The sequence below is a fragment of the Trichosurus vulpecula genome, chromosome 6, assembly GCF_011100635.1.
Source record: "Trichosurus vulpecula isolate mTriVul1 chromosome 6, mTriVul1.pri, whole genome shotgun sequence".
In the NCBI taxonomy this organism is placed as follows: Eukaryota; Metazoa; Chordata; class Mammalia; order Diprotodontia; family Phalangeridae; genus Trichosurus; species Trichosurus vulpecula.
Window position 1 is genome coordinate 155,443,856 of NC_050578.1, and position 144,179 is coordinate 155,588,034.

At 40.1% G+C, this 144,179-nt stretch overlaps 1 protein-coding gene across 2 annotated transcripts; it reads left to right on the forward strand.

Annotated features, from left to right (window-relative positions):
* The first annotated feature begins 65,102 nt into the window (after positions 1-65,102).
* Positions 65,103-116,206, forward strand: KDR (kinase insert domain receptor). Of its 2 annotated transcripts, none has more exons than XM_036763695.1 (30): positions 65,103-65,586; positions 69,609-69,702; positions 71,368-71,564; positions 75,198-75,325; positions 75,606-75,774; positions 76,193-76,332; positions 77,222-77,384; positions 77,869-77,983; positions 78,087-78,250; positions 80,520-80,676; positions 81,632-81,755; positions 82,730-82,838; positions 83,621-83,962; positions 86,297-86,443; positions 86,719-86,850; positions 90,522-90,628; positions 91,077-91,212; positions 92,668-92,772; positions 92,989-93,102; positions 94,684-94,772; positions 95,422-95,578; positions 99,142-99,239; positions 102,751-102,873; positions 102,983-103,094; positions 103,964-104,063; positions 104,614-104,719; positions 107,219-107,370; positions 111,788-111,884; positions 112,698-112,783; positions 114,515-116,206. In XM_036763695.1, the coding sequence occupies exons 1-30, from the start codon at positions 65,523-65,525 to the stop codon at positions 114,729-114,731; spliced, it is 4,044 nt and encodes a 1,347-aa protein (XP_036619590.1). In that variant the 5' UTR covers positions 65,103-65,522; the 3' UTR covers positions 114,732-116,206. The 2 variants fall into 2 exon arrangements, with proteins under 2 accessions (XP_036619590.1, XP_036619591.1); XM_036763696.1 differs by having other exon boundaries at positions 65,158-65,586; positions 75,609-75,774; positions 114,515-116,195.
* Positions 116,207-144,179: the final 27,973 nt, after the last annotated feature.

Here is a 144,179-nt window from a genome sequence, read left to right on the forward strand (position 1 = left end):
AGCCTAATTCCTTTCAAATAGCCCCACATTGTCTTCCTTTGCTCTTATCTACTTCCTGTACTGCTATAACTTTCAACTGTTGCAATGATACAGCTGAGGAGCCGGTCAACAAAATACTCCCAAACCTCCTTTTTTTTTTTCCTTTTACCCTCTCTTGCACTTTTATTTTTGAAGCAAAGAGTTTTTATAAGTTTGATAACAGAACTAAAGATAAAAACAGCATTCTGACGTGATTAACAATCGGCCTAGTCTACATGGAATGTTGTAATGTGGCAACTTCCTCTCACTCACCTTACTATTGTTCAGAGCTCTGGGGCTGACGTGTCTTCCTTCAGCTCAGTAAGTGTGATTTCTGCATATGACCGATTTAAGTTAGTCAAACTTTTTTAGAACACGGGTTATATTCTGCCTTATTTGCTAACTACTAGTTTGGGGATCAGGCTGATTTGAATTCACTCAGTTGTTCTGTCAGGATAAGTTTAGCCCCAAGTAAAGAAAAAATTGAAATAGTTTCATAGATTTTGAACTGGAAGGAACCTTAAGAAGTCAGCAAGTCCAGATCTCAGATCATCAAGTCCCCTTACTTTGCAGGTATGATACTAAGGCCTAGAGAGATTAAGCAATTTACCCAGAATCTAACACCTACCAAGTGACAGCAGCTAGGTGGTAAAGTAGACAGAGCACTGGGCCTAGAGTCAGGCCGACCTGAATTTAAAATCAGCCGCAGACACTTAATAGTTGTGTGACCCTGAACAAGTCACTCAACCCTATTTGCCTCAGTTTCCTCATCTGTAAAATGAGCTGGAGAAGGAAATGGCAAACCACTCCAGTATCTCAGCCAAGAAAACCTCAAAAAGGGTCACGAAGAGTTGGACACAACCGAAATGACTAAACAATGACAAAATTATATCACATTACCTCAGATTTCTTTGGCTACAGGTTTTCCATTACCTATCCTGCTGGACACATAGTAGCTGCTCCCTCCATGCTCATTGTTATAAAATTCCTAGACTTCCTTCACAGCCCAGCTCAAGTGCTGTTTCCGACATGAGACCTTTCCTGATCCTCCCAGTTGTCAAGGGCCCTCCCTTTCTGACATCCTTCCCCTTCCCCCCCACCCCCATATTACTTTGTATTTACTTTTACATATTTTAATTTTCACTTAATGTACACACGATCTTTCCTCTCCTCCAATGGAATGCAGTCGCGGGGCAGGGACTGATTTAATGTTCGTCTCTGTATCCCTGGGGGCACAGTGCCTGCCAGGTCTATGGTATACCCCTGATAAATACTTGAACAGATGAATTGTCCTCAGCCGGCAGGTTGCTGTCTCCGGATGTTTAAGCCTCACCTGGTAGATCTCCCTCTGTGTGGCCACTGACCCACCTCTGCTCCTTTATCCCTTTGTCCATCTTCCCTGCCTCTCCCAAGTTTAACAGGGTCACCCGAGGAAGGGGAAAGCAGCTGGCCATATTTCCTCTCTTGGTCTTGATTGTCAAGGAATTGAAAAAGTGACTCTTCTCCAACAAAATAAAAAGATTCTGGCTTTACTTAAGATCATAGGACCACAGATCAAGATCTGGAAGAGACTTTAGAGGGAATGTAGTTTAAACTACTAACTTTTTATTGTTGTTTGTTAGTCATTTTTTCAATTGTGTCCAACTCTCCATAACCCCATTTTGGGGTTTCTTGGCAAAGATACTGGAGTGGCTTGCCATTTCCTTCTTCAGCTCATTTTACAGATGGGGAAACTGAGACAGGGTTAAGTGACTTGCCCAGGGTCACACAGTTAATGAGTGTCTGAGGCCTCATGAAGATGATTCTTCCTGATTCTAGCCTGGTGCTCTATCCTCTGTGCCACTGAGCTGCCCCCAAACAACCATTTTACAGATGAGGAAACTGAGGCCACATAGATACTTCCCCTCAGGTCTTCTGACTCTAAAACTAGAAATTACAAGCTATTAAAGTGTAATTTCACTTAGGTTGGATTTCGTATGTGCACTTCTCATTCTTGGTTATTGAAATAACTCCAGTCATCTTGTTACCTTTTGCCATCCTGACATGGAAGTCATCGTGAAGGGGAAATTGCTTGTCCTTAGAATAACTAACAGGCACCCAAGGGATCTTGAAACACATTTTACCAAATCGAACACAAAGACAAAGTCTAAACATAGACTTCTCCGTATCCGAGCTCTTCCTGTGAAAACTTTAAAAAAAAGCCACTTTAAAATTGTTACCGCTTCCATTGTTTATTCACAGTCATAGTTGGGATCAGCTTGAAGGAGCTGCCAGACATCTGACGTTCAAGCACTGGGGTGAGGGGAAGCCAAAGGGAGTGGGAAGATCCTGAATTTAATGGACACTCTCAATTATAACAAAATATTACACACGTATGTATATACACACTATTATGGAGGGAGAGAGGGAGAGACAGAGAGACAGAGAGACAGAGAGACACACAGAGAGAGACAGAGAGAGACAGAGAGTCAGAGAGACAGAGACAGAGACTGAGTTTGGATGGTTGATCTCCCTGAAAGTGATCTCTATTGCAATTCATGGGATTGAGGACATGCATAAACACATACAGAATTAAGAATGAACATATCTGTGCACATTCTATGGCTCTAAGCCCTGCTTTTTCAATTACTGATCGCGATGACCCTTCCTAGAGAAGTCTTGAATCTCAACTAGATATTTCTGAAATCTGAACCAGCAGAATGTCCTTTCCCAGCTGTGTTCCTTTAAAAGTCACTAGGTCTAAAAACTGGGGTTGTGCCCCATTCAGAACTTTGCAGCCTGTTTAGTTATTTTCCTTAGTAAGCCTTTTTCCCTAAAAGATTTCTAAAAATATTGTCTAGTGACACTGAACATGCATTCAACAGCCAAATAGATGGAAAGTTACAATCTTATCTGAAACATCTTGGCCGGGGAAAAGTTTCCCGAGAGGGATGGAGGAAGCTTGCTTATGTCCCATTAGCCTACCTGACATTTAATCTTTAGAGCCACCTAGTGGCCAGTCTTTCAGGATAGTCTCTGGACTAAGCCAGTTTCATCCGATGGATGACCACCAACCAAATAGGCTAGCCTATTTTCTGCAAATGATTGCTGTCAAAAATGCATGATAGTTTTGGTAGTAACCTTATTAGTAGTTTTATAAGACTCCTTTAGCTGCCTAAGTTGGGGGTGGGGAGGGGAGGTAGGGAGCTAGCTCTTCCATTATTTATTGCTTTGGTGTTGATATGAAGTGATATCCCTCACGAGGATGCTCTCTTTACCAGTGAAACCCATCTATGACTTCTCATTTCTAGGTTCTTCTCGTCCATGTCTTCCGTGATGGATTCTTTGGCTATGACCACTTTTTGCCACTACAAGCAAAAAAAGAAATGCAACCAAAGCTCTGTGATGGGCGAAATAGCTTCTTTTGTCCAACAGCTGTAGTTTTACTATAAGAATGATAAGAGAGAACCACAAGAGAGAAAGAGCAAGGTCCTGGCATTGCTTGAATTGTAGAACCATAGATGCAGAAAAAAGTGAAGTGAAGAGAAGCAGGAGGAGGGAGTGGAAAGATCCTAAATTTGAGGGACACCATTGCACATATGATAAATTACCATATAGTGGGGAAAGTGCTGGGCTTGGAATCAGAGGAGATCTAGGTTTGGAGCTGAGCTTGAATATTTACTGGTGCTGGGAATCACTGGCACTCTCCTGTGATTCCTGATACTGAGAAAACTGAGATTGGTGGATCTTTTGAGCTTTGGAGTTATAATATGGTAAAGATTGGGGAAATCATTGTATTAACTAATTTGTCAAAGTCTGAGTACAAAATATGGAGGTAATCAGCATATGATAATATTAAGGGACCGTTTCCAAAAGACAAGTGGTCCGAGAATAGATAGAGCTTTAATTATTTATTTTTAACATTTATTTTTTAAATTTTGAGTTCTAAATTCTCTCCTTCCCTCCCACACCTCCCCTAGCCATGGAGAAAACAAGTAATATGCTATCAATTATACATGTGATGTCATGCAAAACATATTTCCATATTAGCTATGTTACCAAAAAAATAATAATGAAGAGCAAAAAACTTAAGAAAGTGAAGAAGTATGCTTCAGTCTGTACTCAGAGTTTATCACTTCTCTCTCTGGGGGTGGATAGCATTTTTCATTATGTTGTTATTATTTAATTGTCTCGGTTGTGTCTGACTCTTCATGACCCCCTTTGGGGTTTTCTTGGCAGAGATACTGGAGAGGTTTGTCATTTCCTTCTCCAGGCCATTTTACAGATGAGGAAACTGAGGCAAACAGGGTTAAGTGAATTGCCCAGGGTCACACAGCTAGTATCTGAGGCTGGATTTGAACTCAGGTCTTCTTGACTCCAGGCCCAATGTTTCATCCACTGGGCCAAGAACTGTCTTGGATCATCATATTGATGTACAATTTTCAAGAGAAGAAAATAAATTATTAATAACAACTTGTAAAAATGTTTTAAAATCATTCCTAATCAAAGAAATGCAAATGAGACCTCCTCTGAGCTAGGTACCTCACACTCACACGTAAGTAAATGTGGGAAAAGTCACTGTTAGGCGGTGGTGCAGGAATACAGATATGATCATTCACTGCTGGTAAAACTGTGAATTGATTCAACCACTTCGGAAAACAATTTTGAGTTATCTAAATCCTTCCTACACTACCTAGAGATGACACTACTTGAAATATATCTTAAGGAGGTTGTTGATGTTAAAAAAGACTCACATCATATACATACATACATATGTACATACATACATATGTACACACATACATACATACCTCCCTGTTCCTGACAGCATTATTTGTGATAAGAAAAAAGATAAAAAACGTGCCAGACAGTTGGAGAATAACTGAATAAATTATCATATATGAAAGTAAGGAAATATGGTTGCATAACAACAAATGAAGAATATGAAGCAGTCCGAGAAAAATAGGAAGAATTATATGAAGGGATCCATAGTGAAGAAAGCATAGGCAATCGAACAATATTTTCAACAACTGCTTGTTGACCGAAGTCAACTCGAAGAGTCTAAGAAACTGATCAATTATAATCATAAATGTTAGTGCCACGCTGTCAGAGTTAAAGCATATAATCCTCTTTTTTTGTTGACAGCGGATAAACTTTTTTTCAGGACATGTGCTTTGTAAGGAGGGGCGGGGCATTGTTTGGGTATATGTAAGGAAGTATAACTTGTGTCAAAACAAAATATATCAATATATGTTTTTTAAAGAACCAGTTAAAGGATCACCACCTCGGGGAAACCTGGCTCCAATTACTCTAGGTCAGGGCTGTCCAACCTTATATTTTTATTGAAACAGCAGAAAATATATTTTGATTTGCCATTTTAGTGAGAGCTCTGTGTAGCTCTGCTTCATTTACTAAAGCATTTATGTAAATTTCTATGCTTTGCAGCCCCATTTAATCTGTTCCACCTCTGAATCCCTGTATTATTCTTTTGACACTGAATCTACTCTCTCTTTTAGTGTCTATATCCTCTCTCCCCAAGGTTAGAACCTCTTGTCCCCAGTGTCTGGCACGGTATCTTATACCATTATTGAACTCAATCAATAAATGTTTGTTGCTGCTAATGCAGTTTAAGTGAGACTTCTCTTGCATACAACATATGTGTTTATTTCATTGTGTTAATACATTTTGTAATGGAGAAGCGGCTGTAATATATTGGAAAGAGACTGCATTTAGCAACAGAAGTCCTGGGTTCAATCTCATTTCTGATGCTTGTGACCTTGGGCATGTCACAACCTCTTTGTGCCTCAAGCAACTCTCTAAGACTAATTTACTATATAGGTGGGCTGTGATCTGGCTTAATGTATGAACTCCTCACCAAGGAAATCAAATCAGAGATTTTTTAAAAAAAAATTATGATCTCCTTCAAGCTTGAATCTAGAATAATTATCTTCCTTTTACTCAAATATGATGTTTCTCTATCTGTGATTGTCATCTATCTTAAATGTGGGAAGAAAAGGGTACCAGATCTGTTTTAACCTGCTTCTATGGCTGCTAGCAGAGGGTTAATCACAAATAGGTGCCTCCTAGCCTTTTTTGGATCTTAGTAAAATTCAGTGGATTCTTCTTCTCCCCCAGGGTTCTTCTCCTTATAGGCCCTGCATTTCCTGCATCTGTAGTATTTTCAGGTTTCAGGAATACCAAAAGCCCTCATTAGCACTACTTGGCAGCAAATTTCATAAAGTAGTTTCCTTTCCCTCAGGGCCCTGTTGTGTAGACCCCAAAGAACAATTATAAATTGAACTTCATAATTACTAACGTTACTGTTGGCCAGGGTCAAGGTCTTTTCATAGATTCCATTGTTGGGTTACTCTGCAAAATAGATTTCTGTAGATGTGCTGCTGAAGGAGACAGAACTGAATCCTTCCAGAAAACTTCAAAATCTTATTCAGTTACTTGCTAGTTAAATATATATATATATATATATGACATACACATATATGATATACATACATACATATATACAATATATATATAATTAAATAGTTGAATATATATGCATGAGTATATGCATACATATATATCCAGTAAGGAGTTGAATATATGTATATATACACACACATATATAGATACATATATATGTACATATAAATAAGATACATGCACATATATTTGGTTTTTGTATGTTTGAATTTTCAAAAATGTAATATATTTCAGCTAACCCAATTAGATTATTATGTTCTAATCTTCATTTAAAAATTATTATGTTTTCTTAGAAGTCTAAACAAATAATTTCTCTTTCAAAATTCATTTTCCTCTTTCTTTCTTTCTCTTTCTTTCTTTCTTTCTTCCTTCCTTTCTTTCTTTCTGCAAATCAGGAAAGAAACACCTACAGGATTAGAATAAAAATATTCAGTTAGTGATTCTACAATGTTAATATTGGGTTGAATTTTCCATTTAAACACTGAGATTCCCCTTTGTCCCTGTGCCCTACACTAACTAGTGTTTCATCCCTCCATTTTCCAGGACATATATTTTACTTCCTATTGTTCAGATTCTGTGCTTCATGTAAACTCTGGTAAGGCCTGGAAGTCTTAAAAGACTGTCCTTGAATCTCTTTTTCCCTTTAATGTTTCTGTTTCTCCTGATGGCTTGCACAGGAAGTTTTAGACTAATCAGACTGTAAAACTCTGACCCAGAGGAGCTGGCAATTTCAGCCACAGACTCAAACAGATAAAGGGAGGCTATTCAGTAGTCAGAAAGATAAGCAAATGAGTGTGAGGCCTCATTTTAAAAGTCGTTTTGAGACTTAAAAAACAACCACTTTTGTTTCCATAAACAGGGTGAAGTGTCACCGGGAGAGTGGAAAACTCTCAGTGAAGACCTGTAATTAGAAAATTTCCACACTGAGAACAAAAACAGTGACTTTGGGCCACTTCCTGACCCCACTCATCCATAGATCAGAAGGCTAAGTTTAACTTCTCATGGAGGGAGTGTAGGTGACATAGATAACAAAACACCCAGGAAATGAAATAGGAGCCAGCTCTGTGTTTTCTCTAGCTTTCTTCTAACAGGGGTTCTCCCTCATATTCAAGGTATACTCCCCTATGGTTTCCACCATTCTTAAGGCATTGTAAACTGGCATAGCAATTTTCCACAAATTCTATTGGATTTTGTACACACACACACACACACATACACATACACACACACACATATATATACACATATATATACACACACATACACATATGTATATATAGTCTATGTTTTATATATATTATATAGACTATATGTATATGTATAGTCTGTTGTACTTTTAAAAGAGCTCAATAAATACATGTGTGTATATATATATATATATATATATATATATATATATTTAGTGAATTAATAATAAAGTTTTCCTGTGAGCATCTTAAGGTATTGTAAGATCACTAAATAAAATCTCTAGTTTTTCTTTGAGGGAGACAATTTCAGTGCATGGAGGTCACAGAATATTGTTATAGGTTCTAGAGCTGGAAGCGACAGATGAGCAAATTGAAGTTCAGAGAGGTTGTGACTTTCCCAAAGTCATATAGGTAGTTAGTGTTAGAGGTAGGCTTTGAACCCAGATCATCTTTGGTTTAAAAAAATTATTTCTGAACATCAGTACCCATGTAGTGAATGGGTCATTGGTACATGGTATGTTCTATCTCTCAGCTGGTGAGAAGCAAGGTTTGGAAATGCAAATATAAGCAAGAAGAAAGATAATTCCTGTCTTTAAGGAGTTTACATTCTAAGATAACACAGAAAAAGGGAGTTGGATCACCAGAGAGTGGGAAAAGGGAGTTGAAAGCCCTTTTGAGAGAGGGGCTGGTGGGAGAAGATTCGCAGGAGGAGGTCAAGGTGGAGAAATGGAGCAGAGCTGAGAGAGGGGTGAGCATGGCTGGCTTGGGCATTTCCTTAAATGGAGGCTCTGGGGAGAAACTTAGCCAGAGACAGGGCATCTCACAGGGCGAGAAGCCTGCTAGGTGGAGGTGGAGAAGTCCTCAGAGTCAGCAGCAGAGAAAGGGAGAAAATCCTAAGGATTGTCTCCTTCCTGCCTTTGCCCAATGCCAAATGCTGATAGAAAGCGGGGTTCGTGTGCTCAACATTGATCCTTTTACAAAATAGTACTCCATTGCTGACTTAATGTGAAGATGAGAAGGGTGAATTCACAATCTTCAGAATATAAATAGCTGTTAATGCTCTCCTGCCACCTGGTTACTTTGTACTCACACTGTGTGTATTTTGTATTTATTTATCTTTTCAATTAATTCAATAATACATTTTCAAATAAAATGTAAGCCCCCTGGAGGCAAGAACTACCCAGTTTTTATTTTTGTGTCCTCAACACTTAACACCATGCCTTATACATAGTAGGGGTTTGTTGAGTTGAATTATAATTTTATCTAGTCCAAACCCCTCAATTTTATAGAGAAGGAATCTGAAACACAAAGAAAGTGGTTTCCGAAAGAGTGTCTAATCACATACTGATATTATCATGTTTTCACTCATATTTTCATTCATTCTTACATATATTGAGGCAGCTGGTGACACAGTGAATAGAGTGCCGGACCTGAGAAGATCTGGGTTCAAAGCCGGCCTCAGACATTTATTAGATACATGACCCTGAGCAAATCACTTAATCTCTGCCTCGGTTTCTTTAACTCATTTTACAACTAAGGATACTTTGTAAGAAGGTCCAAAAATTGAATCTAAGGCTGAAGGTTGCTTTCTTTTCTCATTCTAAATTCTGCTACATAGTAAAAGAGTGTGATTCCAGTACATTGTAAAGTTTTCAAACTGATTTAAAAAGAAAACCCATACTACATTTGAAAGAACAATTTCAGTGTAGTTCCATGTCAGAAGAGAAGGTGCAGGGAGACCATGACTGCAAAGGCACTGCCAGTGATCTGAAAGTCTTTGAGATCTCTCTTTGGGCAGTGCCTTCAGGGCCATTTTTTTTTTTTTTACCAAAACCATCTTGCTCAATGAAATTATGAACCTTGCTTAGGAGACTTTAACCTTAGTAACTTTGAATTATTTCCACAGATCAAAGCTATTCTGTGAGGATGAAGTCTTATCACCACTGAGGAGGTTCAAAAGACCCAAGTTTCAGGGGCAGTACAGTGGTGTAGAACTGACCTTGGGCTGGAAGGCTGGAAGTTCTAGATTTGGCTCTGCCATTGACTCACCTTCTTGGGCAAGTCGAGTTCAGGTTCCTGGGCCTCAGTTTTTCCCATTACAAAATGAGGAAATTGGACTGGACCATCTCTATGGTTCTTTTACAGAGCTTAAAGTTTAACATTTCTATAATTCTATGATTCTAAGTTCTGAAGGTTGTACACAGGGCTCTAACCCTAAGTAGCCATGTAATCAAGGGTCAAGTATGAAGGGAAGGCAAGGGGAGAAACATCATCTATCTATCTGTCTGTCTGTCTCTCTGTCTGTCTGTCTGTCTGTCTGTTTATCTATCTAGTGCCTGCTATGTGCCAGGCATTGTGCTAAGTGCTTTACAAATATTGTCTTATTTGATCCTCCCCAAAATTTCTCAGATATGTTCAGATCACTGTCAGTGTCTTTGGAATAATGGTATCCCTGTACCTTCTCTTCTGACATGGGACTACACTGAGATTGTTGTTTCAGATGCAGTATGGGTTTTTTTTTAAATCAGTTTGAATACTTTATAGTGTGCTGAAGTCACACTATTTTACTATGTTTAGGACAAGGAAAGAAAGCAGCCTTCTGTCTTAGACTCAGTAACTGGACCTCCTTACAAAGTATCTTTAGCTAAACGGAGTCCTAGAACATAGATGGAGAATTACAATGAGAAGGGAAAAATTCTGGAACTTGAGCTAGAAGATGCGGATTTGAGTCTTGGCTCTGGTATTTACTAGCTATGACCACATGATAACTCTTAAGGCTTCAGTTTCTCAATCTTTAAGATAAGGGAATTGGATTCATTGTCTCTGATATCCTTGTTGTTGAGTCATTTTTCAGTCTTGTCCAACTCTTTGTGACCCCGTTTGGGGTTTTCTTAGCAAAGGTACTTTAGTGGTTTGTCATTTCCTTCTCTAGCTCATTTTACAGATGAGGAAACTGAGCCAAACAGGGTGAAGTTTTTTGCCCAGGGTCACATAGCTAATGAATGTCTGAGGTCAGATCTGGACTGAGGAAGAGGAGTCTTCCTGACTCCAGTCCTGGCACTTTATCCACCGTACCACCTAGCTATTTTCTAGCAATGACATTTTGTGATTCTGTGTGATCTGGGCTGTCAGAATCTTTTCCTTCCTTCAAGATGTTGAGTCCTCCATGAAGCCTTCTTTGATTGCATTAGACATGTGATCCCTTCCTCCTTTAATTTCTCATATTTTAAATTTAGAGATGGGGGGGGGTACCTAGGATCGTAGAACTAGAGCTGGGAGAGACTTCAGAGGGCATCTAATACAGAACCCTCACTTTATAGAGGAAGTGCAGGCATCCTGAAGGAGAGACATGAGGCAGCAAGTCCAACTGCTGACACTTTTTCTCAGATTTCAGCTAGACATTTTCAGATCCTGAATCCTAAGAGCTCTGGAAATAGTCACCAGCCCTCCTTCCAGCCTGGCTCCCATAGTCGTCACTGAGGGGAGTAATCCCTGCAAAGATGAGCTCCACCTTCCCCACTGCAATTACCAGCAGCCACTGACCAACTGCCAATGATGGGCAGACAGGTAAGCTCTAGACCCTAAGTTATGGCCATTCCCTCTGCCCTGGCCAGCCACTATCACAAGTTTTGCTTTCAGCCCAGGCCCTGTGGCCATCATCCTGGGAAGAAGCCCTTGTAGAGGTTCCCCTTGACAGCTGCTTCTGCAGGGGCTGAAACCCCTGCATCCTCAGCAACCAGAGCTACCCAAGACCCCTGCCTCAAATAGAGTTCCTAACACCAAAGTCTTTGCCACTGTCAGATTGTCTGAATTCAGAAACTGATAGGATTTTATCAGCGGAAATAACATTTTAAAAATGCATTACCATCTGTTTCGGTATTGTACCCTAAGGACCATCGGAATTGTCCATCTGCCTGGTAGGTGAAACCTCCTGTAATTGTTATCTCCCCCATTATAGGCTGAATCTCTGGACAGCAGGGATTACCTTGGATTTCCATGTGTATCCTTACTAAGTAAGTAATAGTCAGCATGTAATAAGAGCTTTTTCATTCATTCATTGGGAAACCCAGATCTAGAAAGGTTAGGTGACTTATCTAAGGTCATGTGGGTAGTCAGTGACAGAGTCAGAATTTGAATGCAAGTCCTTGGACCCCAGAGCCAGCATTCCTTGGGCTGTTCTACACCACTTCCGATGCACCCTCGAGGGAAAAGGGAGCAGTATCTGATTTCATTGTGGCCCCAGCATACTGTGCGTGTTGCTCGATCAATGTTTTGTTGAATTAGGGAAATCCATTATCAGTCAGCATCAGGTTTACTGGCATGGCATAACAACCAACGAAAAACATTGATAGATGGCCTGTTTGGACCGAGAAGACGGCTAGGGGAGAGGGGAACGGACACCTTGTTGGTGTTTTGATATCCTCTCACCCCCGAAGAGTAACAGCATGATTTCTGACCTCTCTCTCCATGCTGTTTCCTGCTCAAGCCCTGCCTGGGGGCTCCCTCAGAACTTCCAAAGCAGCCTCTTGTGGCTCACTAGGAAGCTCCCGGGGCAGGGAGGGGAAAAGATGGAGCAGAGCCCTCTTCCCCCATAGCTGACCTCTGATGCTACTCGATCTTGTCATCCCACTGTAGAGATTCAGGTGCTTAGAACGCTTCCCGGTGGAGGGGCCACAAGGCTGGTTTCTGTTTATGCAAAGTCGGCCTGGGCTTCAGAGCTACACATCTCTCCTCACCTGCCCTTCCTGCCTCATTCTTCCTGTCCCTGTCTTCCTGTGGCTCTGCCATTTACTGATCTGCTTCCTATCACAGCTGGCTTCTCTAAGGCAGAGCAAGGGAGGATTATTTCAGAAGAGTCCTTCCAGGTGGGCTCATTTAGAGAACTATGAAACTCCATTTTACAAATTTCACAGTCAAGGAGTAATTCCTGGGCTTTCTCAAGCCCTCTAGAGAGTCTCTCCAGGCAATATCGTTTTCATAGGTTTATCCCTCTCCGCTCCCACCCCCAGGCATACCCTTGAGAGTAAGGAATCTGCAGCTGAGAAGATGGGGACTTGATCATTAATCAAAACCATTATGTGCTGGAGTGTGTAACTTAAAAAACAACGCAAAATTATAAGAATCTAGGAAGATTAAACCATAAAGATGTGTTTGTTATATTTCTGAATGGACAGCTTAATATCTTGTTTTAAGCCATTTTGACGGGAAAGAGCCAGTTGATAGAGCATTCTAGCAGAAAGACTGGTATTGGACTTAGAGGACCTGTGTTTGAATAATCAAATTATTCCTGATGTAACCTTGGACAGGGAGCAGCTAGGTGGTGCTGTGGCTAGATTCATCTTCCCGAGTTCAAATTTGGCTTCAGACACCTATCAGCTGTGTGACCCTGGGCAAGTCATTTAACCCTGTTTACCTCAGTTTCCTCATTTATAAAATGAGCTGGAAAGGAAATGGAAAACTACTCCAGTATCTTTGCCAAGAAAATTCCAAATGGGGTCACGAAGAGTCAGATGTGACTGAACAACAATACAAATAACCTTGGACAAATTACTGAATGGCCTGGGGCCTCAGTTTGCTCATCTATAAAATGTAGGGCCAGATGATCCTTCGGATGACTTCTGGCTCTAGCTCTATGACCCCATCACTCATCCTCTTCTCAGAGCACACTATTTCCCTGGCAACTTGTTCTTCGCGGTTGACTTACCTACCGGGAAGAGTTTCCACTCTTTCTTGAGACTGTCAGCCCCACCCTTCCTTCTCTCTTGGTAACTCTTTCTCCATCTCCTGGTTTCTGGTGTTTTCACTGGCCATCCCACATACCTAGAATGCTCTTCCTCCGCATTTCCATCTCCAGCTTCCGTCAAGGTCTAGCTAAAACTCCCCCTCCTGCAAGAATGCCTTTCCTACTCCCCCTTAATGTTAGGTTCTTCCCTCTGTAAATGATCCCTAGCTTCTCCTGTGTGTAGCTTCTCTCTCTATGATTGTTTACCTGTTGTCTCTCCCGTTAATTTGGGGGGCTCCTTTTGAGCAGGCCTATCTTTTGCTTTTCATTGTATTCCTAGCACTTAGAACAGTGCCTAGTGTACATAGTAGGTGCTTAAGAAATACTTTTTTACTGACTAACTTCATGTGCCTCCATAAGAAACACACACATATGCCTGCCATGCAGGGAACCAACCATATCTCTATTTGAATACATCCATGTGTTAATTTAATACTACAAACATTTATTAAACACCTACTGTGCCAGACACTGTGCTAGTCACCAAACATGCAAAGACAAAAATGAAACAGTTCCTCTAAGTAAGGAAAAACATATTCCCTTGAAATCTCTGTAAGGTCTCTACAAGACACCAAATATAAATAAAAATATGACTGAAAACATGATAATATTGGGATGTGATCACACACACTCTTAGGAATTACAGTTTCACAAACAAAAATCTATAATGTTTAAGGCAGTTAGATGGCAAAGTAGACAGAGCACTAGATCTGGAGTCCGGAAGACCTCAGTTCAAATCTAGCCTCAGACACTAGTCGAAGGCATGATAATATTGGAATACAACCACGCATACTCTGAGGAACCGTAACTTCACAAACAACAAAATCTATAACCTTTATGGCAGCTAACTTAAAGGCTAATTGCAACTTCCCTCAGTTTCCTAATCTGTTAAATGGAATAATGTTAGTATCTCCCAGGGTTGTCGTGAGAATCAAATATGATAATCTATGTAAGGAGCTTTGCAACTTTAAAGCCATATATAAATGCTAGCTATAAATATTATGATTACCTTTAAGCATACTATGGGTGGGAGGCCAACAATAGCTTGTTCAGAAGTTCAAAAGTCAAACCAATCAATTATAACACGGTTAATAGCCTAATCCTGGGATACAGCACAGCCAAGCGCACTTTTAGAATGGTCTTTATTCCATCCTTTGTTAAAAAAAATGAAGGAAGTAGATGATGAGGAAATGCAGAAACAAAAGCCTTTTCCTGGAAGAGTACCTCTGAAGCGATGACTAACACCCTCGGCCTGAGTGCATGGAGTTGGCAGAGACAGATGGTGCTCATCTGTGAGACAGAGGAGTGACCATGAGTGAACTCTATGAGAAATGAGGAAAGACAGTCTAATTACAGACACGTCATCACTGCCAGCTTTGTACTTGACGTTTTCTGTGGTCAGGACAGCAACTCTTGACAGCTCGCCCTCCGATGCGATCCGGTTAGAGCGAAATGTAAATGAGGGGCTGTTCTTTTGGACCTGGGGACCATCGACGTTCTCAGAGTCAAAAATCAGCGCGTGCCATGGAGGATTTAGCGTTTCCTTATTCTCGGGCAGGAGTAATGCCGAGATACTGCCTTACACTTGCTTGTGTTAATGGAGAGTTCCTGCAGGTTCTCAGATGCAGAGGTGGCCCTGGTGTGGTGGATGCATCATGAGGCTTCCTCACAGACTCTCCTGTGTCATGTTAGAGAAGTCACCTGGCCTCTCTGAAACGGAGTTTCCTCATCTGTAAAATGGGGGTTCTACTCACCTAGCTAGGTGGCTCAAGGGATAGAGTGCTGGGCCTGGAGTCAGGAACACCTGAGCTTAAATCCAATCTCAGACACATACCAGCTATGTTACCCTGGGCAAGTCACTTAACTTCTGGCTTCCTCAGTTTCCTCAACAGCAAAATGGGGATGATGAATAGCACTTAACCTCCCAGAGTTGTTGTGAGGATCAAATATAAACCCTAAAGCACTATTTAAATGTTAGTTATTATTATTACTATTACTAATAGTAATAATAATACAAGATCAGATCAATGAGTGACCTCTAAACTTCCAACCTGGGCAAAATGGGAGACCTGCCCTTTAAAAAATGGGCAGGGTCTCAATATGAAGTTGTTGTTCATCCTTCGTTTTGGAAGAGGGTCATTGACATCATGGGTGATGACTTGCAAAGTTCTGCCACTGAACTTTGATGACTCCATATGAATCTAATTATACTAATAGCCCCTCATCATTGAGGGGGTACATGATGATAAAACTACTATGAATTCAATAACAATTAAAAAAAAGATTTTTGCTTTATGCATGAGAATAGTACCTGCATATATCTGGAAAATGATATCTACACCCGTGAGACATTTATTTAGGCTACATACAGAAGGTGAGTCTATGTGTGACCTATTATCCTGGGTCATTCTGCATATTATGCTAGAACCAAAGGAAGGTCAAACAGATGTGTTTGATGTGCGTATAGATTCCTAGACTTAGAAGAACTCTATGGTTCCCGGAGGTCCAGGGCCCCCACGAGGGGAAAGAAAAGCATTGAAAGAATCTGCGTTATAGGACAGAACTCAATTAAGGTGAATAGATGGAAATGATGTGAAAACTGATGAATCATGTAATCAGAGAATCAAGTAGTATTGATTTTCTCTGGGTCACACATCACATTCTCTTCTTGGACTTCTGTTTCTTCCTCATTCTAGACAATTTTTAAAGAGAGTAAGCGGTAGTAAAGCAAGTGAAGCAGATGCCAATCTGCATGGGTAGAGGGAACTTCCTCACCTGAATTTCCTAGTGCCAATAAAATCACACATCTGGATACCAACACCTTAGCGATCTATTAGAAATAACAGGTGCTTAATAAATGCTTGTTGAAATAATATACACATGCTGTTTGTGAGGCACTGTACTGGGAGAGATACAAAGATAATTGGGCCATGGGTCATGGGGGTGGTTACAGTGAAAAACATAACTGGATCATTTGTAAATTTTTATTTTGTGTTGGAACAATTGTAACAGTTGCTGTCTACTACCCCCACCCTCAATGAATTGAGGATGTTGGATTAAATGAAGTTTCCTTCCATTTCCATTTGGAGGCATGATACAAGAATCATGGAAACTAAGAGCTGAGGGAGACCTCAAAAGTTGCCTGGTCCAATCTGTATCTGAATAAGAATCACCTTTATTCTCCTTTAAGCTCCTGATTGCAGACCTCCAGTGATGGGGAGCTCACTGCCTATAAAAGCATCCTATTCCAACATTTTTTCTAGCTCTGTGAGAAAGTTTACAGAGAACACTGAAAAGCTGTTCCATTTAACTATTCTTGGCTCCTTTTAACTTGAAACAAATCAGGGGGAAATTATTCTTGAAGTCAGTACTATTGTCCCCATTTTACAGATAAGAAAACTATGGACTGAGAATGTTATGTAACTTATGCAAAATTAGTAGTAAAAGAGATGGAATTCAAAGACACATTCCATAGCCTAATTATGAAATTTAATGAAAATATTTGATGTATCTGCACAAAATAATAGTCTAATGTTAATAATAATGGCCAACATTTATATAACACTAAAAATTTGCAAAGTGCAATTATCTTATATTACCACATTATAATATTATATTATGTCATTACATTATTATTTAATAATATTATTATATATTATATTAATATATTATAACATTATCTTATTTTTTTCCTTATAACAACCTTGGGAGTTGGATACTATTATTATCCCTATTTTTACAGATGAGGAAACTGAGGCAGGTGACTTGCACAGACAGTTAGTAAGTGTCTGAGGCAGAATTTGAACTCAGGTCTTCCTGACTCTAGATACAGCCTTTTATCCCTTGCACCAATTAGATGTCTATATGTTACAAAGGTCACTAAAAAATATGAGGTTTTGCTAAGACTCACAGTAACTATGTGAATACAATTATCAAACACTCTTCATACACAAAAAGGGCAAATATAATTGGAGAAATATTAATTGCTTGTGGGTAGGCCAAACCAGCATTTAAAAATGACAATACTACCTAAACTAATTTACTTATTCAGTGCCATATCAATCAAGCTACCAAAAATTACTTTATGGAGCTAAAAAAATAGGACAATTCATCTGAAGAAACAAAAATATCAAAGAAATTAATGAAAAAAAATGTGAAGAAAGTGCTTCTAGCAGTACCAGATCTCAAACTGTATTATGAAGTGGCAATCAGAATAATTTAGTACTGGGTAAGAAATAGATCAATGAAATAGATTAGGTACATAATATACAGAATCAAAGTAATGCAGCAACCTAATGTTTGATAAATCTAAAGATCTAAGCTAGTGGGGCAAGAACTCACTATTTGACAAAAACTGCTGGGAAAACTGGAAAGCAGTTTGGTAGAAATTAGGCATAGACCAGCATCTCATACCATATACCAAGATAAGTTCAAAATGGGTACCTGGTTTAGACATAATGAATGATATCCTAAGCAAATCAGGGGAGAATGGAAGAAATGACTTCTCAGATCTATGGATAGGGGAAGAATTCATGACCAAACAAGACATAGAGAGTTCACAGGAGATAAATGGATAATTATGATTACATAAAAATTTAAAAATTATGCAAAAACAAAACCAATTCAGCCAAAGTTAGAAGAAAAGCAGGAAATGGGGGGATTTACAGCAAATTTTTCTGATAAATATGTAGGGAATTAAGCCAAATTTATAAAAAAAAATAAGAGCCATTCCTCAATTGATAAATAATCAAAGGATATGAACAGGTTCTTTTCACAGGAAGAAATCAAAGTTATCAATAATCATGTGGAAAATATTCTAAATCACTAATAGTAAGAGAAATGCAAATTAAAACAACTCTGAGGTACCATCTCACACCTATCAGATTAGCTCACATGACAGAAAAGGAAAATGACAAATGCTGGAGGGAATGTGGGAAAACTGGGACACTAATACACTGTTGGTAGAGTGGTAAAGTAGTCTAAGCATTCTGGAGAACATTTTGGAACTATGCCTAAAAGGCTATAAAACTATGCATACCTTTTGATGTCAGCAATACTGCCAGTACATTTATACCCCCAAGTGGATCAAATAAAAAGGAAAAAGACCTATATGTGCAAAAATATTTATAGCATCTCTTTTTTTGGTGGAAAAGTATGGAAACTGAGGAGATACCCATCAATTAGGGAATGTCTGAACAAGTTATGGTATGTGGATATGATGGAATACTATTACGCTGGAAGAAATGATGGAGATAGTTTCAGAAAAACCTGGGAAGTCTTATATGAGCTTATGCTATGTGAAGTGAACAGAACCAGGAGAACAATGTACATAATAACAGTAATATTGTAAAGATAATCAACTGTGAAAGGCTCAGTAACTCTGATCAACAATGATCCACCACAATTTCAAAGGACCTATGATGAAAAATGTTATCCATCCCCATTTAGAAAACGGATGGATTCAGACTGTAGACCGAAGCACAATTTCCCCTTTATTTTTCTTGCTTTTCTCCTCCAAAACATGGCTAACGCAGAAATGTTTTGTATGACTTCATATGTATAATAGGTATCGTGTTTCTTGCCTTCTCAGTGGGTGGAGGATGGAATGGAGGGAGCGAGAGAATTTGGAACTGAAAATGAAAATAAAAAACAATAAAAATATGAAGTTTAAAGTAATCAGATTGACCCTGTCACACATACCAATCCCATTACTTTAGAATACATATGACTCTAGTATATATGTTATTAGCAGAAGGGAATTTTAAAATGATATATTGCTATATATATGATGGCAAGCCTTTTAGAATTATATTTTATTTTTTCAATGAGCAAAAATCAATTTTCTCTTCTTCCTACCTCCTCAGTTGAAACAAAAAACAAAGCCATCATATTGAATATGCATAGTGAAAACAAATTCCTGCATTAGCTAAGTCCAACAAATATGTCTTATCCTCTACTCTGAGTCCATTACCTCTCTTTGAAGAGGTGGGTAGCTGGTTTCATCATCAGTCTTTTGGAATCATGGTTGGTCACTGTATTCATCAAGGTTCATAAGTCTCTCAAAGTTGTTTTTTCTTACAGTGTTTTTCTTATTGTTTAAATTGTTCTTGTATTCATTTTACTCTGCTTCAGTTCATACGTACCTTCCCAACTTTCACTAAAACTATATTATGGGGTCATAGATTTAGAGCTTGAATGAACTTTAGAAACCATTGAGTTCAACCCCTTTTGACATTCAGCTCTGAGTTGCTGAAAGCCAGGATCGCGCAGCCTTGGAGTCACAGAGATTTTGGATGACCTTCCCAGGATCATAGATTTTGTATGATTTTTGAGAAGAGAAATTCCTGGGGGGGAAATGTTGGTAGGCTTCAAGGATAGCTTATCTTATCTTGTGATTCCAGTGTCTGAAGAAGAAACTTTTGCCCAAGTTTTGGAGAAGTCAGGAAGGCAACAGCAATACATAAGCAAATGAGTATGAACTGGAAGGTGAAAGAAGTAAAGACAAGTGTGAGGCCATAGTGGACTAGGGCTGAGATCTTGCTGAATAGCAGTTGGTTTTTAAGACAGTCAAAAGATTTCTAGTAAGAAGCTCCTTTATTTCCCCTGTTTATTTGTGACTGTGTATTATTTGAATATGTTAATAAATTACTTGGCCATCAGTATTTTTGTCTACATCTATAATTTGGGGTTTGAGATTGAGAGAGGGAAAACTAGCCCACGGAAGGAGAGAATCCATTGAGATTACTTTGGAGGGGGACTGAGCCAATGAAAAACATTAGAATGGTTGTTTATATGTTAATAATACTGTTCCAGACACCAAGGTGGATTGACTTCCCTGACACTACAATGCCCTGACGCTTTATCTCTGATTCTTTTTCGCTGCTTCCTTCCTTGGATCCTCTTCTGCTCTTTTTAAAAAAATCCTCCTAAAATCTACTATTTCCTATGATTCTGTCCTCAGTCCTTTTTTTTCTTTTGTTTCTCTTGTCATCTCACCCAGCAGTAACGAGGGAGGGGAGAGAGGGAGGTGAGAGAGAGAAGGAGAGAGAGAGAGAGAGAGGTTTAATTTTGGTAGTCAGAGAGAATACCCCAGAGCATACCCACTAGACTGCTTTTGAACCTTGAGAGATGAAGAATTAATAAGGTGATAAGCCAGTAGCACTGAATGGAGTTGGTAGGTTATTGTAGTTGTCCCTGAGGGCACCTGAGATACTGTGAGAAACGTGGTTTTGGCGATCACTGAACTTCCTAGGCAGGGCCAAAGTCCTGAAGAAGAACCCTGTGATAATCCCTAGGGAAGGCTGTACAGACCACAGGACTCCCAGAGGAAGACCAAGTGGTAGCCATCCCTTAATCTGTGGGGATCACAGGGCCTCCTAGGGGTCAGACCCTAAGGAAGACCCAAGTGATGGCCCCTTAGGATGGCAGTAAGATCACAAGGCTCCCAAGACAGGGCCGGAAGTCCCCATGTGATGTCCCCTTAAGAAGGCCGTGCAGACCACAGGGTTCCCCAAGGGAATCCAGAGTTGTAGCCCTCTTAACACCGCAGTGGGGATCACAGGACACCCAAAGACAAGATCCAGGAATAAGCCTGGCGAGCTTCCGCTGCCTGTTGCTTCCCTTCACTTGACCTTAGGAAAACCCATGTGATTTGCCCACTCACACCCAAAGAACTCAGGACCAGAGTGGGCAGAGGAAGGCATTTTATTACACTCCCTGGGAGAGCGGGTGTAGTGCTCGCGGGAACACTCACACCGATACAGCTGCAGGAGCAGGGGCAACCATTCCCTCCACTCCTGCTAGAGTCATGGTTAGTTTACAGTCTTTGTTTTTTACATAGTTTTCCTAGGTTATATAGTTTATATAAATAGGATAATAAGGATACAGAAGCAAAAGTGAAGTTAATTAGATTTTCCTTGTCTTAGTTTAGGATTAAACTATATTCTTTTACTTCCCCTACTTTCCCTTTTTAACATATGCAAATTATGCAAATCAGTAGGCCTGGATTCTTGACCAAGACCAGACCCTAGATAAGCTTGAACAGGTTCAAGTGGGTTTGGCCTCTCTAATTCCCCAGACTGCCTTCTCAAAAAGTATGCACATGCGTACAAGCCTCTGACCTCTCACCTGACCGAACTTGAGGCCTGGTCTCTGCTAAAGCTGGGGTGGGGGAGGGCAGGGAAGCACACCTTATAGTTCTGTGGAAACAAAACTCCTCCTCCCATTTCTTACAATACCTTTCATCACATAACCACCATCCATGAGATGTTACATACAGATGAGAAAACTAAGGCTCGTATAGGTTAAGTGCTTTATTCAGGATCACATAAATAATAAGTAGAAGACCTAGGGGTTTATATATAGTTTCTCTGACTAAAAATGTCACTATACAATCCTCTGTGCCTACTGTTATTACAGAAAAACTCTTCACTAAAGGAAGTTGGCAATACAATATTGAAACTCAGTAAAAAGTTCTTGACTGGAGATACAGATTTTAGAAATCATCTGCATTGAGATCATGTTTGAAGTCAGGCACTGAATGAGATTGCCAAGAGAAAATAAAGAGAAAAGAGGACTCCAGATAGAATCATAGGAAACTTTTATATTTAGGAGGTAGGAAGAAGAGGATCTAGGGAAGGAAGCAAAGAAAAAGAAGTCAGAGATAAAGGAGAGCCACGGCATTGTAATCTCATGGAAATCAACCCATCCTAGTCTCCAGAGCTGTATTATTACCATATAAGCATCCAGCCTATGCCACTTGATCATGTTTATTTATGAGCTCTCTATAATTTTCCTGTTTTCAAACCCCAACCATTTACCCCTGACCTTCCCAGACTACTTGTGTACTTTTTGGATACCCTCCATTACACACTGGACACATATTCTACCATCCATGAAGCATCTTCGGAAATGTATTTTCATATAGGAACATTCTTTGAGGGTCTTGATGGGCAGGATTACATTTCAGTAATTATGAACACTTAATGGTGACTATAAATAGATATATACCAGGAAAGGACTAGATGGTTGAAGTTTTTTTGAGAGCTAGACCAAGAAAGAAAGACTCAAGGGTTTAACACCCATGAGTGAATACAGTATAAGTAGCTAAAGATACTGAAAACTGATTACAGACATGTGCAAAAGGAAAAAAAAAAATTGAGTGTCGTGAGAAGGTTGGAAAGATGGTTGTGGGTCTGGACTAGCTGGACTAGCTTTGGCCAGGCTCTGGGGCAGTTAAAAATCTACTGAAAAGGTTTTTTGGTCTTGTTGACTTGATTGTGCTCAATACTTGAAGTCTGCCAAAGAGACTTTTGCCAAGGGAATGATGCATTTCCCTCTGGTTCATTGTGTCTGGGTTGATCGGAATTGGTCAACAGACTTTTAATCTGACTAACAGGGTTTGGCTCACAGCTCCATCTAAGCATATTAGGAACAGGGCGTAAGGCAAATAAGTTGGCATTTTTAAAATATATTATTTATTTATTTTTAACATTCATTTAAAATTTTTTTGAGTTTGAATTTATATCCTTTCCAACCCTCCCCTACCATTGAGAAAGCAAGAATTGTGATATCAATTATTCATGTGAAATCATGCAAAATGTATTTCCACATTAGCTATGTTGCACAAAAAGCAAGAAGAAATAGAGAAAGTGAAAAGATTATGCTTCAATCTGCTTTCAGACTCCATTAGTTCTTTCTCTGGAAATAGATAGCACTTTTCATTATAAATCTTTCAGAATTGTCCTGGATCATCATATTGATCAGAATAGCTTAATCATTCAAACATATGTCAAAAAAAGAAGAAAGGAAAGAAAAGTATATAAGCAGTTCTATTGATCTTACTTACATACAATATTCTCCTGGTTCTGCTCAATTCAATTTGTATCAGTTCATATAAGTCTTCCTGGGGTTTTTCCGAAAGCATCCTAATCATCATTTTCTTATAGCAGAACAGCATTCTATTACAATCGTATACTGAATCTTGTTCAGTCATTCCTCAACTGACAGATATCCCCTCAAATTCTAGTTCTTGGCCAACACAAAAGGAATTGCTATAAATATTTTTGTTCACATGAGTGCCCTTTCTTTTTCTTTGATCTCTTTGGGATATAAACCTGATAGTGGTATTAGTGCATAGTTTCAAAATGTCCTCCAGAATGGTTGGATTAGTTCACAACTCCACTAGCAATGCATTTGTGTCCCAATTTTTCCACATCCACTCCTCTAACATTTGTCATTTTCCTTTTCTATTATATTAGCCAATCTTATAGGTGTGAGGTAATAACCTCAGAGCTATTTTAATTTATATTTCTCTAATAAATAGTGATTTAGAGCATTTTTTCATATGACTATAGATAGCTTTGATTTCTTCATCTGAAAAATGCCTGTTCATATCCTTTGAAAACCATTTATCAATTGGGAAATGACTCATATTCTTATAAATTTGACTTAGTTGAGGTCTTTGTTGGAGAAACTTGCTGTAAAAATTTCCCCCAGTTTTCTGCTTTCTTTCTAATCTTGGCTACCTTGGTTTTGTTTGTGCAAAACCTTTTTAATTTAATGTAATCAACATTATTTGTTTTTCATTATTTGATCTTCTCTGTGTCCTGTTTGGCCATAAATCCTTCCTTTATCCATAGATCTGACTGGTAAAATTTTCCATGCCACCCTAATTTGCTTATGATATCATTCTTTATGTCTAAAGCATGTACCCATTTTGACTTTTTTTTTTTTGGCATACAACGTGAAATGTTTGTCCATATCTAGTTTCTGCCAAACTGCTTTCCAGTTTTCACAGCAATTTTTGTCAAATGGTGAATTCTTCTCCCCAAAGCCTGGATCTTTGTGTTCATCAAACACTAGATTACTGTGGTTACTTAATAATGTGTATTGTGTACCTAATCTATTCCATTGATCCACCATTATATTAAATATTTAAGAAGTCAGGATTGATGCTTGTTAGCAGTCTTCATATGAATTAGTTTGGGAAGGATCTATTCACAGTCTCCCCATTTTCCTGTTATCATGAATCATTGAGTTAATTCTTTCAATGATGAAGGAGTTCAGAGTTGATGTCTTATGCTTTTTGGCTACTAAAATCCTATTGAGAGATGGCATAATGGCTGCATGTGCAACACCAGTTTGGAAATCTCCTGGAAACAATTGGTCTCATGATACATCTGCTGCTCTTATCTGTTTCAGAGATCTTATGACAAGAGGAATTCCTGCTTTCTTTGGTCAGATCTGGACTAGCCCTGGAAATCCAGGAATGAGTAAAAACAGAGATCAATTGGGGGAGGGGAGTAACCAAACCTCTGAAAATAAAAATCCTTAAATTAAGAATGCCCCGCCTTTAGGGATTAGACATTTATCAGTTCAAAATTTCACAGCTGCAGGGAATGAAATGATGGGGTGGAAATACTCAGGGTGGTTTTTTTTGTGGCATTGGATATGGAAAATGTTTTAATGATAAGGGCTATTTCCCTGTTGGCCAGTCTCCAAAATGTGTCAGACTGAGACATAAAATTACACTCATTCTTGTTCCCAAAATGTGTTTCTGACATTCAGATTTTATTCTTGGACTCAGTCTTCAGACAGCTCACAAACAAAGAAAAATCACTGTCACTGTTTACTTTGTGTGCTCATTTATGTTCCCACTCTCCCATTACTAGGCAGCCCTCAGTGAAAATTGGAGGGGAAGGTGAGGGCAGGAAAAGTATGTAGAAAAGCTCTTCTTGCCTCCATTGAACTTTCTTCTGTCCTTCCCCCACTCTGACTTTCCTGCTCTTTTCTTTTCCTTTGGTTTCTACTTTATGAGTGGGACCTACTGAAGATGGAATATAAATTTGTTACCCACTATACTTGTATTATAGTTATATGTCTATCACCCTGGTGGAGTGGAAGCTCCCTGATGGCAGGGATTGCATATCATTCTTTTTTGTGCCCCTTCTAATGCTTAGTCCAGTGCTCAATAAATATTTGATGACTACTGAACACTTAAGGAAATGGTAATGTTGTGCCTTTAAATGACAAATGTAGATACCCCCAGGGTGAGGATTCAGTTACAAATGTCTGACACAGCAGCTTGGAGGTATCATTTTCTTTTGAGATCAATCAATCAATTAAGCGATCAGCAAGCATTTATTAGGTAATTACCATGTTCCTGGAATGTGTATGCTAGGCACTAGGGATACAAAAAAAAGGGGTGGGGGTGGCTGGAAAAGAAAAGAGTCTCTAATCTCAAGGAGCTCAGAATTCTTTCTGGGGAAGAAACATGTACAAACATTCACACACACACACACACACACACACACACACACACACAGACACATGCACACAAAACAAAACCACGTACTCATTTGGCATAGTGTTACCAGAAACTGTGTCTTTATGCATTCTAACATAGAATCATAAAATATATTATCACAATGGTTTGGCTCAAAACCCTAAGAGTTTTGAAACTGATATTCCCTCTTTTAGACCACCCAGTATTTTTATGTAGAAAACCACCCTTCATAGGCTAATCATTGTTTTTAGACCTTTTCCAGGTTGTTGTTGTCCGAGAGACACACAGCACTGACATAACAGCCCTATTCATGCTGGATTGGAAAAGGATTAAATATATTTTAGTGCATTGTGTAATAAAAAAAATGAAGAGCAAAAGGTTTTTGTCGATGTTGTTATTGTTTTTTGTGGTTTGGTGGTTTTTTTAACTTCTCTTAAAGTAATGGGCTAAGAGTTAATGACTCAGATATATGTAATTTGAGGAAAGTGCTATAAATTTAGCTCAAATAGGATTTCTTTACATTGACTCTCAGAGCAGCCGGAACAAACATTTTACCTGGACAAAGTAGGGAAAAAATAACTGTTATTATAAGTATAATTTTTTAAAATAGAGTTTAAATTGCTTTAGAAAAAGATCAAAAGACTGATGTTAAATGAAGTGAGCAGAACCAGGAGAACATTGTGCGCAGCGACAGCAACATTGTGTGATCGTCAACTTTGATTGACTTAGCTCTTCTCAGCAATACAATGATCCACAGCAGTTCCAAAAGGTCCATGATGGAGAATGCTATCCGCATCACAGAAAACAAATATGGAATCTGAATGCCATTTGAAGCATAATATTTTAATTTTTTTGGTTTTTTGTGGGTTTTCCCTTTCATTCTGTTTCTTCTTTCACAACATGACTAATGCAGAAATATGTTTTACATGATTATCAGATTGCTTGCCATCTTGGGGAAGGGGGAGGGGAGGGAAGGAGGGAGAAAAACTTGGAACTCAAAATCTTATAAAAAATGAATGTTGAAAACTATCTTTATATGTAATTGGAAAAAAAATACTGTTCTCAAAAAAAAAAAGAAAAATACATTTGAAATTGAACTATATTCATTTATTGAGGACCTTCTACACTCTGTTGTGTGCTGACAAAAGATAAAAAAAGCTAACCAAAATAACATAATTTAAGGGAATATTACTACTAACACATTATATATGGGTAGTTTATATATATATACATACATACATATATACACAAGTATATATGTTCACATTGAAACTATTTTTAAAATGTTTTATTGATGCTTTTTTAGCTTCCTAGTCTCCGTCTCCTTCCTTTGGCTTCCTTCAAGTCTCAACTAAAATCCCCCCTTCTGCAGGAAGCTTTTCTTAATCCCCCTCATTTTTTGTTCCTTCCTTCTCATATCTCCAATGACTCTCCATGTAGCTTGTTCACACGTGATAGTTTGCATAGTCTTCCTCATTAGATTGTGAGCTCCTTGAGGGCGGGGACTCTTTTTGCCTTTCTTTGTATCCCCAGTGCTGAGTATAGAAGAGCAAAAGGTTGCTGTCTTTGTTGTTACTGCTATTTTGTGATTTGGTGGGTTTTTTTAACTTCTCTTAAAGTAAATGGGCCAAGAGTTAATGACTCAGATCTATATAACCCTAAATGCTCACTCTTGATAGTAGATGCTTAAAAAATGCCTTTTGACTTCAATCATTTTAACCCATTCTCCTTCCTGCCTCCAACCTCTGGAGCCTCCTTTTTGACAAGGAAAAGCAATTAAACAAAAAACATCTGAAACCGTGATTGACTATGACAATATTTACTATTATTATTGTTATTGTCGTCGTTATTATAATATTCTGTTCTACTAGTCCTATTCCTCTGGAACATTCTTTGATTTTTTAATTACTCAGGGTTTGCTTTCTTTTAGTGATGTTTTCATTTCTATTGTAGTCATGGTTTACAGTGTTCTCTTGGTTCTGTTTATTTCACCAGAGGGCATAAAAATCTTCCTCATATTCATCATTTCTTACTATGCTGTGATATTTAATTAATGTCAAAATAAATTCTGACAGAAAAAAAAACCATGCAAAACTTGATGTCAACGTCAGTGGATTTTGACTTAGAAGAATTTTCATCCATCCATCCGTCTACCTACCAATATAATAGACAATTGAAATTATGTCCACTCAAAAGTGGAAAATTCCATAATGTTTACATAATTTGGTGAAGTATCCTGTATTGGAAAAAAGCTCCATGTTGTAATCAAAATTATAATCAGAATATTTAGACTTTAACCCAAGCTCTGCCACTGCTTTGGGTAAACTCCTTCACTTGGTCGAGGATCAGTTTTCTCATCTATAAGGTGAGTCTGTTGGCCTAGAATACCGCATGCTTCAGGGCGAGGAGCTTCTGCTATTTTCTAACTCCGTGATCGCGGACAACTCACTTTCACTCTCTGGGTCTCACTTTTCTCGTCTGTAAAATAAGGGAATTGGACTAAGTGTTCTTTGAGAGCCTTTCTATTTGTAAATATATGATGTCTAAGCTCCTTTCCACCTGTACATTCTATGAATCAATGCAGATCTTTTTTTCCCAGGTTGGTTTTGGGCTCTAGTATTCAAACCATTGTCTCTGCTGTTCACTTCTATGTAGCCTGTCACCCATCGCCAGGCTATCATCTTTCATTTCCAATCAGGGGAAACTACAGTTGCGAAATGAAAAGCATCATTCCCTCAACACAATTCATGCACACTTAGAATAGTAATTAAAAAAATACAACAACTAACCCTAAGCGACAATTGGACAGAAGGGGCTGAGAGCTCAAGCATAGCCTGCTTCCTAATTGAAGTCAAGATCAATGTACAAGAAAAATGTCACAGAGCAGCTGCTTCTTGGGACTGTGGGATATTTAAATCCCTATCATTCAGGAGAGACACTGATTTTGGTGAAGATAATTTAAAAACCTTGAGCAAAATTAAATACTAAAAGTGAAAACAATGTAGGAGAGAAAAATCCACCTGAGCATAACTATCATAGAATCTAGGCTTGGGAAGGGCTAGGAATTGCTCAAAGCTGCATTTAATGTACCTGGGCCACAAGAGCAATTTAGAGAATTAAATGAGCGAGAACAAATGTCTGAAGTTAGAACCTACCATGTCGATGGAAGTGTACAAACACAATTCCCCTGAAATGAATTTCAAGGGACTGATTCTAACCTGTACTTGCAGTTAGGAACACACGACTGAAGACCCAATTGTATACCGTCTAATGTTACTCTCCCTTTATTTTATGTGTGTTAATCTCATTCTTCTTTCTGTCTTCAAATAGATGGTGAACTCCCTGTAGGTGGGGACCTAAAAAATATAGACTTTTCAAACATCAGGTCAGACAACCCTAGATCATCCAACCCCCTCATTTTACAAATGAGAAAACTCAGATGTGGAGATATTAAATGATTTGCCCCAGGATACATAGCTAAGCAATGGCATTCTGGGAAAAGAACTCAGGCCTCTGAATCATGGTTCAATTCTCTTTCTACCGGGACAAATTATGTCTTGTATTTCTCTTCCTCCTCAAATAATCTAGCATGCCAAGACCTGTTTGCTTGTTGTTTCCCATCCTGCCCTCCCTCCCAAATGTAAGCTCTTTAAGGGTGGGAGTTGTCTTCTTCTTCACTCTCCTTTCCTCCTTCCCTTCCTTCCTTCCTTTCTTCCTCCTGCACTCCTTCCTTCCTTTTTTCTTCCCCTCCCTCCTTCAATTCCTTCCTCTCTCTCTTCCTTTCTTCCCTCCTTCCATTCTTTCCTTCCTCCCTCCTTCCTTTCTTCCTTTCCCTCCTTCCTTCCTCCTGCCCTCCTTCCTTCCTTTTTTCTTCCCCTCCCTCCTTCAATTCCTTCCTCTCTCTCTTCCTTCCTTCTTTCCCTCCTTTCATTTCTTCCTCCCTCCCTCCCTCCCTCCTTTCTTTCTTTCCCTCCTTTCCTCCCCAGTCTTATCTGAACTTCTTATTTGAAAAATGTGGAAACTGAGATCTTTAGGTGGCTTGCCCAAGGTTTCACAATAGCATTATAGCCAAGACTAAAACCCCAATCTGACTCCTATTCCTGACTTCTGGTACAGGCATATGGTAAGGATGCTAACTTTAAAATATTGGCCCCTAATTTCAATCCACTTACAGACTAGCCCCATTGGGTGGATGCTTCTTTCATCATGGATCATTGTGGATCAAAGTATTAAGGCAAAGGTTTTTCCTGTATCCTTCACTTACTTTTCTTGTTCTTTCCTTGTCTCCATAAAACTTATCTTGGAAACAAGGCTCTATTTTCCAATCACAGTAAGGTGTGTTTAATGGGATCTGCAATAGGATTGTGTTGATAGTGCAATCACATGGAGGTAGAATTGGGACTCACTGCTTTCTCTCACAGGAACTAACTTAATCAAGGACTATGGAAGTTGGTTACAGTCAGATCACTTTCTCAATATAACCTTTCTCTTTTTTTACATAGTCTTTATCTTCATTTATAAGGTCTCCATTTTCCCCTCCTTCTTCCTCTCTCATTTTCTCTTCCCCTCTTGGTCATCTTTACTTAAATGAGTACTTCATTCTGAGGAAATCCCTTCAGATTTCAGGGGAAAGAGATCAGAAGAAAATAAAAAAGCAAGCTGTGGAGATAACCCTGGGGGATTTAGGACCCCTTTGTTATAACAATCCTTTTATGTGTGAAATATTTATTGGGCCCCTTCCTAGTCCCTATTTGAAGGTAAATCCCAATGGGTGCCCCACAAGCCTCTCAGAAGGACAGAAGAGGGAATGTTTACAGTTTAGATGGTGCTTGATCTCAGAATGACAGGAAATGATTTAGCAAAGCTCAGATAAACCATTTTATCATAGAAAGCATATGTGCCAAACCCAATTTAAAATAAACACATCAGAGTCCTTTAAATGCCTTTGGCACCAAAGACTCCACCATGTCGTCTCCAGAGGGTAGAATGCTGAGGTGGGGGTTGGGGAGAAGTTACTTAGAAGAACATTTCTACAGCTTGGGACTGAATTAACCTGAGACTACATGCTGCCAATAAGTGATGGAAAGTCTTTGCAGATTTTTTCAGGGTTCTTTTTTGGGGGCCAACTCCTAGATTTTCCTATCAACAGAGAAGAGGGAGGGGTTCAAGAATATAACTATTCCCCAACAAATCTCTCCTACCGTTTGTACACTAGCACTAATCCCCGCATTACCGACAGATCTTATCCTAATAGGAAAGGAGGGGTGAGAGGGCTGAGGCAGGCAAGGATGAAGGCTCCAATCACCCTTTTGCCTGGCCCTAGCACCCTCCTTATGATGGTACAGTTAGTTCTTATGTGTCCATTCTTTCTGCCAGTATCCATACACCTGGACTATGGTAATATCCTCCTAATTAGCGTGCTCGTCTCCATTCCCTCCTCATTCACATCCATTCTACACAATACCACCAGAGTTATCTTCCTAAACCATAACTTATCAAAGGATCTTAGATTTAGAACTTAGAGGTCATTGAGTCCAATCTCTTCATTTAACAGATGAAGAAACTGGTGCTAAAAAAAAAAGCTAAATGACTTTTTAATGATACCAAGAGTTTGTTTACCTAAGTAGAAAATGGCAGAGTCAGGAGTCTTACTTCAAAGCCAGTGTTCATGCTGGCTCCTAAAATTTTAATCAATATGACATTTAAAAACTAGAAGTATCCAATAAAAGTAATACTCCAAATATGACATAGTAGAAAGAATATATCAGTAAAAAGGTCAGTTCTGTGTCTCCAATCTAATTTCACCCAATTCTATTCTGTTCTGTCCCCATGGTGAACCAATTGATTTCATGTCCCCAAATACCATATTGTTTGCCTATTTGGGTTTTGTTCCTTTGTCTTCATGCATATGGGGAAGGGAGCAATGGAGGAGTGAAGAGCTCAAGACTAACATTTCCTATTGGTAAGAGGAAAAGTACAATCATTTATAACCCACAACTATAATCAGTGAAGCTCCTGTTAATCTGTAGGGGCAAAAGTTTATGACTAATTGCCTCCACCATTAAGGGCTGTCAGAGGGAACATGGGAGTGTTAGGTATACATATACTTATTTCCTACTTGTTGATGTGACCTGCCCTTTGTTCTTTTCTGTCCCAGATGTGAAATGGGGGCTTTTGATGCCGGTACAGATTACCTGAAGCCAATGACCAAGTATACCAAGCAAAATTCATGAAATGTAATCTGTATGTGAGAATGTCTAAGTAAATGGTGAAAGAATTAAATTGTTGGATGGAAAGTTTGGGCCTTTTTTGTATGAAGTAAAGAATCACCTGTATTTTAAATCCAAAATTAGAAGAAAAGGTTGATGATTGGAGACAGGTCTACTTTTTTTTAACCAATAAATAGGATGAGCTGGAAAACAATTTGGAATTATGCAAAGGAAGTAACTAAAATGGCCACTCCCTTTGACCCTGAGATCCCACTGCTAAGCACATAGCTCATAGAGGTCAATGACAAAAAAAAAAAGAAAAGAAAAATGGGGGAAAGCCCTATATACCCTCTAATATTTATCACAGAACTTGTAGTAGCAAAGAATTGGAAACAAAGAAGAAGTCTACTAATTGGGGTATTTTTCATGTCTCTTCCTATCTCAATAGTGGCTCCACATTACTGAAGGCAGAAAGTTTGAATTCTTTGTTCTGGCAAATGTCACTTCACCCATGAAGCACCCTGCGATGTTTGCTGAAATAACATCAAATAAAATAATATTCATAAAGCACCTAGCACAATTCTTGGTTCGATATTAGGAGCTTAGTAAATGCTTATTTCGTTCTGCTTCCCCTGCTTCCTTATCGATCATATCCCTTCACTGAATTCCTATAACAAGAACTATATTTATGCTATACATATGGTACTGATTCTATGCTGTCTTAAGTCAGCTAGGTAACACCATGGATATGGTACTGGGCCTGGAGTCAGGGAGATCTGAGTTCAGAATCAGCCTCACCTCACAGGATTGTTGTAGGGAACAAATTAGATAATATTTGTAAATTGCCTGGCACATAGTAGGCTCTATTTAAATACTAGCTATTCCTATTGTTGTTATTAGTATAATACATCCGCTGTGTTTCAGAGCGGACAGGATGCTTTATATGTATTGTCTCACTTCATTTCTACTCCAGCCTTGTCAGGCAGATGAATGCCAAGAGGCTGAGCTCCTTAATGACAAGAGTTGTTTTGTTCTTTGTATCCCTAGTACCTAGTCCAGTGAATCAATGTTTATTGATTGACTGAGCTGATTATTTTTTTTTATTTACAGAGGAAGAAACTGAGGCAAGGAGCAATTTTTCTGACTTGCCCAAGTTCATACACCTAAAAAGTAGCAGCTAAGATTTAAAATCAGATCTTCTCTTTTTTAAATTTATTTTTTATTTTTAATTTATAACACTCAGTTCCACAAGTTTTTGAGTTCCAAATTTTCTTTCCCTCCCTCTCCTCCTCCCTCCCCCCACCAAGATGGCATGTAATCTGGTATAAGCTCTACATATACCTTCACATTAAACTATTTTCACAATAGTCCAGTTGTAAAGAAGAATTATAACCAATGGAATGGACCATGAGAAAGGAGAAATGAAACCAAAAAGAAAAAAAAGAAAAAAAGAGCAAATAGTTTGCTTCAATCTGCATTCAGACTCCATAATTCTCTCTCTGGATACGGATAGCTTTTTCCATCATGAGGCTCTTGGAGCTGTCTTAGATTCTCGCATTGCTGAGAAGAGCCAAGTCTATCAAAGTTAGTCATCACGGATACTGTGTGTCTGTAATTGTGTACAATGTTCTCCTGGTTCTGCTCCCCTCACTCAGCATCAGATCATATATGTCTTTCCAGGTTATAATGAAGTCTGTCTGCTCCTCATTTCTTATAGCACAATAGTATTCCATTACATTCATATGCCACAACTTGTTTAGCCATTCCCCAATTGACAGGCATCCCTTTGATTTCCAATTCTTTGCCCCCACAAAAAGACATGCTATAAATATTTTTGTACATAGGGGTTCTTTTTCTACTTGTATGATCTCTTTGGGAAACAGCCCTAGAAGTGGTATTGCTGGGTCGAAGGGTATGCACATTTTTATAGCCCTTTAGGAATACTTCAAAATTGCTCTCCAGAATAGTTGGATCAGTTCACAACTCTACCAACAATGCAATAGTGTTCTAATTTTCCCACATCTTCTCTAGCATTTCTAATTTTCCTGTTTTGTAATGTTAGCCAATCTGACAGGTGAGATGTGGTATGTAGGAGTTGTTTTGATTTGCATTTCTCTAAACAATAGTGATTTAGAGCATTTTTTCATATGACTAAAGATGTCTTTAATTTCTTCCTCTGAATACTGCCTGTTCATATCCTTTGACCATTTATCTTTTGGGGAATAACTTGTATTCCTATAGATTTAACTCAGTTCCCTGTATATTTTAGAGATGAGGCCTTTATCAGAGACACTGGTTGTAAAAATTCTTTCCCAAATTGGTTTTGTTTGTACAAAGATTTTTTCATGTTAACATAATCAAAATTATTCATTTTGCATTTCCTGATGCTCTCAACCTTGTTTGGTCATACATTCTTCCCTTCTCCATAAATCTCTGGTAAACTATTCCTTGCTCTCCCAAATTGCTTATAGTATCAGCCTTTATATCTAAATCATGAACCCATTTTGACTTTATTTTGGTATACGGTGTAAGATATTGGTCTATGCCCAGTTTCTGCCATACTATTTTCCAGTTTTCCCAGAAGTTTTTGTGAAATAGTGAGTTTTTATCCCAGAAGCTGGAGTCTTTGGGTTTATCAGACAGTAGATTATTATAGTAATTGACTACTGTGTCTTGCGTACCTAACCTATTCCACTGATCCACCACTCTATTTCTTAGCCGGTATCAAGTAGTTTTGATGACTGCTGCTTTATAATACAGTTTAATATCTGGTGGCTAGGCTACCTTCCCTAGCATTTTTTTTCTTAATTCCCCTGATATTCTGGATGCTTTTTCTTCCAGATGAATTTTGTTATTATTTTATCTAGCTCTATAAAATAATTTTGGTAGTTTGATTGGTATGGCCCTAAATAAGTGAACTAATTTAGGTAAAATTGTCATTTTTATTGTATTAACTTGGCCTAACAACAAGCAACTGATATTTTCCCATTTATTTAGATATGACTTTATTTGTGTGAAAAATGTTTTATAATTATGTTCATATAGTTCCTAGGTTTGTCTTGGCAGGTAGACTCCCAAATATTTTATAATGTCTACAGTAACTTTAAATGGAATTTGTCTTTGTATCTCTTGCTGTTGGGCTTTGTTGGTAATATGTAGGAATGCTGAGGATTTATGTGGGTTTATTTTATATCCTGCAGCTTTGCTAAAGTTATTTATTATTTCAAGTAGTTTTTTACTTGATTCTCTAGGATTCTCTAAGTAAATCATCATATCATCTTCAAAGAGTGACAAGTTTCTTCTTTGCCTATTCTAATTCCTTCAATTTCTTTTTTCTTCTCTTATTGCTAAAGCTAACATTTCTAGTACCAAATTGAATAATAGGGGTGATAATGGACATACTTGTTTCACCCCTGATCTTATTGGAAATGTATCCAGCTTATCCCCATTACATATAATGCTACTTATCATTTTAAGGAAGACTCCATTTATTCCTATGCTCTCTAGTGTAAAACCAGACCTTTTTGACAGCAGATCCATTGATTTTTAGAGTATGTGCTCCTTGGGAACAAAGATTGTCTTGATTTTTCTATTTCTATTCATGGGAATCTAGTCCTGCTTTTTGCCTCTGATCAGGATGTTACTTGTAGCATCCCAGAAATACAGGTTTTAAATGCTCATTCACAGGCACAAACCACTTTCACCCCATGCTCCTTCATTTGGCCAATTATGATGTTCATTTCTTGAACTTCCATAGTCCTTTGTCCTCATCTACTTCCTCTGTTTTCTCTTCCTTGTTCCCATAGGTCTAGAGGGACTGTTTGTTGATAATCTACTACTCACTTTGTTGATCTCCTTGTTGAGAATTTACTGTTCACATATCACAATGAATAAATTGTCATTATTTTGTCCATGGTACCCAACTCTTGACATTCACAAATTAATTCCATTTTTATATTATCTTTGATTCAATAAACTAAATTTGAGCTTAAAATGTATTAGATAGAATGGATTTGAGAACACCAAAGTTCAGGAGAAAAGCTAAGATTGAGGGTAGTAGATATGTCAGTGGACTGTAGGAGCTGAGAGCAAGAGATGTGTAGAAGTAGACAAAGGAAAAGAGAAAATAAAAACAATTCTGAAATACATCCTCCTTCTCCCCCAGCCCTAATATTCAAATGAGTAAATAGTTCTCCAGTGGTGTGATTATATTCTATATAGAAACTAGTCTGAATCTCTTCTGGGAAATAAATCACTGCTATGCATACATACACACATATATTTGTTTGTTTGTTTAGCATTGTTCATATTGGTCCTTGAGGTGGTGATGCAAAAACACCATAAAGGATTGAATGTTGACATTTACAAAGCAACTTCACTGATTCACAAAATAAAATGAGAAATTGAATGTCTAAGGCATCTTGGAACCCTGTTTGGGAGATGGAGTGGTATAGTAAGAACAGGCTGAAAATTTTTCTTTTCAGGGAGTAGGGTTGGAAAACTGGTCAAGATGATAGGAAGTTGCTGGGAAGATAATGTGATGGTGATAGGGGCATCTTTGGCTTGGTTTATAAACAATGTGGTGAAATCAGCTGGAGACAAGCCACAGCTGAAGAAAAGACTTGTTTCACTATGAATTAAAAATCCTGGTGTGCCCCAGGATCTGGCAAGCAGCAAGACCAAGGCCCTCCAATGGGAGATTGGTATTTTCACCATCCATTCCTTTCCAGAGAATGAGGATTAGCCCAGAATATAAGCTCAACAAGGAAGGATGTAAAGATAAAAGCTTAAAGAATCAGTTTACTCTGAGATACACCCCATGTATTGTGAATACGAATCAAACACAGAGCTTGTTCATTATCTGCTAGAATTATATTACAGGAAAGGCTATATGTTACATATTTTTTCCGTGAGCTAGGATTTTTTTTTCCTTTTGGCTGAACTTGTGATTTTGTCAGAGCAGGAAACTGATTGTGGGGAGTTTCCTCTGTCAATACAAATCAGCACCTTCTCTGCATTTAAGAGTCTTAGAGAGTTGCCTGGGGACCCTGAGAGGGTCAGTGAGTTGCCTAGGATACCAGGGCCAGTGTGTGTCAGAGATGGAACTTGAGCTAGGTCTTCTTCACTTCAAGGCTGTCTACATGTTACCACACTGCTTCTGAGCTATTATAAGACCCAAGAAAAAATGTCAGTATTCTGGTGAGGATGTGTGCATTCATGGAATACTTTGTTGTTGTTCAGTCATGTCCAACTCTTCATGACCCCATTTGGGATTTTCTTGGCAAAGATACTGGAATGGTTTGCCATTTCCTTCACCAGTTCATTTTACAGATGAGGAAACTGAGGCAAACTGGGTTAAGTGATTTTCCCAGCTAGTGTCTAAGACTGGATTTGAACTCAAGTCTTCCCAACTTCAGGCCAGGCACTCTGTCCACTGTGCCAGCTAGCTGCCTACAGTCTCTCAAAAATTAAAGTTGAGGAGCATCCACAGAACAATGGAGAGTGGGCATAGTGGGTGTATTTGGTCTGGAAGATTTTATAAACAATGCAGGAGAGGCAGTGTAAAGTATACCATTAAAGAAATGAATGACTGAAAAAGAAGATGGACCATTCCCATTGTGATGAGAACAGCCCAAGTGCTCCACTGGTACCGTTGTGATGTCGAGGAAACTTGAAGACCCTCACAGCTGGTTAGGTGGACCATTTGAGGTGAATTTATGGAAGGACACAAAGTATTTGAATGCAGAATATTTCTCACACGTATGTACTATTCATTTTCAAATGTTCAAGATATGTAGATATGAGAGATGTACACTATTAGCAGGATTATTCACAATGATGAGAGAATAATAGCACACATTTGTATCATGCTTTAAGGTCTACAAAGCACTTTAGGTGCATCATTTCCATGGATCTTCCCTGTGATGGCCTTCTGGATTAGGTGTTATTATTATCGTTCCCATTTCATTTGCGAAGTTGAGTGGCTTGCCCACAATCACATAGCTATCTGAAGCAAGACTAGAACTCAGATCTTCCTGACTGCAAGCCCAGCACTCTACCTACTATACTACACTACCTTTCTAGGTCCATTGGAGAATTGTAGTATGGCAGAGGTAGAATCGATAGGTTTCCTATTGATAGAACACAGGAGATGAAGAGGAGAAAAGAGTCAAAGTTAACACAGGTTATGAATATGCATGAATGGGAGGATAGTAGGCTATTAATGGAAACAAGAAAGTCAGAAGAAGGAATATATTTTGGAGAAAACAGAAGAGTTTTAGATTGAATCAAGCCACTTGACTTCCCTGGGCCTAAGTTTTCTCATCTGTAAGATGGTGGGAATGGACAACAAGATATATAAAGTCCTTTTCGGGTCTAAGATAATCTGACTCCAATTCTCTTCTGCTTTGTTGCTTCAGAGGGAAGAACTAGGGGAGAAGATCCAAAGAGGGAGATTTCAACCAGTGCAGGAAACATCTTTCTAAACAGTAGTGGAATGTAGTCTTAACAAAATGCTGATGTCTCCATTCCTGGCCATCTCCCTGGATGTCTAGGTAGGATATTATATGGAAAGGATTCCTGAAGTAGAAAGGATATTGGACTAGATGACCTCTAAAATCCATTACAATTCTTAGACCCTATGATTGCATAAATATTTGGACCAGATGAACCATTTGTTTGGATCCATATAACTTTTCTTAAGTTTTCTGCCTTCTCTGGCATATAAAGGGTTATTTGGTGATTTTTTTCTCCCTCTGTACTAGCCATACCTCTCTGTCCCATTTCTGGAAACTACTGACCCCATGAATATAGTTCTATCTGATCATTGTATTTTGAACTGGAAAGGAGTTTTAAAATCATATATTCCAATCCCCTTATTTTAAGATGAGATAACTGTGACCCAAAGAAATTCAGGGACTTGTCTATATAGAACAGGTGGTTCATGGCAGAGCTGGGCTTTGAACCCAGGTTTTCTGACCCCCAATCCAGTGCTTTTCCCACTAGCCCAGCTTATTCATAAGATCCTAGGTTCTAGACCAGAAAGGGACCTTAGAGTCCATCTGAACCCAACCAAACACAGGAGGACACTGAAGCCTGGAACAGCAGGTAGGTAACTTGACTGAGGTCATATAGCTCACAAGTGATGGAACTGCCATTTAAACTCAGGCTCTTTGATTCCAGAACCAATGCCCTTTCTGCCACATTGTACTCTCTCTCTTCATGGCCTTTTTGTAGCTATGTTTAAGTTAGGCAGTTAGTTGTGTGTTATATTTTTTTTTCTCAGCAGATCAAAAATTTCCACTCCTGGTAAACAATACAAATGACACAACTTTTCACAATGGACAAACTGTCAAGCAAGTCACATGCCCATGGTATGGATACCACAGGCCTACTGATGTATAGTAATGGTGATAAAGGATCCTGGCCATAAGGAGAGGCAGGATGTCATTATGTGAATTAAGCTGATGCACAGGTGACTGCCCTCTCATCAGGAAAAAAAAGTCAAGGGTCAGGAAACATGTGGGCTCTGTGGAGGACAGAGAAAGTGGTGAACGAAGAGCACGCTTCCTGATTTTTCATGTAGCCAAGAGGAAGGGTAAGGGCGAAACCAACTGACTTTCCCCTCATTTGTGCATCAGCAGCAAGTGGTAACCTCCTGCCCCTTATCTCTGGGTCCTGAACACAAAGATCATGTGGTCATCCGGCTGGGCTGGAGTGGCTTCAAACTGTGATAAGTGAAAAGAAATTTAATTTTCCAGGCTGGAGCCTCCTACTCTTACTCATTCATTCTTGATAGCCAGTGAATATCACATCAACGCACATTCCCATCTGACAGTGGGTAACATGGGACATGTTGGCATAGCACATGCTTTAATATTTAGGACTCTTCTGCTCTGCAAAAAATAAAAATGGAAAATGGCACCAAAACAAAATATTCTTGTAAGTTTTATCTGAGTAAAAGAATTTTCTTTTTGTTTTAAAATTTTGTTCAAATTTGATTGATGTTTAGTTTTTACATCTCCTTCATTTCCAAATATATTTCTGTCTCTCTTCCCCAGTAGACAACATATTTTTTTGTAGAGAATAAAAAAGAAAAGAGAAAATATATATGTAATATATATATAATATTCAAATATATATATATGAAATAGGAAAAAACCTTCATCAAAAGAGACCAGCACATCAACTGAGTATTCCAGTATGCACAACATTGCTCACTTACAGACCTCTAACTCTGCAAAGAAGAGAGGTAGGTGCATTTTCTTAACTCTTCTAGAAGTTATTGTATTTACATACCATACTGTTCTGTTTTGCTTTTGTTCTTTCCATTTATATTGTTTTAGTCATTGTGCATATTGCTTACTTCACTTTGCATCAATTTCTATAGGTCTTTTTCACAATTCTCTGTATTCATCATGTCATCATTACTGACAGTATGATAATATTAATTTCATTTATGTATCATCATTTGTCTACCTATTCCCCTGTCAGTGGGCATCTACTTTGCTTCCTCTTCTTTTGTTACCACAAAAAATACTCCCGTAAATATTTTGGTGAATAGTGGATCTTTTTATCCTTAACTTCCTTGAGATGAACATGATCACTAGCGGCATATCAGGGTCAAATAATATGGACATTTTTAATCACTTTCTTAGCATAATTCCAAATTATGGAAAAGATTATTTTCAAAGGATGTTATAACCAGTTGGTTGGTTGCTGTCCTTTGTTCTCAAAGAGGACCAAAATGACATCACTATGCTTAGAGTTAAGTTTCAGTGTGCCCAGCTACGGCTGATCAGACCAATACAAGCTTGGAATGTTCTACCACAGGTCAGGCACAAATAGTCCATTTGAACATTTGGGGTGGATTCTCTAAGTTTGCACATCCTGAGCTTCTCTTGAGCTATTTCATTTCTGCTTTGCTCATAAAGCAAATCACCTTCTCTGATGTGGGCACACCATGCTGAGCGGTCCTGTGCCAGTGTCTCCCATGACATAATATCAATTCCAAAGTTCTTAAGTGAGACCTTGAGAGTGTCCTTGTATCTCTTCTTCTGACCATCATGTGACTGCTTGTCCTGTGTGAGTTCTCCATAAAATAATCTTTTTGGCAAGCATACATTTTCATTCAAACAACGTGGCCAGCCCATTGGAGTTGTGCTCTCTGAACCAGTACCCTAATGGTACAACCAGCATGTTGTTTTCATTCCCCAGGCTTTGGTGTCCAGTTTATGCATTATTTGGAGCTTTGTTCTTCCTCATTCTACCTTGCAATTCCTGCCTTTATTTCAGAGCAAGAGCAGAGGAAATGAGGCACAAAATCATTCAACTTTGCTATTTGCTTATTGCTTTGGTAACGGGTTTGGTGAAACAGGTTGGAGTTACAGGGTAAGATGAGGTCCATATCATCTATAGCTACCTCTGTATCTAGATATATACACATATGTATCTACATATCTATATATAGCTACCTAGCTATATCCAGATGTAGCTATATATATAACTACATGTATCTATAGATATAGATTGGGACAGGTAGGTGCTACAGGGGATACAGCACTGGGCCTGGAGTCAGGATGATCTGAGTTCAAATCTGGCCCCAGACACTTATTAGTCTTACTAGCTGTGTGATTCTGGGCAAGTCATTTAACCCTATCTACCAAAAAATAATATACTTCAGGTTCTTTGGAAATTCAAAGCATTGTAGCAATATTAGCTAACACAGTTTAGAAGGAATAGATCAGGGGTTCATAGAATTGGGTGGCACAGTGGATAAAGTGCTGACTTTGGTGCTAAGAGACTAATCCAGATTTGGGTTTGAGCCATAGTTCAGACCCTGGATTGCTGGATGACCCTGGGCAAACGACTGACCTTCTCTGAGCCTCAGTTTTCCTATCTGTAAAATGAGGCGGCTAAGACTCAGTGACCTGTAAAGTTCCTTCTAGTTCTAAATCTCTTATCCTGTGATCTAAGAGATCATTGAGTCCAACCTCCTCATTTTAGAAATGGGGAAACCGAGGCACAAAAAGGTTAAGTAATGGTCCAAGGTCACAAAGACACATTGCGGAGCACAGAATGGAACTCAGTTCTCTTCCTGACTGCTTTTTCCATTGTACCATACTGTTTGTCTCTTTCCTCGCACAAGAAAGCAGATTATTTGTTTTGCCTTTCAAGGCCAGTTTCAAAACCTGCCTCTTCCATGAAGCCTTCCCTGCTCATGCTAGCTCTTACTCCCACTTCTGAACTTCCACAGCTTTTGCTTTTGTATCAAGCATTCCCCTCAGCACCTATGGCATGGTAGCAGATGTTTCCACAGTGCTACTCTAAGATCTGAAAAGCAATGATTATATGTGTTTGTAACAGGGGTTTGTTTTGTTTTGTTTTCTCAGTGGAGGTGGGAGGGAAAGAAGGTGGGTCTTCATTTGTTTTTAAGATTTAAAAAAGCAATTTCTTTACAACAATCCCGTGAGGTAGGTGATGTAGGGGTTCATCTCTCCATTTTACAGATGAAGAAACTGAGTTTCTGAGAAGTGGTGATTTGTCCGATGACATGCCAGGAAAGAAGAATATCTCCTCTGAGGATGCCTGAAGTCCTTCACTACCTACTCCTTTTTTGTTGTTTGTTTTTGGTTTTGTTTTCGTTTTGTTTTGTTTTGCAATCATGTTTTGATTCCAAGTATTTCTGCACCAAAGCATGACTTTCAGTCAAATGCTGGCCTTGAACTCCTGTTTTGCTTCCTCCCACTGTTCAGGTGGTTATGGTTGGCACAATGCTATAACAGATGTTGCAGAGGACAAGGTGGCAGGGCATTCTATTGCCCCAAGTCTGGGAAGAGGAAAGAATTCATGCAGAATAGATGCCACCTACGGGAGGATACAGGATGCCAAATGAAACCAGTTAGAATCTGATTAGAATCGAAAGTACAGCCGTGTGTGTGTGTGTGTGTGTGTGTGTGTGTGTGTGTGTGTGTATACACGCATGTACGCACACGCATATGTGTGCCCAGGGCATGCTTTGTTCTAGTCAAGCATATTGACCTGTTCAAGATTCCTTTGAATATCTGAAAGGACAATAGTTGCTCTGTTTAAAAAGTAAAAAAAAAAAAATGTCAAAATGAGGTTTAGCAGTGATGGACAAATAGAGGAAAAAAACCCTTGTTAAGCTTAATATGGATCATTTGCATTTTATCCATCATTTTCTTAAGTCTGAACAACCAACAAAATGATAACTCACGGTTTGATTTATAGAATTTACCAGTTTCTGAGGTGTAAATATTCACACTGAAACCTTAAACAATTGGCTTTCCAAGCTAGAAGCCGGTGCAAACTGGGTCTAGCACACCTTTAACTACAAGTCACAGAACCCTGAATGCGCAAATTCAGCCTACCAGTCATGATAGTGCCAACAGCCTATACTCACTGCTGATTCTCAGAGCCTGGCCTGACCTCTGTCCTAATTTGTTGACTTGTTAAGGTTTCTGGTACTAAAAGTAAAGAATAGACTCACTCTTCAATCTCGGGACTTGAAAAGAGATAGAAAAGATAGATGTGTAGATAGATAGATAGACAGACAGACAGACAGAGGGACAGACAGACAGACATAAATAATAATAACAACAACAACAATAATAATAGCTAACGTTTAAAGAGAGCTTACTATGTGCCAGATACTGTATTAAGTGCTTGGCACATATCATCTCATTTGACCCTCGCAATAACCCTAGAAGGTAGGGGCTATTATTATCCTCATTTTACAGATAAGGAAACAGAGGCAAACAGAGGTGCACTGGCATGCCTAGGGTCACAAAGTTAGTAAGTATCTGTGGCCGGATTTGAACTCAGGACTCCCTGAGTCCAGGCCCAGAACTCCATCCACTGTGTCATCATATGATAAATCTATACATATGTAATTATGCATATTTACAAATATAAATGCATATGCTCACACTAAAACAACAAATTTACTGCTTTAGAAGAAGATTGATGTTTAAAAAAAAGACAGATTTTTGTGTCTAGGAGCACGTTGTCATTGAAAGTATCGTGCAATTTCCCAAATACAGCCTAGGTTTCTCTCTTCTTCTGAGCTTCAGTTTCCTCCCTTTTAAGATGAGGGGTTTTTATTAATCAAACTATCAAAAATATTTTATAGAGTGAGAAAAAATAACAAAATTAATCTGGAAGAGCAAAAGCTCAAGAATGTCAAAGTAATTAATGAAAAATATGAAGGAAGCTGTTCTAGATCTCAAACTGTAGTATGAAGCAGTCATCACCGAATCAAACTGGTACTGAATAAGAAATAGAGGGGTGGATCAGTGGAATAGATTAGGTGCATGATACACAGTAGTAAATGACCATAGTAATCTAGTGTTCGATAAACACAAAGATCCAGGCTTTCGGGACAAGAACTCAACATTTGACAAAAATTACTAGGGAAACTGGAAAGTAGCTTGGCAGAAACTAGGTATAGAACAACATTCATGCCATATGCCAAGATAAGGTCAAAATGGGTATGTGGTTTAGATTAAAAGATAATGCCATAAGCATGGAAAATTTCACCTGTCAAATCTATGGATAAGTGAAGAATTTATGAACAAACAAGAGATAGAAAACATTAAAACTGTATAATGAATAATTTTGTTTACATTAAATTAAAAAGGATTTGCATTAACAAAATCAATGAGACCAAGATTAGAAGGAAAGCAAAAAACTGGAAAAAAATTACAGCAAGTTTCTCTCTCTGATAAAAGCCTCATTTCTCAAAGACAGAGAAAACTGAGTCAGATATATAAGAATAAGAGTCATTCTCCAATTGATAAATGATCAAAGGATATGAATAGGTAATTTTCAGAAGAAGAAATCAAAGCTATCTATAGCCAGCCATATGAAAAATGCTCTAAATCACTGTTTATTAGAGATATGCAAATGAAAACTGCTTTGAGGTATCACCTCACACCTATCAGGTTGGCTAATATGACAGAAAAGAAAAATAACAAATGGGGGGGGTGGAAAAAACTGGGACACTAATGCATTGTTAGTGGAATTGTTAACTAATCCAACCACTCAGGAGAATATTTTGGAACTATGTTCAAAGGGCTATAAAGCTGTGCATACCCTTTGACCTAGCAATGCCACTAGAAAAAGAAAAACGACTAATATGCACAAAGATATTTATCGCAGGTCTTTTGTATTGGCAAAGAACTGGAAACTGGGGGGATGCCCATCAATTGGGAAATGGCTGAACAAGTGTGGTACATGACTGTTATTATAGTACAATAGTATTGTGCTATATGAAATAACAAGCAGGATGCTATCAGAAAAACCTGGAAAGACTTACATGAACTGATGAAAAGTGAAGTGAGCAGAGCCAGGGAAATATTGTACACAGTAACAGCAGTATTGTACAATGATCAACTGTGAATGACTTAGCCATTCTCCATAATACAACGATCCAAGGCAGTTCTGAAGGACTCATAATGAAAAATGTTGTCTACCTCCAGAGAAGAACTGGTGGAGTCTCAATGCAGATTGAAGCATATTATTTTTCACTTTCTTTGTTTTTTGTGGGGAGTTTTTTGGTCTGTGTTTTCTTTCACAACATGACTAATATGGAAATATATTTTGCATGGTTGCGCATGTATAATTTACATCAAATTGTTTGCCTTCTCAAGAAGAGGGGAGGGGAGGAAAAGAGGGAGAGAATTTGAAACTCAAAAAAATTTTAGAAACCAATGTTAAAAATTGTTTTTACATGTAATTGTAAAATTTTTTTTTAATAAGATAAAATGAGGGGATTTGACTAGATAATCTTGAAGGTCTCTTCCAGCTCTATGGTCCTTTGATCCTACTCAACTCTATGCCCAGCACATTTTTATGAACATCTCAGATATACATCTTGATAAACTAACTCTATGGGCTTTGTTACACAATTGCATATCATAGAGTGATCTCCTTTGACTGGCTGTGGAACTCAGTGTAGTATTCTATATTCTTTTTCTATGTAGCATGGAAATAAATAATAAAAATGCATTATATTTTTATAGTATTTCATAGTTAAATACATTATCTTATTTATGTCTTTTATAATCTAGTCCCCTCCTACTTTTCCGTCTTCTTACACTTTACTCCCCACCAAGTATTTTTTGATCCAGTGACACTGGCCTTCTGGTTGTTCTACAAACAAGACACTCCGTCTCTCAACTCCAGGCATTTCCCCTGGCTGTCCCCCATGCCAGGAACATTCTGCCTCCTCAATTCTGCCAACTAACTTCCCTGGCTTCCTTTAAGTCTCAACTAAAATCCCATCTTTTACGGGAAGACTTTTCCAACTCTTCTTAGTTTTAGTACCTTCCTTCTATTAATTATTTCCTATTTATCCAGCATAGAGCTTGTTTGTATATATTTGCTTATATGTTGTCTCTAGATTGTGAGGTCCTTGAGGGCAGGGGCTATCTCTTGCCCTCCCCAGTACTGATTACCATGCCTGAAACAAGCTTAATAAATATTCATTGATTATTTGATTGACTACACCCAGCAAATAAATAAGAGAGCTAAGACTTGAACCCAAGCCTGTGATCTAGTCCTATGCTCTTTTTAGTGGATTTGGGGAGAAGCACATCCTGGTATCTTTTGGGGAGGGGAGATTCCTGAGGTATCCTTCTGATGTGCATTAAATCTGCATGTGAGCTCTATTTTTACTACAGATTGTACTGCCTGCAGGAGCATTGTACTGACTGTAGAACCTGCTGAGTAGGTTGTACTGACTATAGAAGTGTCCCTGATTTAATAGCTTCCCTGATGGGTCTAGTACTATTTCTTGGATTAGATAAACTTTCTGAAATTCCATTCTGTTTTCCACCCTCTATTCTAATCTCCCCCATCCCCCAAAGCAATTGTATTCATCACTCAGAGTCCAGCATGAAAATGATGAATCCATTGCCTCACTAAATGGAGAGTAATTATTGACTGGTTAAACAGTGGATGACACGGAGGAAAGATGGTTCTTCAGACCAAGATAAACTGTTGACAAGCTATTTACTCCCTAGAATCTTTTATTTCAATGAAAGTCTTCTAAAATGCTTGATGAATTTATCTATCAATTTGTCTAGTTATCTATCTCTCTATCATTTATTGGTCAGCCTATCTGATTATCGGTCTGTCATCTTTTTTCTATGTCTGTCTATGTATCTATGTGTCTGTGTCTGTCATCTGTTTATGCTTGTCTTTATATCTATAATAATCTCTATGTCTTGTTATTGTTGTTGAGTCATTTTTCAGTCAAGTGTGGCAACAATTGGGCTAGCAGCTGCTATGGGGGTGAAAGACCAACACAAGCCCAACAACAAGAATGCTGCCAGCACAGGTTCTCTTGATCTGCTTTACTAAGGAAAGTAATGTTAGGGGGTTAACAATCTTATTTCAACCCAACATACAAATATCATTCACTTAGTTAAGGGGAAAATGCCAGCACCCTGAACTTCAGAGTAAATACAAACAAATTACAAACTTACATCATAAACAGACCAAATACAATTCATACTTACTGAGAAACCATCAACATCTAAGTTGTCGAGCTGGGAGGCTCTTACAATGGCTGCCCACGCCAACACTTCGCCAGGATGAGAGCCTCAAGCAAATAGCTCTGTTATCTCTTTTTATACAGTCTTTGGACATCATCAAAAGTCATCTGAGTGACCAGAACTTAGGCTCATACTATTGGCTCTGGTCTTAGCAACTCCCCTTAGGACCCTGAGGGCTTCATGCCCACAAGGGCTTAGCACCTAGTAGATAGGGGTTTGGGCCTGGGGCTTTGCACCTAGTAAGGCTCAATCAAAGACACTTAATTAATTTAGCGTTCTAAAACAGTAAAAAAGTCCCAACTCAATTGATATTATATCAAGTCTAGGTTGTTGTGACCTCATCTGGGATTTTGTTAGCAAAGATACTGGAGTGGTTTGCCATTTCCTTCTCTGGCTTATTTCATTTCGTTTTTAAAAATATTTTTATTTTAAATTTTGAGTTCCAAATTCGATCCCTCTGTCCCTCCCCTCCCTCTTCACTGAGACATCAAGCAATCAGATATAGGTTACATATGTGCAATTATGCAAAACATTTCCATATTAGTCATTTTATACAAGAAGACTTGAATAAAAGAAAAAAGGAAAGAAAGAAAGAAAGTAAAAAATGGCATGCTTCAGTCTGTATTCAAACATTTTCAGTTCTTTCTCTGGAGGTGGATAGTATGCTTCATCATTAGTCCTTTGAGACTGTCTTGGATCACTGTATTCCTGAGAATAGCTAAGTCATTCACAATTCTTCATCAAACAACGTTGCTGTTACTGTGTAAAACATTTTCCTGGTTCTGTTCGCTATGCATCAGTTCATGTAAGCCTTTCCAGGTTTTTCTGTAATCATCCTGTTCATCATTTCTTATAGCACAATAATATTCCATTACAAACACAAACCACAGTTTGTTTAGCCATTCCCCAGTTGATTGGCATTCCTTCAATTTCCAATTCTTAGCTACCACAAAAAGAGTTGCCTCCAGCTTATTTTATAGATGAGGAAACTAAGGCAAATAGGGTTAAGTGACTTGCCCAGGGTTACACAGCTAGTAAGTGTCTGAGGCCAGATTCGAACTCAGGAAGATGAGTCGTCCTGACTCCAGGCCCAGCGCTCTATCTATGGTGGCACCTACATGCCTATCTCTATGTATATCTCTCTGTTTACTTATTTATAGTAAAGGATACATTATAAACTATTGAGCATCAATGCAACTGCTTAATAACTACATGTGAGTTGGTAAATATCACAATTTTTCAAATACTATCTTTAAATCTCAATCAGAATTCTTAGTTTGTCTATTGCTTCTCATTAACTTTTCCTATCCATTCCTTTAGTATGTATGGTCTGTTCTAATCCTGTTTTTTTCTCTTTTTATTGTTTCATAAGTCCTTCCATGTCTCTTTATAACATTAGTATCTGTCACGCTAAATGCCATTACAGTATTCCATTTCCCTAATGAACCACTATTAATTTAATCATTCCCCTATGCTTGTATATTTAGGCTGCTTCCAGGTTTTTTAAAATACAAAGAATGCCATTGTGAAAATATTTAAGAGATAGCTTTTTGGTATTGTTTTTGACAATACTTTCATTGTATATTCCCAATAATAAAATTCTTGTGTCAAAGGGTCTGCTTATTTTTACAACTTTTATTGGGTACTGCTAGAAGTTTGTAATTTCACCCACAATGACTAAGTCTGCCTATTTTCCCATAACTTTGTCAGTACTGAATTTCATTGCTTTTCATTTATTTTTGCCAACTCAATGAGTGAGAGATGGTGCCTTTTAAAAGTGATAGTTTATATTAAATTCAATTTCAATTCAATAAACATTTATTAAGCACCTCTTATGTACCAAGCAATGTGCTGGGGATACAAAAAGAGGCAAAAGACAGTCCTTGCCCTCAAGGAGCTTACAATTTGATGGGATTGGGGTGGGGGACAACATGCAAACAAATAAATACACAGCAAGCTATGTACAGGATAAATAGAAAATAATTAGTAGAGGGAAGGCATTGGAATTAAGAGGGGTTAGGGAATTGTAGGAGATGAGATTTTAGTTGAGACTTAAAGGAATCCAGGAATGTCAGTAGTCAGAATGGAAGAAGAGCATTCCAGGCATGGGGAAAGTCAGAAAAAAATGCCTAGAGCCAAGAGATGTAGTGTCTTGTTTTTGGAACAGTCAGGAGGCCAGTGTCACTGGGTTGAAGAGTACCCATTGGGAAATAAGGTGTAAGAAGACTGGAAAGAGAGGAAGGGGCTAGGTTATGAAGGGCTTTGAATGCCGAACAGAGCATTTTGCATCTGCTCCTAGAATCAATTGGAAGCCACTAGAGTTTATTGAATGGGGGTTGGGGCTGGTGGTGAGGGTTGGGTTGTGTGTGACATGACCAAACTTGCATTTTAGGAAATTCACTTTCATGGCATCATGGCATCATGGCATCATGGCATCAATTGGATTGGAGTGGGGAGAGACTTGAGGCAGGCAGACCCACCAGCAGGCTACATAGTAACCAAGGCATGAGGTGATAAGGGTCTACAAAGTGGTGGCAATGTCCGAGGAGAGAAGGAAGAGTATTTGAGAGATATTGCAAGAATGAAATTGACAGGCTTTGGTGATGGCTTGGATATAAGAAGTAAGAGATAGTGAGGAACCCAGGATGACTCCCAGGTTGGGAGCCTGAGAGACTGAGAGACAACCAGAAAAAATGCTTGAAAACAGGTGGTGTCGTGTTTTGTTTGCAGAACATTGAGGAGGCCAGGGTCACTGGATCTCGGGGGTGGGGCAGGGTGCAAGGATGCCGTAAGGTGTAAGAGAGAGGAAAAGTAGGAAGGGGCCAGGTTGTGAACACCAAATAGAGGATTTTATATTTGATCCTGGAGATGAGAGGGAGTCCACTAGACTTTATTGAGTAGGGAAGTGACGTAGTCAGACATGTGCTTTAGGAAGATCCCTTTGTAAGCTGAATGGAGGCTAGACTGGAGAGGGGAGAGACACCAACCAGCAGGTCATTGCAATAGTAACATGATAAAGGCCTGCACCAGTGTTGTGGAAGTGTCAAAGGAGTAAGAGGGTATGTGTGAAAGAGATGCTTAGTTGTTTTCAGTCGGATCCAACTCTTCACGACCCCATTTGGGGTTTTCTTAGCCAAGATACTGAAGTGGTTTGTCATTTTCTTCTCCAGATTGTTTTACAGATGAGGAAACTGAGGCCAACAAGGTTAAGTGATTTGCCCAGGGTCTTATTGATTTACAATTGTTATCTCATTTGATCCTCACAACAATCCATTGAGAAGGGATGTCTACTTTACAGATGAGGAAACTGATGCTCAGAGGGCCTAAATGATTTGCCTGGGGTCATGAAGATTGTTAACAGAGGTAGAAATGTGAACCCAGGCCTTTCCAGCTCCAAGTCCAGTGTTCTGTCCACCATGTCACAATGCTTCTCCTTTCAGTTTAGTCAATTAGAGCAGCTAAGTGGAAGGAATGTTGGGCTTGGAGACGAATCTTGCCTTAGACCTTTACTAGCTGTGTGGCCCTGGGCAAATCATTTAACCTCTCTCAGCCTCAGTTTCCTTGTCTATAAAGTGGAGATAATAATAGTATCTACCTCACATATATATATATGCATCATATATATGTGTATATATATATATATATATATATAATGAGTTATTATTTGTAAAGAACTCTACAAATCTTAAAAGGGGCAGCTAGGTGATAGAGTGGATAGAACACTAGGCTTGGGACCAAAAAAACTTATCTCCCTGAGTTCAAATCCAGCCCAGACATTTACTAGCTGGGTGACCCTGGGCAAGTCACTTAGCCTCTTTGCCTCAGTTTCCTCATCTGTAAAATGAGCTGGAGAAGGAAATGGCAAACCACTTCAGAATCTTTGCTAAGAAAACCCCAAATGGGATGATGGAGAGTCAGACATTACTGAAAAATGGCTTAAAACTCAATATAAATTAAGAAAATATTGTATTAGTTAATTAGATAATATTAGACAATACTAAGAAAACGTTTAAGCTTTCTGCCATATGCAAAACACTCTACCAACACCGGGGGAGTTAGAAAGATGAACAAGACTTCTCAAGTAGAGGAGATAAGACACGTGCCTATATAAACACAACCCAGTGTAGATTGTGGTAAGTGTGATAGGAGAGGTAAAAACAAAGTGTTGAATGAGAACCCAGAGGATGAGGAAGAGATAACTGTGCCTTGGGCACCAATGAAGGCTTCATGGAGGAAGTAGTTCAATAACTTTGTTGTGCTGGTCATGCTGGTGTCAGCTTGAACTTGTTTACAAGAGCCAATTGTTAATTTTCAGTGTGAGCACATACACCTCAGAAATTGGCAATTGATATAAATCAAGCCTTGATTTATTGTTTTGTTGATAACTCAGACTTAGGAAAGTGATGGAGAAAATGTTAAAAATGCAGATTAAACTTCAAAGTCTGTCGTGAGTACTTTGTTTTTTTTTTTTTTTAGAGCTAGTTGTTAAATGTTTACCAGCACACCTGATAATAAATCTTGAAGTATCAGTCCCTTGCAAAGCAATCCCCAGCCCAGAGATTATGTAATGGACTGAGGGGTGCTATAACGGTATCATGGATTTGGAGATGTAAGGTACCTAAAGGTCATCTCCTGTCCAAAGGGGTTTAATGACTTGCCCAGTGCCACACAGAAAGTAGCTAAGTCAGGATTTGAGCCCACATTTTCTAACTCTAAATCTGATGCTTTTTCTCATTTTGACTGGTGGTGATGAAGGGGTAGAGAAGGCATGCAGTGGAAGCAAAGTCACAAAAGGGGGAAAATGGGTTTGAGTAATGGTGAATGTCTGGCTTTCCTGGAGGCGAAATCATGGGAGATAAGACTAGAGAAATATCACAGAAGTTCAGAGCTAGAATGGACCTTAGAAAGCAGTTAGTCCAACTCCCTAATTTTGCAGACAAGGAAATTGAGTCTCAGAAAGCTGAGTGAAATCCCCAGCATTGTGTAGCACATGAGGGACAGAGCTGAATCTCAAACCCACGTCTTCTAACTTCAAATTCAATGCTCTTTGTACCATTCCATGTTGATTGGGGACATACCAGAGGAGGATCTTGAGTGCCATGCTTTTTCTGTAGGCCATGAGGAGCAAGTGAAGAATTTTGAGCTGGAGCATGACATAAACAGACCTGTTTTTTTAAAGGTAGATCCTCCGGCAACAGTGTGTAGGATATGTTAGACTGGAGTAGAAGAGACCACTTTAAAAGCTACTGCAGTTTTCCAGACAGCATAGATGACTAACTTTTGACCACAAAGTCATGGAGGGCATCTGCCATAATCTTCCACAAAATCTCCTTGGTGATGCCATCACAGAAAATTCTGGCCTGGAGAGATCACAAGCCTGTCACAAAGGATGACTTCATGCTCTCTTTTCCTGTGATTAAGAGTAGCAGGCCATGGAAGAGCTTGGCTTTCATCTTAAGGAGTGGAATAAATAATATGTCAGCCTAACTGAATGGTCTAGATGGCAGCAAGAAAAAAAGAGGTTTGGCTACTAAACTGTGGAACAGAAAACTCTGAGAATCCATCCAAAAGAAGACCAACATCTTGGCTGAGAACTTTAATGTGAGAATGAAGAAGACCAGGAGCAGATGTGATAAATATTACTTGGGAAGAAGGGGTAGGGTTGAATAATATACAGAATTGGAGCAGGAAAAGACTGCCAGGACCCAAAGATTAATTCAACAGTATTTTCTTGGGAGTTGGGTAAACTAGGACCTTTACCCATGGAGGGATAAATTGTACAAAGGGAAAAAAATGTGAGCTGGGTCTTCATCTTATTTAAACATCAGGGCACAGCTGTGAATGAAAGTCACATATGTGAAAAACACTATTTTCTGTTTTTTTCTTCATCATCATGCTTTGTTATTGAGCTTGCTTTCTCTGCAGCTGGCACTTCTGTTTACATTAAGAGATCAGATGCATGAAATGGCTTCATTTGTGGCCTATGCCAGCCTGACCAGCTTTTGGATGAATGTCAACTCTGACCGGACGTTTTTTTCTTCATTTCATTTGTTATTTCCTAAAGCCAGGCACATCTTGCTGAGTTGTTTTGTTTAGGTTTATTGCACACGAAGGCAGCAACGTTCTAGAAATAAACGTTTAGACATGCTCGTTTGATCCAAGAAAGACTTTTATTTATACTTCAAGGGGAGGGGTTATTCATTGATGTTTTGGAAACTCTGGAAAGCAGCTGATATGCAAAGAAAATAGAGCTTTTCTGCTATTACTGTGCAGCTCTCGAATATCAGGGAAGCAAAAGTAGCCAGAAACATGATCGTCGAACTGTTAGGAGCATGAATACCACAGAAAACATGCAAGTAATTGGATAAACGTGTAAATTGTTTTCTTGCAAGCAACTAGTGAGTTTTAATTTGTAATTTCTTTTTGGACAAAAATCTGTTTTATGTGAATGTGTTAGTTTGGACCTTTTAAAAACTTTTATAAACTTAGTTTGTAGAGGCAGGAGGGCAAAGTGGGTAGGGAGCCTGTCTTTGAGTCAGGAAAATCTAAGTTCAATCGATCTATCAGTCCTCTGAAACAAATATGCATAGTCAAACAAAATAAATTTCTATACTGGCCATCTCCAAAAAATATACATCTCAATCTGCACCCTGAAGCCATCCCCTCTCTGTAAGGAGGTGGGACGCCTGCTTCATTATGGGTCTTGCAGATCATAGGATCTTAATAATGGTTTTCCTCCCAGGAGAATGTAAATCCCTTGAGGTCAAGGACTGTTTCGTTTTAGTCTTTCTATCCTTACTACCTAATACTGTGCCTGATACATAGTAAATGCTCAATAAATACTTGATGAATTGAATTAAATTGAATTGTCCCTGGATTCTTAAATGTCATGCCAGTGGAAGGCTTTGAACCTGGGCTTGGTGATGTACTGTGTGTCCATCATCCAAAGACAAGCCTTGCTAGTCTGTGTACGTACTCATCACCAGAAAGATTTTCATTCATTCATTCATTCGTTTGTTTTTGCAGAGGCAACTCACGAAATCATCTACTAATGTGTGGAGACAGCGCCAACCTCAAGGATATCATAGATCCTTGAAACTGAAATGTAGGCATCTTGCACATCATTGTCTTTGGGAATCAGAGGGCTTGGGTCAGAATCCTGATTCCACTACTTATTATCAGTGGGACCACAGGCACCTTGCTTCACTTTTCTTCTCTGCATCTCTATTTCCTTACCTGTAAAATGAGGTTTTTGGACTAGATAATCTTTAAGGTTTTTTCTGAGTTTAAATCTTTTGATACAATTGGATGATTTTGTAGTTTCTGTATTCCTTTTTCACTGTTATTCCCTGTTACCATTGAAAACAGTGCTTCAGGGGCTGTAGAGCTCATTCACCACTTTCTTTCATTTCTTGTTGGTGTTGTGTGTGTTTATAGTGGGATCTTGGGATTGTTCAGAGAGACTCAGGAAGACCTGTGATCAAATCCTGCCTTTGATGCTAGCTGTGTGACTCTAAGACTCTTTACTTCTATGTGGTTCAGGCAGCTCTCTAGGATAAGGCAATAGGGGTCCTGGAGAGTAAGAACCTGACATTTGTTACCTGGATGACCTTGGTCAAATCACTTAGCTTCCTGGGCCTCGGTGTCCTCATCTGTAAAATAAGGAAATTGGGCCAGAGGTCTCTTCCGGCTCCAGATCTACGATCTTAAGTCAGAGTTGTCAACACGAGGGCTAGATTAAAATGTAAGTGGGGAAAGACACGAACTGATGCAAAGTGAAGTGAACAGAACCAGAAGAACATAGTACACAATTACAACAATACTGTACAATGATCAACTGTGAATGATTTAGCTTTTCTTGGCAATACAGTGATCTAAGATAATTCCAAAGGACTCATGGTAAAAAATGCTCTCCACCTCCAGAGAAAGCACTGATGGAGTCTGAATGCAGATTGAAGCCTACTATTTTTCACTTTTTTTCATGTTTTTTTCTTTTGGTCTGTTTCTTCTTTCACAACACGACTAATATGGAAATATGTTTTACATGATTGCACATATATAAGCTATTTCAAATTATTTGCTTTCTCAGGGAGGGGGAAAGTGATGGAGGAAGGGAAGAAATTTGGAACTCAAAAATTTTTTAAAGAATTTTAAAAATTATATTGATATGCAATTGGGAAAAACAAAATATAGTAAAAATGTAATTGGGAAATATTTAACAAAATATAAAACTACAATAGAACATAGATAATGTTAATGTGTGATTTTGTTAAGTCAATATGTACCAGTAGGGATGCTTAGGTAGTTTAGTGGCCCCTGTTTCTATTCGAGGTTGACGTTACTGGACTAAATCACAGCTATACTATGCTCTGGGTTAGTGTGAGGAATTCCTTACAAAATCACAGATCCCTTGAGTATTTGACAACCATACACTTGTACATTTCTATGTTACTTTTTGGAGAGATAATTGTGACATCACAGAGAAGTATAACTTCCATAAAAATGACAACAACAAAAGAATTAATAGCAACAGAAGTAGAAACCACTAATTATTACGAGTTTTCATTTCCCCAGAAAATAAATGTTAAAAATCATACAGAACAGTGTCATCCAGATGACAAGAAAAAAAATTGGCTCACCATACAAAGCTTTGTCTGGCTCATGCCTGGCAGCCAAGAGCAGTGGTGATATGGTCATAGATGAAGGGGGTGAAGTGACAGTGGAAGAAGAGCAGAATATTATGATGATTTGGCTCTTTGCATGCCTTAGTCTAATCTGGTTCTGTCTAAAGCCACAGTGTCTGCTCCCATAGAGGATGGCCCCAGGAGGCTTAGAAAGTCTTAGATCATTCTGCTCTTAAGGATTCCAGGGAATTATAGGTATCAGGTCCTGGGGAGGTTGGGAGGGTAAGAATGGGGAGGGAGAATCATTCATTGCACAACTGAGCCCAGAGATCCAGTCTGATCAGGGGATTCTTAGAGCTTTTCTTGACTTCACCCCTTCCTCATTCCCAGGTGGTGCAGCAAATAGATTGTTGGACTTGGAGTCAGGAAGACTCAAGTTTGAATTCTTATATAAACACTTACTAACTGTGTAACGCTGGGCAAGTTACATCATTTCTCTCAGCCTCAGTTTCCTTATCTGCAAAATGGGAATGATTAAAGCATCTACCTCACAGGGTTGTTGTAAAGATCAAATGAAATAACATATATTTGTAATATATGTATATATATATATATATAGTGCTTTACTAATATTAAAGCATTATATAAATGCTAGGTATATTATTAAAAAGATTTTTTTTGCCCATAGTTCCAAATAGTTGTGTTAATACATCATTGAAAACACGTGAACAAGTCAATTAACCATACTGGGCTAATAAAAGTGAAAAGTATTTGTTTGAATATTAGATTCTGAATTATTATGTGATCAAATCAGTCAAGAAAGAATGATATATCTATTGTATATCAATAAAATAATTATAGAGCTTGGAGCAACCTTAGAGATAAGTTATAGGATTGGGATTGGATCTGTGGTTTTATTGGCATAAAGAATTTTCCAATGAGGTAACTTCCTCTATAAATTCAGATTGGCATCTTCACTGCAACTTATAGTCTTTAAGATTTTCTTAGAGCCCTGAGAGGTCACATGAGGGACTTGTTTAGGATAACGTGGCTAGCACATGTCACAAGTGGGGCTTGAACTCAGGTCTTCCTGGGCTCACTCTGTCACACCGCTTCTCAGAGATATTTACAAGTTTGTTAAGATGACTTTCTTTGGAGGTACTTAGATGAGGGTAGGCAAAGTTTTCTTTTTAAGTATGAATAATAACTTTCTTGCAAAATATATTTCTTTATCACATTCTATAGCCACACCCTTCATTGGAGCTGTCTAGATCATTTTTGGATTATTTAGATTTGCTTCACAATTTAAGAATTTTTTGATGTTGCGACTTTTCTTTCATAAAATATTTGAAGAATCTATGTAGCAGCTTTCTTTTGGTCAAAATGGATATTGTAAGACTTGGAGCCTTGATCTTATCAATGACAGCATATCCTCCAATGATGTAGGTCAACCCATCTGTACATGTCCATCTTGTGCAACTCTCATCTCTGTTCTTCACTATATTCACAAGGCGCTCCATGAAACAATCTTCCTTGCATTCTTATGACACTCTGTAGATGCAGGCTATCTATGAATTGTTCTATATTTTCACTGACTCACCCTTCTTTCACTGAATACATCTATTGCACCATTTCTCCTGTATAATTCCTCATCTGCAATGTGTTGTATTCTGCTCAAGCTCGATATAACCTTTTCATTGTCTTTTGGATAATCTTCCATCTCAAGCCTTCAGAGGATATAGTGTTCCATGACTCATAGCCATAAAACATCTCCAGATCATTATTGGTGTTGAAAATATTGGCCTTGGTTTCAAAGGAAAGCTTGAGACCATTAAAAATAACTGTTTCATTAAAAATGAAACACAACTTTTCTTTTCTCCTCCTGTTCACTTTTTAGGCCCATCAAATTGTCCACTTGCAATGTCTATCCCAGATATGGTGTATGGACAAGCTCTATGGTTTGTCCATCCAATTGTATATCATAGTTTGGACCACAGAAATTCTTCATCCACTTTGTTTTCTCCATGTATGTGGTTAGGCCAGATGTTTTTAAATTAATCTGGTATCTTGTTTAGGAAGTTCTACGATACTATGGGGTTTGCTACAATTAGCATAATATCTTTCACAAACAGGAGCATTTGGAAGATCTTACCATCTATAGGGAAATTCTTCTTCCTTTTGTACTCTATGTTGGATCTCCTCCAGGACAGAGATGAATATCTTTGCTGGTGATAGGTCCTCTTTTTATGCTTAGATTGATAATAGTAATTAGGGTCCTTGAACAGTTATCTTTGTAATTGCATCATTCCAATAATTCTGTATGATTTTTGACATATGCTTGGGAGACACTTTATTGGAGGAGATCCTTTAAGATGGCAGTTTGCTCTACCCAAGTAAGTTCTTTTTTATATAGTCAGTAGACAATAAACATTATGGCCTCTTGTGTTTACCTCTGAACCAATTTTATGATTGTAAATATGTGGTGACTGGCATATAGTAGACACTTAATGAATTCTTGTTGATTATCACTGGTAGAGCATTCTCAAAAAAATTTGTATAGATGGGAACGTAAGCAAATAGAATGGTAAATATTGATGCTGTCTTGGTCACCATTCCATGGGCAATACTAAGGTCCACTTCTTTGGAATTTTTCTGCCTTTCTCCTACCTTAAAAATGGATCCATCAAGGCCTCAAAATTGTTCCTTGTATCTCTTCTGAGGGTAGTGTTTAGCATTTCTCTCACCCCTGTTTACTTCAGTGCCATTTCTATTTCTTCCAGCAAACATGTAGGGCCATAATGCTAGGGCTGAAATGGGGTTGTTCCATTGTTCTTGCCGGTGAAAATAATTCAACAGAATCTTCATAGACCTTTTCCGTATTGTGTCCACTTGTTTTTCTTTAAGTGTGATGCTTAAATGCTCTCGGGAAGACTTTGTTTAGTTAGGTCTCTAACCAAGCTTTCTTTAAAGTTGATTTCTTTCCCCCTTTCTCTTTTATGAGGTGATGTTTCTCACAATTTTCCATCATCCTTTCCCATAAAATTTCACAAACAATCCTATATTGAATCCAATATTCTATATTGATCTTGGCTGCCATATTGCTCTGCTTGGCAAGGAGATCAAGTGTTTCCTGCCTGAGGCAGTTTTAAATTTCTTTTAGTCTCCTCATTATGATAATTGACTGACAGCAGTTAAACTTCTATATGAAATTGTCATATGCAGTGCCAATGTCTGTATAGATTATCTTATTTGTATTTTTAATGTTTTATTTATATTTTACTAGCAGTGACTTCCCAATAATGCCCACCAGAGACGTCTCCTTATTACGGTTAATCCAAACCAACTAATGGAGCAACTCTTTTGAGCAGTACATGCAACATTCTGTACCTGTATTCCACCACGTCTCTACCAAGAGGAGGGTAGTACTAGTCTGTATTTTAGAATTTTTCTTTATCAGCTCCATCCAATGCATACAAGGTGGAAAATCTATTTTGTAATTTTTAGACTTGTCAGAATTTGTAATCACAATAGGATAATAAGGAAAATACTGAAAACTGGATTGGCTTTTTAGTACTATTTGTCTTTCAAATGAAGATGCGGTACTAATTTAACTATAAAATACTAGCTATCAGTAGAGGAAAATACATTGGGATATAGAAAGAAGGCATGATGTGAAAAATGTGAGAGATGGAGAGTAAGCTTGTGTGTTCCCAAGTAGCAGGTTAGCTGTAAATATAGCTGGGATGTGGAACCAAACCAACATCTGGCAAAACAGTCATGTTCCTCTGGAACAGAAAATAAGCAAAATGTCAGAATAAAGGCAAAGGAAATAAACACCAGCCTGCAAGATGAAAATATGTAAGAAAAATTATAACAGTTGAAAACCAGCAAATCACTGTAGAAAAAATAAGTTAAAATAATTTGATTGGTCAAGAGAAAAGAGGGCACTTTGCTGATGGGTGGTGGAAAGAAAACTTCAACTGGGGTACTGAAAATACTGTGGCAAGTCTTAAATTTTAAAAAATGGCTAAAAGATGAGGACTGGCAAGATAGACTAACTGGAATTATATTAGGATAATGCTTTATGTCAGTGATCCTGGAGAGCTTTGATGGCATCTGATTTTTAAGTCAGCAAATCTGAATATTTAGATTTTGGTTGTGCACATGTCACTTTCCTCAATAGAACATAACTTCCTGGAGGGCAGGGGCTGTTTCATTTTTGTCTTTCTGTCTCAAGTGCCCAGGTATAGTGTTTGCCATAAACTTGGCATGTGGTAAATACTTGTTGTTTGAATCCAAAATAATAATGATGAAAACAGAACTGAATATGAGGGAGAATAATCAGGGTTCATCATTCCCTAAGTACCATGTTGTTGTTCAATCGTTTCATTTGTGTTCAACTCTTCGTGACCCCAGTTGAGGTTTTTGTGGCAAAGATACTGGAGTGGTTCGCCATTTCCTTTTCCAGCTCATTTTACAGATGAGGAAACTCAGGCAAACAGTGTTAAGTGACTTGCCTAGAGTCACACAGTAGGTGTCTGAGGCCAGATTTGAACTCAGGTCTTCCTGACTCCAGGCCCGGCACTGTATCCTTTGCATAATCTAGCCAGGCCCTTTCAATCTGATTTGTAACTGAAATCTCCTATGTATTGTCTTCCCCATCAGAATGGGAGTGAGCTCCTTGAAAGCAGAGACTGACGTACTTTTCTATTGGTATCCTCAATGCTTAGACCAGAGCCTTGTACACACTGAGGGCTTAGTCAACACTTTCAAACATTCAATTCTTCAGGTTATTGTCTGAGTTGTTCTCTTGGTGCTGTCTATTTTACTCTATATCAGTTAATGGAAGATTTTCCACACTAATCTAAATTCTTTATATTTTTTATTTCTTATGGTGAAATAACATTTCATTACATTTATATACCACAATTTGTTCACTCATTCTCCTAGTGATGGGCACCCGCTTTGTTTCTATTTCTTTTTAGAACAACAAAAAGTGCTGCTATAAAAAAAACCAGCTACCGGACTTTTACCTCCTTGGGTTAATAAGCCAGTAGTGATGTCCTGGGTCAAATGGTACATACAGTTTAGTAACTTTTCTAACATAGTTCCAAATTGTTTTCTGGAATGTTAGACCAGTTGACAATGCAACCATTTGCTACTTTCATCTGTTATCTTTGCCAAACTGATAGGTGTAGGTTGACCCTTCACATTGCTTTAATTTGAATTAGGAACATCTTGATAACTGGCATTTCTTCTTTTGAAAATTGCCTGTTCGTTGTACCTAAGATCAAAGAAAGAGGAAAGGGAACCATATGTATGAAAATATTGTAGAAACTTTTGATGTGGTAGCAAAGAACTGGAAACTAAAGGGATGCCCACCTAGTAAACAAATTATGGTATGTGAATGAAAGAGACTATCATTGTGCCATAAGAAATGACAAAATGGGCAATTTCAGAGGCATCTTGGGAGACCTCTATGAACTGATGCAGAATGAAGTGAGCAGAACCAAGAGAACGAGCCATACGATGACAGCAATGTTTTAAAGAAAAATAACTGTAAAAGATTTCAGAACTCTGAAAAAGCCCAGAAGACTAAAAATGAAATAGGTTACCCACCTTCGGAGAGAGAGGTGATACACTTAAAATGCAGAATGAGATATATATTTTTGAGTGTGACCAATGTGAGAATGCATTTTGCTGAACTCTGAATATTTGTTATAATCATTTTTCTTTTATTGGAAGGAGAGATAATAAATGCTTATAATAATAGTTTATTTTTAAAAAGAAAATTGCCTGTTCATGTTCTTTGTCTACTAAACCATTAGGGAATGCCTCTTGTTACAATATATTTTCATCGATTCTCTATGTATCTTATCAGATTTTTATCTTAGAATTTCTGCGAGGATTTCCCCTAGTCAGCAGCATCTCCTCTTATTCTAGCTACATTGATTTATTATGCAAAAGGTTCTCAATCTTACATAAGCAAAATGGTCTGTCAGTCTTTTATGATCGTGTCTATTTTCTGTTTAAGAATTTGTCCCCTAACCAGAGTTGTGGGAAGTACTTCCTTCTGTCCTCAAATTTTTTATAGTTTAGATAAAATTTGTAAATATGATACATTATATAATATATTACATATAATTTATATAAAGTTTATATTTTAATTACTCACTCTCCATTTGGATCCAATGCCTTTCTGCTCCAATAAGCCCTGTCTCACATAACAAAAGGTGAGACTGCATTCGCAATAGCATGGAGGAATGGATGCATTGTAGAAATGCACCATCATCATCATGATTAATAAGCATTTTTGAGCTCGTGTCACTTGAAGGCGCTGTGTTAAATTTGGACTATTTATTGTATCAGTTGTTGTTATATCAACTGTTGCATCAATTCATAAAAATCGCTATTACGACAGTGCATTAAATAAGTCCAGAAAAGTAGAAAAATCACAATTTGGCAAGATAACATTTATTTTTTTCCAGACTTTTTCCAAGTGGTGAAAGCTGGACGTTTGTAAGTGATGTGGGATGCTGGGTGTGGTAGAACAACTTCAATTTGATCCCTGGCACGTCTGGCCTTGTCATTATTTCTTCTGTTTTCAAAATGGCTATTTTCATGAGCCTGAGGTTTCTGGTCTACAGGCAGAGGAGGTGACTTCTTTGGCTGGACAAAGAAGGTGGAGAGCGGCAGCATGGTGTGAGTGTCTGGGGCCCTGTTCTGGAAAATAGCTGTCCTTTTTCTACTCCTAGTTTTGCCATAACTTGCTATGTGACCTTGGGTAAATCATTTAGCTAATCTCTCTCAGTCTCAGTTTATTCATCCCTAAAATGGAAAAGGAATGGTTAGCCTAGACTAGTGTTCCCCTGGAGGTGAATCATGGGCTCTTGGGGACCAAGGAATTATTTCAGGAAGTCTGTGTGTCCCTATATGGGCATACAGACCCTCTGAATGAATGCAGAATATTTCTCACGTGTATGTACTATTCATTTTCAAATGTCACCACTGATCTAAACGACCCCAAAGGTTTCTTGAAGTTCCGAAATTCTATCAGTCTTTGATTGGCATGCAGTGGAGAGGGAGAGAATAATAACTAGGACCAGGAGGTTATAATTGTTTAGGAGACAGGAAAGGCAACTCCTAGGGCCGTGTCCTACCTCCTTCTTCCAGACACAAACTCTACCAGTTCTTCCTTCACCTGTCTCACCAGCCATCAGTTTTAATCTGGTAAATTTTGTTAAAAGGGATGTGTGTGTGTGTGTGTGTGTGTGTGTGTGTGTGTGTGTGTGTGTGTTGGGAGTAGAGCAAGGTAATAATTTGTTCTTTAAGGAAAAGTTTTTAAAAATAAAAATGATTCATTCATTTTTAAAAAGAGTTGCCTCAGGCATCTGGCCAGCCAAGTGGAGGGTCGAATAAATATCAGGAAATATCAGGTAAGTTGACCTCTTCCCCACTTCTTCACCTCTTATCCTACAATGCCACTGTCTGGTTAATTCAGGCAAAGATAGGATGAAAAGTCCTGGGAGGGGGTGAGGAGGATCTAAATTATGAGGTTAATTGCAATTCTTTAAACTGGTAGGATTTGTATGTTTCTACTTATAGCACGATGAAGTTTCTTTCTGCATACTTCCCCAATATCTTCTAGGCACTCTCACTGATGAGAAAACACCTACATCTTCCAAGGAGGCAAGAAACATAGGAATTTGTCAGATTCTGTTGCTGAGCTCAGCATAAGTTCAATGTGACTCCTGAGCTATGAAAGAAACTGGTGAGAAATCAAGGAGAGGAAGATGGGAGCTGGAAAAAACAAGACCCTTTTTTGTACCTCCCACCTAAATTACCCTTCTGCCCCAGGAAGGTAGAGAAGATCCTAAGCTCACAGACTGAATCAAATCACATTTTCCAAATTTGGGTTCAGCCCCAAAGTGCAGACCTAGTAGGTGAGATTGATTCAGAAAGGAGCCACAATTCCTTCTCAGCTCAGGGGAGGCCCAGAACCCTGTATCACAAACACTGGAGATGCTAGGAAAACATTTTGGGCATAGTGGGTTCTATATTCCAGGCTTCTGACTATGCCTGGCAGGGATGGGGTGGCATTGTAGAAACAGGCACTTCTAAGGACCACATTGCCTTCATCGAAGGCAGGATCCCCCTACTCATCACTGTAAGGTGAGGGCTGTCATATAACTGGAGCTTGATCTGAGTAGCAGCCACAGTCTTAGTCCTCCTTGGGCTAGGTGGGCTTCCTCCCCTCTCTAGCCCCAGCCACAGAGATGTTCCTTTGGAGGAGCTCATTGTCTTCCTATATGAGTTTGGAAGTCCTCCCTTATTGCATTTAAGTCTTGGAATGAATTTGCTCTCCCAGTTTAGGCCCTTTCCAGATTCCTCTTGGCTTCCCCAACCTCATAGGAACAGTAGTTAGGACTCACATAGGGAAGATCGCCAAGGGGATCTGGGTGTTAATTCACAACTTGTGGAAACCACTGAGACCATCTCACCCTCTGACTATCAGCTCAGTGTCTCCAAGTGGGAGAGGCAGCCAAAGGAATCCCAATCAAATGCCTTATACATTAGGAAAAAAATAATGAAAACATTTAAAACCTGAAGGAATTTTAGGTTAGCTGGTCCAACATCCTTATTTTAGATTCGAAAGCAAGAGGTCACGCAGGTAACCAGATTCTCCAACTCTTAAATCAAGGCACTTTCTCCTCTGCCACTACTTCATTTGTTGGTTAGTGCAACGGGGACCCCTTTTGGAGGCCAGAGCAGAGATCAGAGACTGGAAAATGTACTCTGCATTGGACCTATCCGAAAGCACAGAGTTATCTGGGACCCGTCTCCACTAGGTCCAGTGAAATCTTAGCCTGCGCTAGGTGAAGAGGAGCAAGGCGTGGGCATGGGCGGGACGGGGCGGGTCCAGCGAACTGTAAAGTACAGCTCCGCCCCGAGTACTCACAAGAAGAGCTGGTGGAGGGGCTGACCCAGCACAGATTCCCGGGCAGGCTCCCAGGAACGCAAAGCTGGATCAGGCCGGTTCATTTCCCCTTCTCTACTTCTTCCATCATTTGTACCCCTTCGCAAGCTCAGTCCTTCCCTGAGCCAGAGCAAGTTCTCTAGGCGGCCGAGGAATCTTCACTCCGCTAAGTGAGCAGTGCTTTCCTCTGGCGCCAGTGAGTGGCACCAGCCCGGGCACTGAAGCCGGAGGCATCTGCACCCGGCGCCTTCGCCCTCCCTCCCTCCCTGACTGGCAGCTCCTGGTACTGGAGGCGGGGGAGTGGCTCCCATCGCTCCAGTAACTGGGAAAGAAAGCCCCCAGGACAGGAGCGGGCGCTGGAGCATCTGGATGCTGGAGCCTGCGTCTTACCAGAGCTAAAGAATGGAAAGCGCCCCGACGCTTCTGGTCTTCTTGTGGCTCATTGGGAAGAGCCTGTTGGTCTCAGGTAAGGAGCCCTGGGCACGCGGGAGCCAATCTTGAGGGAAAAGCCAGGGGCCAGGCCAGTGGATGGGGGCCAAGAAGGAGAAGGAAAACCAAGTCAAAACCAATCTTGCCTTATGCTGTGGCAGAACCAGGGGGCTAAGGTTTCATCCGGTCAAAGCCGGGTGAGATCACAGGTTACACTGGCGGCCGGAATGTATTAAGAGGAGGCAGGGGAACGCGCAGCCCGGCAAACAAGCTAGAGAGCTAGAAAGGGCCTTCGGGCTCATCATCTAACGATAATAGCTGGCATTTATTTAGCGCTTCAAAGTTTTCAAAGCACTATATATAATTTTTCTCATTTGAGTCTCACAACAACCCTGTGAGCAGGTAAGTGCTACAGGTATCGTTACGCCCATTTTACAAATAAGGAGACTCAGAGAGATTACCTGACTTGGTCGCGGTCACACTACTGGCGAATTCAGAACAGGAATTTGAACCCAGGTCTTCCCAATTCCAAGAGCAAAACTAATAATGATGCCATGATCTCTCCAATCCACTCCAACCAAGCGCTGTATTTTACAAGTAAGGAAACTGAGGCCCAGAAAAGGGAAGTCATTTGCCCTGGGACGCCCAGCTAGGAAGCAGCGGATCTGGGATGCTGTGACTCCCAGTCCACTGATGCAGTCAGGTACTTAGAGACGCCTAAGACCACAAGCAAGCAGGGATGGGGGTGGGGGTGGGGGGTCTCGAGACTCAGGTTCTGGACTGCCGGGAACCACAAGCAGTCGGAGAATCTTTCCAGAAGAGCCAATGTGGCCACTGGGCCTCGGAAAGCGGGACAGAAATCAAGTTGAGGAGTCCCGGCCTGCCTCCCAACCTCACCTCCTCACGCTCTGGGACATTTGGGGAAGGAGGATCTTTTCTCGTGGCCGCTGTGGGGGTCTTTGCAGTGTGAGGGAGCCCTGGTCCTCTGCTGGAGGCTCAGGGAGACTGCGGGAACTCCCGGGCGACACCGAAGCTCGGGCAGCCTCCTTGGGCCGGGGCATCTCCAGCTGCCGTCCCCTTCTACCCGGACTTTGCACTTGCAAAGTACTTAGCGCGTTGTCAAAGCGCCCCCTTTCCGAGACTTAAATCCCTTTGTTTGAAGTGTAAGCCCGAAAATCGGCCCCACAGGAATAGGCACCTTCCATGCCAATTGCCCCTTCTTGGCTCTGGAACCGCATTTTCCGCAAGATTAAGATTACATAGAAGCTCGATGCATTAACCTCCTTTTGGGGCTCTCCCAGACACACACGCTGGGAATGTTGTTTTCCCTGCAGCCACACTTTTATCGATTTCTAGAAAGTAAAAAGGTACTTCTGTGTTTACACTGAGGCAAAGAGATCCAGACAGCTGAAGCAATTATCTGGATAATTCCCGCTACTGGGGAGTTGGGGGGAGGAGAATTATTTTTTTGTCTGTCAAAGAAAAGACTCCTCTCTCCCAATTATCCAGATTGTCTGTCTACATTGATTGCATTTACCTTATAATTATTGGGCTCTCCAAGCCTGAGAACTAGGTCAAATGGCTGTCTGTTGCTAAGGCACCCTCCCCCCTTTCCCCCTTCCTCCCCCCCAGTCCCTTATATTTAGCGTCCAGGTCTAGGGTCCAGAGAGTGTGTGGGGTATTTGGATTCCAGAAAGAAGTGAGTTTCTTTTAAACCCAGAGGAAAGAACTTAGCTTTTCACGAAGGGGGCCTTCTCAGTGATGGGAGCAACCTTGCCCTCCAAACAGTAGGGAGGGAGCTTTTGGGGAGGATTTGATTCCGTTAGTGGCACTGGTTCATAATTGCTGCCTTCAATTTCTTCACACAGAAGCACTGTTGTCTTTCCTTCTGAGTTCGAGCAGGGAAGGGTAACAGAAGGATTAATTAACATTGGTTATAAGCTTTGAAAATAGAAGCAGCTTTCTGAGTAATGATACAAGCATTTCTTATTCTAAAATTTATGTCTTGAAGATGTAAATCTATAACCAACGCTCCCCAAAATGACTGCTGACTGTAACAGAAACAAGAATTTACACCAATTAAATTATTGTGTTAATAAGCTAAATTTCTATATTGTATTGGGCAGCAATGAAGTTGTTTAATGAAAAAGCTAACCTAGACTCAACTGCTATTTTTTCTTGGATTAATTACTTTTGAGTTGTATTTCTCTTATTTTTTTTCAGCATTGCCTAGGTGATTTCTACACGGGCAATAGTTTGCATGAGATAGAATACCTTTGATCAACTGAGTTTATCTTTGGTCTTTTTTTTTTGGTGCCTCTTTCCACCACTTTCATCACATTACTCCAAAGGGTGCACTTAAAGAATGGATTGTTTTTCATATCAAATTACTCATTTCCAAAAAGCCAACTTGTTTTTCTCAACCTAATGGAGTTTAAAAAATGTTTTATGGATTTTTTATTATTGTTTCTTCCCAATTTCTTTATACTATAGAATCTTCCATAGGAAAGAAAAAAATAGCTAGGTAAAACAAATGGATATACTCACATTGTATGTAACACTCCACAACCTCTCTGGGAGGATCCAGCTTAGGGTTTTTCTAATCAATTTTAGAGATGCTCTATTAACCTTAATTAATTTTTTCTACTATCCTTAGGAAAGTCAAACTTCTAAATCATTTTAAGGTTTTACTTTGGCTTTGGAAAGCATTATTTCACTACACACTTGGTGCAGAGGTAATTATTCCTTTCTTAATGAAAACTTTTGCAATACCAAGCTGATAATGGATGTTAAGATCGTTGTCAAGTCAATACCAATGCCACATGTATTCTGGGACCTACTGACAAAGTATAAGTTCTTATTTTTTTAAACTACACTGTTGTTCTAGGAGAAGGTAAAGTGGAGAGTTGAGGCTTTATCTAAAGATCCAGGCAAGAATATTCCTCACCTCCAGAAGGGAAAGGGGGAGTATAGGGGGATTTTAAGGAGAAAGTTTTTTGCCACAATTATTCACATTGATAATGCCTTTGGATAAGATGGGATAGGATAAGATACAGAATAAATCCCTATCCTTTCTGCTTAATTTTTCTTGTGTTGCCACATGATTATGCCAATAAGCATTCCTTTTTTCCAAATGATTCATTGGGGGGGGGGGCATCATCATCTCAATGGATAGATACCATATTGATAATTACCAGTAAATTTATAATCTGTTACGCTGGTTAAGACTTGTCAGATAAATTTCTAATAGATTGTATATAAGTGCATCTCAAAACGGACATAGGATTTGACTCTTCTGCAGAATGGGATATGGTGGACAAACTTTCCCATGGAATTGTCCTGGTTTCAAATTATGGGCAACCTTTTCTCATTATCAATTTGTGACCAGAACTCTGCATTCATCAGTTGGAATTCTTGCCTGCATCTCTAGGGAGCTAATCTGTACATTATTTGATACTGTGCTGAGTTTCCCCCTGAACCCCTCTTCCCAGCCCCCTTCCACTTCCTCCTCAAGGACAACTACCCTGAGCCATATTTTCAACCTAGTTAAGAGAGGAAATATTTTTTAAATGGCATAAAGGAAAATGAAGCAGGGTCACAGATTCTCCAGGTTGTACAAAGGAACTCTGCTCATACAGCACAAAATACATTCTGAGTAAGATTCATTAATCAGCAGTTTTGACAAATGTGTGTATCCTACATTTTATAAGAAATGTAGTCCAGGACTTTCCCAGGGGAGTGAGCTCATCAAATGAAGGTCCATTTTATTTCAATGTCCCATATCCTTTTGTAAGACCTTGAAGTTGGCAAGGCAGGAAAACAGGAACTCCACCCTCGCTCCATGAATCCCTGAGCTGCTCTCCTAGTTTATGACCATCTGCCCATTCTTCCTGTTATGACAAAGCTTGTGAACTTTTACTAGAAATGGTGAAAAGTAACTTTTCAGTTTTGACACAATGAATTGTTAAAGGGGTAGTCAGTCCCAAAGCAAGAAATTTGCTTTGTTTTGGGGATCCTTTTCCTGTTGGAACTGCTCTGACTACATTCATCTCTCTCTAGGTCTGCCCACTGTTTCACCTGATCCCCCAGTTCTCAGCCCACAAAAAGACATACTTACTGTAACTGCAAATTCAAGTCTTCAAATTACTTGCAGGTAAGGAGTTCACTTAAAAAAAATCTTCTGGACTTCATGAATACATTGCTCCTAATTTGTTTGTAAATGAGGTCCCTTCCGAAGTAGTCATGGTAGGTGAAAATTGACCTAGACTATCTGTACACTGACTCTCTTTGCCATGAACAGCCTAAGATGTAGATCTGCTTAGTTAGATACTTTAGGGCTAGATCCTGCAAAGGCTCAGATGGAGATGGAGAAGTCTAAGACCAAACTCTTGGGTTAAGTGACCCTATAAAATGTTGCTGAAGTACTATGAGGTTTCCCAAATCCCTGGCTGCTCATATGCCTTTCTCCCTTTCAAATAACTTCACACATTGATAAAAGTCTGACTGTGGAAGTGAAAATTTAGCATTTGTATGAGTATTCTTGTGTAAATATTCTGCATAGATAAAGGACTGAGCTTTGACTATCTTAGAATTCTTATCCTTGCTTTCTACTGTAGGAAGCCACACTGTTGATTTGGCTAATTAGGTAAACAAACTTCTCCTTGGGCAGAAGTGGCACATAAAGCCACTCTTCAGCAGAAAAGATAGAAGAGCTTGGATGTTTATCCCTGAAAAGCCCCCAGCACATATCAATACAAGTGTCATTTTTAGGGAAACAAAGACTGGTGAAAGAATTTTGTATGATTTCAAGAGGGGCTAGAAATCTACAAAGAGATTGATTAAGCTCCTGTTGAAATGGTTCTCATTTCACTGAATAGCAAGCAATTGCTAGATGTAGAAGAGCCATGTGGGTAAATCCAACCTTAAATCATTTGAACCAGGTGCATTCCCATAGTAAAGCCTCTAGGACACCTACATATAAATTCTTTTTAAGTATAAGTCTGTGTCAGGCAATGTTCTCCATATTTTAATACTCCCACTGAAGCTCATTGGAGTCTGGATTCCCTCCAGTGATAAAGATCTATGAAAGACAGTCTATGGTTCAACAATCTTCCTCCAGCCCTCCCTTCCTGGATAGACCAGGACACACTTTTTTCTGTACCCATTTAGGAACAGGATACCCAAAAACCCCACCTATTAAACACTATGTAGAAGGCTGGATTTATTTGGGCAAATATTCCATAGTTGGATGGGGAAGGGGGGGAGGGATAGAGCACAGGGACTGGATTTATGATTTCATTGGTGTAGGGAGTTCTTAGCGAAGAATTTCCTTTATTAGAAAAAGGTTAACATTTCTCTGCAACATATAGCTTCAGCACCAAGAGGTTAAATGATTTGTTCAGGATCACAGAGTCACTGTGTGTCAGAGGCAAGACTTGAAGCCAAGTCTTCCTGGCTCTGAAGCCACTATGTCTTGATGCCTTCACATAAATCTAACTTTAACCCAAACACAAACTTGGACCTTTATTAGAACAGACAGACCCAAGGACCATGCCACCTTCCTCTTCGAATCTTGCACAAGTAGGCAACTCAGTTTGTTGAGTGAATGAATGAATGAAACCAGAGTTGTCTGAGGGAACTTCTGAATCAGGTCCTGTGGCATTCTCTCAGATGAGAATTTGACTTGTTGTTTTGGGAAGAAGGCCTTGAAGTAATGATTAACATACAATATTCAGGCACAAATCCTTTGTGTCCAGATAGCTGACAGCTTTGGAGTGCAGGATTCCATAGTCTAACCTAGAACCATTTCTTTTCTCAGAGGCCAAAGAGACTTGGACTGGCAATGGCCCAACAATCAGGGAAGTTCTGACAATCGGGTAGTGGTGACTGATTGCTGGGACGGTCCCTTTTGTAAGACACTCACAATTACCAAAGTGATAGGAAATGATACTGGAGCCTACAAGTGCCTGTACCGAGACAACGATGTGAGCTCAAGCATTTATGTCTACGTTCAAGGTGAGTGCTTATAACTGACTTCCCATATGACTTCCCAGCCTCAGAACAAAGGAGGAACAAAAGAGAGCCAAGCAGGACAAAAGGCTTCCTCTAAACACTCTCTGCAGACCAGAAACTACAAAGTTCCTCTTAATTCAAAGTTGTTCAGAGACCGCAGGTCTCATTCATTTGTTTCAGAGTCCGGTCCATGCCATGCTCTTTTCCTTAACTACATTGGTTCTTCTCTCTTATTTCAAAGGCAGAGGGAAGTCCATGTTGATGATGTTCCCTGATGACACCCCCACCTTCTCCAAGAGCATTCTGCTGTGCATCCCAATTGAAATCTTATTCATAGGAAGATTTGGGGTTGAAGTTAAGGGAGAAAGTATAACTGTTGTAGTATGAGAGCTCTGAAACAGGAGCACTCTGTGTGTGTGTGTGTGTGTGTGTGTGTGTGTGTGTGTGTGTTTCACTTGTATTTTATGAGAAAAATTGTAATGCTCCTATTTTTTACTTGTAGAGTAAATGGTCCTTTGGCTTAAAGGTATATTCAATGGTACCATTCCATATAGGAGTTTAGCATTTGTAATACCAGAAATAATGATGAATTAATAGATCTTGCTTTTTAGGTTTTATAACTTGAAATGGGATTATAGATTTACTGCTGAATGGGACCTTGGGTGTTATCTTGTCCAACTCCTTCATTTTACAGATGAGGAAACTGAGGCTCAGAGAGGAGAGTCTTACAGTAATAAATAGAAGGAATGGAGTCATTTGAGCCTAAGCCCTTTAACTCCAGCTCCAGTGGTCTTTCCTGTGTCCCTCGGTACCTCCATGAACTATCAGGGTCAAGGATTTCTGTCACTGAGAGCCAGGTGGCCCTCTTTGTCCTTGTTGCACAGACACAGCATTTAAGTGCTTTGTACTCTCCTGCTGGTTTTAGTTATGCCACGAAGACCTCATCAGCAAACTGATTTAAATTAAATTTAAGGCACGGCGACTAGTGTTTTGCTTGGGTATACTGAGATTTCTGTGTTCTTGAAGATGATTGGGAAGATTTCCCCCTTTCAAAGAAGCATTGCATTTGCAGAGAAAGACTCCAATCAGCTCTTCAAATCTTAAATGCATGTTCCATTTGCATTTCAATTGTGCAACATTCTGCTTTCTTTGAAGTAATGGGAACTACATCAAAATAACATATGCCACCGTTGGATTGCACAAGACTTAAGAATGTTCATTACATTTGCCAGGTGTAGACATAGCTCATGTATAGAATGCTTCTGCTAAGAACCCTAAGGCTCCCCATACCACAGCCCCCTCTCCCTGCATATCTCCCTAGCCCGCCTTTCTTTTTCACCTCACTTAAAAGACCATTCTCCAATTTACCATATCAGGCAAACTTCAGGAGAGAGATGCCTCAGTTCTTTGTGAATCTCTGGCTTCTTTTGATCTGGCAGGCTGAAGAGATCAGCCTATCTCTGGAGACTACAAGGATTTCCTGCTCTCAGCCTGGCTGGAAATGTTACAAGGAGAACCTCTCCTATAATATTTTGATATTTCCTTCTCTCAAGTCAGGAAGTGCAGAGCCATGTGACAATTCATTTCACAAAGTAACAGTAAATATTTTGTTTGGGGAGGATGGGTGGTTGTTTGGGTCCTTTTTGTTTATTTCCTTTTGGGGGGAGACAATGAAATAGAAGCCACTTGCCAGGGACTTTCAAATGGCATCCAAGAGTTAATTCAGCTTCCAAGGGCATGTCCTTTAAGGGTAAGGAAGTCACGCCATATTTTCATAGCATGCAGATGGAAGGTAGGATGTCATACCAAGAAGGTCAGTGCACTGTGTTTTTGGAACTTCCCATGTCTTTCGTGGATTACTTCAAATGTTCTGTCCTGTCCAAGGTTATGAATGAGCCACAATGTTCTAGGAGTTGAGCTGTCCAAACCCGGGGTCATGAGGATTTACAATGGAAAAAGGGTTGTCAGGATGTTCCCCTTGGACAGCTCTCCAGTCTCTTGTTCTGGACCTCACTTGTTTCCCCACCTTTGCTTCCTTAGTCTTCTGACCCAATTCCCTTACACAGTGGGTAGGGTTAGGAAGTGGGGCCCTGGCCCCATCAGGTCTTGCTATGACATGTGTCTAGTTGAGAGGTAAAAGTCAGACCTCCTGCTTTTCTGTCCTCTGCAGCTGCAGAGGAAATAGTGCCTCTCCTATTTGGGGGTGGGGTGGGGTAGGGATAGGACTGGGGAAGAGATAGTTGTGTTTCCCCTCATCCAGGTTTTAACTGTTTCTTCATCAGCCTGTCTTGGAATCCATGCTGGGTCAGTTTTGGGAGGCAAATCCATTCATCAGCTTGCCACTGAAATCTGCTGGCTGGCTTTGTCTGTCCTCTAGTCCAAACCATCACTGTCTGAAGGGATGAGGATGCTTTTCTACCAGTTTTGTACATTTTGGGTAACATTGAAAGACCATAAACATCTTTCTCTTCCCCTTTGCTAAAGTTTTGAATGATTTTCTTCCCTTTTCTCTTGTGTATAATCTGAATTCTTTTGGTCACAGCACAACTCACGAGTGGAAATTTTTCTGGGTGCCTGTCATCTGTGGTAGAGATGCTGCCTTAAGTTTGGATGGAATGCTTCAGCCCTAATTATTAATTTAGCATGAAGCAGGCAGTTAGCCTTCATAGTCTTTAAATGAAGTGACTTTGGGATGTTCTTCTGTATTACTCCTTAAACTTTAATTTGAGATTTATTTCCTCATATATATTTAGGTCCATTGATTGATGTTTGCAAAAAGATATATGACTGTTCTTTCCACAAAGTGATCTGAAGAGAGTTAGCTCAAAAGTTTCCTTTTAGTAGAGTTAAAAACATGGTATGGAAGACAGTGTAGACATTTATTCGATCTTTTATTGCAAAGCCATATAGGGATCAGTTGGCAGGGAAGGGAAGGACAAAAGAGGAAAGGGGAAGGAGAAGGGAAGGGGAGAGAAAAAAAGGAAAGGAAAAAGAGAGGTAAAGATTGCTTTTATGACTGATAGCAGTGTGGTACAGCTCTTGAGTCAGAGGATCTTCTATTCATGTCACTTAACTTTGCTGGCCTTCATTTTCCTCAGCTGTGAAATGGAGTTGGACTGAATGCCCTCTGATGTCCTTTCCATACAGGGTAGTTTTGTGAGGGAGGGGACCAGCAATTCTGGTTTCAGATCTTAGGCATGATATTCAAGGTGAAAGTGAGTTGCCAAGTTTTTTTTTTTCTGTCTTCACTGTGCTGTTCAAAACAAGTTGGGGGAGAGGGGATGGAGAGGATCATGCAAGGCTTCATGTAGAAGATGGAAATTGAATGGAATTCAGTGTCTTCATTGCCAGAATTCATGGAAGGAGGACTAGCCCTACCCTGGTGGTGTAGATGTATCTTGAAAATGTAAACCCAAAGAGCCATGATGCTGATTTCAGCAACTTCCAAATAGAGAGAGTAAATATCAGTATTTGTCAGCTGAGGTGGGGTGGGGGTGGGGAGGAACCCATTAAGAAATGACAAGCTGGCAATGAAAATGGAGCATTTTTTTCACAGTATCATGCCAAATTGATTCTGTCATGATGTTCTCTGAGTGACACTCACTAACTCACTAATGGAATGAAATATTCCTTTAGATTACAGATCTCCATTTATTTCATCAGTAAGTGATCAACATGGTGTCGTATACACAGAAAACAAAAACAAAACAGTTGTAGTCCCATGCCTCAGTTCCATATCAAACCTCAATGTGTCACTTTATGCGGTAAGTCCAAGTTTCTTCTTTTGTTTATGGTTCTAATGGTTTGTTAGGACTCTCACTGTCCATAAAAGGCACAAATACTCCACATAGAGTGTTTCAAGCTCACATGGGCCATGTCTAGTAAGGGATTTAAAAGCCAATTTAGGAAGGATTAGGAAAGACAATTTGTGGTTTTAAAAATAGGAAACAGAATAAGAGGGGCTTAAATAAAATGCATTTGGGCTAAATTTATACAGTTTTCTTTTTGATATGCCAATTGACCATGCCATTAATGTTTCCCCAGAAGTATCCAGAAAAGCGGTTTGTTCCTGATGGTGAAAAAATTTTCTGGGATAGCAAGAAAGGCTTCACTCTTCCCAGCTACATGATAAGTTACGCGGGCATGGTCTTCTGTGAGGCAAAAATCAATGATGAAAGCTACCAGTCTCTTATGTACATCGTTGTGGTCGTTGGTAAGATGACAATAATTTTTCTTATTATTCCCACCTAATAATGACCACCAGATCATAGATTCAGAGCTGGAGGAAATCTTATAGGTCACCTAATCCAATCTTCCCATTTTACAGATGAGAAAACTAAAACGCAGAGAGGTCAAGTCACTTGTTCAAGGTCACACAACCCAAGAGCCTGTGATTCAGGGGCATATTGGGTCCCACAAGTTTAGTTTTGCATAGGTTAGTCTATGAGCCTGATTCTGTCTCTCAGGTTCCTGGGAGAGTTTAAGACTTGGAGATATCCTTCAGGGACAAAGCATCCCAAGAAATTTGAAAAGCAAGTGTGTTACTGCATCATTAGGGAAAAAAAAAAACATATACCCAAGTTTCAGATTTTTTTCTCTTGCTTTCTGCTTTTCCAATATACTTCCTACAGGGTACAGGATTTATGAGTTGGCTCTGAATCCCCCTCACAGTGTGGAACTGGCTGTTGGAGAAAAGCTTGTTCTGAATTGCACAGCAAAGACAGAACTCAATGTGGGGATCCGCTTTCATTGGGAATATCCTTCTTTGAAGGTAATGCTCACAAAGCAAACCAGATCTCCAGATACCTTGATAAGAATCCTTGGGAGGGACTCACCCTGGTGAGATGTGACAGCCTCTGGCCAGATCAGCTCTCAGAATCTCTTTAAGTTTTAAAAGGACTACAGAGCATAGAGCACCCAATGTCAGGGAGGAAGAGAGTGGAGTGAAGTGGATAAAAATTGTGTTCTTCCCTCTGTTAAAATGAATATTATTTTTTCCTCCTAGAAAAAAATATTTTCCCCCTTTCCATCTTGTATAATATTTTGTTAACTGTCCAAGTCATGATTGCCTTGGCTACTCTCAGGAGTTCTGAGGTGGGCAGAGTGACATCGAGTCGTGTTGGACTCTACCCTTCTTGGCTGTATCCCTCTGGCAGTTCATCTTCATCTTGCACTCATGGCTAGAGCTTTTGTCCTGTTTCTAATTCACCTGCTGTCGTCTAGTCCTTCTTGCTCCAAACATGATAGTTGTTCTGTAATCTTAAGGGTTCACGAGTTACTCTTATCAACATTAAATCGTATTCACCAATGAATAGCAGTAAGACAAAATGTGTTATCACATGAGTGGCTAGATGCTGACCACATAATGTTATTCTGGGGTTGGGGGTTGAATTAAAGCCAGGGTATGCCACAGCCAGATCAATCAAGAGACAATTGTTAAATTTTCAGTGTGAAGATTTACAAGTTGGAAATTGTCAAATGCTACAAATTGAGGGGCTTGATTTATTGTTTTGTTGATTTCTTGACTTAAGAAAGTGATAGAGAAAATTTTAATAATGCAGATTAAACTTAAAAGTGTGCTGAGTGTACATTTGTTAGGAGGAGGAGCTGGTTGTTTCGTATTTACCAGAATGTCCCTGAGTAAACCTCTCTTTCTCCAGCCTGAAATACGGGAGTTGAAAAATCCATTAGGAAATGAGCGTAAGGAATTTTTAAGCACCTTAACTATAGAGCATGTAACCCGGAGTGATCAGGGCTGGTACATGTGTGAAGCATCCAGTGGGCTGATGACCAAGAAAAACAGCACATATGTCACTGTCCATGGTAAGACATCCATCCCCTTGAACTGATTGAATGTTTTCCAAAAAAGCCTGTGGCTTTTGTTGGCCCCTGCCCCTACTGGCAAGTCATTATATGCTTTCAAGACTGTTTCAATCCTATTAATGCTGTCTAAGGCACAGATCTTATAGAACATCATATTATATGCTCTCAACTCGTGTTTATAGATTGTTTGCCTTGCTACAATCTTGTGATGACTAGTTCCTGGAAACTAGAATTTAAATAAACTTAGATTGGCTAAAAAGCCTTGGCTGTGTGTTACCTGGATAGTACCATGATGTACACTCTCTAGGCCTGCCTTTCCCTTCTGATAGGGCAGCTCAGACTGCTATATAATTGGTTTTTCATGGGATTAAAAAAAAATTTAAAAAACTCCAAACAACCCACTTCACCCAATTGACATTTAAATTTCTTGCTGTGTTGTGAATGTTGAGGGTTTTCAATGGTTTCCACAATTGCTTTCTTGCAGAAAAGCCTTTTGTTGCCTTTCATAGTGGAATGGAATCTTTGGTGGAAGCCAAGTTGGGCGAACGGGTCAGAATCCCTGTGAAGTATGTGGGCTATCCACCACCTGAAATAAAGTGGTAAATATGAGAAATCAGCACCAAGTATTATTTTCTATAAAGGCAACCTGTTATCACATACTAATGATGCTGGGGTTTGTTTGATTTATTTTCACCCTTACAGGTACAAAAATGGAAAAGCCATCGAAAGCAATCATACAATTAAAGTTGGCCATGCTTTGACAATTACAGAAGCAAGTGAAAAGGATGCAGGAAATTACACTGTCCTCCTCACCAACCCCATCACAAAGGCGAGGCAGAGCCATGTGGTCTCTCTGGTAGTGAATGGTGAGTCTGAGAGCTTTGATTTCACTCTTCTTACTTGAATGTTATTGTAAAGAACATCTACATCTCCTTTTGGGTCAGATTCCTGTTTCCCTCTGCCATCCTTTCCATAGGCTGTTTCTCAGTAGGCGCTTGACGATGCTTATTGACTAACTGACTGACTTCTCTCAAGCAACAGTCTACATCTAGGAAAAATCAAGTGATCTAGTATAGTGTGGAGTGGGTGTTATGAGGGGGCAGTCTATATTGATTATGTTCAAAACAATTTCAAATACTCAGAATAGCATTTGGCAACGTAGTGAGAAGAAGGAGCCTGGGAGCAATGTAGCCTTAGATCATAAGATTTATACATGGCATACAGATATGTGATGGTGGGGCTGGGGGAGGGTCAGACTCTCCTTTTGGATTTATTGAAAACCTTTTGCTGATCTTATTGGCCATCCTAGTGATGATTGTGTTATAGAAGGTTTCACAAGTTGGCATAACCACATCAAGTTCAGTGTGAACCATTCATTTTTAGCAATCATTTTGAGTTTATAGAGGATAGAAAAGCTTGAATTTTATTTGAGGATGTGGCATTTTCTGTCTCCATTCCCCTGGCATTATAAATCTGAATTGTAGTTCCCTTTCTCAACATCCTGATCCACCCTACCCATTCTTCCTGTTGCCCTCAGTCTGTCTGTTATGTTGTAGTTCAGCTGGAGAGACCAACTTCTGGGAGTTTTCTATGCTAATATATCCCCTGTAGCTTTAGGGTCCTTAGGTTACATCAGGAGGTCAGATGAAAATGTGATAAGTGTGAAGAATATAGAGGCAAGGCAGATGGGAAGGCCTGAAGTACCTTAGGAGTCCATGGCAGGGCAGATGGGAAAGCCTGGTGGTCTTCCATCTCACTAGGAAGATGGGGAGATGGACAGTGAATAAAGTAATACTATCACTAGTATGCAGGAAATAACTAAATATATGCCCAGGATATGAACCTGTCAAAGAGGGGCAATTTATAGAGCCTGAAACTCTGGATTGGTAGTAATAGGCAAAGTGTTTCTACTAGGACCACTATCTGAAGAAAGGCATCAGGCGTGGGGAAGCAGATAAGGAGGGGGATAGTACATTATGCTTATGTAGTGCTTTCTATTTTTCAGTTTTTCACATCCCCTATCTCATTTGATCTTCCCCCAAACCTGGTGAAGTAGGTAGGGCAAGGATCCTTATCACCTTCATCTTACAAATAAGCAAATTGGGATGCCATGACTTAAGTAGCTTTCCTGAACTTGTACTGCTAATTGTGAGCTCAGAAGAAGAGTTCTGGTTGCCTACATCCTAGTTCAGGGGTGGTGATACGTTTATATGCACATACAAATATGTAAATATTGTATGTAAATATACATACATGCATAAGCATGTATGTGTGCATCATACATATGTATGAATTCAAGAAAATCAATTAACTCATTGATTCCCAGTTTCCTTAGTCACATCCCAAAAATCTTAGTGCAGCTTTTAAGTTTTAATAACTTCAGAAGTATAAAGGCTACACATTTACAAAAAATGACATTTGAAAGGTCATTTGTTTAAATTTTAAAATATTGTTGTGTTTCTCATTAAAATTCAAATAACTCCCATCTTGTACTATAAGTTATTCTAGGTCAGAGGTGTCAAATGCAGCCCTCAACACTCCTAAGTGTAGCCCAAACTAGATTAAAATGTAATTGGGAAATATTTGACAAAATAAATAAAAATACAGAGACTATAGATAATATGTGGTTTTCTAAGTCAATATATGGTCACAGGTATATTTTAGTGGTCTCCATTTCTATTTGAGTTTGACTTAAACTAAAAATTAAAATAAAACATTTATTATTTAAAATTCAAAAATCCAAATATATATGTAAAAAACTTAAATTTTTAAGTGATGTTTTTGTAAGTTTGTAGCATTTTTATTTCTGAAATACTTAAAGCTTAAAACAACACTGACACTTGAGATTCACCCACGCATGTGTGCATACACACACGGAAAGATGTACATATGTATGTGTGTGAAGGGTATTAAAGACTGTTAAGGGATCCCCTGAACTTGTCTTTTTGAGTTGTGTTTCTGCAAAATATGGCAACTCAGAAAGCAAGTTTGGGGGACCCCTTAACAGTCCTTAAACGAGGGTAAAATCAGCCACCTTTTTAAAGAAATGAAGTAATCATTAGTTGCTCAAAACTTCTTCCTTGCCTTCCCAAGGGTTGATGAGCTGCCCGTGACATGAGTTTTCCTCCTCTCTAGTTCCACCCCAGATTGGTGAGAAATCTCTCATCGCCCCCATGGATTCCTACCACTATGGCTCAATGCAGACCCTGACATGCACTGTGTATGCTGTTCCTCCGCCTCTCAATATCCACTGGTATTGGCAGTTAGAAGAAGCTTGCACTTATAACCCCAGGTAAGTACAACCCAGGCACCTGATTGTCCTTTGGCTCTGTGGTTTCTGCCTCCCAGCAGCTGGCAAGTTTGCACCAAGAACTGTTTTGCTTAGTCACTGAACCTAGGTTCCCTCCACCTTTCCTTGGACAGTGTACTTTATTAATTGCCTTTGTTTACTGTGGTCCACTTTGGGGTCAGCTGGTCCTCTGCCTCTCTGGGAAAGTTAAAGCCTATCCGTCTTTCTCTTCAGGACATTCTAGCTGCATAGTGGCCAGAGACCCTTAACTCTTCACCAAACACAGGATATTTTCTATTTATGCTCATTGTTAATCTCTGTGTTTCTCCATAAGCCAATAAATTGCTGAATATGATGCCTCTGCTTATCTGTGAGAAAGCCCATCTCCAAGAGGAAGTGTGCTGATTGATGTTAGGGAATGATGGAAAGAGCTCCAGGCCTTAGTGCCTGAAGCCTTGCTTATCAGGCTCCAACACAAGGCCAGACATCCTTAGGAAAAAAAAAAAAACAACCCAACAACCTCTACCACCACCCTAAGTCTTCCACTTCCTGTTGTTGTTTTTAAAATGACTACCACTAGCTTCTTCCTCAGCTGCTTGATCATTTCCTACACAAAGGCCACTGTCCTCAAGAAATTCCTATTAGGAGCCCGGTGGTTTTCAGTCTCCCTGCCTTCCTTTGAACTAAATTAACTTGAATTGTCCAGTCTCTCCAATTTATGAATGAAGGTTTGTTCCCAAAATAGCCGCTTCCCTCCAGTATCCTGAATGGATCTACCGAATTGCTAGAACACTTTCCTCCAGTTCTGGAAGTCTGATTTCTATTTGGCACAAAGGTCTTGCAATATGATGGAATCCATTTAAAATGCTTCTAGGAACATGCCAACCAAGCTATGTTGTTGTTGGTTTTTTTTTCCTGTCCATTGATCATGGCCCGCTCTAAATTTTGTCTCTCGCAGGCAAGCTGGCTTAGTGACAAATCCCTACACCTGCAAGGAGTGGAAAAGCATGGAGGATCTAAATGGGGGCAATCCCATTGAAATTACCAAGAATCAATTTGTCATGATAGATGAAAAAAACAAAGTAAGTTGAAAATGCTTGGATTTGAATATCTGTGTCTTTTTTCATTGAACTCAATGCATGTACATTTATTGAACACTTACCATGTGCAAGGCATTCTGCTAGGCACTGGAAATTCAAACACAAGAACAAAAACTTGTTGCTGACCTCATGGATTTTACATTCTACTAGATGAACATTGCAGCAGTGATGTGTAGGAATTTTGGAGATTAGTAATCAGATGTGTTGGAAAATTAATTACTATTTTAAGCATGGTCTTATTTTAAAGCATTTATATTAACATCTTTACATTTCTACAATTTTTTACTGTAGTAGAGATAGAAATAGTGTGGGGTAGTTGGTAGTGTACCATACATTCAAATCCTACTCCTGACATTTACTAGCAGTGTGACCTTGGACAAGCCATTTAATTTCTATGTGCTTTAGCCCACTCCCTAGGACTTACGTATTAAGTTATAGACATGTTACAATCTCCATTGGAGAAGAGTTCTAATATTGGAGTTCCCCACCTGAATGAAATAATAGATCTTTGAGTGTATTTTTTATCATGATCTATTCCAGCATGAATTGGGATCCTCTATGATGCCCAGTATATATATTTGGATAGATTGTATAGCAGTCACAATACTGAAGAACACACTGAGGAAAGATTTATGAATATGTGTAAATCTATTTTTTAGTCTGAATATGCACATATTTCAGCTGCTTCTGACTCTCCATGACCCCATTTGGAGTTTTCTTGGAAAAGATACTGGAGGGGTTTGCCATTTCCTTCTCCAGTTCACTTTACCAACAAGGAAACTGAGGCAAACAGTTCCATCGTGATTTGCCCAAGATCACACAGCTAGTAAGTGTTTGAGGTCAGATTTGAATCCAGGAAGGCGAGTCTTCCTGACTCCAGGCCCAGCATTCTACCCACTGCGCCATTTATAGCCATCGGCAAACACAGGATATGGAATTGTTTGCTTCTCCCACAGACTGTAAGCACCATTGTGATTCAAGCAGCAAATGTGTCGTCCCTGTACAAATGTGAAGCAGTCAACAAAGTAGGACGCAGTGAGAGGATTATCCCCTTCCATGTGACAAGTAAGCATACAGCGTGTGTGTGTGTGTGTGTGTGTGTGTGTGTGTGTGTGTGTTGGAGGGGGAGGAAGGATCTCCATCCATCTGAAAGGAGATGCTAAGTCGTGTTACTCTTTTGATCACTTCTCTATCATAGATGCTCCATTGCAGGAAAACTAAAGTCATTTTTTCAGAGAAGATGAGGCTTATCTGCTGTCACCTAGAAAGTAAAGTTATTCAACTCCGTCTATAAATAGCACATGTAAAATTCACACATGTTCACTGATGGAGATATTATGGTTACATGCAACTAATTGTGATGTACTGACCAAATTTTTAGAAATATGTTTCCAAAAGGTTTGTATTTCATAGCAAAAGTAGAGATTTGGTTAATCAAAACTGGGTGATTTAGACCCCAGACACACTTAGGAAAGTGGGACTTGAATTGTCCCATTTGTCTTCAGTATCTCAAAGATCTCTCATTTCGTTATTGTGACCACTCTGCCCACTGGTGTAGATCTTAGCTCATAGCATTGTCTTTGTGAGCTGCTGTGGTTGAAAAATTCGTCAGCTTGAGACCAAGTTAGGGATACTCTGAATTTAACCAGGCTGATCTTCGGATGCCGGCACAGAGATTGTGACTGGTCCTTTCCATTTTATAGAACCTGCTACCACTTGTGCTCCATGGAAGAACCTTTGAGAACCTCAAATCACCTCCATGTCACAATGAGGTGGCAGGGGTTTGGTTCCTTTGCCAAAATTAGCTGAATAATGGTCAAATCTAATGACAGGCTTTTTAATTTCAGGGGGTCTTGAAATTAATTTTCAACCTGGCAATCAGCCCACCGAGCAGGAAAATGTGTCTTTGTGGTGCACTGCAGAAAAATCCACATTTGAGAACCTTACATGGTATAAAATTAGACCAAGGGCTTCTCAGGACCACCTAGGAGAGCTACCCATGCCTGTCTGCAAGAGCTTGGACGCCCTTCTGAAAATGAATGCCACGATGGTCTCCAACAGCACAAGTGACATTGTGACCCTGGAGCTGCGGAACATATCATTGCAAGACCAGGGGGACTATGTCTGCTTGGCTCAGGACAAGATAACTAAGAAAAGACACTGTGTGGTCAGACATCTTACTGTGCAAGGTATGGATACGGCTTTTGGCAGCAATATCCTGCTCAAAGAGGGCCTACTTACATGCAGTGCTTTGCTAAATGCCTAGACCCTCCCATCTAGACCCATTCCTTACCATCTTGAAGCTGCCCAGAGCAGACCATTGCACATTTATCTGATGGGGTTTTCACAGGGCTTGTCTCATCCATATGTACCATCTTCTGGCTTGGTGATTTTAGCTAATATTAGTGACGTATTAAGATAAGACAGGGAGATCTCTTCCACTGCCCTGGGGTAGGATGCTCATATAGCACTGTATTGATTGTCAGCGTTGGCTTAGACTAGAACAGGGAAATTGCTTCCGAGGGCATACCACTCTGACACTACTCTGCTCGTGACCTGCAAGAGCCGTTGGGATTCCCTTGGGAACGTGGCCCAGAATGGGATGAAGAGAATGGAATGACCATTCTGGGTGTACTGAGGAATTAGTATACATCCCTTGCAGAGGACTGGAGCCCATGTGCTAGGGAATCTTGACCTGAGTCAGGGCCAGCCTCACACAACATTTCAAAGTAGATGAAGTTTGCCTTTATAACCTCATCTCCTTCTTCCCTCACCTTTTTTTTTTTCCTTCAGCGTACCCCTTTACCCAAGTACCCATTGCTCTCATGCATCCCTGACCTCTGTTCCTAGCAAATAGGTTCTGCAGAACTCATTCACATTGAAGTATGTGCTAGTGTCTTAAGGTGTTACCCTTGAGAGAGGGAGTTATTTGTAGCCGTAGCCCCACCCCCACCCCGAGAATTGTCAGAGAAGGACAGTATGACACAAAAGAATGACTTGCTAATAGTAGAATTTCAGGCATTATCAGGAGAGATGTTTGGGGAAGAGAGGCTGTCCTATGGGGACCCCAGTCAAAACACAACCTGTGCTACCTCCAGTCTGGATAAAGAGGACTGCTGAAGGGCTGGGGGTGTGGAGGAGAGTCTTATCTTTTCTGTGACCATGGACATACAGGGAGAAGTTATTTCCTAAGGATTAGGATTTTCCTAAGGATTCAAAGACATTTTTTTTTCTGGCTTAATTTCTCTTAGAATTAGACAAAAAAGGCTAGTGCAACTGATTATATCTAATATAGTACATGACCAAGGCGACCTCATTTTTCTGAGCTCTGAAGTGAGGTTGCCTCCAATACAAAAAATGCCTTATGTTTCATTGTTTTAAGCCAGATATTTTTGCACACTTAGGCAAGACAAAGCTGTAGTAGCCAGAGGACCAGACTGTTTCAATGGGAAAATCCTCTGGTTAAAAAGACTGAGAAGATGTTACAGTTGTTCAGTTGTGTCTGACTGTTTGTGACACAGTGGGCTATATGTCCACGGGGTTTTCTTGGCAAAGATACTGGAGTGGTTTGCCATTTTCTTCTCCAGTGTATTAAGGCAAACAGAGGTTAAATGACTTGCCCAGGGTTCCACAGCTAGTAAGCATCTGAGGTTGGATTTGAACTCAGATCTTCCTGATTCCAGGCCCAGTTGCCTGGGAAGATTATTATTGCACAAATTTGTCTTTCAAATTTTGCTGTACACTTAAGCAAAGACCAGCAGGTTCCCATTTTTTTTTCTCACACAGACATTTCCCCAGTACTTGTGTCTTTTCATTAAGTGCAGATGGAGATCCCAAGTGAGGCATGTGTGTGCCTGGCAAGATTTGGAAACCGCCCTCTTGTGTATTGCTCTCCACTGGAGACTCTGAGACTTTACTGTGACATCTGCAACTTCACTGATTACAAAAGGAGTGCCCATATGCCCCAAAGAGTAGGCTTTTATGCCATTAAAACATGTGCATTTATAAATGATAATATTAAAAAGTACCTCTGATTGGTGTTGTGGCCTAGGCAGCTCCCAACTTAACAGCCCTATCTCTGCTAACATGTCTCCCTCTGGATATATGCCGCCCCCTTGACAGGTTTCATTTTATAGGGAAAAAAGTACTGTAGATTTCTAAGAATACTCGGAGAAGAAATTTCCTAAGGAGAGTTACATGGTTAGAGATGTGCATGTGGGTGAAATTGGACACCTGTGATGAGGATGTTGTTTGGACTCTGTCATTGCATATTGTTTCCAAGATGTTCCTGCTAACGTGGTTTAATATTAGTCAGACTTTGTTTAGTAAAAACTCAACATTCAGCTGCCATATATAATGATGGTGATGCAAAGTCTCACACCTAGTAGGTGTTGAACGCTTATTGGGTTAAGTATTCACAAAGAATCACCAAGTAGCTGGAAGCAAAAAATTTATATGACATAAAAAGGTATATATACATAACTAACATATATATGCCTGCACCATTTTTTTTTTACCAACAGGGCGTGTAGCACCCATGATTGCAGGAAACTTGGAAAACCAGACAACAAACATCGGTGAAACCATTGAAGTTTCTTGCTCAGCCTCTGGAATTCCTCCTCCACAGATTACATGGTTTAAAGATAATGAAACACTTGTCGAGGATTCAGGTGAGTAGTGACTTGTTGCTCTACTTTCCTTGTTGAATTTTTCCAGGTGAGGTTATCAAAAACCTTGTCATTTTGTAATTTATTTCTTTTTTCTTATATGATTCATTTAAAGGCAAACATCAATCCTAGTGTGTATTGGACTATGGACTAGGAGTCACATTCTTTAAAATGCTCATTGATACAAGTCAAAATCTGAACCTAAAAAACAGGAATTAATATTTGTATTTTTGTTTCTTGGCTTAAATAAGAATGACCATTTCACCCCATCCCCTCAGGAATTATATTAAAAGATGGAAACCGAAACCTAACTATTCGCCGGGTGAGGAAAGAAGATGGAGGTCTCTACGCCTGTCGTGCTTGTAATGTCCTTGGATGCGCAAAAGCTGAGACTGTTATCATGGTAGAAGGTCAGTGGGAAGTCGCTGCTACACTGAGGGCTTTTTCCTCCTATTCTTTGTAGAATTAGCTACTATTTTATGATGGTCCCTAAGCCTTTCTATTCTCACTGGGGGAATAATGTTAGCCAGACCAACTGAAAACTTCCCTTCACATTCTGCCATCTCCTTTCATTTGTTATATTAATGTTGGATGTCTATTTACTTTGGGAGGAGAAAGAAGGTCACCATCTTATGGGGATATCCATAAAGACGATACTTTATATTCATAAAAATGTTGCAGCTCAGAGAGAATAGGCTTTTTACGATTTCTACTGGGTTAAATCTTATTAAAAGTGAATTATAGAGGTTATAGACTAGAGATGCCAAATGAAACCCGTACTTTCAGACATAGCCAGCTTGTACATTTGTTTTGCTTGACTTTTTGTATGTTACAAAGGAATGTTTTTATTTATTTTGGGTGGGGGGAGTTATGGAAGAAAGTGAGGAAGATAGTGATAGTGGTGTCAAAAAAAGGAGAAGAAAAGAAAAAAGATTTATGAAAGAAGTAAAAAAATACACAGAGCAGAATAAAGTTCAAAAAAGGACATTGACAAGAAGAACTAGCGTTGGCATGACAGTGTACTTAAAAAAATCCTGGGGGTGGGAATCTTTGTATATGGAAATATTAATGTTTGTTCATAATTTTAAATACTTCCAGCATATGTATAAGATAGGAAAGACAGCTTTCTGGGATTTCAGATTAAGAGGTTCACTAATGTATTTCTTCATAACCCACCCAAGGGAAAATAATAATTATTAAATAAATTTAAAAGTAGTACATAAATATTAATATATCTATGAAGAATTGTTCTGCAAGGACCCAGAGACCAGAATAGTGACAGATAAGTTGTTAACTGATTTTGTTGGACTTGTCTTAGTTTGTGGTTAACAAACAACGTGGTTCTGGTTCTGCAGTTTTTGGATGAATAGCAGAACTTCTTCATTAGTGGGAGTTTCCATACTGAAAATTGTCTACCCTGAAGAAACCTCAGGCTCAGACCAAAAAACTCAGCCTGAATTGAAAAATGAGGGTATCCATTAGTGTTCCAGTGAGAGTTCACTTTCTCACATAGATAGTAAAATATTTCAGTTAACATAAACCATATTCCAAAGTGTACATTAGCCATGTTGCCATTATCTTTCAGCGTTTATTTTGCCATTATTTGTTTATCTTTCAGCCACCTCCATGCTGCCCTCTGCCATTTTCGTGGCTTATGCCCCAGTTTGTTTTTAGTCTGTACTTAGCTGATAATAAAACTAGTAATTGCCTCCTTATCACCTCTTTCTCATTTACTCTTAGATTGAAAGTTTCAACTAGCTCTTAAATTTTCCATCCTTTTAAGGGTTTTCATTTTATAGAGCAAGTGGTCCCCAAACTGCCTAGCTAGGACATCCATATCAGTAAAACATTTTTGAGCAAGAACCCTTAATACACCTATATTAATTTATTTATAAATTATATATACATACTACTGTACTAGTAATTATGCAAGAAAACCTTCCACCAAAAAAATAGAAATTCAAAAATGTTGAGATAAAGATGAAATATTTTATCCTCAAGTTAATATGGAGTTACTGGAGTTTATAAAATAGAGGAGTGATGTGGTCAGACCAGTGCTTTAGGAAGGAAGGAAGGAAGGAAGGAAGGAAGGAAGGAAGGAAGGAAGGAAGGAAGGAAGGAAAGAAGGAAGGAAGAAGGGAGGGAGGAAGGAAGAAACAAGCATTTATTTAACTCTTACTATATGTCAGGCACAGTGCTAAGCACTTTACAAATATTTAATTTGATCCTTATAATAACCCTGTGGCAGGTAGGTGATATCATTGTTCCCATTTCACAGTTAAGGAAAATGAGACAAAGGTTAAATTACTTACCCAGGGACTCACAGCTAAGAAGTATCTGAGGCCAGTTTTGAACTCGGGTTTATCCTGACTCCAGGCTCAGTCTTCTATCCACCGTGCCTCCTAGTAGTCTTTAGGAGAATACCTTTTGTAGTTGTGTAGATGATGGATTGGAGCAGAGTGAGATCAGGAGTGAGAGCGGAGAGTGGAGTAAGTCAGAGAGGTCAATTCAGATGCTATTACAGTAGTCCATAAGAGAGGAGATGAGCACCAGGACTAGAGTGGTGTCTGAATAAAAAGAAGACAGATATGAGAAATGCTATGGTGTTAGATGTGGTGATTAATTGGATGGGATCTGTAGCTTGAATGAGAATGAAGAATCCAGAATGATTTCTGGGCTTGGAGTCTGGATAATTGGAAGAATGGTGCTACCCTCGACAGAAATCAGGAAGCTTGGAAGGGAGGTGGGTTTGGTAGAAAAGAATGTTATAAATTTATACTACAAATCACAATCCATCAATACCTGCTCATTCTCTGTGATTCACCTTCCCCCTAAAGATTAAAAAGTCACTCCCTCCCCACCTTTAACACCCTCCCACCTCAAGTGATGGGGAGCAGTGGGGGAAGGGAGAGGGAGGAGCAGGGAGTGGATGCGAATAGGTTGGAGAAGGGATTTTTGTCTACATGGGTGTCTGGGTGGTGGTCAGGGTGTAACTGTCCTAACTGGCCAATGTCTAGTAGAGAAAGGAAGAGACCAGGAACTGGGGAAAAAACAAGGGAAGAGTAGACTAGTGTTGGTGGCAGTGGTAATGGGGTGAAGTGGGTGCCATAGTTGTGTTGGAAAAAAGCCCGATGATTAGTTATCACAGGTTGGTTGTGATTGGTTGATCGTTCACCCCTTGGGGTCATGGTGTGCCCCCTCCCACTTTGAAGACCACCCTCCAACAGCACCCAGATTCTACCTAGATTGTCTTTTACCACCCTCTCTCATCTATTCCTCTGTTTTCCTTCTGGAAGCTTCAGTATAAAACACTTCCTAAGAATTAGAGCTATCCCAAAATAGAATGGGCTACCTCAGAAAGCAATGGGGTTTTCTCCTCAGGCAAAGTCTAAGACCGCTTTTTGGAGATATGCTTGGTATAGGTTAGGTCAGATGACTTCTGGGGTCTCTTCCATCTTTAAGATTGTGTGAGTTCTGAATACCATCTTCTTAGGGATGATTAATGGGTTCCCGGTAGTTTCCAATTTATTCATTCAGGCTCCTACTCCTCCCATCAGTGATCCTCTTCATTTACCCCAGGCCCTGGTTTCACAAGGAGTCAATCCTTTCTGAAAATTTTAAACATCACAAAAAATTAAAACATAGATTAACAAAGTAAAACAGATTTATTCACACAACAATAAGGACTTTTTGTTTCTGGTACCTATTATTTTTCCTTTACCCTTTTTGTTTGGTGTCAGTCTTTTCAACATTTTCTATATTAAATCCTTTGTGGCATTTTATATTTATCTCTAATCACCGTATGGCTCATTTTTTGATTCTTTATTACTGACAGTTTCCTTGAATAATCAATATCTTTTGCTATCTTTTCCATTTACATTTGTGGACTTTGTTAATGTTAACCAGTCTTGTAAACTATCTTTCAAGGATTACTTGTTTTCCCTCTGTTCAGTAACTCACTACCTTTGTTAGCATTGAACTTTTGAAATTTAAAGACATTGAGTAACCCAGTTTAGTACGTGTAGTAGCTCATGTTGGTGGCCTTCCATCTCTTTCTGACATTTCCAATTTTTTTTTCCAGGTGCTCAGGAAAAGACAAACCTGGAGCTCATTATTCTGGTTGGCACAGCCGTGATTGCCATGTTCTTCTGGCTGCTTCTTGTCATCATCCTCCGAACCATTAAACGGGTAACAAAACCATTTTCCTACTGTCCCATATGCATTGGTTTTCCCTGACAAATGGAAACTGACTGGGGTTCTTTGTGTTGTTTCTTCCTATTGTTGTTGAATCAACAGGGACATTTTTCTTTCAATGCTCTGTCATTCTTGCCTAGTTTTCTAAGGACCTAGCCACTGGGTTTTAATTGATAGAGGCCAATAGAGGGGAAATGTGCTTGAACTGTCTTCAGTTATTAAGACTCAAGCACTTAATTATGAGCTCTGTGGGAGCAGGAGGGCACTCTGGCACTATGGTGCTAGGGGTGCATTGTGGTGGCTTTCAATATCAGTGAATTTTTACTGGGAAATGAAGCATTGGGAATGTGGCCACACACAACTCCTACCAACACCCTCCCCCTCAACCCAATGCTCACAACAAAATGTGGTATATGTGACAAGAAAGGGTCATGTTTTCCAGGCCAATGGAGGGGAACTAAAGACTGGATACTTGTCCATCATCATGGATCCCGATGAGCTGCCCTTAGATGAGCACTGTGAGCGCCTTCCCTATGATGCTAGCAAGTGGGAATTCCCCAGAGACCGGCTGAAGCTAGGTGAGTTTCCATATAACATTAATTGGAAATAAAATTGAATAGGTCACATTTTCTTTCAATGGAGCTGGATAGAGGATACTAGAGGATACATCTATATAGTGTCAAGGGAAGTCTGTCCAAAAGACAGGGAATATGCAAGTCTGAGTCAGGGATATTTGTTCCTTTGGGGTTAATAGTTAAGAAACATATACTAAGTGCTTTCTATGATCTAGTCATTACATTAAGTGTTGTGTATACAAAGAAAGGCAAAAGCATGGGCCCTGCCCTCAAGGAGCTCTCAATCTAATGGAGGAGACAACACGTAAATAACCAGGTACATACCAGATATATAGAGAGTAGATGGGAGGTAATTTCAGAGGAAAGACATTTGGGGGACAGGGTTTGTGGGGGGGTGAGGAAAGGACTCATTAGGAAGGTGGGATTTGAGGTAAGTCTTGAAAGAATGCAGGGAAGCTATGAGGTAGAGGTGAAGATATAGAGTCTTCCAGATATGAGAGGTAGCCAACCATAGATGGATTGTCATTAGTTTGAGGAACAAGGTCAGTGAAGCTAGATCTTAGGGTGCAGAGAAGGGAGCAAGTTGTAAAGGTAGGAAAAGTTTTGAAGGGCTTTAAATGCCAAACATGGGATTTTATGTTTGATTCTGGAGGTAATAGAGAGCCACTGTAGTTTAATGAGTAGGAAGGATGACATGGTCAGATCTGCATTTTAAGAAAATCATGTTGACAGATGAGTAGAGGACAGATTCAAGTAGGGAGAAACCCTGAGGCAAGGAGACTGATTAGAATAGTCTGAGTGAGAGGTGAGGAGCACCTGTACCAAGGTGGTGGCTATGTCAGTGGACAGAAGTAGTTATATATGAGAGATGTGAAGGTAGAAATGGCAAGATTTGGCATGAGGTGATCATTCATTTAGTTATGTTGGGAAGACTTTTATTCAGTAAACCATGCTACATGAGAGTCAATTTAAAGAACTGGAGATGACTAGGCTAAAGAGAATACTTTACAAGGACATCTTAGCCACCTTCAATTAATCAATTAATAAACATTTCCTAAGTGCCTACTATGTGCCTGGCACTCTGCTAAACACTGAGGATACAAATACTGAAAATGAAATAATCTCCGGTCCCAAGATGCTAGCAATCAATTATCTAAAAGGTAATCATGTGGAAGAGGGGTTGGATTTTTTTCTGAAGCAGCAGAGATTCAGATTTGAGGTTAATATAAGCTAAAACTTCCTAATGATCAGAACTGTCCAAAGTGGAATGAGTTGCCTTATTAGGTAGTGACTCCTACATCACTGAAAGTCTTTAAGTGAAGGCAGATGACTTCAGAGCTGTGAAGGGGTTTCTTTCTCAAATATGGGTGAGAATAGATCAGATCCTTTCTAGACCTGACTTCTGTAGTCCATCTCTTGAGCAATTTGATCCAAACCTGTATCTTCTTTTGATGCTAGGCAAACCTCTTGGTCGTGGTGCCTTTGGCCAAGTAATGGAGGCTGATGCCTTTGGAATTGACAAGACAGCAACATGTAGAACAGTTGCTGTCAAAATGCTGAAAGGTAAGGACGGAATAATATTATGTTGTTTCCCATCATTTTCTTCAAATCAGATGACAAAGTGGGCAGCTTAGTTTCCTGCAATAGAGGGCGGGTAGCCAGTAGTGCCACTTAGAGAAAATCATCTGGGGGAATGTTGCCAGCATTCAGGTAAAGAGAGTAGCCACTTTAGATTCTCTTGATACATCACAATTTAACTTTTTTGTTTTATGTTTGTAGAGGGGGCAACACAAAGTGAACATCGAGCCCTCATGTCTGAGCTAAAGATCCTCATTCATATTGGCCACCATCTCAATGTGGTCAATCTTCTTGGTGCTTGTACCAAGCCAGGAGGTAAGAAGCTGTAGGCGCTCTAATTTTGAGATGCCCTCCCCTATAAACTGCATACATAATGTAAGGCACAGATGATGACAGACAGTTGTGGTATAGTGAAAAAATACACTGGACTTGGAGTTACGAGACTGGGTTGAAATCCCAGATTTACTAATGACCTTGGACAAGTCACTAAAACTCTGTGAGCCTCAGTTTCCCTATCTGTAAAAGGAGAAATGATAATAGCTTCTCTGACCTCCCTCTAGGCTTGACATAACTTAGGTGAAGTGTTTGGTAAACCACCAAATGAGATATATAAATCTAGGCTACCATTCATGTTCATGACCATGGAGTTGGCCAGTAAATGATGAATGGTTGGAGCACCCATACTGATGAAATAATAAATTCTCAAAATGTTATTATTGCTGCTGTTGAAATGACTAGTGGTGTACAGATTTTTGGTGGCCTTGAGTTTTTTAGCCTTTTCCAAGGGAGGCTAAATGAGATGTAAAAAATTCTCATAGAATTTTGTAATTCTCTTATGAACTTATTTTATTCTACTATATGTTGTAGATATTTGTGTACACATCTTATTTTTTCCTATCTGATTATAAACTTGTTGAGAGTGTGGACTATAACTTCTAATTGCCTATTAAAAAAGTTCAACTTAGGCAATCATGGTACCCCACAATCTAGTACTACTTTCAGCCTAGGCTTCTCAGCCTCTCTCAAAACACTGTTTCAAGAAAAGCTACCCCACCCCTCACTCCCAACCCCCATCACATACCTTTCCCCACCATCCTCCCAGTTTTGAAACCAAACTCTGCCGTTTTGCTTCTGTGGACCCATTCACCATCCCAATAGCTTTCAGATCAAAGCGGCCCTCTCTGGCTACCACTCCCCTTTGTGTATGTTGGCTTGCTCATTAAAATGTAATCTCCTTAAGGGCAGGAATTGTCTCTGCTTCTGCTATTTGTATCCCTAAAGGTTAACATGGGGTTTGGCACATAGTAAGCCCTTAATAAATGCTTCTTAATTCATTCATTTCTCTCCTTATTTCCCTCCCTGTTCTTCACTATCTATATTCTTCCCTTTCCCAGTGCTCCATGCCTTAGTTCATGGTGTTTTTTTGTCTACAGTATCCTTGCTCCCCTTCTTTGCCTTTTGAATAACTGCCATTTTAAAAATCCCATTCAACTGCTACCTCCTCTGCTCCTACTCTGATGACCACAGTCAGCAATGAATGATCTTTTGGGACATCCCGAAACACTTTCACACTTCTCTTATACACTTAACCATTTATTAGTGTCATTTAATTGTTTTCTTTGTGTCTTAGCCTATTTTAGACTATAAGTCCCATAGCACAGGGATTGTCTCTTATCTAAATCTTCTGTCTCCCTTAGGCTCAGCACAAAGGAAGTGCTTAGTCAATGTTTATTCACCTTCTGTCCCCCACAGGATTATGTGCCTTGCATATAGTTGGTGCTCAATAGAGATTTAAAAAAGGAAAGTGAAAAGGGAAAGGAGGAGGATGAAAGGGAAGGGGGAAGAAAGCTAGCAGAAAAATATTTTTCCTTCTTAAATATATTTTGCCTTCTGCAGGGCCACTCATGGTGATTGTAGAATACTGCAAGTTTGGAAACCTGTCGACTTACTTAAGGAGCAAGAGGGATGAATTTGTCGCCTACAAGGTATGGCAGATGCTCAGTGTAATTAACTGACAATAACTTAAAATAGATAGAGAACCGTAACTGAATGGTGAGTGTTACCTTTTCAGTTGAAATTGTGTGAGGAAATGATCAGGAACAGAAAATTCCTGTAGTTGGGCTAGAAACTCCTCCCATCCTTTCTTGGATGCTTTAGACTTTCCTTTTCACCTTTGGGGAAAATAATTCTCAGGCTTTGTTTGGGTGACATCAGTTTACTGACCCACTGAAGATGGGAAAGAGGCTTGTGGTAGGAGTAACTAAGGAAAAGGAAGGACAGTTCCAGATTATTATTCTTCTCTTCCAGTCCTATTTAGCATCTCAGGGGAGGGCGTTAGTTCCTTTCTAAGGAGCCTTAGAATGTTGGGAAGTGGGACAAAAAAATAATGGGAGATGACAAGTCATTTCTTCCTTTAATTGAAAAAAGAAATGAGGCTTTAGGGAATAGCAGCCATAGGCTAGGAGGATGGACTTTCTCAAAGTCTTTACCAAAATTACCATCTGTCTCCAAATCAGCATCTATCTCTTCTTGGGGAAGTCATGTTTTTGTGTCTCAGGCATCTTTTTTATAATGACTGTGAATCATTTTTGGGAAATTCTGTCCTGCATGGTGATTTTAACTTTTCCTTCCTAGACGAAAAGTTCACGGTTCCGACAGGGAAAGGACAATTATGTGGGGGAAATCCCTGTGGACCCTAAACGTCGATTGGACAGCATCACCAGTAGTCAGAGCTCAGCAAGTTCAGGGTTTGTGGAGGAGAAATCCCTCAGTGATGTGGAGGAGGAGGAAGGTAAACTAGTCATGATTTTACTTATGTGCTTTTGGGGAAAGATAATGGGAAAGTTAACTCCAGCGGAGAGTCTCTAATTATAAACAGACCACTAGCCCTCTAGTGTACTGCCTCTACTCAGCCTCATTAAAAATGTAGATGTGGAAGTAGGGAAGGTCATAAGATGAGATGAGCTAATATGCTCTTTGCCACCCTTTCACTTAGAGGGTGGCAAAAATAACCCTGTAGTTTTCTTTCTGGACATGCCAGAATGAAAAGCTGTGCCCTGGGAAGCAGACCCATGCTTGGTAGGACCATGGCCTCTCTTTCTAACCAAGGAACCAGGTTAGCACTATCTCTATCAAGAAAGTGAGGTTTCCAGTTAGGAGTTCAGCTCCATCTGGAGCTGCCCAAGTCATAACATCATCTCAGATAAACTGAGTCTGTGGGCTATATTTCCAAATTAATGAATAATTGACAATTGTTAAGAGGCAGCATGGGAGAAGTGGATAGAAAGCTGACATTAGGGGTTAAGAAAACTGGAATTTAGGTCCTGGATTTCACATATGTTGTCAGCCTTGTAATTTTTCAATGCCCCAGCTAACGCTCCAAGATTATAAGTTGTCACAAAGTACCCATCTCCATTGTTGGAGGGAATTTCCACACTAGATATTCCCTATACTGATAAAATCTCAACTTTCTGGATTGCATATGCCAAATTCACTGGGCAAATGCTCCCTCTCTTTTCATTTGGCTAGAGACTCTTCACCTGTTAGAACTAGAGAGGAGCTCCAGGTTTTCTTCTCTATGAATCAAGAGCCTTGGGAGCATGCTGGTACTTGTTGGGGGCAAGGAGGATGGGGTGTGCATGAAAAGGAAGTGGTGTGAGAAATGGTGACTAATGACTTGGATCTGACTCCTTTCCCTCTAGGAAACAAAGTGCCAGCATACTAGGATAGGGCTCACCCCAGAGGGGAAGAAGGAAGAGGTAGGGGCACTACCCAGACATAGTGAATGTAAAGTGCTCTACAAACCCCCAGAGTGCCATATAAATATTAGTTGTTGTCATTATTATTTGCCCACACTTAATGGTATTCTCTCTGGAGTTCCTGGCATCTGTTTCTTTATGAGGATCTTTTTTTTTTCACAGTTGAATATCTCTAGTAGAACCAAAGAAGGGAAAAAAATAATAGGGGATGCAATGTGGTACAGGGAAAAGAATACTTTTCAAGGAGTCAAGAGAGTTGGGTTTGAAGTTTTAACTTGACTGAGAAATATCTCTGTGGCCATAGGCGGGTCATTTTCACTTTCTGGGCTTCAGCTTCTGCACCTACACAACAAAGGGGTTGAATTAGATGATTTCTGTGATCCCTCCCAGTTCCAAAATTCTGTAATTCTATAGGATTCTAAGTCTAACAAACTTCTAGGAGCATGCATTCTCATGGAACTCCTTTGGAAGATCTGTGGGTAAGGGATACCATGCCCATTCACAGCAATCAATCAGCAAACATTTTTTAAGTCCTTACTATGTGTCAGCCACTGTGTTCTGCACTGGGGATACAAAGAGACAAAAATGAAAGAGCTCCTGCCCTCAGGGAGATTCCATTCCATAGTGGGGAAACAAATACCATTTCTACAAACTTGATACTAAGTTGTTTTGGTGGGGCATGCACCAGCAGCTAGGGTATGAAGAGGTTAGGATGATAAGAGGCTGAGGCGAGGAGAGAGGCATTCTAGGCATGGGAAATGGCCAGTCCAAAGGCATGGAGGTGGGAAATGGAGTGTTCTGTAAGAGGAACTCTGAGAAATCCAGTTTGATGGGACCACAGGAAGTGTGAGGGAGAATAATGCGTAATGAGAATGAAAAGGTAAATTGAGGCCAGGTAGGGAAGAGCTTTAAGAACCAAACAGAGGAGTTTATACTTGATCCTAGAGGTAATAGGCGGACACTGGAGTTTATTGAACTTGGGAGTGACATGGTCAGAATTGAGATTTGGGTAAATCACTCTGGCAGTTGTGTAGAGGGTAGATTAGAACATGGAAAGAAGCTAGGAGGCTATTGCAATAGTCCAGGACAGTGGGGATGCTAAGAGTGACTTTGCAGGTAGAGAAAAAGGGCACTAGGGTGACAAATGTTGTGGAGACAGAAATGGTGACTCTTGGCAACTGCTTATCTAGCAGTTAGGGTAGGGTAGGGTAAATAAGAGTGAGGAGTTGAAGATGTCACCAAGCTTGTGAGGCTGGTTACTGGGAAGATGGTAATGCCCTCAACAGTATCAGAAAAGTTCAGAAGAGGGATAGGTTGGGAGTGGGGGAGAGACAATGAGTTCTGTTTTGGACATGTTGAATGTGAGATGCCTGTGGGACATCTGGGAATTGACAATTTGGGACTGGAGTCAGGATAGAGAATAAAGATTTGAGAGTCACCTGTGTAGAGATGATAATTAATCCTGTGGGAGCTGACGAGGGTACCAAGTATTATAGATAGAAGAGAAAGGATTCCAGAACAGATATTTGGGAAACAACCACAGTTTTGGGGTATAGTTTGGACACTGCTCCACTAAAGGATGCTAAGAAGGAATGGTTGTGCAAATAGAAGGAGAACCAAGAGAGAACAGTGTCCTGAAAGCCTAGCGAAGAAACAAAATCCAGGGAGAAAGGGTGATCAACAGTGTCAGATGCTGCCAAGGGGTCAAGGATACTTGGACTGAGAAAAGGCCCTCAGAGGCAATTAAAGCAATTAAGAAATCATTGGGAGCTTGGGAAAGGATAGTTCTGTCATCAACTGGGCTTTTGATGCATTCTCTTCTTTCCTGGGGTATCTCTGAAATACTGCAGTTTTTAGTAAAGGGATTTAGGTACTATAAGGAAAGACTAATTCTGTTCCCAGAAGAGGTGTCATGCATGGGCCCTCTTTCTCTTAAAATTTAGGAGAAGCACTTGGGAGTGGTGCATTTTGGTGTTTGCTTTACATTTGTACCCATTTGCAATAAACAACAATGGAATTATCTGAACTTATCCTGTGCTTGAAGTATAGGGCTGCTGAATTGTCCTTTTGAAGGAGGAGGCCCATTCTTAGGCCTTTCCTCAAAAGCTCTTTTGGTCTAAAAGTAAGAAAGAGAAAGTAAATACAATTGGGGGAGTTTTCTTTTTGTCTTCAGGAGATTATCTCTTGTTCTTTAGCTTTTATCCTGTAGAGGCTTAGAGAGAAGAAATTTAATAAACTTGGATATTACTGTTTTATTTTTAGACTTCTCGATGATATTATTGTTTATCACTCTGGGCACAGGAACAACAGGAAAGCATCCAAAGCAATAAACTACCAGAAAAAGTTATCCTCAAACTCCCCATTCCTTATTCCAATCTTACCTCTCACCTCTCTTCCAACTCCCAAAATATGAGAACATATTATAAATCCATTTCACCCTGAGGACACAAAGAGAATATTCCGATTCGTTCTAAGAATTCTCACTGCTTTTAATTTAGTTTAGTTTTCAAGTCACGGAGTTATTATTATGGCACTAATAATCTGGGGGGAAAGGAGTATTGTTCATTGACCACTCTCACCTTGCCTTTCCGAACAGCTGCTGAAGACCTGTGCAAGAACTCTCTGAGCTTGGAGCATCTTATCTGTTACAGCTTCCAGGTGGCCAAGGGCATGGAGTTTTTGGCATCACGCAAAGTAAGCAGCATCGAGTGGGGTACCAAGGCTAATTAGGTCAAGTGCACCGTAGCCGAAGCAATAGTAATAGTGGTAGTAGGAGGGGTGGTGGTCATAGTGGTCATGATAGTCATGGCGGTCATGGTGGTGGTAGTAGTAGTAATGATGGTGGTGATGTAGTGATGGGGTATAGTAGAAGTTGTAGTAGTAGCTTTTGCCCAAACCTATGATTAGAGAACTTCCAGTGAGGAAATTTCCTCTACCAATGCATATCAGTTGCATATCTATGACTTATCAGGTCAGTCTTACTTAACCTGAAGGCCAAGGGACCCAAAGGGCTCTGTGGATAGATTGGGGGTGGGGTTTATAAACTTGGAAGGGAACAAATCTTGTCTTAATTTTTCCTAACCTCAATTCACTTTAGCTCTTCTTTCAATTATTTAAAAACATTTTTCTTTGAGGGTGTGTATAGGATTCCCTCAATAGCCAAAGGGGCCTATAACCCTGGAAAGGTTAAGGACCCTGTCTTGAGAGTCTTCTGGGGGACTAGGGAGTTAAGTGATATGCCCAGGGTCCCACAGTATGTGTCAAAGGCAAGATTTGCACTCAGACCTTCCTGATTCCAAGGCCAGCTCTCTGTCCACTATTTCTATATATTTTCTACACAACTAAATAGAAAATGAAGAGGTGCCAAATATTCTATTTATAGATTGTAATTTATTCGTGAGTCTTAAGAATTCTGAAAGAAAAACTGAGTAAGGAAAGGGGCCTGACCTGGGATATTGTGGTCCTGCTAGACATCAAGGACTTGGGGGGACTATTTTTACTTTATCTACAGTCATCATCCCTTCAAAAAACATTTATTTGTAGTATAATGAAAAGCCGGGAAGGACAGATTTAAGATGAGAGATTAAAAGAGCTAAAATTAGAAGTCCAGGCTAAACAAAGGCTAAAGTGGGAACGTGCTGGGCTACAAATATCTGAGAGCGGGAGAGCGATTGGTTGAAACCATCCCTCTTGAAAATACCACAAATAATGATTTAAAATTAAACAAAAGAAAAATCAATTGAATGTCAGGAAAAAAAAAATTGACAGTCAACAAGGTCTCTGACTAGAGTTGTCTCCCAAGGGAATAAGAAAACTTAAAAATATTTTTTCTACCTTTTCCACTCAGGTTCTCATAGACTAGGGATGAAATCCCCAACCTAATTTATTTTTCTAAGTTTAAAGTCCTGGGGAGCCTTCTGATCCCGTAGCTTCAGACACTTCCTGCTAGGCAGCCCATGTTTTCTCTTTGCCCTGGAGACAGGACAGGAAACTAGGTGTCTTGTGGGGTCTCTCGGAAAAGGAAAAACTGTTCCCGGGTCCCTTTGCCCTGGTGGAAGAATTGAACAGTGGTTTTCATGTTGTTCTTTTGTTTTGTTTTGTTTTGTTTTAAGACCGGAGAGTCAAGTTATCCAGACTTCTTTTAACTAGGAAAAAAGAAAAGGGTGACCCCTTGGCATCTGCATACTATCTGAGTGTCAGGCTGAATAAGGCAGCTCTTGCGCTAACTGGCAGGTTATCTATTCCTTAAAATTCTTTGTTTTGCTCAATCCTTTTAGGAAACACAATGGAAGGCTTTTCTGGCAGCCAAAAAAAAAAAAGTTCTGTATTAATTTGAGGTGGTGGGATTATTAGGGTGACAGTCTCTCTGACCTTGCTACCTATTTACACATCTCTCCTGAGATACTTCGTTATTTATGGAAATTTTTCAAGGTGTGATAATAATAATGGTAGATAATACTTTAGCAATTTAATAATAATTTCATTTATTAACTAAAATTATTTAATAGTAGCACCTTAAGGCTTGCAAAGTTTCTTATATTATCTGGCAGGTAGTAACATTTATTATACACATTTTACATATCGGAGACCTGAGTTTGAGAGAGTATTAAAGTGACTTGTTGAGGTTAACACAGCTATTAAATGTCTCAGGTGAGATCTGAACCCAAATCTTTCTGATTCCACCTCTAGGTCTGAACCCAATATGCCAGCTGCCTCCCACAGTCCTCAATCTTCCTTTGAAAAAGAGAATCTTCCCTATTCCTACATTTTCCTCCTGCCATATTGAACAAGAGCTCTTCGGAGAGATAGCTTTGTATAGTAGAGTACCAGGGTGGGAGTCACAAAGATACAATATTAACTTTTGGAACTTGGTCTAATTAATTAATCTCTCATTCACATTTCCTCATTTGTAAAATAGGTGGAATAATAGCATCTATCTGACATTATGGGGGCAGCAGCTAGGTGGTGCAGTGGAAAGAGCACTGGGTCTGGAGTCACGGAAACTGAGCTCAAAACCATCCTCAGACACTTACTAGCTGTGTGACCCTGGGCAAGTCACTTAACCCTGTTTGCCATAGTTTCCTCATCTATAAAATGAGCTGGAGAAGAAAGTGGCAAACCACTCCAGTATCTTTGCCAAGAAAACCCCAAATGGGGCCAGGAAGAGTTGGGCATGACTGAAGCCACTAGATAACAACAACAGATCTCACAATGTTGTTGTAGGGATCAAATGAGATAATTATATGCAAAATGCTTTGCAGACTTGAAAGTTCACTGTAAACATTGACTGTTACTATTTAGAATTCTTGAAGTTCCATATACCATTCCACCAGTAGTAAAAGAAAGAAAAAAGAAAGAAAAATTAGAGCTGCCTGAAGCAGAAAATTAAATGGTGATAAACATTGAATAAAGAGTTCAAAATGGAGGAGTACCCTCCTTTCCCCACCAAAAGAAAAAAGAAAGAAAGAAGAAAATCCAAAGCATAGCCACATGGGGTGTGTGTGTGTGTGTGTGTGTGTGTGTGTGTGTACACTAGGGATTTAATTTTATAAAAGGTTACATTTAGCTTATTAAACCTGTCTGGAAGTCTGGAAGGACTTCCAGATGAAAGGAGCTACTCTGGAAAACACCCTGAGAGGTCAACCACAGCATCAACTAGTTGTGGGATAGAGAAGCTGACGGGATGAGCCAATCAGGCTATCTGACATCTGATGCCTATGCACTCATTCAGCAATCATTCCCTCTCTGGGTACCTGGACTGAAACTGTTAGCTGTATATGGTGTTTTATGCCCAGAAAAGCATCTAGCAGAGGGAAGGGGATGTGTAGATGTGACCAGAAACACATTCTTCATTGTGGCCAAAATAAATCTATTTACATCTTAACCTGCTCTCATCATCGTCATCATATAATTTGATTACCTAACCCCAAAGGCTTGGAATGGTTATTCAATAAGCAGATGTGTGGGTAGACAGCTTAAACACTTTTTTTTTAATGTTGATAAAAACCGTTAACACACCTCCCTTGGTAACCATTCTCTTTTCTGATGTGAGACGTGAGGTGTGTGGTTCCCCTCCCCTGCAAAAGTCCCAGATTTTTATGCTATTTGACCTCAGCCCATGAGGTCCCAGCATATGTAAAAGAGATCAGCTGTGCAGAGACAAGACCTAACACACATACACACACATGCTTTCCTCTCATTGCAGTGTATCCACCGGGACTTAGCAGCTCGAAACATCCTCTTGGCAGAGAAAAACGTGGTCAAAATCTGTGACTTTGGCTTAGCCCGGGACATTTACAAAGACCCAGATTACGTCAGGAAAGGAGATGTAAGTTTTAAAGACAATCTACCGCTGCTGCGAGGGGGAGTTTTAGAAACAACAGAGATCTTTTTGCTTTTCTTCAATGGTTTCTAATTCTTCTTCTTATGGCCTATAGGCTCGACTGCCTTTGAAATGGATGGCCCCAGAAACCATTTTTGATAGAGTATACACAATTCAGAGTGACGTGTGGTCCTTTGGAATTTTGCTTTGGGAAATATTTTCCTTAGGTAAGTCACTTCTTTTCACCTCGTCTGGCCTCTGGAAATGAAAGCCAAGAGACAGAAGCCAGTGGGACCAGTGTGCCTTCTTCTCCCCGTGTCCCCGTTTTTATGCTTCATTGGGCAAGGCTCCGTTTCATGCTTGAATGCTAATAACTAGAAGTGTGGACATGAATTATAATAGTAATAATAAAAATAATAATTTAAATTTATATTGTGATAACACATTTTACACACATTATTTCTTGGTATAGTAGAAAGTACATTGACTTTGGAATCAGAGTGTCTAGGTTTGAATCTTTGCCACTTACTACCCTCCTGATCTAGGTCAAGTCATCTGAGGTCTGGATCTCAGTTTACTCATCTATAAAATGAGGTGTTGGACTAGATGGCTTTGTAAGATTGCTTCCAAGCCCTAAAAACAAGTCATTTTAACCTCCGTTTGCCTCAGTTTCCTCAATGTTAAAATGGATATCTTCCTCTCAGAGTTGTGAGGATCAAATGATATAATATTTGCAAAGTACTTAGTGCAATACCTGGCACATAATAAATGCCTGTTTGCTTCCTTCCTGTAATCCTCTATAATTAAAATGACATAGACTTCCATGGAATTTTAAAATTTATAAAACACTAACCTCACAATCACCCTGGGAAAAAGGTAGTGCAAATGTTATCCCTTCTTTATAAAAGAGGAAATGGAAGTTCAGAGAGATACAGACCTTTGACAAGAATTATTTAAGCATTGGGACTTGTACATAGATCCAAGTCTTTAGCCTCCAAGGCAAATACTCCTACCGTTATAACACAGCCCTTCAGTGTAGTAGGGTGGGTGTGAGGTGGGAAATAATAGAGAGATCTCATTTACCTTTTCATTCTAGGTGCCTCCCCGTATCCTGGGGTAAAAATTGATGAGGAATTTTGCAGGCGATTGAAAGAAGGAACCCGAATGAGGGCCCCTGAGTATACTACCCCCGAAATGTAAGACTTCCTCAGAGACAAGCGTTCTAGCGTACCCAACAGCTACAATGCCTGTTTCTATCCCTCTTCACAAGCATGGACTCCTTTGGTGGGGGTGGGGGGGGAGGGTTTCCCTCTTCATTGGAGGCCTTAAAGCAGAAACTGGATGACCAATTGTTGCGTATGTTGTAGTAGGGATTCTTTAGGAAGTATGGGTTGAACTAGACAGCCCTTGAGGTCCCTTCCAACTCCCAAATTCCATTATCCGTCACATCCCATTTCCTCATCCGTGCTCACAGAGTTCTTTCCTTGCTGGACTTTTAATAGTATATTCTGTCTGTGCCACTTATTTCAGCTATTATGTGCTGTTTTTTATGATTCATTCTCAGTATCTCTAGCTTATCAGTCCTCCTAGAATGTAACTGAAGACGCTGTCTCGTGCCTCTTTGGGTTCTACATGGTGCCTAGCACAATTTCTTTCTTATACTAGACATTCAATTAAGACATTATCACCCTCCTATTCAGACAAAGGAGATCAGAGAATGTAACCTTCATTATTGCTGTCTTCTAGGTACCAAACCATGCTAGACTGCTGGCATGGAGATCCCAAGCAGAGACCCACATTTTCAGAACTCGTGGAGCATTTGGGGAATCTGCTTCAGGCCAGCGCTCAACAGGTATGTAAAGTCCTCTGTGCCCCAACTTGCCAATGGCACTTTTATATTAGGAGTTCAGCAAGGGATCAGACTGCTTCTAAATGAGTGTATATATGTGCATATGTGTGTATGTATATATAGCCTTAACCACACTATAACCTCTAGAGAAATGTAATTGAAAGTGAGACAGATTCTCTCAAGGTATAGGAGGGAAGTAAGATACTTTTCAAAGCTGACATTTGTCTAAGTCACAAAGGTACCAATTCATGAACTGATAGAGAATTAATTCTAGATAATTATACTAAGGTACAGTAGAGACAGCTCAAGGGTACCATATTAGAAAAATATTCCTCCTCCTCTTCCTAACTAGTGTTTATATAGTGCTTATACGTTGCAGACACTGTGCTAATCTATTTATAAAATAATTTACAATTATTATCTTTATAATTTAATAATTAAATATAATCATTATATTCTAGTAATTTGTAATATATTTATATTGTATATGATAATACATGATTATATATCTTATATAAATTATTATATTGTATATAATAATATACCTCACTTTATGATGATTATCTCATTTGATTCTCACAACAACCCTGGGAGGTAGATGCTATCACCACCCCCATTTTACAGATGAGAAAACTGAGGCTACGAGAGGTTAAGTGACTTTCTCAGGGTCACACAGCTAACGAGCGTTAGACATAAATTTGAACTCAAGTTTTCCTGACTCCAGGCCCAATGCTTTCTCCATTGAGCCACCTAGCTAGCATTTACATAATAATCATAATAGCTAGCATTTATATATATATATATCATATATAATATTACAGAATATGTTATATGCTCTATGATATATATAATATGTTATATATTTTATATATGATATATTAAAGTTTGTATTATGATATATTATATATACATAATATATTATATATATATTAAAGTTTGTTATCTCTTATGATAGCACTGGAAGGTAGGTACTATTATTATCCCCAGTTTATCTATGAGGAACTTGAGGTTCACAACAGGTAGGTGACTTGTTCAGGGTCATACAGTTAGTAAGTGCCTTTGGCAGGCTCCAGGCTCACTATCCATGGCACCACCCAGTTGGCCTAGATCGAATTCTGGCTCCGTACTTCATGCCTATGTGATCTTGGGGCAAGTCTCTTCGCTATTCGGAAGCCTTGGTGCTCCATCTTCGATTAATCACCTCCAGATTAAGAGGGTTGAACTAAATGATGTATAAGGTTCCTTCCAGTCCCAAAGCCTGTGAATTCTAAGTCACTCAGCCTCTGAACCTTTGTTTCCTCTTCAGCAGAATGGGAAAAGCACGACTGGTACCATGTGCATCTGGGCCGTTGTGAGAAAGACATGTTGTAAAATGCTATAGAAATGTGAACTTCGGTTATGTAACAGTGCTCATCCTCTCCAAATAAAGCCAGAATCCAGGGTGTAAGATCTGACAGAAACACAGACACTTATTGTAAAAAATAGATTTTTCTTGCTACTTTGGTTTTTCTGTCGCCTAGGTCTCTCTCCCCTGTGTCCCTCCCCTCCCCTCCGGGGAACTAGCCCTTCCTTACAAGCACAGACTCTTAAGGGGTGAATGAAAGCAGAGGTGCTGTTCTCTTCCTCCTATTTCTCTCCCTGTGGCCAGAGCATGCTTAAGCAATGGAAAACCCATGCCTCCAGCATCCCTCCTAAGCCTGAAGATCTCAAAGCCTCATGATTCCATGACCTCTGTGGATCCACCAAAGGATTTTTTTGCTCTTTCCCAGAAGTTCTTGAGACTTGAGGGTGGGCTTCCAAGACTTAGTGGCTCTTACCATCAGACAGTCCTTTCTATATCCAGATCATGCGTCCTGCTAAGACTGAGGTCTGTTAACCTCCTGTTATGTCTTCCGTTAAGCGTTGAAGGTAGATGACTCAAAGCCAGCGCCTTCTTTATTAATAAATTCTTCAAGAATTTATTGCCAAATTGTTCTTCGTGTTTCTTGACTAAAGAATCCCAATAATTTTTTTTTCTTCTCTAAGAACCTGTCTATCTCTTTGATCATCCTTACTGCTTTTCCTTGAGTTCTCTAATTGCTCCAGAGTCTTCTTAAAGCGTGGAGGCTAAATCTGGATTCAGTACTCTGCTAGGGATGTGATCAGTGTTGAGATTCATCAGATTCACCAACTCTTATTAAGTGCCTACTGTGTGCAGAGCACTGCGTGATCTATGAAGGAATTACTTCCCCCCTCTTGCATATGATTCTCCCATGTCCCACTGTTCTTGTGCTGTCTTGATCTGGTTTTTAAAATTTTGAAAGGAGTGCCGTGCTACCATGTAACTATCCCTACTCTATATATAACTGTATCTTTTAAAGTTTTACATTCTACTATCAGAGCAATATACTCTGAGCCAAGAAATCTATCATAGCTGTATTTTGGGGGGCGGTTCTCCGTAAAAAGGATTTTGATGCATAGAATCCATAACAATAACATTCCCATTTGTCTATATTGTTACAGGATGGTAAAGACTACATTGTCCTTCCTATATCAGAATCATTGAGCGTGGAAGAGGATTCTGGACTCTCTTTGCCGACCTCACCTGTTTCCTGTATGGAGGAAGAGGAAGTGTGTGATCCTAAATTCCATTATGACAACCCAGCAGGAATTAGGTACTGTATCTGGTGAATATCCCACTGGGGCCTACAGACAATCCCAGGGGGCGAGTGGAAAATGCAAGGAAGGCCTTTCAGCTGCTGCATTCCATTTCCAAGTTCCCACATTTAACCTTGGCCATGGGGCTAATAATAAAGCAGTAGTACCTCTTTAAGAGGACTTTTATAAATTCTTCCCCCCAGGCTTCTAATTCCTGTTTCAGTCTCAGGCCTTTGTCCCCTTCCAGAATCCCAGGCCCTGCAGCTGCAACAGCTGGAATATCACTGTTGGCCAATCACTGGGAAAAGGGACTAAACCAGAAAGAAAATTGAATTTTTACTATCCCCACTTATATTTTGATGAATACTGGATTAAGAAATGGCTCATAAGGGAAAGGTTAACATGCATCTATAGGTGCCTGTATTGTGAAATCTGTATAAAGCATATAACAGAATATTGGGGAGAGGAATCCTGAAAATTGGAAAGGACCTTTCATATCCTCTTCTCATGGAGAAGAATTCTGAGTCAGAAAGGACCTCTCAAATCCTCTCAGGTCTTTCCCAAGTCAGATTTTTAGTATTTATATTTTTTACCTTATGTGTAATATATGTAATATATACATGTACGTATATACATATGTGTTATATATAATATATACCTACATTCATATATACATAGGTACACATTTATATATCTATATATGCCATGTATATGTGTGTATGCACACAAATAGGCATTTATTTCTCCATTTATTTATTAACTAGTCCTGTGATTTCATCAGTTTAAGGAGCCCCTGATGACCAACTTTTACCATTGCAGATGGATACTTTCTCTGAAACTTAGGGCCTTAGAGAATTTCCTAGATCACTGAGCAGTTCAACGATTCACCCAAAGACTTTCAGACAGTGTGAGGCAGAGGCAGGTCTTTCAGACTCTGAGGCTAGCTCTCTCCCCATGGTACCACACTTCCCTAATGTTTCATGTGTACAGTGGCTCTCTATCTACCTATTATGAGTGTGTTACATAGTAAGACTTTTAATCTCTAGAATGATAGATCTGGAGAGGACCTTGGGGGTCATTGAGTCCAACTCCCTTAATGTTGCAGATCAGGAAACTGAGAGTAAGAGACTTGCCCAGGGTCACACAGCAGGTACTAAGTGGAAAGACCAGTTTCTCTAAAACCTGTGCAAGGTAGTACTGTCCTGACCCTTCGAGGGGTCCTCTGAGCAGCTTTCTCTCTCCCCCTGAGACTTGCCAAACAGAAGACAGTCCACTAATTTTTTCTAAAGAATTGCATTAAAATGTTTCTTTCTAGAAGACCACTTTGCACCATTCTCTTATTCCCTCCTGGTCCCCCAGTCCCTTTGTGTATTCCCTAACTCCAGAGCCAAAAGAAGTCCTGCAGTTAGGACCTTGCTCTCCTCCCCATACACCCTGAATTGCAGACCTTGAGAAAATCTTAATCTTTTTTTTTAATCTCTGTGTTAGGATGAATTCTCCCCATTGCACAGAAATGGGAAATATCGGGTCTTGGAAGCATGGGGAAAAATGTAGTGCAGCACAGCTGTGGTTCAGAGGAGGGAACAAAAGCTGGAGCAAGTAGGGGAGGGCCAGCATGCTCCTCTCCACTTCTGTGGCTGGGATGTGGGAAGATGATCACCAAAGAGAAGGCTCATGCAGATGTGGGAAGAGGCAAAAAGTCAGTGTTGAAACAACACCTAGTGTTCCAGACTAAAATTAATTAGTGCTCAGGGTAAGCTTCTACCAGCTATTGTTAATAATTGATACTTAGAAAGGACCTGGAGGCTTATAAAGCAGCTTATCTGCATATTGGATCATTGGAGCTTCCCAACAACCATGGGAAGTAGGACTACCTCATCTTATAGATGAGAAAACCCTAGATTCAGAGAGCTCACACTGCTAGAAAGTGTCAGAGACACACTTCATAACTAGATCTCTTACTCTATCACCACATCATTTCCCCTACCCCTTTGAAAGACCATTATGTTATTTCATGGTCATGAGTATATTTTCCCTCTTTTCTTCAAAATGATCAAAAAGAATGAGAATCCAACTTATTGCATCTTAGCTCAGTCTGTGGCTTTGCATATGGTCCTGCAATAGAGAGGAAGTCACATTTGAGAGGAAGCCAAATGTGCTCTTTGGTTGGTCGGATGTAAACTGGGGCTGCTAACACTTATATACAGAATCATGGAAAAATAGGACATGACAGTCTCCCAGCAGACCCGGCTCTCATTTTCTGCCCAAAGGCTTTCTTATGTTCTTTCCAGCCTATTCTTCCTGTTATCTAGCATTGACTTAAAAGCCCAAAGGAAACAAAATCCTTCAAGTAGATCTTCTTGCTACACCCTAGTCCTCAGCTACGTACCTTTTTCTTTCTCTTTTTAAAAGACTCCACAAGCAATTTTCAAATCTTCTGGTGGAAATAATGCAAAACCCAAACCAGCTGCAACTCAGTGGAGTTCATCGGACACAGGGCAGAGTGGTTAAACTAGATCTTGATTCTTCTCTCCTGGCTTTTGTCTAGATGGGGCGGGGGTGGGGGGGGGGTAGGAAGAGAAATTACTCAAGCAACTTTCCTCTTCCAGGCCGATATCCTAACTAGGAAGGTGGCTACCCAATTGAGAAAGTAGTCAGTGATTTCCTTCTGTGCTGCTTCCTTTGCATTCAAAGCTTCTCAAGAGCAGTCTTACTTATCTTTTGAATGAGTGATAATTTTATTTTTTAATTGATTTTGAATAAACAATCAGCCCCCAGTGATCAGTGCTATACTCATAATAAGTGCCCAGCAAAGACTCAGGATTATGGGAGTTAGAGCTTCGAAGGTCCTTAGAGATCAGCTCCATCGATCCCTTCATATTGTCCAAAGACAGGGAGTGACTTGCATCATACAGCTAAAAAATGACAAAGTTAGGATTTAAATCTAGATCCTCTGACCCCAAAGCTAGAGATCTTTCAGCAGCATCTTGGTATTTGTCAGTTGATCGGCTGTGTTCCCTACCTTTTCTCCATTTTTCATTCTCTGAATCCTTTCAAAGGCTCAAACACAAGAGAGCTCTTATGTCTAGGACTACCATGTCTAGGGTTTGGAGTAAAGGACTTACTCCAGGACTTTGGAGGGAAAGGACTTCACATCAATGCTAGCACCACCGCGTCTAGGGTTTGGAGGAAGGAAGAAGTTACCGGGAGAAAATGGCCTGCTTTTCTCCCTCTGTGTTATATGCCTCTGCTCAGTGCAGGGATTTCCTTGAGTTTCCTTGATTGTGGATAGGGAAAATTTTTTGTCTGTCTCTCCTGCAGAGACACACGGCTGGGAGGGTCTTTCTCAGGGGATAAGAATCCCATTTTCTCCATAGAGCAGAAGAGTGAATCAGGGAGGGCTCTCCTCTCATTTGCATTCTGGGAAATGATGGCTCCCTTCCCACCTTGAAGGGAACAAACAAGCTTTGTGTTTATGGAGCATTTTTCTTCCGGAGAGCACCAACTCTTCATGCCTAAAATACCATTTGCTCTTATCTTCTTGCTTAGGAAGTCCTTCCTTTCCACCCTCCAGTGCCTTCTCCTATAAGGTTATCTTTCATCTAATTAGTATTTATCTTGGTTTTTTTTTTTACCTGTTTATATAGTTTGTCTCTCCCATTAAAATGTAAGCTCCTTGAGGCTGGGCACTGCTGCTTTTTCTATGTGTCCCCAGCAGTTAACACAGACCTGGGCATATAGAAAATGTCCTATTCATTACTTTTTCATTTGTAAAGTATCTCTGTGAGATAGGAAAGGCAGCTCAGCTTAAAAATGGGGAAACTAAAGCAAGAAGAGTGTGTGTGTGTGTGTGTGTGTGTGTGTGTGTTGGATTATTCACATAGTATAGCAAGAGTCAGGACACTATACTGTAATGAGTACATTGTAAATGGAGACAAGAGGCCTTCAGTTTCTTGCTGCATTTCCTAGCCCTTCAGTATGACTTACAGGTGTTTCCTCTGCCCCAATGTATCACTGAACTGTGAGACATTACTTGGAAAAAGAGGCACTAGGAGATGGCTAAAACCAAGAGCAACAGTTCCAGAAAGGAGTCCCATGAAGGCAGGAAGTAGAATTGAAGGGGGCTGATTACTTAGCTCACTGCTGCTTTCTTTAGTCCAGCTCCTGGCCTCAGAAATCCAACCCAAAGAAACAGAGACTCATCCAGACCACTTGGTTTTTATTATACTTTTAAATGTACTTTGCAGGAAATTAAATTTCTAGCATTTGCTAGGAGAGGATGTTTCTAAGTTGTTGTTTTTCTTCTTTTTTACAATGGATGTTTTGAAGACCATTATTGGCCTTGTAGTTAAAAGATAATGAATTTAAATGTTACTTATGGCATCTAAATTCAAGGAAGCCATCCCTAAAATATAAATATTTGTTCTTCTACAGTCAGTATCTGCAAAGCAGCAAGAGGAAAAGTCGATCAGTGAGTGTAAAAACATTTGAAGATATCCCGTTGGAACCAGAAATAAAAGTAATCCCAGATGTAAGTATGGCTTCTAAAAACAGCTTTAATCAATAATACATGAGATGAAACATCAGGTAGATAAATATTAATTTAGGTATTCATACTCTGGGACCCCACTATACTGCTCTCCTTGGACTCCATAAGACATAGGGCAGCCTTTTAAGGGGGGATAACTTTATAACAAGGGTCTTTTTGTTTCTTTAGTTACTAAGTCCTCTTGGCAGGGCTATCAGACCAGTCAGTGTTATCCAGAATTCTGCAACAGAGCAAGTAATATTACACTGAGCTTCTTCTTCCCAATAGATTGGGGAATATGTATTCCTCAGCAGAGGAGATAGGAATCACCTCACCTTCTCTCTCCACTACCTAAGATAAATTATCTCCTTGTATTATATAACTGTAAGCTTATACTCAGTTCAAAATGATTCCCTGCCCCTCCACCCAACACACACACATACACACACACACACACACACACACACACACACACACATACACAACCAGAGCTGGTGCACAACAAGATGGCTCTCCTAGATTCTAACTATGGCTCTCTGATCCCACTTTTAAAATGGTGTCAAAAGTGTAGGGAGGATGACAGACACGGCCACACAAAGGAATGACATCTCCACCTATAAAAAGACTGTGTAGCAATAAACTCTAAGTCAGACAAGGCTCTGACTTCTGGGCTCCCAAAGAGTAGAATTCTTTGTGGAAAGCTGCAGAGGAAAGGTATCAAGTCACGTGGGTATCAGAGAAAAGCTTTGACATCTTTAAACAATTGGTCAATGGTTGCCCTCACTCAATGGCTGGCATTTTGTTGTCTCCTAAAAGGAAAACCAGACTGACAGTGGGATGGTTCTTGCGTCCGAAGAACTGAAGACACTGGAGGCCAGATCCAAATTGGCACCACCATTTAGGTAAGGTTCTGCCAGATAAATAGACACATGATAATGTGCTTAATAAAGAGTTATTGGCTATTGATTCATTCATTCATAGGATCATAGGACTTGGAGATGGAAGGGGCTTTAGTGGTTACCTTAATTCAATTTTCTCATTTTATACTTGAGGAAACTGAAGCTCAGAGAGAGAAAATCACTTGCTTAAGAAGATATAGCTAGTTAACAACCACTATGATTTCAATCCAGATCTTTTGATGCCAAAACCCAATACTCTCCCCACTGCTTAGATGACTAATGTGGAGATTGCTAGGTGGAAGTAGAAAGAGGAATCATCAGATACAATGTGGCCAAGATGAATGAGGCTATTTTAATCTCTTTAAAATCTTTATGGTCATTAAGATTTTATTTAACCTGCCCATGAACTATTTTCTGTGTACTTTAATGAACAGTGCATGTATTGCCCTGTGTGGATTTGGCATACAAATAAGTTGAGATAAATACACGTTAAAAACTGGTTGAGCTATTAATTATGTAGTAAGAAAAATTACTTTAATTTACCTTAATATGGCTCAGTAGGTATTTGTGTTTATTCTGTCCAGGTGTACTGCACTTTAAGCAAAATATATAGCCAATAGTATATATTGGCAATATTAGAATACTATTCTTTTCTTTGCAAAATAATTCACCACAATGTTCAAATGGCAAATAGCAAGCTGCTTAAAGCATTTGAATGTCATTCAAGGTAGAAAAATCTGACTTGCTTGCAGAGTTTTTAGTAACCCAACTATGGTGTAAAATAGAATATTAATGGTTGAAATTGACATAGAAAGAATCCTGAAAAGGGCCACTGTGATGCCTTTAGGTCACAAAGGAAGTTAAAAGCCTGTTAAGTATAGATGCTTTGGGCACCAATATAGTTTCACTGGGGGAAGGATGCTAGGCTCATGAGAAGATTGCAGATAATAGATTTCTTGAACAGTTTTTCTGGATTGTACAAACCTAGATATTTTGTATGTATAACTTTGAATGTCCAAATAATGGAACAAACTATAAATGGTATATGAAAATACAACTCAACATATTTTAATTAAATATGGTTTATATTTCTAAGTTTCACCATATCCGCCATGTTCCATGAGTCCAACTCATTAAGGACATTTTCTGGTTGTTGCTGAGTGATTCATCTCTTTGGTTCCTCCAAAGAATGTGGTTTTGATGAGTCAATAGCAGTTCTGACATGGCCTCAATTGTGTGCATGTTGAAGGTTATTAATGCTTAAAGTTGCACAAGGATTTTATTAACACCATTTCTGTGTCCTCTAATCCCATCTCTGTGAGTGTAGGGGAAACACAAATAAACTTTCAGAGCATCCTGATTTCTTTTAAGATCAGGAAAGAGCCCCCTTAACTTGGACAATTATCTTATAAACAGCTGGTCAATCAGTGAGGCCATAAACATGTTCCATTGGCAGAAACCTTTGCATCCCTTTGGATAAATGTCTTTCATCTAATCTAATGCTTGAAAGATCTAGGCCTGAATAAGGGGGCTTATCACTGACAACCAAATTCATGCTGGTACCTGAAAATAGTCATTATCCCAAGCAACCTGATATGTTGATTAGCAACAGGGAGAGATAGGAATGGGTACCACTGCTCTCTGGGGAGATTACAAGGCCCCATGGGGTTAGGGTTGGGAGCAAAGGGACAACCTTCATTTGATATACTCATTGTGTCATCATTTATTCCACAGTGCACTAATGCCCAGTAAAAGCAAAGAGTCTGTGACATCTGAAGCTTCGAACCAGACCAGCGGCTACCAGTCAGGGTATCATTCTGATACAGACACCACTGTTTACATGAGTGAAGAGACAGAACTCTTAAATCCTGGGGAAAGTGAGCCCCAATCCTGTAGCACACACACACTTCAACCTGACTCTTGGATGCCGCTAAACTCACCTCCTGTTTAAAGTCAAGGAGTTGCTTCTATCTCTCCAGAAGTGGAAATCACATGGATTGTCCTGCAGAATCACTGCTCAGATATTGGAAAGCTTTTGTTTCCTTATCAAGGAAATAGCACATATTTGATTCTTGTACAAAAGAAAAGAAGGACCTCAGTTACCAGGAAGCCAGTTGAGCAGTAGCAAATGACAAATTTTTGCTGGGAAGAAGTCAGTGACTCAACAATGAATGTTTTGAAGGCACATTATCTGCCTTGGCCTTATCTTCTCTCTTCATTCCTTTGTTCATTCATTCCTTCAAAAAGCATTTATGAAGTCTCTACTTTGTGGCCAGCTTTGGTCAATACAAATGAAGTAGAAGTAATGGTCCCTGCCCTCAAGAAATTTGTAAATTAGTTGGGAAATCAAGATACACACATGACATGGTCAGGGAATAATTCAGGGCATTACAAGTACAACTTTGGGAAATGTCATGGTGGATTGTGGTTAGTCTACGAAAGTTTTATAGGAAAGAAGTGTCTTGGATTGAGCCTTAGAAGAAGTATTTAGATTGGTAAAGAAGTGGGTGGTGTTAATTGAATTGCTTCAAATGAATATGGGAGTCCCTAAATGAAGCTGATTGACAAGGAGTGGGAGGGAGATTTACTAGGAAATTTTAAGACCTCAGATGAGGGTATTGTGATTAGTGGGTGGCGTGCTCTTTCTTAACTGTGCTAAATGAGAGTCCCTTATGCTATTTCCGATCGTGCTAAATGAGAGCCTCTTCCGGGCCTTTCTGTAGTTCCAGGCCAAACTAACTCCAGGAAGGAAAAGATATGACTCTGGTTCCTTGTCTCCCAGGCTAATCTTTTATTCAGAATACCACAAAGAAAGAGAAACTTCCAGGCTTAAGCTCCCAGGCTTCAGACCCAGAGTCCTTTGGGCTCTTGTTGGTCTTCCCTGGATAAAGAGCACATATGGCTTTGTGAGAAGTGTTCTGTTAAAGGCTAAATATCATTTGACTCAAGGCAGCACCATGAAGGAAGACGTTTGTTATTCCATTTCCCTCTAGTACTTTAATTGTTTGGCCACTCCTGCTCCAGTGACAATGGACTTGGATTTGTTCTTTCTTTGCCAAACTTTCAAACATGTCTTTGTAGCCAGAGTTCTAATAACATCCACTGTACATTTAGATTTTCTAACATATGAAGTTATTTCTACTGGATTTATGCCTTCCTATCCCTTTTCTTAAAAGAAAAAGAAAAATGTATTTTTTTGTACCATAGTGTGAAATGCTGGGAACTATGACTATAAAACACGATATGGCAATACAGTATTTATATAGCCTGTTTATGTAGAAACAAATGTAATATATTAAAATATGTTCTATATAAGGAATTTTGTACTATTCACATTTTTATATCTGTGTTATGCAGCATGTCAAGGAGGACAATGTTTTTAGAAATTGATGCCATTTTATTAAAAAGAAAGATTGTTCCCTTTGCAAGGCTTCAGACTATGCCTATTATTTTAGAATCCACTCATGCTATCAAATTTAATATTGGATTTCTACTTTTATGCCTATTGTAATTTATGCCACCAAATGACATGTCACTGGTGCTGAATAGTGGTATAGCTTAGGGTCATAAAATCTTGGAGTGGGAAGAGACCCCAGAGGTCATCTTTTCAGTCCATCCAATGCCCCAAACATGAGTCCTGCCAACAACTCCACAAGTAGCCATTCCATATTGTGCTGGAAAATCTCCAGAGAAGTCTCCAGACTTCTACCTGCTGAGGTAACCTATTCTATCTTTGGATAGTTCTAATATTTAAGGATTATTATTTTTATATCGAGCTGAGATCCAATCCAACCCAACAAGCCTGTCCTGAGCAAGACATCGTACTAAACACTAGGATGATAAAGGGAGGAACAAACATTTATTTAAGTACCTACTATGTGCAAAGCACTTTACAAATATTATCTGATTTGATCCTCACAACAACCCTGGAAAGTAGGTGCTATTGTTATCCTCATCCTTCATCCTGAGCCTAAGAAAGGTTAGGTGACTTTTATTATCTGAGGTTAGATTTGAATCCAGGTGTTCCTGACTCCAGTATTCTATCACTGCATTACCTAGCTACCACTCACTCTTGGCTACAGCAGGTGGGAAACTGGGCCAGATTTGGAAAGGAAAGAGCTATTTAAGGGATGGAGTCCAAGGTTTTTGACTCCCTTCCCCCACCCCCCGCCAATTTCCTCTTCAATTGCCTCCACCCCCAGCTTAGACACTAACTTAATGTGTGAGAAACCATATAATTCATATCTACCTCTGCTTTTTTCCAAGGAGAAATAAAGCTAGGTTTTTATCCCCAAATCGTGGAGATACTGGCAGCCCTAAAAGCAGACAAGGCTTCTAGTTGTGCTATTTTTCTTCTCTTAAATTAAGAACATCTAGGGATGGCACACATATTGCACTCAATACTTGTATTTTTTATCTCAGCCTCTGTTGAAGGGTGGGGGTGCACTGAAAACAGTACTCTTCCCTGATCCAACCACAGCTGGAATACTTTTGGTAGTTTTTGTGCCTTGTGAGGAAGGATATTGTTAATCTGGAGAATATCCAGAACTGGGATGGGTCTCCAATCCATGCCATATGAAGATTAGATGAAGGAATGAGGGGCACTTAATCAAGAGAACAAAAAACTGAGGGGTGACATGATTGCAGTCTTCAGGCTAAAATGTGGAAGAGGGCTTAGATTTGTTCTACTGGTCTTAAAGGGTAGGATTAGAATCATAAGAGTACAGATTCAGAGCCACTAGGGACCTCCAAGATCACCTCCTCTAACCCTTTAACATTACAGAAAGGAAAACCGACACCCAGAGTGGTTAAGTACCCAATGGCACACACTTAGTAAGATGGAGCACTCATCCCACTGAGGCATGCTGCAGCTCATGGAAGCTCCAAAGAGGTGCAATTAGATCTGGTGTAGGGAAAATCTTTGTAACACTGAGAGATATCCAAAAGTGGCCATAGGAGACAGAGGGATTCCTCTTCCTTCAGGTCTTCAAGCTAAGGCTGGGGGACCATTTGTCATGTGTACTGTAGAAGGGATTCCTTTTGAGGTATCAGTTAGATCAGATAGCCTCTTTCAGTCTGAAATCCTTTGATTCTGTTGCTCTGAAAGAAGAAGAGATACATTGAAGACAACACCAGTATTGAATTCAGAGGATCTGGGTTTTAATCTTAATTCAGCTACCTACTACCTATGTGACCTTAAGCAAGTCACTTCTGGGGCTGAAGGTCCTTCTGTGTCAAATGAGGATTGGCCTAAGTGAGCTGAAGGCCCCTTCTAGATCTAAAATTTGGTGATCTTGTGGGTAAAGAAACTGTCTTGGCCAAAAAGGGGGCGGGGTGGGGGAAGGATATCAACAACATGCTTCAGCCATTGCTACTCCCTTTAACTAGAATAAAAATTTCTTGTTCCCTGTTCTCTTGTTCTACTGAGCTCCTTTGTGCCCCAAAGTCCATCTAGTTGCTAGGTTTTTGACTGAAGTATTAAATTCACAACTCAAAAGAATGTATTCCATTTAATATGGCCCAGAGAGATGAGTCCTAGGTCCCTTTCACCCTTTGAAATAACATATGAGCACACAACTCAAGTCACTTTCCAGTGCCTCCCTTCCCTTCTTCATAACGTAGAGCTGCTAACACTGATCTCTCTTCTTAGTAGGGGTGTGAAGCTTAGCTAAGTTATAGATGAGGAAACTGGAAAACCTGGCAGAATAGACACAGGCTTTAAACTCAATTTCTCTGACTCCAAATCCAATTACTCTTTCCCCACCATCCTATCTGTGTCATGCTTCTTTCCCAGGCTATAAGTTCCTAGGAGGCAGGGACTGTGTCATAGAGAATCACACTTGAGAGTTGGAGGGATCCTCAGAAATCCCACCATCTTGTCTTACAAAAACTGAGGTTCAGTGAATGGACTTGCCTAAGGTCACACAAGTGCACCATACATGGAAGGTTGTTGCCCACCTCCCATCCCGGTGGGACACTCTAGGATGGTCTCCAATGCCAGGCTGCCTTCTGATGGGCAGACAACTGAGGCACCCCTGCCTCCTGACCCCATATCTCCATCTGCTCCTGTTTGCCAAGAGGTGGGCCTCCTTGGATTTTATAGAATCCAACATTATCATCTGCCGAGGAGGACCTCAAACAGTATAAATTCATACCTTCCTTGATGATCTCTCCAACTCCTGAACCTCTGCCTGGGCTCACCATTTAGTGGTATTCCCATTCCCTTATACTCACCTCATCCTACTGACCCTGAACCACTGGCTGCCAATAGAGGAATCCTTAGTCCCCATGCTGAACTTTCTGCTACTATATGCCCGTTCTTCTTAACCCAACAACTCTACACCCTCCCCCCCCAAAAAAAAACCCAGCTCCAGATTGGCAGACCCTACCACTGACCTCTAAGACGCTTGTTCTGTCATGAAAAAACTCTTTCGTCTTAAACTTTTTTCTTATTCCTTACAGCTTTTGGGCCTCACTTCCTGGAATTGCTTCCAGTACTTTCCAGTCCAGACTACACTTTCTCTTATGCCCTCTGCCTAATTGGTCACAATGAGGGAGTGAGAATACTACTCCTTTCTCTCCATTACCTCTTCTTATCCCTCCCTATAACCAACTTCACTAAGCTACTTCTCCTTTGAAATTCATGATATCCAAATTTATCACTCAATCTGAATACTGGCCACTGTTATCTACAGGTCACCTCTCTGCCCCCACCCCAGTGTCTCCTTCCTTCTTCAATGAGCTCAGTGCCTAGCTCAAAGTCTTTCTCTTTTTCACAAACTCTAAAATTGCTTTTTTTATGATTGCAATCTTTTATCATCCTGTCTTTCTCTCTATCTTCTTCATCCTCATCATGACCCCATCTCCTCTACCCTCAGCTCCTTCCCAGGACATCACATCAGCTTTGGCTCCCCTCCCCCATCCTTCTTTCCCTATTCCAAGCCCACGGTATTATCTTCCACTCTTGGTTCTTCTTGCCCCCTTGTCCTATTGCCAGTCATGCCTTGCCAAGTCCCATTTCCCAATTACTCCCACCATCTTTCCCTTTTTTCCAACTCACACAATGCTGAATGGAGTGGGACGATATCATGGGTTTCTTGCACCCCACTCCCCTACATGCTATCCACGATCCAGCTCCACTGCCTACTTCCAATTCCTCATGCATCATGATACTCCATCTCCTGACTCCATGACTCTGTTCTGGCTGTGATTCAGGCCTGGAATGCGCTGCCCCTTCATCTCTGCCTCTTGGGCTCCCCACTTCCCAGAACACTCTGCTTAAATTCCACCTTCTGTAGGATGCCTCTAGCACCCCCTAACTACTAATGATTCCTCCTTTCAGATTATTTTCCATCCATCTATACGTTCTGTTAGTATCTGGCATATATCTAGTCATTGGCATATTGTGTCCCCATTAGAACAAATGCTTCTGGATTTGGGGGGGGGGCGGGTTTCTTTGTATCTCTATTGCTTACTTCAGGGCCTGGTACATAAGTCCTTAATAAATGCACGCTGATTGATAGACAGTAAGAATCCAAGGTCAAACTTGAATCCAAATCCTCTGACTCCAGAAACAATGCGCTGTCCCTTGAACAACACTGCCACCTTTAGGCTCACAGCTTTGAGAACTAGAAGGAACCTTAGAGATGATCTCAACAGCCACACCCATTTTACGGATGAGGGAACTCAAGGTCAGAGAGGTTGTGTTTTGCCCAAGATTATGTAAGTAGAGAGGAGATTTGAACCCACTCCCTGTGACTCCAATTCTAGTTCCCTTTCCACCACATTATGGTGGCTTATTTTAAATCTTTGTATTTCTAGTAGTGCCTAGTTTCATTGAGATGAATTGTTTTTTGGATTAAATGTATACGAAGTATTAGGGTCTCCATATTATACTTCCCCTTCTAGCATCTAGGTGGCACAGTGGATACAGTGCTGGGCCTGGAATCAGGAAGACCTGAACTCAAATCTGTCATGGGGATATTTTAGCTGTGTGTCCCAGGGCAAGTCGTGTAAGTGCTGCTTGCCTCAATTTCCTCAACGGCAACATTAGAATAATGACAGCAGGTACCTGCAGGGCCGTGGTGAGGATCAGATGAGGTGATATTTATAAAGTTCTGAGCACACAGTACTCATAGTATCCTTCATAGTAGATACTATGTAAATGCTTATTCTCTTCCCTTTCCCCTTCCCAATCAATCATCAAACAGGCACGGTGCTAAGCTCTGGGGATACAAAAAGGGGCAAAAGACAGTCCCTGCCCTCAACGAGGTAGTTAAGAGGGAGGTAATTAACAGAGGGAAGGCACAGGAATGAAGAGGTTTGGGGAAGGCTTCTAGAAAAGACGGGATTTTAGTTGGGACTTAAAAGAAGCCAGGAAGGTCAGAGAGGACGGAGAGCATTCCAGGCATGGGCGGGGGGGGGGGGGGGGGGGCAGCTGGAGAAAATGCCCAAGAGCCGAGAGATGGAGTATCTTGTTCATAGAACAACCCAGGAGGCCAGAGTTACTAGACTGAAGAGTATGAGTTTACAAGTAAGGTGTAGGAAAACTGGGGCTAGGTTTTGAAGAGGGGCTAGGTCATTAAGGGCTTTGAATGCCAAGCAGGGTTTTGTATCTGCTCCTGGAGGCAATGGGTTACTGAGTAAAATGGAGAGGGGGTGGGGAAAGTGACATGGTCAAACCTTTGCTTTAAGGAAAATCTCTTTAGTGGCTAAATGCCTCAACCAGCACCATGGAAAGAAGCTACCCAGGATCCCTCTCAGAAGATCACTAGATGAGAGAAGAGGTGCCAGGGATCAGGGATCTGGGCATATTTACCAAACCCCTCAACTCTTTCCTTGGCCAAGGTGTGGGGCAGTCAGGCAGAATAACTGAGGACTCTGCCTAGGTGTTGTCAGTCTCCAGGTCCTCTGCCCATGACAGGTTTATGAGGGATGCAAGACAGCTTAGGCAAATGCCACCCCCTCCCCCTTGGCTTTGGGCTCCCCTCTGCCTGCTTGCCCTGTTCCAAGTCAGGCAGCGGGCCCTGAACCCCATCCCCCCTTGCATTTCAGACTGATTAGGTCCCAGAAGGCTTCCCTGGGGTCATTTGGAAACTTAGCAGGGCTTCTCCAACATATGGTGCTGATAAGGATCTCCCTGTTTGAGATAAGGAGCTGTTTAATGGAATCTGAGGAAGCTGGAGTTCGGTTGCCATAAAGCTGTACAATGTAAAGCATGATCCCGACACAGATGTAATTAACTGTTAAGCATATTAGGTGCCTGAGGAAGGGTGTTCTGTAGCTCATAAATTACCAACAGGCTACCTTCAGTGAGGCAGGAAGGGGGGCAGGTATCTTTGGCTTCCAGCTGGTCAGAATGACAGGTTAGGATGAATAAGGAGGCTGGGTTTGGGTTCACTTTCATCAAGTCTCCCTCCTCTCCCCCTACACTGGACCCAAGGAGCCACAGAGCTACCCTAGAGACCTTGCCCACTCCACTTCATTTGTTTTCCCCATACTGTGGGGGAGGGGAGGGCAAAGGACAGGGGGAAAGGTGTCACCAGGGCTTGGAAAAACAATATAAGGCTCAAAAAGTAGCTTAGGACCATTAGAGGTGGAGAGGACCTCAGGGGCCATCTAGTATAAGTCCCTCATTGTATAGATAAGGAAACAGAGAGGTTAAGTGATCCGTCCATAGTGACAGAGACAGTAAACAGCATAGTCAGGATTTGAACCCAAGTTTCCAGGACTCCAGGCTCCATTTTCTCCATTCCCTACTGCTTCTCCTAGGCAATGCTCTTCACTGACCTTCCCATCAGTCAATCCACATTTTGTCATCCCGCACAGGGCTCGGCGAGCTTATGAAAAATTTCTTTTCCTTTTTGAGTCTTCCTACTGAATCCTTCATAAAGCTGCCATTTTGTCTTGTGCTTGGATCAGCAGAGCCTCCAGAAGGAAGACTTCCCAAGTTTGGTTTGTGTCCAGGCCCCACTGGGTGGGAACATCTGCTATCTAAGGGCCTGGAACATCATAAGCCAAATGGTACTTCATCCTTTCCTCTCATCAGCTTTACCCTTGGAGATCAAATCAGTTACAGCTCTTTAAAGCCCTCTTGGAGAAACCCACCAGTCCTACTGATAATGTTTACTGTGAGGATACGGCCAAATTAAAATCTCATTTAAGACTTAATTATTATCATTAGGATTTGGGGAGAGACTGGGATAATGTGCCATTCTATATACAGCAAATAATTTCTGCTATGGTTGCCTATATTCTGTGTGCTAGAAAGGCATTTGGGAATTCCTGCCATGAGTGAGTTTCTGTTGTCCATAAGCTTTTGATACCACAAAATCATAAGATTAGAGCTTGAAAGAGCTTTAGAGATTATCTATTCCAATCTAATAATTTTACAGATAAAGAACCTGAATCCTAAAGAGATTAGATGATTCGATTAAGGTGAAATGGGTAACAAGTGGCAAACAACGTATAATTCCAATTTACTTTCCACCATACCTTATCTCCTTAGAAAGAACACTAGAACGCTTGTATGAACAGGAATCTGCTCTGAGACATAATTGATGAGTGGCAATACAACCTTTGCCTGAAGATTTCCAGTAAGGATAATTTCACTGTCTCCTGCTCATGCCACTTCTGGATAGCACTGTACGGAATTGTATCCTTACATTAAGCCTACATCTGCCTCTTTAACATCTGTCTTCTCTTGGTTCTGACTTATGGGTCTTATTAGAGCAATGTTAAACCCTCTTCTATATGATAGCCCTTTGTATAATTGAACAGTTATCACATCCCCTATAAGTCTTCTGTTGTCCAAACTAAACATCCCATTTTCTCTAACCAGACCTCACATGATATGGACTCTAAGCCCTCCACCATCTCAGTTCCCCTCCCTTTGATGCTGTCTAGTATGCTTTCTAAAATGTGGGACCCAGAATTGAACACAATATTCCAGATGTGATCTGACCAGTGCAAGAGTTCAGTAGAATCACTTCCTCCCTAGTTCTAGATACTGTCCCTCTCTTAATTCAGCCCAAGGTCACAGTCCCTTTTTTAGATGCCATATCATACTGTTGATTCATATTCATTTCAATTTGATAATCATTTTTCATTTTTGTTGACATACTTTGTTTTTGTCAATTTTGTTCAAGATTTTATCCCTGTTTTCTTCCTTTATACAGATCCTTGCAAAAAAAAAAAGAGAGAAGAAAAGAAAAAAAAGAAAAAAGGAAGAAAAAACCCTCCCATTAAAAAAAAAATCCACACATCACCTAAATCTGGCATAGCTATTATAGAGTCCCTCACCTCTGCAAAGAAGAGAAGGTGCATTTCCTCTTCTTTTTTTCCTCCCAGGTCAAGCTTGGTCATTATGATTTCATCAAATTCAGTTTCTTTTTTTGGTTGTTCTTTCCATTTACACTTTTGTGGTCATTGTGTAAGTTGTTTTCCTGATTTTTTTTTTACTGCACTCTGAATCAGTTCATAGAAGTTCTTATATTTCTCTGTATTCTTCATCATTTCTTTTGGCACAATGAAATTTCATTGCATTTAGCTAACAGGATCTCTTTTAGCCTAAACTGATGGACATCTATTATACCTCCCTCCCCTGTTATTTGTTTCCATGAAAAGTGCTGCTAAAATATATTTTTAAAAATTTTTTATAGGATTTTGCTTTCTGTCTTTGACCTTTCAAACATATATGCTTGGCAATGGAAACTCTTGGTCAAAGGGTATGGATATCTGAGTCACTTTCTTAGCAGAGGCCTAAATTTTAGTTTTCCAAAATGGTGGGATTAATTGATAACTTTACTAACAGTGCATTGGTGTGACTTTCTGCAGTCCCTCCAACATTGATTATTCTCTTCTTTTGCTATCTGCCAAATAAAACCTTCAGGTTGTTTTAATTTTCATTTCTCTTATTGGTTTGGGCCAACTGCCCATATGTTTGTTAATAGTTTTTAATTCTTTGACCACTTATAGAATGGTCTTGGTCTTAGATATCTTTTTGTTAATTCCCTACATATCTTGTATATCAGACCCTAATCAGAGAAATTTGATCAAAAGATTTTTTCCCCAGTTGGTAGTTTTCCTTCATACCCTAGTTGCATAGATTTTGTCAATAGAAAAAGCTTTTCAATTTCATGTAATTGAAATGATCTGTTTATCTTTTTGATTGTCTCTATTATTTATTTGGCTAAGGACTCTGTTCCTAGCCATAGCTGATCTGGTTCGGTTCTTTTTTTTTTAATGCTGTGAGCACTAGTGTTTGGATCATGTGTTGAGTTTATTTTTGATAAATAGTATAAATGTTGATCTAAACCTAATTTCTGTGCAAATATTTTCTAGTTTTCCCAGAAATTCTTTCAACAATCATTTATTACATGCAAGAACTGTGCTGGATGCTGAGAATACAGAGAAAAAAAACCCAGAATCTCTGCCCTAAGCAGCTTAAATTTTTCCTGGAATTGTTACATGGCTCTTATTGTTAGGAAGTTCCACCTTACTCTAAACCAAAATCTGCCTGCCACTTGCCCAGTGGTCTTAGTTCTTCCTTCTGGGGCTGAGCAGCATAAATCTGATCCTTTGTTCATAAAACAGCCATTCTCCCAGTATCCCTCAAGCATTCATCACCAAGCCTTTTTTAGAGGAGCTTCTATTTTAATTTTTTTATTTTTTACCTTGGAGAGTTGGAGCTAAGAAGTGAATTGAATGTTGTATTACCTAATACAAGTGTCTAATTCTTTTGAGTTTCCCATGCGCCTATTTAATATATCTACTGATTAGGTTTACTATGACCTTGAAGAGTGAATGATAAACCACCGGATCTGGAAAAATAGAATGTGACTGGTGGGAAGAGGCTTGAACCAATGACTCAAATGTCCTAGGCTGAGTCCAAGTATCATAGAGGTGGGGTGGAAGGGCAGGTGATTGACAATTTGCTTGTAAGACATATCACCTTCCCCTTCCCTGTGTATGAAAGGGCAACATGTCACAAATGGACACACACATAGATTTAGTGAACCAATTTATGGTCAATATGGACACAACATGCTCAGTGACATCACTTTGCAACCTTTAGAATATAGGATGAAGCTTAACCCATTAGAACATAATACAGAATTTCATTGAGATGAATCAGATTTAGCATAAGGCTTAGACATTTATCTTAGATGCCAGAGACTCTTATAGAATGGGGATGCAAGTGTGCATTCTCAGACTGCCTGACTCACTCCTTCACTCTCTTTCCTTGACCCTACACAAACAATAGTTCTTCATTTCCCTCCTGAACACAATACTTTGGTTCCAAAGCAAATCTCTGTAAGGCCTCCTTTTCCTCATCAACTCTCTCATTGTCTTATGATTGGACTTGCCATCAGGACAGCTGGGTTCTAGTCTGCCAAGAACTCACTGTGTGACCTTGGGCAATAATAATAAATAATATCTTAAAATAACTCATTTCTGTTGCATTTTAAGGTTCACAGAGCACTTTACTCACAACAAGCATGTGAAATAAATAGTGTCCCTCTTATAGCTTTGGTTTCTATCATCTGTAAAATAAGAATGTTGGATGAGATCATTTTAAAGGCCTCTTCCACCTCTGAAGTCTGTGAATCTGGGATAGGGACTAGACCTGTGATTATGTTAGGATAAAGACTTTCAAAGTGATAAAATTTCCTTCTGCTGATACAAGTTGGCAATGTATATGCCTAGAGAGTGGCCTAGACGTGGGTGAGAAACATAATAATATGGATTGTTCTTGGCATCTAAGCATCACTGAAAGCTACCTGGCCTTATGTGTCAACCCAGACCTTCTAACAAAAAGAAGTGGGGCTTCAAGTAAGATTTTGAATCTTGGGCAGAAATGTAGCCTCTGGATTTTTCAGGCCAGCAGTTACATTAATGTGAGGACCTAGGACATGGAACATATTATAATCCAAAAAGTATGTTTTTATTTTTAAATCCTGCCCCCACCCCATCCATGAGATTGCTATTCATTCTCCCTTATTTCATGGCTTCATTTTAAATGACTCTTTTCTGCCCAAAAGAGCAATTCTTGGATGGAGCCAAGTCTGTCCCATTGGGTAAAAATAATCCGGTTGAATTCATACACACACAGTTATATGAACTGTATATATGCTATTACACAAATATGTTATAGATGACACATATAAGCATATGATCCTACATATACAAACACTGTTTGACAATTGATAAGGATGTGAACAAACAGCTGCTTAGAGAAGTGCAAAGCAGGATATGATGGGGCACACTTGGAATCCTTGCTTGGTAGGGGGAAGCTAAGGTTGGTGAATCTTTTGGACTTCGCAGATTCGAGATTCAGTGAGCTAAGTCCTTAGGGGAGCCACAATAAGTCTAGCACCAATATGGTGAACCCCTGGGAGCAGAGTGGAGGAGCACCAGACTGACTAAGAAGAGCCAGTTAGACTCCTGCTTTAAATGGAGCAGGTCAAAGCTTCTGTGCCAGTAAGTAGGAGGATCTTAGTACAGGACTGGATGCTGCATTTCTGCTTCCAGCATAGGTGAGATATGGAGACCCAGTCAAAGAGACAATTATTTAGGAAAGTTTAAACACTTAGATTCAGTGATCCCACTTATTAATATATAGGACAAAGATATAAACACACACAGACACATGCACACACACACACACACACACACATATACATATATATTGTTTGTCCTTCATTTTTGAAGAAGACCAGTGACATCATGGGTGATGTCTTGACTTATACAGAAATTGGATTTAAGTGAGGCAGAGTTAAAGCAATTAGCTTCACTCTCTTTTCCTGAGTCATTAATGTCCAGTGGCAGGACAAAAGTCAAGATGACTGATGATGACCCAAAATGCAGTGGACGACGTTGACGTCTTCAATGCCTGACCAAGCTCTAAGTGCTCCTCAGCTCCTGCTTCAGCCATCTTCATACCATTAGAACAAATTGCTCTTATCCACCCATTCTGCTGGAGAAAGTCTTAACGTGCTTGGGGTAGACACCTCCCTAACTCACTGACAGGTCTTAGGCCTATCAGTCACCCTCAATCTGGTTTGGCTTGTCTGCCAAGAAGGTTTACAGCTTCTTGGAGCCACAGGTGAGATTTGGGTGAATCAGGTAGACATCAAAGTTGAATGAGAAACCCTGAAAAGGGCTTGGCAAGCTCTCACACCAGGGATCCTAGGTCCTTCTGAACACCCCAGACTCAAAGAAAGGATCCATGTATACCAAAACATTCATAATAACATTTTTTTGTGATAGCAACAAAACAAAAAACCCAAACTAGGGTTCAAAGTGGGTGCTGTTGACTGGGGAATAGGCCAGTTTTGGCATATGAAAGTAATGAATGAATCTGTGACAAAATAAATAATGAGTTTGAGGAATTCAGAGAACCATGGAAACATCTGAATGAACTAATGTAGAGAGAAGATAGAACTAGCACAATACTGTGCATGATTGTAACAACAAAAAAGAAAATAAGAATAAAAGGCAGCTAAACTGAAATTCATGGCAGTGACCTATCTTGACCCCAGTATTGGGGGCAGGTGAGAAAACATATTTCCCTCCTCTTGGGAGAGAAGGGGGGGGGTACTATGAGTTTGGAATGCTATCACATGGTTGTTTTCTGTTGGTTTTAACTGTTTTTCTATGTTACAAGAGAGGATTTGGTGGGGGGAAGGGAATGGATTCAGACGACTCAAGTATCAAAAATAAAAAGCATCTTTAAAACTTAAAGCAAAACATTTTAAATTAATTAAAACTCTTTTTCTAGAAGCTTCCCCAGGAAGCAGAAGGTTCTGTGGCAGGCCAGAAGGGCATACAATCAGGGTGATTCGTTACCAAGGCTGTCTAGTTGTACTGAGTCAAAACACACTGCCTTGCATATATCTTATCAAGTGCCATTTAATGACTTAAGACAGTCCAGCATTTTTTTTAAAAAGAGAGAGTGTGAATGAGAGAGAGAAAAAAGGAGGATTTCTCCCCCCAAATCTCCTAAATGCTGTAGTGTTCATTTCCAGAGACATGCAGGCAGAGATAACTTCTCACTCAGAATGGTGTGGGTGCACTTAGGCTGTTTTTCCTAAAAGCAAAATTATAATCACAGAGAGATCTTTACATTTTCTGATAAAGCCCCAGGCCAAGCAACAGCAGCTCAACATTACATGAGTTAAGTAGTAAAAGCAGCAGGGAGGCTAGAGATAAACCCCCACAATTATTAACTTACCCGTTGGTTAACGGCATGAAAATGATCGCCATCGATGTGAGGACCGCGTTCCCACAGTAATCCTGCTTTCTTGCTGATCTGGCTTATTAAGTTTTATTGGCAGCTTACTGTTGGACTTAATCATGCAAACAATGCAAAAATAAAGTGACCGTGCTGGAAGGTGGATGCACACTGATGTCATAGATGGGTTGCAATCTGCACCAATGAAGGGAGTACACACATAGATGAAATCAGATTCATTAAAACAGTGAAGTATATGAAACTTAAAACAGCTTGTTACAGATTATGAGGAAAGGTCTCTAATGTCTTTTGTGTTGGACTTAATCATTTGAACAATGCAAAAAAAAAGTGACCATGCTGGAAGGTGGATGCACATAAAAACTTGGATGGGATGAGTTAGTTACCACCATTATAGTGATCCAGCATAGACAGACATAATTTGAATTTGGACAGCCTCACCTAGTTCTCCCATCGAATGCAAAGGCGTGGTGGTAGATTGGGAGCTACAAAATATTGGCCAAAGCATGCAAGGTCTCAAGAAAACAAGAGTATACTAGATAAGAAGAATCCAGTAGTGGGCCCCAGAGAAACAGAATCTCCTTCTGTTTCCTTTTAGTTTGGTTTGTTCTGGGAATCTGCTAGTAGGTGAGCTACAGAGGGTGTTAGCTGCAAGGTTACCTATAAGGTCTCACCTTTAGTCCTTACTTCACTGAAGCCAGCTTTGGACATCACAACAACCAGGCCCATTCCACTCTTCCAGGCAGGGCTGGTCTCACGGGTAAGCATGAGTAGGGGACCCCGTATATGATATGATTTGCTAAGTGCAAAGAAGACTCCCTTCTCCAAAATATAGCTCCCACAGACATGTCAAAACATCATAAAGTCCACCATTAGAAAGATGTATTCCTTTGGGACAAGAAGGTTTTCAGGCTTTCAGAGTCTTCTATTAGATACACATTTCTCTTGGGAAAGGTAATGCCGTAAACCATTATCAGCTAATACCCCAGCAGGGATTAGTTTATCATTTACTTTCTAAACAACATTCTGCCAGAATAAGATGCTCTGTGTGTGTGTGTGTGTGTGTGTGTGTGTGTGTGTATGTGATAGAAAAAAAAAGCACTGGATTTGGAGCCAGAAGAACTGGGTTCCTCAGCTATAAAATGAAGGGGTTAGTTAGACTGAATGATCTCTAAAATCTCTTTCAGTTGTAAACTCATGGCCCTATGTCATATAGGGAAGAAGGGTGTTGGATACTGTGATGGAAAAGACAGCTACTCAATTACAAATTAAGATTGTCTGGGCCCTGAAGCACAAAAGACATTAGGGACCTTTCCTCATAATTTGTAACATGTTGTTTTAAGTTTCATATACATCACTGTTTTAATGAATCTGATTTCATCTATGTGTGTACTCCCTTCATTGGTGTGGATTGCAACCCATTTATGCCTTTGACTTCTGTTTGGCCCCTGTTTGTATCCTCTCTTAATCCTATGTGGGAAGGTCCATCCAACAAGTTGGGGGCCTTCTAGGTTTCTTTGCATTATCTGGCTCTCAATGCAGTACATGTGTTGTCCATTAACTCTCCATTATTCAAGTCCAGGGTGTTCTTTACCTAGGGTCTATGTATTTGTTTTAAATAGACAAAGATATCTTGATGACTGTGTTTTAATATAAGTTTCCTTTGTAATCCTACATATTTTGCATTTAAAAACAGTATTCTGAAGAGGGATCCATAGGCTTAACCAGGCTGTCTGAGGTCCATGGCACAAAAACGTTCAGAACTTCTGCTAGATACTTGAGACCCCATCCCCTGTTCTAGTCATCCATTTCCTCAATATCTTTTACTCTGCTTTTTGTTTGCACCACCTCATTGGTAGAATGCTGAAGTCTATTTATACCCTTTCCATCAACCTTTGGATACTGAGCAATTTTAAGCCATTGAAGATTGTGGTTCTCCATAATAGGCAATCCTATAGCATTCTTTAAAAAATATTGGTGTTAAAAAGATGGGGTTTTTTTGTTTGGGTTGAAGCTCAGGGTCATTAAAAGGACCACACAATTTCATAAATGCAATCTAGACTATTCTTTTCTACCCCTTTGACTCTAGAACTAGTTCATTGTCCATCTTCAGTTTTTATCCAAACTACATGCACTGATAGACCAGGTATATGGACTGTCCATCTGACTATCATAGTCTGTGCAATTGGCATTCTTCATCCACTTTGTTTTTCTTGTGTGGATATTTAGATTGAACCTTGATTGCTTATTAATTCTATTTAGGCTCTACAATGTTATAAAACTTGAAGAAATGGGGGCAGCTAGGTGGCATAGTGAGTAGAGCACTGGCCCTGGAGTCAGGAGGACCTGAGTTCAAAACCAGCCTCAGACACTTGACACATACTTACTAGCTGTGTGACCTTGGGCAAGTCACTTAACCCCAATTGCCCTGCCAAAAAGCAAAAAAAAAAACTTGAAGAACTAAACATAGTCATCATTAAGTAGGAACATCTGGAGGACCTCACCATCTTTGGGAATCTCTTCATTTTGGACCTTTGTTATGTCTCCTATGACCGTGGCAAACACCTTTGGAAAGGATATATCTACCATTTTATACCTTACTTGATATTGACAAGAGAGAATTGTTGAACAAAATTATTTCTGTTATTATATCAAGGAATCTTTCTTGATATCACATTGAAAAACTTTTAAAAACCACATTTGAGAATTTTATAACTCTGAGTACTGTTTTCTCCATTGCAGATTGTAATTCCACTGTAATTTACTAAGTTTTGTGTGTGTGTGTGTGTGTGTGTGTGTGTGTGTGTGTGAGAGAGAGAGAGAGAGAGACAGAGAGACAGAGAGAGACAGAGAGAGACAGAGAGAGAGACAGAGACAGAAACAGAGACAGAGAGATAGAGACAGAGACAGAGACAGAGAGACAGAGAGAAAGACAGAGAAAAACAGGGAGAGAGGGAGGGGGGGAGAGAGAGAGAGAAAGAGAGAGGGGGGGGAGAGAGAGAGAAAGGGAGAGAGAGAGAGAGAGAGAGAGGGAGAGAGAGAGAATGAAAGAGACACGTTATGATGGTTGGAACATCTATCACCCTGGTAATGTACCTCTCTGGCTAGCCTGGGCCTTAGGGGAAAAGTTTTAGGGGATGCTTTTAAAATGTTCAATTTAAACATGGGAAATACCATTATCGCTCTATTATTTTATGTTGGCTTAACGTTTTTCCTCCACTAAAGTTCTGTGTCATTTGGTCTCTCAGTGCCCCGAGGCAATTCTCTAAAACCATCCATTGTGAAACAATTGTGATGTATGGGTTTGGTGGAGGGAATTTCCTTATGGAGAGTTCACCTTACCAAGGAAATCACTGATCTTTTTTTTTAATTTCCATTCTCGCAGAAAAACGGAATTGTTTAAATTTATTTTTAATTTAATTTTATTTTCCATTATGAATTCTCTCATTCCCTTACCTCTCCCTGACCCATTGAGAAGGCAAGAAAAGCAAAATTCAAATGATAGAATTTTTATTATTGAATGGACCCTCACTCTCCACACCACAGCTTCACCTATGCTTGACCAAGAATCCCATCTACAGCATTCTTAAGTGGTCTTTCAGCCTCTGAAGACCTCCAAGGGGGAAGAACCTACAACCCTTCCAAGGCAGTCCATTTTGCTTTGGGTTAGCTCTAATTTTTAGTAAGATTTTCTTTTTAGTAAACCTCCATCTTCTTCTCTCTGACTTCTACCCACAGTGGAGTCTAGAATTGAAAGGAACCTTGGAAATTCGTCTAGGCCAACTCTCTCATTTCACAGATAAAGAAACGACCTGGAACTTAGATGACCTACCCAAGATCACTCAGGTAGTAAGTAACCTGTTTCATTTCGGCATAGGGGTGACACCTGTCTTTTTAAAAGTTATGCCAATGGAAGATGGTGGCTGGAAAGCAGGGACTAGTGTGAGCTCCCTGCCGAGTCCCTCCAAAAACCTATAAAAAATGTCTCTGAACCAATTCTAGAACTGTAGAACCCACAAAACAGCAGAGGGAAGCAGGGCTCTAGCCCAGGACAGCCTGGATGGTCTCTGGGTAAGGTCTATCCCACACAGAGCTGAGAGCTGGGAGCGGATTGGAGCAGAGCCCAGTGTGAGCGGCGCGGACCAACAAGACCAGGAGCCGGGCGGAGCAGGACCTAGCGCCCTGAATCAGTGAGCTGCTGCAGTTACCAGACTTCTCAACCCACAAACACCAAAGACATCGGAGAAGGTTAGTGGGAAAAGCTGCGGGAGTGGAAGGAGTTCGAGGTTCGGCCATGCCCCTGGGGCAGTAGAGGTGGGGCAGCTACAGCTGCAGTTGCTTCCGGCCCCAGGCCCACCTGGTGGGAGGAATTAAGTGGCAGATCAGAGCAGGAATGCACAGCCTGCTGAAGATCTAATCCCAGTCTGGGTTGGGGGTTCTTGGGGAAGGAGGAGTGCTGGAGTGGCAGAGCTGGCGCATCCCCCCCCCCCCCAAACGTGGAACATAGAACTCTTTAGTCTACAAGCAGTCATACCCCACTGAAAAACTCAAGGGTCGAGTTAGTTGATTGGGAATATGGCTGGGCAGCAAAAACTCACCCAGATTCAGTCTCAGACTTTAGATTCTTTCTTTGGTGACAAAGAAGACCAAAACATACAGCCTAAAGAAGTCAACAAAGTGCAAGAGCCTACACCAAAAGCCTCCAAGAAAAACATAAACTGGTCCCAGGCCATGGAAGAGCTCAAAAAGGATTTGGAAAAGCAAGTTAGAGAAGTAGAGGAAAAATTGGGAGGAGAAATGAGAAGGATGAAAGAAAACCATGAAAAACAAGTCAATGACTTGCTAAAGGAGACCCAAAAAAATACTGAAAAATACACTGAAGTAAACAACATCTTAAAAAATAGACTAACTCAAATGGCAAAAGAGCTCCAAAAAGCCAATGAGGAGAAGAATGCCTTGAAAGGCAGAATTAGCCAAATGGAAAAGGAGGTCCAAAAGACCACTGAAGAAAATACTACCTTAAAAATTAGATTGGAGCAAGTGGAAGCTAGTGACTTGATGAGAAATCAAGATATTATAAAACAGAAGCAAAGGAATGAAAAAATGGAAGACAATGTGAAATATCTCATTGGAAAAATCACTGACCTGGAAAATAGATCCAGGAGAGAGAATTTAAAAATTATTGGACTACCTGAAAGCCATGATCAAAAAAAGAGCCTAGATATCATCTTTCAAGAAATTATCAAGGAGAACTGCCCTGATATTCTAGAGCCACAGGGCAAAATAGAAATTGAAAGAATCCATCGATCACTTCCTCAAATAGATCCCAAAGAGAAATCTCCTAGGAATATTGTCGCCAAATTCCAGAGCTCCTAGATCAAGGAGAAAATACTGCAAGCAGCCAGAAAGAAACAATTTGAGTATTGTGGAAACATAATCAGAATAACCAAAGATCTGGCCGCTTCTACATTAAGAGACTGAAGGGCTTGGAATACAATATTCCAGAGGTCAATGGAGCTAGGATTAAAACCTAGAATCACCTACCTAGCAAAACTGAGTATCATGCTCCAAGGCAAAATATGGATTTTCAATAAAATAGAGGACTTTCAAGCTTTCTCAGTGAAAAGACCAGAACTGAATAGAAAATTTGACTTTCAAACACAAGAATCAAGAGAAGCATGAAAAGGTAATCAAGAAAAAGAACAAGAAAAAGAAATTGCAAGGGACTTACTAAAGTTGAACGGTTTTGTTTACATTCCTACATGGAAAGATGACGTGTATGATTCATGAGACCTCAGTATTAGGGTAGATGAAGGGAATATGCATATATATGTGTTTATGTATATATATATATATATATATATATATATACACACACATACATACATACATATATATATAAGTGAATGTGTATGTATGTATATATGTATGTGTATATATATATATATAAAGAGAGAGAGAGAGCGGACACAGGGTGAGTTGAAGATGAAGGGAAGATATCTAAAAGAAATAAAATCAAATTAAAGGATGAGAGAGGAATATATTGAGAGAGAGAGAGATAGGGAGAGATAGAATGGGGTGGATTATCTCACATAAAGGTGGCAAGAGGAAGCAGTTCTGTGGGAGGAGGGGAGAGGGCAGGTGAGGGGGGAATGAGTGAATCTTGCTCTCATCAAATTTGGCCTGAGGAGGGAATATCATGCATACTCAACTGGGTATCTTACCCCACAGAAAGAAGAGGGAAGAAGATAAAAAAGGGGGGGATGATGGAGGGGAGGGCAGATGGGGTGGAGGTAATCAAAAACAAATACTTTGGAAAGGGGACAGGGTCAAGGGAGAAAATTCAATAAAGGGGGATGGGTTGGGAAGGAGCAAAATATAGTTAGTCTTTCACAACATGAGTATTGTTGAAGGGTTATACATAATGATACACATGTGGCCTATGTTGAATTGCTTGACTTCTTAGGGAGGGTGGGTGGGAAGGGAAGAGGGGAGAGAATTTGAAACTCAAAGTTTTAAAAACAGATGTTCAAAAACAAAAACAAAAAAATAAAGTTTTTGCATGCAATTAGAAAATAAGATACACAGGCAATGGGGCGTAGAAATTTATCTTGCCCTACAAGAAAGGAAGGGAAAGGGGGATGGGAGGGGAGTGGGGTGACAGAAGGGAGGGCTGAATGGTGAACAGGGCAACCAGAATATATGCCATCTTGGAGTGGGGGGGAGGGTAGAAATGGGGAGAAAATTTGTAATTCAAACTCGTGAAAATCAGTGCTGAAAACTAAATATGTTAAATAAATAAATTTAAAATAAAACAAAAAAAAAAGAAAAAAAGTTATGCCAATGGAGGCCAAGCTTTGTTTAGCAGGTCCTACCAAACTGAAATACAGGCCTAGTAATAGACCAGGTGCATTTGTCATCTGAGGACGGGCCTGGCTTAAGTCACAGAGGCTCACCACCATATGATGGATTTTTTTTTTTCTCACAGCAACTCACAAAAACTATTTACTAAGGGCTGAAAGGGTTGTGACCTGAATCTGTGGAAGAAGTACCAGCACTAATGAAATTATTGATCTTTTGAACTTTTGAGATATTAGAACACTTTCACTGCGAGCTGTGCCAACATTGATGAAATTACAAAGCTGGCAAAAAAAAAGTATATTCTAAGATTTAAAAGTTAACAGAAGCATCTCGTGGGGGACAAGGAAAAGAGGGTATTCTCTTCTGAACTTCTCTATCATTTTCTTCCTTATGCTGGTTTTTGCCGCAGAGACCTGGGTCCCCTCTTCTGATTACATTCCATGCGCTCTCATTAGGCTATCATTTCTACTCCATAACTTGGCAGTGAATGGTCAGGGCTCTGGAGTTGGGTAGAGATAGAGGAAAGGGGAGGGGCCCATAAATTCAACCATTCTGTTCAACAAGCATTTCTTAGGCACCCACTAAATGCCAGGCATTGTACAAGGCACTAGGGATACAAATATGAAAATGCTGCCTTCCTTGTAAGCTTATGTTCTATTTGAAGAAAGATAAATAGAAAATTTAATGTCAAATAGGTACAAAGTAATTTCTAGAGGTGGGGACTAATGTGAAGGACAGTTTGTTAACAATAGACAAAGAGTTCCAAAGACCACAAGTAAAGGGGAGTTTGGAGAGGAGTAGAGTGACGGAAGCTGTGGATGAGTATGAGGGCTGTGGAGGGAGTTTGCCAGAAAAAGGGGCTTTGGCTTAGGTAGCCTACGACTATAAATAGCAGGTACTGCTGCTGTCCATCCTTCGTTTTCAAGGAAGACCTACAACAACACCATGTTGGAGTTTGGGTACAGTGGATTTGGCTGTGGCTGCGCAGTCCAATATGAGATCTGAAGGCACCACCACAAATTAGGCACAAGTGGTCCCTTAGTGGAAGTGGCTCTGGATCTGCACAGCTCACATTTCCTCTGCTTTGTCCGTGGAATACATGGCCTTCTTTGATGCAGGCACACCACGCTGGATGGTCCTGTGCCACCACTTCCCATGGCTCACAGTCAATGATAAAGTTCTTCAAACAGACCTCGAGAGTGTCCTTATTCCCCTTCTTCTGACCACAGTGTGAGCACTTGCCTTGTGTGAGTTCTCCATAAAATAGTCTTTTAAGTAAGCTTGTGTTTGGCATTCAAACTATGTGGCCAGCCCACCAAAGTTGTGCTCTCTGTGATAGAGTTTGAATGCTCAGCATTTCAGCTCTAGAAAGGACTTCAGTGTCTGGTACCTTATCTTGTCAGGTAATCTTCAGGATCTTCCTGAGATGATTCAAATGAAAGTGGTTCAGTTTTGCTGATAGACTCTCCGGGTTTATGATTAGAGTAGCAGCTAGGTGACGCAGTGGATAGAGCACTGAGCCAGGAGTCAGAAAGAACCTAGTCCAAATCCAGCCTCAGACACTTACTAGCTATGTGATTCACTTAACCCTGTTTGCCTCAGTTTCACCATCTATAAAATGAGCTGGAGTAGGAAATAGCAAACCATTCCGGTATCTTTGCCAAGAAAACCCCAAATGGCGTCAGAACTGAAATGATTGAATAACAAATGATTAGAGCCACTGGGAAATAGATTGTCCTGCTTTTTATAGAATTAATGGAATGTTGATTTGATTATCAAACCTCAAACAGGGTAAAGGTAGAGAACAGAAACCTGGGGTACAGAATAAATCTGACCTCTCTTCCATGTTATGGCTAAACCTCCCCAGTTCATTCAAGTTATTGTCATTCTTCACCATACTGGTTGCCTTCCTCTGGACCCTCTCCAGCTTATTAATACTCAATATGGGTCTAATCAGGGCTAAGTACAGTGAGATTATCACCTTCTTTGCCCTGCAGACTTTGCCTCTCATGCAGCCTTCAATCTCCTTAGGGGACTTGGCTGCCGTATCACACTGACTATTCTTTGCCCAGAAGGGAAGGAAGAGAGGGAGGGAGGCTGACTGCTTTGCTTCTGCTAAATACACTGCAAGTATTGGTGCCTATTAAATAACTTACTCCTGGGAATATGAAGAGGAGAGGTTGGGTGAGCACCAAGGACAATTATTTTTTCGTGGCAGTACAGCCTAGGGCCAGGTCTGTTCCTTCAATTCGTTGTAACACCTTTAGCAATCCTATCCTCATTGGGGGACATTTACTGGGGATCAGAGGACCGTAGATTTAGACCTGGAAGGGAGCTTGCTGTTGTATATTCATTTCAGTTATATCCTACTCTCCATGACCCTCTTTGGGGTTTTCTTGGCACATGCTGGAGTGCTTTGCCATTTCCTTCTACAGCTCATTTTATGGATAAGTGAACTGGGGCAAACTGTGTTAAGCGACTTGCCCAGGGTCACACAACTACTAAACATCTGAGGCCAGATTTGAACTCACAAAAATGAGTCTTCCTGACTCCAGGCTCAGACCTCTATCCACTGTAGCACCACCTAGAGGGATCTTAGAGATGATCAAATCCAAATGCCTCATTTTACAGATAATGAAACTGAGGCCCGGAGAATTTAAGTGAACTTACCCAAGATATAGGTTGTGAATGGTAGAGTTTGAATTTGAACCCAGGTCCCCTGATTATAAATCTAGTACTCTTTTCTGTTTTACCACACTGATGATTACTGCCAAGCTTTCTCTGCTAAGTAGAATGAATAAATTTGATCTCTAGGTCACCCAATAGATTTTCTGAGGTTAAGACCATGCCATATTTATAGAGTGGGGGTAAACTGAGTTTGGGGGAAGCTAGGTGGTACAGTGAATAGAGCCCTGGGCTTTGAACCAGAAAGATTAATCTTCATGAATTCAAATCTGGTCTTAGACACTTACTAGCTGTGTGACCCTGGACAAGTCACTTAACCCTCTCTGCCTCTTTTTCCTCACCAATAAAATGAGTTGGAGAAGGAAATGGCAAACCACTCCTACAGTAGTCTTGCAGAGAAACCCCAAATAGGGTCACAAAGAGTCTGAACCAACTCAATAACAACAAACTTAGGTAGGGATGCAGTGTAGCAACTAAATGATGGTGACTTTAGCCGCTTACTAAATTTAAAGTTTTGGCAAATTGCAAACTTCCTGAAATTTTTTTCCTTTTTGCATACTGAATCAGTGAGAGCTTTAAGGAGAAGCAATCGGCATTCTGTTAAATAAAAAAAGAATACTTTGAGATCTGTTCTCCATGAATTGGGTTACTCCCGAGAGAAGAGGTTTCTACAGAGCTTTTGCTTGCTGAATGCTGGCAAGGCTTATGGCTGCCTCACCAAACCCTGGGAGAGGTGTTGGCTTCCCTGGGCAAACAACCCAGTGACTGTTGGGCCAGTTATGTCATTTCAAGGCAGTAACAGCTCAATGGTATGACTTGGCCTGGATTGAGCAGAAGGAGGAAAGACAAAGCCAAAGGGCAGGGAGGATGTGCTTCCTTCCCTTTTCATTGTATCAGGCTGCGAGGGCACCTTTGTCCAAGCCCCTCCGCTGTGTGGCCACAGGCTGTCCCAACATGCACATAGAGGAAATAATAATTCACATTTATATATGGATTGTATAAGCAATAATGGAATGGAAAAGCATTTATTAAGCACACACTATATGCCAAGTACTGTGCTAAGTCCCTAGATTACAAAGAGGAAAATAAGTCCCACTTCTCAAAGAGGGTACTTTTTAATTGAGGGAGACAGCTCATATAGAAGAGTTCAACTATTAGGTGAATAGAAAGGCCCAGTGGTATTTAAGGTACACCAGAAGAGCCATTGGCAAGGTCTGGGAGTTCTTAGTGTACATTGTTGGGGAGAGATCCTAGTAGGATCTGAACGGGCAGGGGTTCAGGGTGGGTCCACTGAGGCAAGGAGTACTATGGTGGCTCCACTGCCAATGTGCCGTGGTGGTCTCTGGATGGATGTGGCTCAGGCTGGGGCAGCTGGGGCGATTATAGTCATAATGGGACACTTATTGGTGATCAGAGGACCATTGCTTTAGACCTGGAAGGGATCTTATCAATGTAAATGCTTCCTTTTACACTTGAGCCTGAGGCCCAGAGAAATTCAGTGATTTGCTCACATAGTAGGCACTCCCTAAATGTTTATTGACTGGCTGATTAAAGGGGTGCTGCGCTATAATGTTTACATATCACACCATATGCACTATTTTATTTAATCTTCACAATATTTTTATAAGGTAGGTTCTATCAACATATTTCCATTTTATTGATCAGGAAATTGATACTCATAAAGGTTAGGTGGGGGCAGCTAGGTGGTGCAGTGGGTAGTGTGCCAGACCTGAAGTCAGGAAAATGTGAGTTCAAATCCGGCCTCAGACATTTACTAGTTGCATGATCCTGGGCAAGTCACTTAAATACCTGTTTGCCTCAGTTTCCTTATCTGTAAAATGAGCTGGAGAAAAAAATGGCAAACCACTCCACTATCTTTGCCAAATGAACCCCACCTGGGGTCAAGAAGAGTCAGACATGCCTGAAAAACCACAGAAGGTGAAGTGACAAGCTCAGGGTCCCACAGCTAGAATGAGAAGTGGGATCTGAATCCTTCTTGAATCCAGCATTCAATATCATGAGATGATGATGATGACGACGACATAGAGCTTTAAAATCTGCAAACGTTTTACATATACTATCTCATTTCATCCTAGGCAGCACAAGCATTACCAGCCTTATTTTTCAAGTGAGGAAGCTAAAGCAGTTTAAGTGACTATAGCGGTCCTGCAACGAGTGGCTTGGGCTTGGACTTGGACTCAAGTATCCTGACTCCGAGGTTCCCCTGGTATACAATTCCGGCTCTGTAGTTGGTAGACTGTAGGTGCCTAATAAATATGCTGGATTGAATACAAACTATATTCTAGCATTGTGCCTACGGGAGAAATGAAAGAATTAAACAGCATATTTCACCATTCTCAAGAAACTTATGATCTAGAAGAGGAGATAAGCTTCTAACTTATATGAACCCATGGCAGAAGGAGTAGGGGAAAGGTGGCCCCAGAAGTCCCAACTGAAATCTAGCCCATTCTGGGGAGTTATTTCCACCCCTGTCAAATTAGTCTATGTAAGGCCCTGGTTGGGGGATCCAGTAGCATTTCCAGACAGCTTATCTGAGGACTCGCTGAGACTGCCAATCAAAGCATACATTTTAGGGTGGGTGGGAAACTACTCAGGGCTGTTGGAGAGGCATGGAGGGCCTTTGTCACATCCTTTACAATCTCTCCTTCTGGTAGCTTCAGTGATAGCCCATCTTTTGGAAGCAAATGCCTACTGCATGTCCGGATTTCTGGCTGCTCGTGAGCTGGCCCTGAGTGATGAAGGCAGGCCATGGCAAAATAAGACAAGGAAATCTCCTGCAACTTCAGGAACCTGGACATTTCCTACATATTCTGAAAGGATTCAGAAACGCTAAATATAGATATCCTACAAATTTCCGTGATGTGGGGAGCTTTGTTTACTCAGTTTGCATAAAGCCTAAATCTGCCTCTCTGCAACGGTGGAGAGAAGTTTCAGAGAGGAAGATTTTGGCTCTGTGCAAGGAAAAACTGCCTAACAATTTGAGCTATTATAATAAGCTGCCCTAGGAAGTAGTGAGCTCCCCATCGCCAAAGGTTTCAAGCAAAGGCCACTTGTTGGTTATGTTGTAGAGAATATTTTCACTCAGGAACCCCTGAGGTTCCTTCTAACTCCCACATTCTGTGATCCTGATTCTTTTGGCATTCAGTGTCTATCGAGTCATTTGTGTTCCTAAGTGCAGAGTTTTCTTCATCTCCGAAAAGATTGTTCCCTTTGTTCCCTTTCCCACAGAATGAGCTTTCTCATGGGCTCCACCGGATGAGAGGATGTCAGAAGAGCTCCTGTCATGGCAGACTGCCTTCCTGCTCAAAAATCACAATTCCAGACCAGAGAACTACTCTGCCAGAATCTTCCTTTACATTGTGGTACCAGAGAGCAGGAACAACCTCGCATTTCAATTCAGCAGTTTTGAAGCATTTAGTGGGTCTGAGGCACTGTCCCAGGTGCTCAGCTTCCAAGGATGTCTCTCTCCAACTCCAGAATTAGGTTGCATCAAAGGCTCTTAACCTGGGCTGACCATTATTGGATTTCAGGAGGGTCATGAACTTTTATGGGGAAAAAATGACATCTTAATTTTCACTCACTTCTAACTGATATTGAATTCTATTACGAATGTAGGTAACAAACATTCTGAAAAGGGATTATAGGCTTTCCCAGATTGCCAAACGGGACCATAATACTTCTCTTCTCCTGTGTTCTTTCCTCTTAAGTCCTCTCCTCTCTTTCCTCTTCTCCTCTCTTCTCCTCTCCTCTCCTCTCCTCTCTTTTCTTCTCTCTTTTCCTCTCCTCTCCTTTTCCCTTCTCTTCCCTTCCTTTCCCTTCTCTTTTTTCCTCTCTTCTCTTCTTTTCTCCTCTCCTCTCCAATTTTATCTTTTCCTCTTCTCCGTTCTCTTCTCTTCTCTCCTCTCCAATCCTTACCTCTCTTGTCTTCTCTTCTCTCCTTTCCTCTCTTGTCTTTTCTCTCTTTTCCTCTCTTCTCCTTTTCCCTTCTCTTTTCTTCTCCTCTTCTTTTCTTCTCTCCTCTCCAATTTTATCCTCTCCTCTTCTCCTCTCCAACCCTCTCCTGTCCTCTCTTTTCTAATCCTCTCTTTTCCTCTCTTCTCATCTCTCCTCTCTTTTTCTCTCCTTTCTCTTCTCCTCTTCCCTTCTCTCCTCTGGTCTTTTCTTCTCTTCTCTCCTTTTCTCCTTTCCTCTCCAATCCTCTCTTCTCCTCTCCTCCCTTCTTCTCTTCTCTTCTTCTCTCTTTTCCTCTCTTCTTCTCCTCTTCCCTTTTCTTCTCTTCTTTTCTCTTGCCTATAGGGCAAGTATCTCCTTTACCCCTTCCCTTTGTATCTTCCTCTATTATATGTATTTTCAAGATCCCTCTCCTTCCCTCAGGAAGTCAGGGCGAATGAAGTAGAATAGAAGATATACAATGCTCTTTAAGGTGTCTACTTCCTGCCATGTTCCCAAAGTGAAACTATCAGGAAAATACTTTTGTGTTGGAGAAGAGAGTCAAAGAACTGTAACTAGGAATTCTTGCATCTGGGTAAAATCTACTAGGAGTGGGAGTGGTGCCCATGGTGTACCGTCTGCTCTGGCAGATGGGTCCAATGGTGTCAAGCTGTCCCTAGGAAGACATGGGGCTGCAGAGGAGGCAGCAAGGATTGTAGAAGACTAGGATCTTAAATAATGGATAATGGACCCCAAAAGAGGGGTGAGATCCTTGTGGAGGTGGCTAAGGACCATGAGGCTGAGGACTATAAGGCATGGCATGATGATGGTATTAAATCCTAATTTGGGGAGGAAGCATCCACCCACATCCATACTCTAACATACACACACACACACACACCAATGGCCATCCAAGTCTCCATTCTGTATCTAGTGCAATGGATCAGATAAATAAAGCATTTAATAAAAATATGGTCAATATCATCAAAGCAGTTTCCAAAGTGGTATAAGAAGACAAAAGCTTCTAGAAAGGAAATTCAAAGCAGTCAGTAAGGTTGTTCCTTGAGGTCTCAGGAGCTCCCCACCAAAGTCCTAAAAAATGCTTTTCTATTCTTCTTGCTCAAAGGGCCCACAGCTGGGTCCACCCAGATTGATTCACCTTGGGGCAAAGTTAAGCTCAAATGCTCAGGTCTAAATCATTACTACCTTGATCATTGCAGTTCTGGCTGGGTTGTGAGAATATGGGGAATTAACCCTTGCCTCCCTCCCCCTGTCCACCACTATCCAGGCCCATAACAATGCCCCCAAAGTCCCACTTGACCCGCTTTAGTTATGTCTCTGGTGTTCAACACCAGAGTTCACTTCTGAGTTCAACTATTTTGCCCCTACTTAGTTTTGGACAGCTAGGTGGCGCAGTGGATAGAGTGCTGAGTTCCTGAGTTCAAGTCCATCCTCAGACACTTACTAACTGTGTGATCCTAGGTAAGTCACTTAACCCTGTTTGCGTCTGTTTTTTCATCTGTAAAATGAGCTGGAGAAGGAAACGGCAAACCACTCCAGTATCTTTGTCAAGAAAACCTCAAATGGGGTCACAAAAAATCAGAAAGGACTAGACATCATCAGTTTTGACAAACGATTCAATAAGAAAAT

Excerpts from the sequence above, each read along its gene's own strand:
- KDR (XM_036763695.1), top strand. The coding sequence starts at position 65,523 with ATGGAAAGCGCCCCGACGCTTCTGGTCTTCTTGTGGCTCATTGGGAAG. Across the intron at positions 69,703-71,367 it reads AGTCTTCAAATTACTTGCAG|AGGCCAAAGAGACTTGGACT; the intron begins GTAAGGAGTTCA and ends TTCTTTTCTCAG. Across the intron at positions 102,874-102,982 it reads ATTACGTCAGGAAAGGAGAT|GCTCGACTGCCTTTGAAATG; the intron begins GTAAGTTTTAAA and ends TATGGCCTATAG.